The sequence below is a fragment of the Nipponia nippon genome, unplaced genomic scaffold (genome assembly GCF_047370975.1).
Source record: "Nipponia nippon isolate SJK-2023a ecotype South Korea unplaced genomic scaffold, ASM4737097v1 scaffold_33, whole genome shotgun sequence".
Taxonomy (NCBI): Eukaryota; Metazoa; Chordata; class Aves; order Pelecaniformes; family Threskiornithidae; genus Nipponia; species Nipponia nippon.
The window spans coordinates 2560144-2686132 of NW_028262351.1; the positions used below are offsets into that span (position 1 = coordinate 2560144).

General features: G+C 41.2%; 1 protein-coding gene and 1 pseudogene across 3 annotated transcripts; one reads left to right on the top strand and one right to left on the bottom strand.

Moving 5' to 3' along the window:
- Nucleotides 1-6451: 6451 nt before the first annotated feature.
- LOC104021984 (ATP-dependent chromatin remodeler CHD1-like) lies at nt 6452-66888 on the bottom strand. Of its 3 annotated transcripts, XM_087770750.1 has the most exons (37): nt 66579-66888; nt 64818-65015; nt 49336-49543; nt 47110-47211; nt 45692-45756; nt 43928-44077; nt 43372-43625; nt 37811-38036; nt 36769-36869; nt 36330-36508; nt 35719-35846; nt 35403-35619; nt 34656-34745; nt 33620-33810; nt 32336-32524; nt 32002-32164; nt 30104-30256; nt 29738-29809; nt 24433-24582; nt 23617-23765; nt 23244-23340; nt 23058-23153; nt 21812-21988; nt 21448-21608; nt 18865-18906; nt 17988-18118; nt 17431-17569; nt 16563-16713; nt 15431-15553; nt 14926-15060; nt 13471-13722; nt 12909-13049; nt 11071-11249; nt 9084-9180; nt 8819-8876; nt 7632-7842; nt 6452-7433 (listed from the first exon to the last, which is right to left on the bottom strand). In XM_087770750.1, the coding sequence occupies exons 2-37, from the start codon at nt 64868-64870 to the stop codon at nt 7073-7075; spliced, it is 5391 nt and encodes a 1796-aa protein (XP_087626876.1). In that variant the 5' UTR covers nt 64871-65015; nt 66579-66888; the 3' UTR covers nt 6452-7072. The 3 variants fall into 3 exon arrangements, with proteins under 3 accessions (XP_087626876.1, XP_087626877.1, XP_087626879.1); XM_087770751.1 differs by lacking the exon at nt 13471-13722; XM_087770753.1 differs by lacking the exons at nt 49336-49543; nt 64818-65015; nt 66579-66888 and adding an exon at nt 46128-46203 and having other exon boundaries at nt 47110-47198.
- An 18176-nt stretch (nt 66889-85064) lies between these two features.
- LOC148054184 (endogenous retrovirus group K member 5 Gag polyprotein-like) lies at nt 85065-86813 on the top strand (annotated as a pseudogene).
- Nucleotides 86814-125989: the final 39176 nt, after the last annotated feature.

Genomic DNA, 125989 nt, shown 5'->3' on the forward strand with positions numbered 1-125989 from the left:
AACAAATTCTGAGTTGACTTAAGCCAAAATAATTTATTTTCTTGTCCTAAAATTAAAGCTTACTGTTTAAGTAACATTTTCCAACAGTTACCTTGTTCATTTTGTTTTATATACCCTTATTTCCCTTACCTGCACATCTTTCACTCATCTACTAAAGCTATTTCTAAAAATGTAACCCAAGCAACATGCAGCAAAGAACAGACATTCAAGACTGTGGCTCTGAGAGTCTAATTCTTGGTGGTATTGTGGTGGGTTGAACTTGGCTGGCTGCCAGGTGTCCACCAAGCTGCTCTATCACTCCCCCTCCATCCATAGGATGGGGGAGAAAATATGACGAAAAGCTCATGGGTCAAGATAAGGACAGGGAGATCACTCAGCGATTACTGTCATAGGCAAAACAGACTCTACTCGGGGAAGTTAATTTAATTTATTGCCTATTAATAAGAGAGTAGAATAGTCAGAAGCAAAAAAAACCCTAAAAACACCTTCCCTCTGCCCCTCCCTTCTTCCCAGGCTCAACTTCACTCCCAACTTCTCTACCTCCTCCCCCTGAGCCGCACAGGGGGATGGGGAATGGGGGTTGCGGTCAGTTCATAATGTTTTGTCTCTGCTGCTCCTTCCTCCTCACGCTCTTCCCCTGCTCCAGTGTGGGGTACCTCCCATGGGAGACAGTCCTTCACAAACTTCTCCAACGTGAGTCATTCCCACAGGCTGCAGTTCTTCACAAACTGCTCCAGCGTGGGTCCTTTTTATGGCGTGCAGTCCTTCAGGAACAGACTGCTCCAGCGTGGGGTCCTCCACAGGCTGCAGGTGGATATCTGCTCTACCGTGGTCCTCCATGGGCTGCAGGGGGACAGCCTGCTTCACCATGGTCTTCACCATGGGCTGCAGGGGAATCTCTGCTCTGGCGCTTGGAGCACCTCCACCCCCTCCTTCTTCACTGACCTTGGTGTCTGCAGAGTTGTTTCTCTCAGATATTCTCACTCCTTCTCTCCCAGCTGCTGTTGCGCAGCAGTTTTTACCCTTTCTTAAATATGTTATCTCAGAGGCGCTTCCACTGTTGCTGATTGGCTCAGCTTTGGCCTGCAGTGGGTCTGTTTTGGACCCGGTTGGAACTGGCTCTGTCTGACACGGGGACAGCTTCTGGTGTCTTCTCACAGAAGCCACCCATGCAGTCCTGCCACTACCAAAACCTTGCCATATAAATCCAACACAGGCATACTTAATAGCTCTTGTATTAAAGCATGCATTCTGAAAAACTTGGAGTATATGAAACAGAGTGAATTAAAGACAGGTTGGCAGCCTTCCACCTGAATTTCCTTGCTTTTGACAGTCTATTAGATCTGTACAATGTGTGCTTGGCACTTTTAAATCAAAAACAATATATCTATAGCTTTCTTAAGCTGGTTTTTCAAACATGAGGCAAAATGCTGTACATGGAAATTGAGAGAAGCAAAATCATTCTTCCCATGAAACAGTTAATTCACTATAATTGTCAACACACCACTCCTAAATCATTATCAAAGCATGTTCCATTTCATTGCTCTTTACAGTATGTTTATTCATCTGCTTAACAATTTTCAGGACTGGGGCCCAATAATGTAATTAGCAGGCATTTTCAAAAACAAAAAAAAAAAAGGAAAAATACCTTCTAAAGAACAGTTGTGCTCTTTAGCCTCATCACGCTCCCTGCTCTGTCTTTCAGCAGTACATTGTAGTCACGCAATTTTCTTAGTATCACTGTCATTGCGAGACTCGGAAAGCTGGCCTTCTTGGCACATCTTCCTCTAGAGAAAGCAGTGTGGCATGATATTCAGGTGGCAGATGGATTTGAAAAACCTTAGTCAAAATGTACCTTTGTGCGAAACCAAATTTTCTCTCAGCTGGGGCTGACCCTGGTTATGCCACTGCATCTATAAAGTGAAGCTTTCTAACAACCTAATTTAAGATGCTTTTGTTAGGAGAAGCTGTTTTGCACCAGGAGGTGCTGGTTTGTTATGATCCCAGTAAGAAAGGCACTCAGACTCTGTTAAGCATTATTTAAAATGCTATTCATTAGAGCTAATACTATAAAGGAGAAGACAGTATAGATAATCTTACATCTCTTCAGATGCTGGGAACTCCAAGTTGTGCAGCATCAAATGGGCCTCTGATCAGGGCGCAGTGCATTGTGCAGACCTCATCCATGCAAAAGTTCTCTGTTTTGCTCCTCTGAGCTCTTACTGGATTTTCTTACAAGAAAACATCTCTGTTCATCATTTCTACTGTCCAACAAAAGAATGTTCACATGAAAACTTGTTGCTGCAGCTTTAGATAAAGGCAAGGCCTGGTATCAAATGGGAGCTGCTTGCAGGCTCCTCTGTTGCAATGAGCTGGCTGAGGTTATCCTGCGTCCAAGGGATACATGCAGCACAACACAGGCCAGAAGTTCAAGCTGTACATGCAGCACAAAACACCACAGACCTGGGCCTACTCAGGTTAAGTTATGTGGATCACTAACTCCTTGAGGTCTTCCCACCAGGATCACTACAGAAACTAAAAAGCAAAAAAATCATCCTTGATGTTTATTAATACATTTAACATTGAATTACACTGGTATTAATAAAAACGACAGTATGAAAGGAGACAAGCTGTTTTGTAGAAAGTACTAGAAAACAATGTATCAAAATAGAGATTTTTTTTAATTTTGTATCTTAAACAGGCATGGGTTATCTTTGTATCTGCTCTGAAGTGCTTAACTCCATAGTGGGTAGTGCTAATAAAATTAACTAAAAATAGCTAGAAGATAATGACAATCTCCTAAGATCAGTAAGTCATTATCAGTGCACTCCAGAAGCATGGATTGCTTGTGACCTGCTGTGTTGCCCTTCCAGCAGGTATCAAAGGCTTGCTGTCCTGGTTTCAGCTGGGACAGAGTTAGTTTTCTTCTTAGTAGCTGGTATAGTGCTGTGTTTTGGATTTAGTGTGAGAATAATGCTGATAACACACTGATGTTTTAGTTGTTGCTAAGCAGTGCTTACACCAGTCAAGGACTTGTCAGCTTCCCATGTTCTGCCAGGTGCACAAGAAGCTGGGAGGGAACACAGCCAGGACAGCTGACCCAGACTGGCCAAAGGGCTATTCCATACCGTATGATGTCATGCCCAGTATATGAACTGGGGGGAGTTGGCTGGGGGGGAATGATCGCTGCTTGGGGATGTGCCGGGCATTGGTCAGCGGGTGGTGAGCAATTGCATTGTGCATCACTTGCTTTGTATATTCTTTTATCATTATTATTATTTTCTCTTCTTCTGCTGTCCTATTAAACTGTCTTTATCTCAACCCATGGGTTTTACTTTTTTTTTTTTTTGATTCTCTCCCCTATCCCACCAGGGGGGTGGGGAGGGTGAGTGAGCAGCTGTGTGGTGCTTAGTTGCCAACTGGGGTTAAACCACAACACTTGCAAACATGAGGCTTCTTCCCTTTGTCTGAAGGCCTCATCTACTACTACTTCCTGATGAGGCAGTCTGTAGCAGATACCCACCCCAATGTCACACACATTGGTCTGCCCACTAATCCTGATCCAAAAGCTCTTATCATCTATCCCTAGGCAGAGGTCCAGGCAACCCTGCTCCTCCCTCACAACTCTCCTTGCCTTCCCAGCCTGTCCTTCCTGAAGAGCCAGTATCCAGCCACTGCAGCACTCTAGTCTTGTGAGCTATCCCACCATCTCTCTGTGATCCCAATGAAATTATACATCTGCAAGTGCATACAGGCCTCTAATTCTTCCTGCTTGTTTCCTATGCTGTGTGCATTAGCATACAGAGGTTTCAGAGGCCCACACTCACATTGATTTTCCCAGAAAGGACGTGAGCTTCCCCCATCATGCTTTCCTCTCAGCATATCCTTATTTGTGCACATACACCTAAGGTCAGCCCCCTTCTGCCCTGTTTTGTTGGTGTCAAGATCTCCTTTGTCCACATCACCCTGCACCTTTTGCTTGCCAAGCCAGGCCACCGCCTCCTCACTTAACTGCAGGTTATTGGTGCTCTTTAAGTGTAGCTTGGATACCAGGGCATCCCCACTGAAGATCAAAATGGGGAAAACAGAGTGACTGAACAGGTAAATGGTGATGCCAACACAAGAGCAGATGAGCTAATGGTAGCCAGTCAGAGAATATTTATCTGTCCTTAAAACACTCATAGCAGCAATGCATTTTTTAATGCACTTTTGCAGACAGACCACTAACCTACTCTTCTTAGGTAGCACTGGAGATAATCCTGTTAAATATTTCTAATCTGTTAAGATGTAAGTCTTAGACTTTCATGTCCAAAGAAGGGCAACGAAGCTGGTGAAGGGTTTAGAGAACAAGTCTTATGAGCAGCTGAGGGGAACTGGGGTTGTTTAGTTTGGAGAAGAGGAGGCTGAGGGGAGACGTTATTGCTTTCTACAACTACCTGAAAGGAGGTTGTAGCGAGGTGGGGGTCAGTCTCTTTTTCCCAAGTAACAAGTGATAGGATGAGAGGAAACGGCTTCAGTTGTGCCAGGGGAGGTTTAGATTGGATATTAGGAAAAATTTCTTCACCAAAAGGGTTGTCGAGCATTGGAACAGGCCACAGAGGGAAGTGGTTGAGTCCCCATCCCTGGAGGTATTTAAAAGACGTGTAGACATAGTGCTTAGGGACGTGGTTTAGTGGTGGACTTGGCAGCGAGAGGTTAACGGTTGGACTCAATGACCTTAAGGGTCATTTCCAACCTAAATGATTCTACGATTCTATGCATGGTAGATGAAACAACTGAATCTTTATCAGCAGCATGAGTTCTTTTGGAGCCACCAGAATTCTTACTTCCTAAAACCTCTTGTAGAGAACAATACTAAGAATTGAAACAAGAGGCTTGTTGTCAAATGGATACTTCAGAACTGGACACACTCCTCAATGACTTACCATTATAAATGAACAAAATAAAGATCAAATCTGCATGCATGGAAAATGAATTATAAATGGCTTATTTTGCAGAGGATATGGTGCATATCTTACTATTTAGGAGAATCCCATAACAGTCAATCTCATAAGCCATGGAGAACACCTCTACCATCAAACTTCATTCCCCTCTGCATTTGGTTAAGTCTTAAACAGCTATAACATGATTAAAGTTAACACAACCTAAATATACTAATTAGCAAAGATTCTAACCAAAGCCACCAAGTATGTTCTGTCTTGCTTATCTCTGAAAGACCCAAAATGCCTTTGACAAAATCAGATTAACCATGTCAGCCACAATGCCATGCTAATATAGCTACACCGATGGTGAAGCAGACTTAGTGGGACTGCTCTATTGATATGTTATCATAGTGGATCCAAGATTCCAGCTCACTACCCAAACTTTAAGAACTAGGCAGTGGTTGTGGATGCTCCAACTTCTACATTTTCACCATTGGAAGATGAAGATGCATAGCACCATAGCACACATGCACAACCTTACTAGGCACCACTAGCTAAACACTGCTTCAGCAATTAAGCTCAAAAGCAGAGTTCAAAACCCTCCCAACCCTGGGAAGATGAAAATTAATGCTTCTTCCTTTCTTAGCTTATCTGAGTTGCAGCCTACATTAAATTAGCTTAAATGTACTTGGCTAAATGATACTAGAATGTGCAGCAGCTGTGCCTACAGTAAGATCATAACAGACAGGTACTCTGAAGAGGTTTTGGTTCAATTTTAATGCTTTCATGTAAACGGGGTTAATTGGAAAAAATGCTCAACACATTGCAAGATGAGAAAAATTGGAGCAACATATTAGCTCCAACCACATGATGCCAAGGTAGACATTTATCTTCCCTAATTATGTTGTGTAGTTTAATATTTTTATGGTTAAATAAGAAAGGTATGCTGTAGAAAAACACCAGCAGAAAACAAGAGCCCACATATCTTTTTGAATTTGTCAGACAGAAGTTACCTGTGTACAATCAGTGTGCATTGTAATAATTCTATTAATAGAAAGTCATTCAAATCTAAAATATTAACTGGCTGCATAGCACATTTGACATTATTGCCGATTTTAAGAGGGAAAACAAATATATTTCCAATAAATTTTGGCTGATTTGGATTCAGAAGTGTTCAGATATTGAACACTTCTTCTTTAAAACCAATGGACTGGAAAAAAACGTCCAGATCACAGTTTAGCTGAATATTTCCCACCATTTCAGTACAACAAATCATAATATTGACAGTTTAATAGAAAAACAAAACCAAAACATGTATCTGAAGCATCCAATAAAAAGGGGGCACTAAATGGAATAGAAATGTTCCCTTTCCCCATTTTTGCATTCTGAACAGTGATTTCATAAAGATATTTTATTAAAAAGTGTTAGTATACTGACTTTGTTTCATACTTGTGACAAGAAGGCCTGAGTTGGTGGGGAAAGGAACAAGCAAAAAAAAAAAAAAAAGCAAGCTCATTTAATTAGTTTGCAATAATTTTCAGCCATTTATTTTATTTTGTAAAAAGGCATTATTACAACTGATCACAAACAGGAGAAATCCTGGCTATTTTACAGTTATAGGTACAGAACTTAAATATTCAAGCTTGTGATGAAAAGCGGCAAGGTGGTTGCAGTGTACAATGTAAACAAGTAGCTTTGGAAAGTGAACAAAGTCCTTGAGAATTCTTTACTAAGAAAACAAAACAAAGTCCTCATTCCTTCCTGAAACATGATCACAGGTCAGTGTTTAAAAATTCATTTGCAAACATAATTTAAACTGTGTTCAGCCTAAAAACAGTTTTATGAGATCCAGTCTGAATGGGGGCAGTGTTGAGGTCCCTGTAAAAGTAAACATTTTCCATTTCTTAAAGAGGGGAAGAAAAAAAGAAAAAAAAAAAAAGTGCCACAACATTTGCAGCACAGTGCAGCATAAACTTTAAATACAAAAATATTTTCCTATTGTTGGGATAATAGACCTTGCATCCTGGAAAGAAGTAACAATACTGCTACTGACAGAATATCCAGTCCATATCTTTCAAGTCACATAAGGCAATTACTGTGTTAGCTTACTGTATATGGCTAAAAGAAGGTCCAGAAAATGTCAGTCTTTGTTATGTTTTCCGGCTACTCCATGTATGTTCAGGTGTACTTTTGTGATCTGATGAGTGTTCAAATGGAGATCTGTGTCCTAAAGGAGATCTTGAACCATAAGGAGACCTCTGATCTAATGGTGACCTTGGGCCACTACCAGAAGCTCTGTGGTCCATTTGCCAGTCTGAGTTGTACCTATAATCTCTGGAAGATTTATGACGGCTGTACTCTGAAGTGGAACGGTGGTCTGTGATCCTGTGGTCTGAATGGGAACGGTGATCTGAATGAGGCCGACTGTCTTTTAAACTTCCTTCCAGGTTTGACCTGTGATCTCTGCTCCTGTGGTCATCCAGTTTTCTATGTTTACTATCACTATAGTATCTGAAAAGATTTACTTATATTAGTACTACCAAACACATAGTAAGAACTACAATTACATCAATTCAACAGAACTGCATTAGAGAAATTTCTTTGCAATTCTGCATTACTCAGAAAAGATACTTTGGTGCTTACTACAAGCATACTGCAAAACCAGGAAGGGAATTCTTAACAGATTTTACAGTTGCTGAAGCAATTTACCTGCTGTCTTGTTTATAGTGATCCCAGTCTCTGTGGTCTTTTCCATTGCTGAAGGCTGAATAGGACCTTTTCCTAGAGTCACTTTTCTTATATGCATCCCCCTGATGCCTGTCCTTATGATGATCATGGTATTGTGACAAATGTCTATCAGAAGAATAACTGTCCCTGCTACTGTCATCATGGTTTGTATTCTCTTTCAGTCTTTCAACATCTGTTTAATAAAGCAGAGGTTATAAGGAAGTCTCATACACTATAAATTTTTTTCTTCACCAATTCAAACAGCACTTCTACCTGTCAGATTTAAAGCAATTTAAAAGAGCATTATAATTTGTCAGAAACAAGATCTAAATAATTGAAAGACAAATGCACTAATGTAAGTGAACTGAGAGAAACCTTAGAAGTAAATAGAAGGCAAGCAAGCTAGAAACGTAGATACGTAGGGCCGAGAAACTAAACTTTTCCACCTTACAGACTGAACAGAGAGGATCAGTGTGGTCCAAATGAGCAGTGAGTAGAGACCAGGTGCCTTTAGTAGAGCAATTTTAGATAGAACGGTAGGAAGTTCCTCTCTAAGGAGAGATAGCCCTAGCATGAACATCAGTTTTAGAGGTATACCTTGTTAATGAAAGGTTTTTAGTGGTATTCCTAAAATACATTATACTCATTTTAAACCCATGACAACATACTCCAGGTTTTACATAACATGATATAAAAACAAGTATTACAAGAAGGCAAGTGTGGGAGCATAGAAAAACAGTATTATCGTCAACAATAAAAGACATCCCATATAACTGATTGCTAACCACGACTTCAGGGAATATCTTTCTTACGATATGGTGACATTACAACTGCTACAAACAGGTATAGAGCCTCCAAGAAGTTTACAAGTGTTGAGTTGGCCTCTCTCCCTCCTCAAAATTAAATAAAAAAAAAAAAGTTGTTAGTTTTTTTTTTAATTTATTTATTTTAAAAGAATGGCCAAATAACTTGCTACTAAAATCAATAAGTACCAAATTCAGTCTGTGCTCAGTTGAATTTCATTAGCAAACTAGTGAAGTTACATTAAGTCAGCCTATACCTATGCTATCCAGCAGTATGGGAGTTCTAGGAGACAGTTTTAAGCTTATTTCATTTTACATACTGTCATTTAAGATATCCAGCACAATAATATGCTCAAGATTTCTTACCTGGATTTCTAATTACATGTGCATTCACATTGCTGCTAATATTCTGGTCGCTGTGTTGCTAAAAGAGACAAGTACAAAAATTGTCATTGATAAATCCCAAAGTTGCATCTGAATCCTTCAGAAAATATCCTAAGAAAACAGACTAGTTTACTATGAACAGTAAAATACTCTTCAAATGTATTGAGTGTACTCAATTGATACTTAATAAAACAGATTTAAAACTTAGAATATATATTTGTATATTTAGAGAGTCTGAAAGTATTACCTGAGATTCTTGGCGTTTTTTGATTGCATGTTTATATAGCTTGTGCAGCTTTCTGGCATCAAATTCTGTAAACTTAGAGACAAAAATCCACAAGTTTCTGAGGAAAAAGAAAGAGAGGTTATAATTCTTCCATATATTAGTTTTTATTGTATCATACAACAGAACATGGACTGAAATTGAAATAATTTCAACATACTTCAGTAAACTGAAATCATTGTAAAGTCTGTTACACAGAACATTACCTAGCTGCACAGCAAACATTACTTAGCTGTATTTCAAACATTTGAGAAATGAATTCCTTTAATAATTTGTCATTTTGTAATATTTATCACAATGACTGCAGAATGCAAAGCGCATGAAAAGTAGTATTAATGCCAATTCTGTTAATAGAATGATTTGTGCAATTGCATAAAAATGTAGTTTTTCAATTTGTTGTGCAAGTCTTCTGAAAGATTGTTTGAAATATGTCAGAAAACTTGAGTATTTACTACTCAGTAAAGATTCTTCCAAACTTGAAATCTCTTGCAGCTCAAGAAATTTGACCTACATGCCTCATTTCCTATAGATATCAGGGACCGGATTTTTCCACAGAATTCCAAAGCCTGGTCAAAGCTTTTGAAACCAAATGAGAAATCTGAAAGAGGATGGAAGTAGCATGGCAAAAACTTTGATCCTAATCTATGCTATGAAAGAAGAAAGGAAAACAAATCAACTCTTTTGGTGTCAAGAAGCCAAAACCCTAAAGACGACATTTGCTTCTATGATTGCAAAACACGAGATCTAAAGTCTAGAATTCTTTTAGCAAAAGTTTACAGGTGGAGTGCTTAAAAGACTACGGAATACTACTGTTCTAATTAGCGTTTAGTTCAGAAACAATCCAAGTGTGTAGGCTCAAGAAGCATCTATCTGCTCTTTCACTGTGATGATTTAAACATTATAGCATTGGCCTAGAGGTTTGCAAAAGTAGACGCAACCAACCCAGTGATATCTGTATAAGAAATATAGAATTAATACCTTTACTAAATTCTATGTCTTATTAAAGACAGATGAAATACATATTTTAATAACCTATGTATGGTACTGTAGCATTATTATGAATTAATATTATAGTAGCTCTACTATGAATTCCTGCTTAAAGAAATATAACATTTACCAAGGTGTCTTTAAGACATGGATATTGTTTGTATTTCAGTTCACTCTAATATTTTTAAGTAAAGCAAGTACAAACAGCAGAAATATTCTATGTTAACAACAGCCTGCAAGGAAATTAAACACTTGACTGAGTGTCATATATGGAAGTGCAGGATAGATTTTGCAACCATAAAGGATTAAAGTGCACATTATCATAAAGCTAACTCAAATTGTATTAAGAACTTAACAACAAAATATAACAAGTTTATAAACCAACATTTTTATTTTTTCCAAAATTATCGCTTCACAAATGCATAAGAACACTTAAAACTTCTTTCATTTTGAAATACATCTCTGAGTATGTTGTGATAAATGTTTTTTATAAAGTCATAGTTAATATCTGATTTCATTTTAGAGTATATTTTTAGAAGAAGAAATGATTCTGCAACTCAGAATCATTCAAACTTCAACACACAAATTTATAATGGCCTATTTTTAGCATGAAAAAAAAAACCCCAAACAAACTTCAAAGTTGAAAAAGCCAGATTCTTTAATTATAAGAACTCTTTTCCACTAAACATTAAATATAAAATAACTGTATTTAGAGTCTGTTTGCTTTTGGTTTTAAGAAGGAAGATGACTCCACCTACTGGACAAAATGCATTGCTATGCAAGTATGAAAAAGTGAATCCATTAAAAGCTGGAGCCATTTATAATCATAAGTCCTTATTTAATACAGCAGAAAAACACAAGAAAGGGAGAATAAGAAACAAGAGAAATAATTAAAAACTATCCTGCTTAATAGAAGCTATTATGGATTTTCCTTTTTCAAGAAAAATCATGCAGAATAACTTACTTTCTCCACTGTTTAATTTGTTCAGGATTTGCGTACTCCTTTAGACATTCAGTAATGTGGTCCCCAATTTTGATTAAGCACTGTCTAGTATGCTCCAGCTGTTCCCTTTCAGAAAGGCCTTTCTCTGGTCTATCCAGTTGTTTCAATGCTGCTTTGACAGGCCTCATTCTTTCTTTGCACTATAAAATGTAAGAAAGGAATACATTAATTCAAAGGAAAATAAAAAGATAAAAAAAATTGTAAAGCACGACCCACCCTTACTGTGCTATTTATACAGACAAAGACAGTACTGTTGTAAGCAAAATGAAAAACAAGTCTTCACTCACAGCTCTTTTAGTTTTACTACAAGGTTTCATTTAGAAAAAGTAGTATTTTAAATCCGGTTGAAAATTTACTCCTATATGAAAGCATTAGATTGCATGTAACAAATATTAAAGATTTAAGAAAGCACTAATTTAATTAATATAAAAGATTTTCTGAGGGAAAGGAATTATTATAACAGAGTTTTACAATCATGGGTTTAACTTTCAGCACAAGTATACAGGACAAGACTTATTTTACTTTTTAGGACCTTGAAAGCTATACAAACTCAGTGTCAAGATTAAGTATGAGAATGTTTAATATTAAAATATATATAAAACTTAAAATAGTAGATACTTTCTGCAACAATGAAACTTGGCATTCAACAGAGGATCAGCATTCCTTCTCTGAGCAGTTCTTAAGCCTGAGTTCTATGCAGATACTGACAGAAACTGAGCTATCTATGATAAAGCTAGTTTAGGTGTGCCTAAATTAGTAACAGTGATGACAACACAGATGTACCCACAGATATATTTCATACATGCATACTTGAATTTTCACATTAATTCAAACGCGTTAATAGTAAATGCAGATAAAGCAGTTAGCATGTTTTAAATTATAGACACTTGCTTGGAAATACCATTCAATCACAATGGCAAGGTAGACAGACGAAATGCATGTTTTTTCTTGTCTACCTTGTGACAGGTAGTCAAATGAATTAGCCTCAACAACCCACAGCAGTAATTTCCATTTGAAAAGGTAAACATGCTAATTAGATTGCATCTGACCATGGCATAATGGTGAATATCCCTTCAAGAACAGAGGGCCTGGCCAAAAAAAAAGTTCTATACGCAAAGCCAACCTAGAATAGCTCCCACTAAGGAAGAGAGGCAAGTCTGTATATCCAGAATCAAAAATATGAGTGATGGTGATGTTCTCCAAAACCCCTGTGTCAACATCTAGGGACAACTCAAAAAAAAAAAAAAAAATCAGTGAAGCTGTTCCATTACCAGTTCATGCCATTAAGTTATTAAGCAGCTACATTACATATTGCATTAACCACAGCTTAAAGCAACCTTTAAAAATACAGTTTACACTGCTTAAGTTAAGTGTAGAGGTGAACAGAGAAGCATAATTGTACATAGGAATCAAGTGATTTTCAGTCACCTACCCACACACAAGATATCCTGGAAATTATGGATGAGTCACTTATAACATTTAGATAAAAAACAAAACAAAAAACCCCACATACATAAATTGGTCAGTACCATACTGATGAGAAAACAAGATAATTTGCCTCTCACAGCCAGCACCACAGTAAACCCAGTAAACTTTACTATACTGCATAAATGCAATAAAACTGCTGGCCTGAAAACAAAACTGACTTTAGTATAGTGTCGATAACCCTTCACTGATCTAAGATTTTACTGGCAATAGATATCTGTGTTATAATGCCTAATAGCAGAATCAAGAACATCAGAAATTGTGTTAATTTAGAATATCAAGTGTAAACACGAAGTTATCAACAATGGACATACCACACTGAATGTCTTCTGATCCAGTTCTTCAGATTCTTCAGATATAGGAACTGGTTCACTAGTTGCAGTAATATGAACTGGAATATCCAACAATGAAACTTTTTTATTTTTTTCTTTATTTTCAGATTTGATTTCATTTACCTAAGAACAAAACATGAAAATATATCTGATAAGAAAACCTTATTTTTGGGCTGGTGTTAAACAGTAATTAGGCAATCACTGTAATTACTGCATCCTCTTCAATAATAACAAGAAAAAAAAAAATTCTGACATTCAATGACAGTACCTTTTATTTTCTCTCTCTGAGGGATGGAGAAGGAGAATGGACAGGTTTCTTGCACCACTTGTACTCTCAGTCCCACTAAGCTATGCATCTTTAAAGAGGTAATTTCCCATTTCATTTACCTGTACTTGTAGTTACAAGTGGTAAAAATAAAACTTCAAATGATGCAAAAAAATGAAAACTGAAGTGATCGATCCAAAATACCTTTTTAACTCAAAATCATTCACAAAAACCTGGTGGCCTTTTCTAGTGCTGTATAAGAAAAATAAACCTAGTTACCTTTTCTTCCTTTATTTCTTTTTCTTTCTGTGTGGATTCTTTTACTTTGTTTTCTCTCTTTTCTTTAATATTTTTTAATTCTTTCTTATCCTCTTTTTCTTTTTTCTCCCTTTTCAAATCCCTCTTATTTTCTTTTGTCTCTCTCTTTTCTTCAGCTTCCTTCTTTATACCAATATCTGGCTCAGGCTTTTCTTCATTTTCTTTTTCTGCTTTTATTTTTTTATGTGGATGTTTCACTGAAATAATCTCATCCTGCAATACACAAGCATATGTCACATCCAATTGAGTTCCTAATTATACAAGTTTTGTAACCATCAGATTAAAATGTACTTTTTAGCTGTGTGTGATTTCTTTAGACTCAGGTTTAACACCTATCAAATGGAGCTGGATGCAGTTGCGAAACAAAATGAGGACTATTCACTCATTTACTTGATGTGACACAAAACAAGTACTGATTGGGCAGGGGTAATGGGAGGGGGTGTGAGAGATTAAGTCCATTTAACTTTCATATCCCCAAAGAAATCTGCCCCTGTAAAAGGCAGTTAAGCTGCAGAGAGCTAAAAACAATAAGTAAATAGGCATCACAAGACTGAGCTGATTTTTCAGGGCATGGTGATGATAAAAGACCTCTGTTCTGGTTAGCTTTGTTCCAGTAACTTTTTACTGACCACAAATTAAACATTCACAGTCACAGGAGAAGGGAACAGAGTTCCAACTTTCTCTTTTCCAGAGGTGTTCTGAAGAATTTGGTGTTCTTTCAGCTACCTTCAAAGTCACAAAATTAGGTGCAACATGGCCCCTAAACTTCATCTGTTGTGGTGTGGTTTTTTTTTTTTTTTTCTTTCCTCTCTCCAGTGGTTTCTGCTGTGTGATAAATTTAAATAAACGACCCAACAAAAACAGAGGCCTAAAGGAATACATCAAAAGTAATAAAAACATAACAAAGTTGAGTAGTCTATTAGAATAATGAAAGCCCTGACATACACATTCACTTGCATGTCTCAAAATATCATTTACTCATTCTTTCTAATCAAGCTTGATTTTTTTTCCTGAGCCTGAACAAAAGTTGCTACCTGAAGAATCATTATCAGTAATAACAGATTAGTCAGAAACATTAGTTTTATATTCAGATGTTACATTAAAATTGCATTTCTAGCAGATACAATGCTCAAGTCTTTAAAGAACATTGAAATTGCACAATGTCACTTGTAATTGGGCGACAACATTATTTTATGATATTATAATTTGGAAAACTAATCATAATGTCTGAGCTACAGGCTTATCGTTAAATTAAAATAGATATAGCCTTCCATGTGATTATATTGATGCAATATTAACTGCCACAGAAGGAGGATGCCATTCAAGTGCTTCAATTTTATTAAGTCAAACAGAAGATCAAATAAAAAGTGTTACTAATAAAAACAATTGAATCTTTACCACATGAATGATGTTTACCTCATTATTCTCATCATCTTCATCAGATTTTTCTGAGGGTGGTGATGAGGAGTCACTTTTTATTTCTTCTTTAATTTTTGCAGCCTTTGTTGCTCTATTCTTCTTAGTTCTTGTTTTCTTCCTCTTTGAATTGCCCTGAATGCAAATTAGTACCTTTATTATGTCAACTAACAAGTGTCTTTGCACCACAGTTGCAGAAAAAGATTTGTTTTTTATGTTAAAGAAAGCATTCATTTTATTTATTGCCACTAATGACCACCAATTTTCTCAGGACTGGAGACCGAGCCTAATGCAACAGTAGAGAATATATACAAATAAGAGAGAATAAAACAATATTAAACTTGCAATTCATTCCTTGAGTTAGTCTCATATAATATGAATAGCAATACAGAGAAAAAAATTGCACAAAGCAAAGAAGAACGGAACTAGAAATAAAACAAGTATCTGCTGACATGCCCATAAGCATATTATGTTATCTCACTACTGAATATCAAGCTTTACTTACTGCACCAGTAAGTCTTTGTGCTTCTTTTCTTGCAAGGTCTTTATTCAGTAATTTAATGAGGTAATCTGCACGGGTCTGTAACTGCTTGGCCTGGGGTTTCTTATCTGGATCATCAGGTAAAATCTGAGGAGAGCAATGATAGTATCAACTATGAGTACACATTATCAAATTAGGAAGCTGCTAGTCTGGAGAACAGAACACTGGGAACAGAAAAAGCTGAATTAAAAAAAAAAAAAAAAAAGGTGAAAAAACCCAATATGCCAGCACACTTCAAGGAATGAAGAATTTCTTAAGCATTTTATTTTTCCCCAAACACACAACTAATGTAGTCTTGGAAATAGTCTCACAAAGTTTACAGTAAACTCAAGAAACTAGCCTCAGATTTCTGTTTCCACTCTCATAGTTTATCTAAAACATTCAGAGCTCCTGTACCACTGTCATCCACAGATCTCATAGTTCTGCCTTGTGCTTCTAAATGCATTAACTTATTATCACAGGATATTTCAGAAGCCAAAAATATGAGTGGTTTCATAAAACAAGCAAATTAATGGAAGGCAGGGGCAGGATATCATTAAACAGATTTGTATACAACCCTAGCTCCTCAAATCCCAAAGCTACAGGTTGTTGGTAATGGCATTGAGTTTGCTTCACTCCAGTCCTAAACTCCTAAACGTTTCTCACTACTTCTAATCAGCCATTGCACTACTACTAATCTGATGAGTATAGCTATTCTCATGTTGCGAACGAAAGACAGTTTCAAGCAAAGAAACCAAGGATAGGAAAACCAAACCAAAACCCCAAAACAACCTTCCCTCCAAAAGATCAAGAATAAAATTAACACAACTAGAACATTTAAACTAGGGAAGCAAAAGATGGAAGAGAAAGAATTCAAGTGACAGAGATCCAAATACATAGAAATACAGAAACATAACAGACTCTAAGAAGGTATACTTCAAATGAATACACAACATCTTGAAATCTAATAATTTACCAGAAGGATACAAAGGAGTACAACTGACCTAACTTCTGTGCAATTTCAGTTATCATAAAATAAGCTCTTTCAGTAACTGTTCTTATTAGCATTATTACCTAAACAAAAAAAGTCCTTGATGAAATTTTGTAGATGACATACCTTCTGTGTCAAATTGAGATCAGGATCCATTTTTATCATTTCCCAGCTGCCATAGCCATATTCATAGATACCTATTAACAGATTGGAATCATCTTCCTTACCCCAATCTATATCAAAATGAGCTGCCTTGGTGTGGCATGGGATGACATATCTAGTAGAAATAAATTAGGAACATAAATAAGAGATCTTCTCAAACTTAGCAAGGGAGAGGGGAACATGACACACATCACTAAGATCCTGGTATATTTAGGTAAGTAATCCAGATATCTATCAGGTTTTCTTACCATTTCTATAAAATATTTATTGAAATCAGTACTGAAACATGTTTTAAAGCAGATCAAGATTAAGATATAAAGAACAACAGACATCTATCTGTGGCCATAGATTGAGTCAGAACTGGCTAACCATGAAGATAAGCTTAAAATATTACTCAAGTGTAACTACTAACTGAATATGCAGATAGTCTAGGGACTATGATACACAAGGTAGCAAGCTAAAAAGTTCAGAGGGCTAAACAACTACCAACAATTACCATCTGCTCCACTTCGACAAATATTGCTTTGTCTCAGGCAGAGGTGACACAAAGCAGCTCCTCAACAAGCCTAATTTCTAGTCTGGAATAATTAAGAGTAACTGAACCCAGTCCCCAATGAATACAGTTCAGAAGCCAAAGCAAATACTGGCTTCTAAGGAGCGGGAAGAAAGAATAAAGAAAGGATGCGGAGCAGATTGCTGCTGCCAGTTTTTGGGGGGAATGGAGCGACACTGGTGTCCCAATGTGCTTAGAGTCTGGATTGCTTAAATATATGCATAAAAGCCTTGAATAACTTTCTGCATTATGGCTTCCTTTAGGAAAAGAAAAAAATACCTTTTCCTTTCTTCTGGATCTGAAGGAATGGATTTGTGCAATGGTGCCAACTCTTCTTCATGAGAGATTACTAGCTTTGCATTCACCTGCACTCCTGATATTCGGAATGTCGGGCCTTTAACTTTCCCAAGTTTACCTCCTTAAAATAAAGGACCAAATTGTTAAAATATTTAGCCTTTATGTGTATCTTATAGACGAACAAAGAAAAAAAGTTTGATGCTATAGCAGCAGACATTCAATTACAGCAAATGATTTTTTCTTAACCAAACACTTTAATTAAACTCCAGAGTCTCAAGGTCTTCCAGATAATAATAGCAGATTAATTTTAAATTTCATGGTAAAGCAAAAACATGCTGCATTCTACTGTGACAACTCACTCAGGGAAAGGGGGGGGGAAGTCTTCTTACTATAATCCTTTTTTCTAAATCACCTAGCATGCTAACATTTTGTTAATGTTTTCCTCTAATACAATTGTTTTGTTATAATCAGAGTGCAAGAATTATTCAGACCTCTTGACACTTTTTATTCCTCTCCCCCACCCCCAAAACACACTTTACCTGCTCTTTCTTGTCCAAAGGAATTGTCCTTTAAAGCCTTAATGCATCCATTATGTACAAGTTCTCCCAGACGTCTAAGGTCTGTCTCAGATTTATCAACTAGCTCAGCATCTCTAGCTACAGCATCTAACCTGTAAGAAAACAAATATGTTTTTACAGCTCTAAAACTTTAGTATTATGAATGACTCCTTCAGATTTTGAAACTAGAGAAGCGATCATGTAAGTTATCGTTCACCCACATTTGCTATGCTGTGTACAATTTTGATCCACGCAGTTAGAAGCAGCTATAGAAAAGAATACAGAAACTATAAAAAAGGGTGTTTCACATAGAGGACAATACAACAGGAACTATAAAGGACCCTAACTATACAGTTTTGAGTTACATTACTACACATTCTTTTAAATAGAAAAGGAACTATTATATATAATAAGATCATATAAACTATAAATACTATTAAAGAAAATGAAGGTGGGAAATTATTCTCAAAATACAGAGTAATACAGAAAGCTTAAAATAAGAACTGACAACGAGAAAAATGCAAAACTGGCAGTTAGTCTGTTGAAAGCCTATGGCTTTATCCACTCTATCAAACAAGAAAACTGAACGATTGTCATTAATGCAGATTAAACAAGACAGTAGGTAAAGTATAAAGAAAAACAAGTAGTCTTGCAAAATTGAAAGATTTGTCATACTGGCTGTCTACATACATATCATATATGAAGAAAGGAAAAAAATTAATTTAAATTCATGTTATAGTCAAGGCAAAAGATTAGGCACACTATTTTCTCTTCAACCTAAGGTTTCTTGGTATATTGTTCTAATTTTAACGAAAACAAGGTTCCAAGTTGTTATACAAATATAATCAGATAAGTTTACCTTTCAAGTGGGCCACCAAATTTCTTGTAACTCTTGATAAACCTAGTAACAGAAAATAATTATGCAGTTAAAAACATACGCTTAACTACACTGGTTTTAAAAATATATTTGTAAAGTCTTAGTACAAGGCTATGTGGACAATGCAAAGAAAATAAGAACTAGAGAGACTAGGACAGCTTAATACATCAAGATAACCTCCATTTAAAGCCAGAGTTCTATTTGGTTTAATAACTGATGTAAATAAAACAATAGAAGGTACAATTTATTTCAAAAATTACTTTACTAATTAGTTTCACAAGACAAAGGATTCAGCAATGTGATGTGTCTAATCATAAAAATCAAATGTGGATTTATAGTAAATAGAGAATTCAAACATTATGTTAGGCCTCTCATAATAAAGAGGAGCTAGCTGCAATTGTAAGGTGATTTTCAGACTTAGGAAAACATAGCATGAAAGATAAAGGAATGCAAGCACAAGAACACTCCTGACAAAGGCAGCAAACCATTATATGTTAGATGAAATGAAAAGGAAACAAGGCTCTTTAGGGTTATTTATATAATCAAAAATATTTTATAAGCTTTACAGTATTTTAGAGAAACACGAATACTTAAATTACAGAAGCAAAGTAGCATTTCACAAACCAATCAAAGTAAAGTAAAACAATTTCTCCTCCTTCTACCAAAGAAGTATTTTTAGCACCAAATATTGATGATTGATGGGACCAGCTGTACAGATTCACTTATGTACTGGTTTGCACTTAGATAAAGTTAATTTTCTTCAAAGAAAGTGTAGTGTAGAAAAAAGTGGAGAAAGTGTAATTTTCTTCAAAGTGTTGAAGAAGTCATTTTTTAGCTCAAATAAGAATCCAAAGACCTGTTGAAGCCTTAGACTGCAAGCTGTGAACTTTCACCTAGATACACTGACCGTATGCTGAACTCCTACCTAGCTACATGAAGGAAGGCCCTGAAAGTGGTGCAAACCAGAAAGATAAGGTAGCCGAAACCATCGGCAGAAGCTGCAACTATTTAAGATAAGAAAAGGAATGTCCTGCCTGGAGACAGGGAAAGGATCCAATAAGGAACAAGAAGACCCCAGACCCAAATATTACTATTGGACCGAACTCTTGCATGAGGGGAGGGGAACATAGACTGTAAGGGTATAATTGCTCAGGGATCTCTTTGTTCGGGGTCCCTCTCCAGAGGCACCCAGTTCGAGCTGCTCTTCACCGCTGTACCACTCAATAAATTCACCTGGCGTACATCATGTCGGAGACTCTGCTTTGGGAAAACCTAGGGTCAAGCCTGAAGGGAGAGGAAGCGCCCGAGGGTGAGTGTGTGTGTGAGCAAGGAGTGGAAAAGGGGCACCCATCAGATCAATGGAGCTGCCCGCTGCAAAGGGACTCCGGTCCTAGCAGTTAAAGCCTCAGGTGGCGTGTGTGCGACTCCCTGGATGGTGTGTGAATGCTCGGGCAGCTGCTGCTCCCTTAACAAGAGCACCATACCTGCTACTGTGTTTTGGATCTGTGACCAAAACAGTGTTGATAACACAGGGATGTTTTAGCTATTGCTGAGCAATGCTTACACCGTGTCAAGTCCTTTTCTGCTTCTCACACTGCCCCACCAGTGAGTAGGCTGGGGGTGCACAAGAAGTTGGGAGGGGACACATCCAAGACAGCTGACCCCAAATAACCAACGGGATATTCAATACCATATGACATCACGCTCAGCAATAAAAACTGCAGGGAAGAAGGAGGGAGAGGGGACATTCGGTGTTATGGCATCTATCTTCCCAAGTAACTGTTACACATGATGAAGCCCTGCTTTCTGGGAAATGGGTAAATACCTGCCTGCTAATGGGAAGTAGCAAATGAATTCCTTGTTTTGCTTTGCTTGCGTGCATGGCTTTTGCTTTGTCTATTAAAACTGTCTTCATCTCAACCCATGAATTTTCTCACTTTTACCCTTCTGATTCTCTCCCCAGTCCCTCTGGGGGAGATTGAGCGAGCAGCTGTGTGGTGCTTAGCTGCCTACCAAGGTTAAACCACAACAACTTATAAAAACAGATTTTGTATTTTTTTTTTTTTTTAGTTTTAAAAAGCACCATATAACATTAATTGAATTACAATGGCAAGAAATTTAAAACAACACAAGACTCACTGAACATTTGTAGGTATTTCTACAAAAATGCGCATATCGTTTCTTCAACTACAGTTTTTAGGTTAAATGATGGGAAGTAGAATATTTTGTTTGTGGGGTTAAAAAAAAAGCTCACCCATTTTAGAAACTGTTTTTTTAAAATCAGTGTCTTCAGGGGATGCAGGAAGAATAATACATATTAAAAGATTGTAAAACAATTGAGAACATTTTTTGAACCCAATGTTATCCCTCATCAAAATAGGTTCAAATTCTGGACATAACAGTTCCTTATGTCAGCACCCCAAACTACACAGAGTAAAGCTTAAATGCCTAGAGTAAAAATTTTCAATTAAATTCAGGAAAAATAGACCGTTTTCCATATTTTCAAACTCTAAAATGATAAAAACGTTTTGTTTCTTTAAACATGCATGTCCCCCCACATCTTACCGCCTAATCTCTGCATCGCTAAATCCTTTAATATTTTCTCGAGGAATAGTTCGTGGTCGTCCACGTTTTTTTGGTCGTTTTCTTTCTGAGATGGAGTCACTATCAGATCCAGAATATCTTCTGCTCCTACTGCGTTTCCCTTCACTTCCATTAAAGCTGATCTGGAATTTCAGATTAAATAATTCAAAGCTACGTGACTAAAACATTTTATTAATGTGTTTTCTAGCCTGTCAAAAATAGGGGGGGCACGCCACATGTGAAAACCACCCAACCCAAAAGTACAAGCCAAAACAACAGCAACGAAAACACAAACAAACAAACAACAATAAAATATCAAAGTTAGTGGGTCAAAACCCAGAGATACCTGTTTCGCACAGTTTCTCATCCTTGGGAGCATATATATTTCTTCAAGCTCTTTTTGTCTTTCCTCCTCTTCTATTCGTCGCCGCTGGACTTCTGGAATGATTTCTTCCCAGTTTCTTAAATTTTGTTCTGGTTCCAACTCAATGTCATCTTCATCCATATTGGAAAAGTTAGCCACCTTATGTATTGGAACATAAGTGTTTTCACCAAATCAATACATGATTTTATTTAAACAAAGAGTCAGTAATTAATATTTTCAGAAAACTTAGTTGAGAATGGCATATTTTATTTTTATATATATATACACACACACACACAAAATGTACACATATAAAACACTTCATGAAGCACTGTCTCTAATGAAAGTAGTTTCATATATGAAATGCAACACACTCCATGCAACATGGCTGAATGTAAAAGAAGAAAAAGATTCTCATCTTTATAAGTTGAGTAATATCGAAACGCTATGAAATGCCTCCCCAATACCTATGACTGTTGTTTAATTTCCTTCAAAGCAGAAAGCAAGTCTAACTGAATGCCCGAGTTAATATGAAACTATAATAGTGTAGAACTAACCAAACATTAATAAACTGTAGAAATCACAATATGTTGCAAATGAATGATTAGCAGGAAAGTGATTTAGTATTCTACTGATCTAAAAAAGTCCTGCCCTGTTTTAAACAAAAAAAACAAGCAAAAACACACCACACACCCCCCAAACCTAAACAACAGCAACAGAGAGATCCACAAAAAAAAAAAAAAAAAAAGCCCAAACCACCACACACAATTTGGACCCACTTAATATTTTAAGTGTTATCCAGTTAAGCATATCTGGCATTCACATTTACATGGGGGCTGAAAGGAATTTCTAAAAGTCATCAACTAAGAAATCCAAACTTCATTCTATGTTTTCAGAAGTACCACAGGTGCTTAACAGCATAAAGCATTAAATGAATAACAGCCCTCCCCAGTATTCTAATAATTAAATCAAAGACTAATGTATTTGTAAATCTCTTTCTTATTTTGTTAGCAAAATACATTATGTATTTTTAAATGTTTGCACTGGCAGTAATTACCCTGTATAGGTGAAAAGACATTCTATACCAAAAAGTTGACTTATTGTTGCACCTGTTTCATAAGAATGAAGAAAAGATGGATAGGTGCACAGAAGAAGAAGAAGAAGAAGAAAAAGTAGCATTTATAAAGGAAAGTATAATTAAGGGAAGAGGGAGGGAACAGAGCAATACCTTGAACTGTGAAAGCAACTCATCTCCTACAGTTAGTGGGCCTGGCTCATTTTCTCGAGTTTCAGCCCTCTTCAAGATTTCATCTATATCCATTTCCTGAAACAAAAGTTTCTCTTTACAACAAAATAATTCTTATGTATTTTCAGTTTCTCTGTCCATCAAGTGTAGATGCACTGTTCCATTTACCTGAGGCTCCTCTTCTTCCCCTTCAGGTTCTTTAAAAAGTTCCTCAGCACCAAACTTCAAAATTGCTGACAACTCTTCCTTATTAAAAGGTGTTGAACTGAAATACAGAAAGTTTCAGATAAACACTTCATCTTCGTGAATTTTTTCAAATTGCTATAACCATGAGTCGATCAAACTTCCTTTTGACTTAAAAGCTATATGTAAAAAAAAAAAAAAAAAAGTACAAAGACAATATACTGTGCAGTCTTTACTTACATAACTCCTTACCACATACTTTTTGCCATTTATTAGCCAAGTGAAATGACTTGCATTTTTACTCAAATACTCAGGTATACTTAAGTATAAGTTAATATGAAAGAATAAACAAATATACCTGGAAGGAGTAGAGCCTGTATGCAGTACAGTTTTCCCTGTAGTGTCCATTCTTTGAATTACTAAGTGATCTAACACCATCTTTTTCTTGGCTCTTTCAAGAATATCTTCTTCCACTGATCCTTTTGTGACTAGCCGGTAAATATTAACCTATGCATATTATAAAAAAGGCTTTATTTACATGCTCACAAATTACCCATGACAACAGTATTCGGATGAAGTTAACAAAAAACCCTTGAGCAACAACAGGGAGAAATATTAGTTGTGATTACAAATCTTCTAAATCTTATTGAACTAGTATTTCATATATGAAACCAGTCAATCATGTTACCATAGACTCTACATAAACTATTTAAAAAAATAAAAGAAAGAAATTCTTAGACCTCTCCTCTTTAAACTTCCATGATTAGGCACGAGCATGGCCACAAGGAAAAGTGTTATATCTGATTACTACTTGAAGTCTTCTGCAAGAAAGAAATCCAAGGAGAACTACAAAGTATTTAACTTTAAATACTTGCACCTGAAGTATAGCAGTTACTTTCTAGAATGACATGATGCCAATGAACGTGGGACAAGTCCACAACTCTTCTCCCTACCCATCCATACACTATGGCTGCTGTGCAATCTCTTCATATAAAGAGATTTTTAAAGTTTTTTTTAAAAAGGAAAATTAGCATTATTAACATTTTCAGACATTCTTGGCAAGTATTAGTTATTCTCAAAATACAGGAGGACTGCAATGGCCCAGACAGACAGCTTATGGCTACCATATGAAACCCTCCTTCAGGTTTGGAGCTTAAGAGACAAGTGTGCGTACCTGTTTCTTCTGTCCAATCCTATGAGCTCTAGCCTGTGCTTGCAGATCATTCTGTGGATTCCAGTCAGAATCAAATATAACTACAGTGTCAGCAGATGCCAAGTTTATACCTAAACCTCCAGCTCTGGTAGACAGCAAAAAGCAGAAGTCCTGAAATAATATATATATAAAAAAAAAAAAAAAAAAAAAAAAAAAAAAAAAAGAGCTTTATATATACTAGCTATAATATTCTTCAAGGAGCCAATATGACACTTGTTTATATGCTCTGTGGAGCAGACTATGAACTCATACACTTCTTTAAGGATATCATAAACATATATTAGACTTGCAATGCAATAAGGTGCTTGTCATGCCTAGAGGCAGTAGATCTCTATTAGAATAGAGCAGAACAGACTAGACTATTTCAGTTGGAAGGGACCTACAATGATCATCTAGTCCAACTACCTGACCCCTTCAGGGCTGACCAAAAGTTAAAGCATGTTATTAAGGGCATTGTCCAAATGCCTCAAACACTGACAGGCTTGGGGCATCAACCACCTCTCGAGGAAGCCTGTTCCAGTGTTTGACCACCCTCTCGGTAAAGAAATGTTTCCTAATGTCAAATCTGAACCTCCCCTGACACAGCTTTGAACCATTCCCATGCATCCGGTCACTCCTTTTCTCCGGACTAGACAAACCCAGAGTCCTCAGCTGCTCCTCATAGGACATGCCTTCCAGCTCTTCCACCAGCTTTGTTGCCCTTCTCTGGATGCATTCGAGGACCTTCACATCCTTCTTAAATCATGGGGCCCAGAACTGCACACAAGACTCAAGGTGAGGCCACACCAATGCTAAATACAGTGGGATCATCACCTCTCTTGACTGGCTGGTTATACTGTGTTTGATGCACCCCAGGATGCGGTTTGCCTTCTTGGCTGCCAGGGCACATTGCTGACTCATATTGAGCCTACCGTCAACCAGCACCCTCAGATCCCTTTCTGCAGGGCTGCTCTCCAGCCACTCCTCTCCCACTCTGTGATTGTGCCCAGCATTACTCCATCCCAGGTGCAGAATCCAGCATTTGTTCTTGTTAAATTTCATGCCACTGATGATTGCCCAATGCTCCAATCTATCCAGATCCCTCTGCAAGGCCTCTTGTCCCTCAAGAGAGTCAACAGCACCTCCCAGTTTGGTACCATCAGCAAACTTGCTAAGGGTGCATTCAACTCCTGCATCCAGATAGTTGATAAATATATTGGACAGAACTGGCCCTAGATTTGTGCCTGGAGGAACACCGCTGGTGACCGGTCACCAGTCAGATGTAGCCCCATTCACTACAACCCTTTGAGCTCTGCCCTTCAGCCAGTTCTTCACCCAGCGCACTGTGAACCCGCTCATCCCACAGCTGGACAACTTGTCCAGAAGGATGCTGTGAGGGACAGTATCAAAAGCCTTACTAAAATCCAGAAAAACTGCATCCACCGCCTTCCCTTCATCCACCAGGTGGGTGACCTTATCATACAAGGAGATCAGATTAATTAAACAGGACTTTCCCTTTGTGAGCCCATGTTGACTGTGCCTGAGGATTGCATTATTCTTTAAATGTCTTTCAGTAGTACCCAGTATGATCTTCTCCATAATTTTTCCAGGAACTGAGGTCAGACTAACAGGTCTATAGTTCCCTGGGTCTTCCCTCTTGCCCTTCTTGTAGACTGGAATAACATTGGCTAGCTTCCAGTCAACAGGGACCTCCCCAGACTCCCAAGACATTTGGTAGATGATTGAGAGGGGTCCTGCCATAACATCCGCTAGCTCCTTCAGTACTCTGGGATAAATCCCTTCAGGCCCCATGGACTTGTGAACATTCAGCTGATACAGCTGGACCCTTACAATATCAGTGTCCACAAATGGAAAGTCACTGTTCCCACACTCGTGGTCCTCTGACTCAGGGGACTGGGCAGCCCAAGGTCTATCAGTATTAGTAAAGACTGAGGCAAAGAAAGCATTGAATGCCTCCGCTTTTACTTCATCCCTACTAGTCAGGTGACCATCTTCAACAAGTATCGGTCCAATGTTTTCTTTAGACCTCCTCTTGCTATTAACATACTTAAAAAAAGCCCTTCTTGTTGTCTGACACAGCACTGGCCAGTTTCAGCTCTAGTTGAGCTTTGGCCTTTCATGTCTTCTCCCTGCATATACGAACCACGGCTCTGTATATCTTCCTGTGAAGCCTGACCTTGCTTCCAGAGATCATACAATTTCTTTTTCCTCTTGAGCTCCACGAGGAGTTCCCTCTTTAGCCAAGCTGGTCTTCTGCCCCTCTTGCTTGACTTTCGACGCAGTGGAATTGCCTGCTCCTGTGCTTCTAAAAGGTGGTTCTTAAAGACTGACCAGCACTCGTGGACTCCCAAGCCCTCAAAAGCAAATTCCCAGGGTACTCTGCTAAATAGCTCTCTGAATAGCTTAAAGTTTGCTCTCTTTAAATCCAGGGTAGCAACTCTGCTCTCCTTTTTTTTTCATTACACTGAAAATTTTAAAAACTCAACCATTTCATGATCACTGTGGCCAAGACAGCCACCTACCATCACATCCCCCATGAGTCCTTCTCTATTCACAAATAGCAGGTCTAGGAGGGCATCTTTCCTAGTTGGCTCACCGAGTACCTGTGACAAGAAGTTATCTCCTCCAAACTTCAAGAATTTCCAAGACCTGCTCATCACAGCAGTATGACATTCCCAGCTGATGTGTGGGAAGTTGAAATCTCCCATAAGGACAAGGGCTACCGATCCAGAGATTTCTCCTAATTGCCTATAGAATAACTCATCAGTGCTATCATCCTGGCTGGGCGACCGCTAGTAGACACCCACTACAACATCTCCTTTGTTTTCCATCCCCCTGATCCTCACCCAGAGGCTCTCAACCATATCATCCCTAACTGTAAGGGCTGTACAATCAAATCTTTCCCTTACGTATAGTGCAACACCTCCACCTTGTCTGCCTTGCCTATCCCTCCTGAACAGCCTGTAGCCCTCCATCCCAGCACTCCAATCATGGGACTCATTCCACCAAGTCTCGCTAATACCAATGATATCATAGCTCTGGGAGCTGACCAACACTTCCAGTTCATCCTGTTTGTTTCTCATACTGCGTGCGTTGGTGTGCAAGCATTTCAGATACGCTCCCAAGCCCTCCATGCTCCCAGGAGGGCCATAAATGTTCCCACTAGCAATGCCACCCTCAGACGATGCCATGCCAACCCTTGGCTTACCTACTGCAATCCTGTTGGTATCCCCTTCCGCCATCGATTCTAGTTTAAAGCTCTCGATCAGTATGTTATAGGTTAACCCCTGTAGGCAGCTAAGCACCACGAAGCCACTCGATCACTTCTCCCCCACACCCCCAGTAGGACAGGGGAAGAGGAAAGGAAGACTAAAAGCAAGGAAACTTGGGGGTCGAGATACAAATTGTTTAATAAGCAAAGGAGAAGTGGAAGAAGAGAGAAAGAAAACAAAACAAAACAAGCGATGTAAAGGTAATCACTCACCACCTCCCATGGGTAGGTCTGATGCCCAGCCAGTTCCCAAACAAAAAGATGGCTAACCTGCCTAACCCTCCTCCTCTCCCTTTTTATTGCTGAGCATGATGTTATATGGCATGGAATATCTCTTTGGTTAGTTTGGGTCATCTGCCTGATTATGTCCCCTCCCAACCTCTTGCGCATCCCCAAATCTATTCACTGGGGGGAGGCAGAGTAAGAAACCGAGAAGGCCTTGACACTGTGCAAACACTGTTCAGCAACAGCTAACACACTGGTGCGTTATTAGCATCGTTTTTGTCACAAATCTAAAACACAGCACCATACAAGCTGCTATGAAGACAATTAACTCCAGCCCAGCCAGACACAGTATACGTATAAAGCAAACTGATATCAATTTCTCTTGTGAACAGTTATTGACTTCTCTGTGGTTTAAAGGAAGCAGCATCCTAAAAGATGAGCAAAAGCCTCTTAGGGAGGAAAAAAAAAACAAGCAAAACACTGGCCAAAAGTACAAAACCCCTTTTTGTTAAAGCCTCATGTGTGCCCAAGTCCCTCTGTTGTTTGTTTTGGTTTTTTTTTTTTTTTTTTTTTTTTTTTGTTAAGAAAACTGAAGTGTTCTGCTGGGGTCAATGCTCTTCAATGTATTCATAAACAATATGAAAATGAGATGAGCAATGAGGTGACAAAGTTTGGAGATGATATGGAATTATTCAGGGACAACTACAAAGGACTACAGAAGGATCTTATGAGACAGGCAATAAAAAGCATGTGAAATTAAAGATAAAGTGAAATAGGAAATAAATTTGAGTTTTAAATACAGCAAAAGGTAATAGCAAGCCATTACTGCTCAGGAATGAGTCCTTGGAGTTGTCGTAGATATTTCCATGAATACCTTAGCTCAGTAATAGCAAAAAAAAAAAAAAAAAAAAAAAAAAAAAAAAAAAGTATGAAGTTTTATTGATTATTAGGAAAGAAATAGAGAATAAAGCAGGAAACAATTTTATTGCTGCACAACTCCATAGTTTGCCTCCATTTTTTTTAATACTGTGTGAAGTTTGGACCCCCCTTCATCTTAAAAACTGTACAGTACAACTAAAAGGATTCCAGAAAAAGGCAAATGATGTCTGTACTAGAAATTTAAAACAGAACTAACTTCTGTATTTAACAAATATCTGAAATTTATGTTATGAAATTAAGTCCTTCCTCCTAAACCATAGCAGAAACATAAGCTCAGCAGCAACTGACAAATGCTATGCTTCTATTACTGAAAAACCCTGTCAGTGTAGGACAAAAGACCTAAGATTATCAAAAGTATGGAATGGCTTCCATAGTAGGAAACCTAAATTAACTAGCAATCTTAAGTGGTACACAAACAATGGCTAGAAATCAGTTCTTCAGTTTCTTCCAGGGCAAGGAAATAAGAGACAAAAAATGAAGATAACAGAAGCTAGATTTAAAGCTATTAAAGATAGTTTTTCTTCATGAAAGGATATACACAACTCAATTCTGCCCATTGCCTAAGTAGGTTTTCAGTGTCAAAAGCTTGTGTAAAAGTTCAGTGCTCCTGTAAAAATTGAAGGATTAAGTCCTACACAACAAAATAAATTCTTCAGTTTTTATACAGTATTTAAAATTACTTTGATAAAGAGCACTGACAAAAATCTAAAAATATAACTATATAGTTATATTAGTTAAACACCATTTTCATAAATTCTGTGTTTCCTATTTCGTAGAAGCTGAGCAGATTAAAAAAAAAAAACAAACAACAACCACCCACTAATACTGTACCTCTGATCCTTCTGCATTAAAATGATCCAGGGCTTGTTTCCTCAATTCCCCTTTTATTGATCCATCAAGTCTCTAAAGAAATTGAATAATACAGTTAAAAAGGAACTCCTACTAAATTCTAATTGGAGCAACTTGAATTCTCAATTGCCAAAACAATTGGGGGGGGGGGGGGATAAGAGTAATGTAACACTTCATCTTTCTAATTCATCAGTTTCATTTCAAAATACTATTCAGCATATAGTAATTGCCAGTCTTTTCCTGTACATAAAATTAAATTTTCATAAATCTTTCTACAAAAAGGACACTTTTCTTGAGATAAAGCGGTAAAGATCAAGGCTTCTTGGCTACTACCAGCAAAATTCTTACCTGAAAGGGAAACTGACGATACTTCAAATACTCTGCTAGGATGTCTAGCATCCTCACCATCTGAGAGAAAATCAGTACTCTGTTGCCACGTTCTCGTAGACGAATCAGTAGCTTGTCAAGAAGGATTAGTTTCCCACTGCTACGTATTAAATGCTACAAGACAAGAAAACGTTTATTGCAAAATGAGTTCACCTCAACACTAATATACACTGCAGATGGTTAGACATTCATTAACTGAACATGGAAGTTTAATAAGTGTTTAGTCAGTCCTGATCTTGTAAAAAACTCATTATAAAAGCATTAAGTACTCTAACTGAAAATCAACAGGAATACCGACTAGCATGTTTTTCAAATAAATGCATTTCTCAGCTCTGGCTCATAAAACAGCATCTTAACATTTCATTAAAATATTAAGTAAATATACTGTGCTATGAGTTAGAGCAGTTACAGTGTAGACTCAAGTTCTTTTCTACCAAATAAACAACAACGAGACTACCTTAGTACTACTTGCTCCTCACTTTCTGTCTTTTGAACAGAAATAAGCAACGCTACTTGATCCTCTAAGTGCTTTTAAACAATGCCTAATCAGTCAAGTTTCTCAGGCAAGATAAAAGTGAGAGGAATCTTGTTTGTAGAGGTCAACAGGCTTTAGCTAGGTTACAATGTTAAGCCTTCTCAGCTCCAGTGGGAACAACTAGAACAGAAACTAAGGTGCATGCTGAATTTAATGTTGAAAACATTAGGCCTCTTTAGCTGAAGAGGCTCAGGATAAAATTTTGAGGAATAAAAAGGTTTGGAGTTAGGTGCTTTTATTCTTTATGCCAGAAATGAGAAGGATATATCATTCATAATTAGAGCTAAGAAAGCTTATTCAGATGAGCCAAGGAAATAATTGTTAAAAATATGCAATTATTAGCAATAACGGCTGAACAGTTCTGATGAGTTTAATTATAAATTTAAGTAGTTAGTGTGCCAAGTTGCAGATGAAACATCCTTTAGCTTTGATAAGCACTTTATAATATAAAATAGCTTGTGCAGTGACAGCTTGTGATTTCAATTTAGTAGTTTTGGGGAAAGTATTTAAATTGTGAACTTCAAAGCTTACAGAAAAAAAACCAAACAAAACAACCCCGATCTTTAAAAATATTTATGTTGTTATAAACTGCATCAATTACAACAGTTCTTTTATTTGTTGCTGTGGTTCTCAACAGTTTTAGTACAAAGATTAGTTAACCTTTACAAAAATCCAAACTATAAACCCACAACACAATCACAGACCATCTTTAGCAGTGATGCTATAATTGCTTTCATTTATAACAACAACAAAACCAGACTAAGCTTTGGATGTTTATTACTTTTATTTCCTTTCACTTTGGTTGTTTGAAGGCATGCAGAGAACAGTGTTTGATTACAAAAAAGCTTAAAGAGATTCTGCATATTACTTTCTGCTATCACATGGATTGTTGGTGTACCACTGCCACTCATATGCATTTGCATTTATATTCAATTTACCTGTTTATTTAACTGCTTTATTTTAATTTGGGTTTAAAATAGGTCTTAAGTTTATTTAGTCTGAAAATACATAGACTATTTCAAACTATTTCCTTTTTATTTTGATCATAATTTAAGCCAGGGATATTTTATTTAGCATTGATCTCTCTATTATTCAGTTCTAGTTAAGAAACAAACAAACAAAAAATAATCAAGTCACTTACCTGTAAAACCCAAGATGCACATTTAATAGAGAACTTGTTCTTTATTAATATACTTTAATAAGAACTAATAAATTGCCAGAACACTATAAAATTACTGCGTGCATATTAGAGATGTAAAAACACTTTAAAAAGAAAAAAGAATAGAAAAAAAACAAAACAAAACACAAAGAAAAAAGGTATTACCTGTAAGGCCTCCTGTTTATTATAGAATTCATTATCATCCGGTGGTTTAATGAGGTAGCAATGGTTACAACACTTCTTGAGTTCCATCATGATGTTCAAAAAGCCTGAGGTACTGCCTTTTGAACCTTTACTCAGGGCTTTATAATTCCTGGTTAAAATCCACCTATGATATAGAATGTGCAATGGAAATAATTTCTAACCATTTGTGGAAATATGAAGGATGTAAGCTCTCAAAATATCAGTTCAAATTGCATTATGAGAACTATTACACTTCAGTAATTTTCATATAGACATATCATTAAAATAGCAGGAATTAAAAAGTGTCATTACTTACTTGTAATATTGCTTCTGCAATGCACTCATTTCCATCCTCAAAATTTGTTCAACCTTAGCAGGTAAAGACTTTTCTACATCTTTTTTAACTCTTCTGAGTAGAAACGGTTCAAGTTCTTTGTGAAGACTTGCATAACCAAACTCTCTCCCTTTGCCATGCTCCTCTTCAAAATCTTCCCAGGAAGAAAACCTTCAACATAAGAAAGAATAAAGGTAAAATAGTGACGTACCATGAACACAAGCACACAAAGACCATAAATATACCACATGTGCACAAAGACATACGGACTTCTTCCCTACTTCCCTCTGGTTTATTTAATAAGTTTCTGAATTTGCATCTCTCAAGAAATTCCAAATATTTTGTCTGCAAATAGGAGAATGGAAATTTCCAAACACTTTTGCAGAATGAAAATTCAAAACAAACTACTGAATTTTAATTTCTCCAGTGAAAACCCAACATTTTACTTTTCTGCATGGAAACCCAGGTAAAAGGCTGCAGAAATTCCATTATATTTCTCAAGAGCAGCATAAAAAAATAGTTGTATAGCTGGAAGAAGTGCAAGAGAACAGACCACTTCACGTACTTTTTGCAGCTTGTATGGACTAGCTGAAATGTAATTATCCTCTGGTATGTGCTAACAGACTAAGAGAATGGACTTTGTGATCAAATGAAGAACAGGTGCCACACAACAACCTTAGTGGCTTTGCTTGTAAGGTTCTGAAGAAATCAATGCAATGCATAGCTCTGAAACTAATTGGAGCTACAGTGCTTTGTATTTACAAAATATCCAAAAGGAACACGTGCACTTATTTATTCCAGACATAAAGAGAGGTCAGTATAGAATAATGTCAATACAGTAAACCTATTCTATGCAAACTGCAAGCACAAATTGGCTGCCTGACTGAACTACTGGATATTGGGAATTGCGATACAATCTTGTTTTCATTCATGGTACTAACACAGAAAAGAAGACATCCTCAGCCCCATTCTATTTCCCTAGAGTAAATCCATGTGATTTTCCTTTTAGATTAAGATGAAGCATCTTTTCAGGGTTCTGAGCCATACATCAATCCATCTTTTTTGTGGACTGCTAAAACAGAAAAAGTGACAACTGCTACCAAAATAATTTATAAAGAGCAGCATTAAAAATACATGCATCTATTTTATATAAAATATTTAAACTATTTCACAATGCAATTCTTTATTGATTCTCCAATCACTACAATATTCTGCCATAAGAAACTTGACCACAAAAAAAAAAAAAAAAAAAATCACGTTCCTTACTTTTCTGGCATGATGAAGTGCAGCAAAGACCAAAGTTCTTTGAGGGAGTTTTGCAGAGGGGTTCCAGTAATAAGAAGACGATGATTAGACTTAAAGTCTATTAAAGTCTTGTACAAAAGGGAATCATCATTTTTTAAACGATGAGCTTCGTCAACTCCTATAAATACCCAATTCAGACCACCAAGGAATGTCTTAAAGAAATTGGGGGGGGGGGGGGGAGAGATATTATACAAGTTAATATCTTATGCAATTTCTGACATTTTACATGAGGTTATATATACACCATCACTCATTTTATTTTAATAACAAATGGACACTTATATGTTTTTAGTATTAATTATGGTTTTTATGTTTGCATAGCCTTTTGTTGAATCCAGCAGGCATCCCAAGCTTAAAAGGAAAGTATAAGCCAAGTTTATACTTGGGGGGGGGGGGAGGAGGAAGGCAAAAAGCTGATCTATAAATTTTCAACTAACAAAAAAAAAAAAAAATCCACTATTGACTCTCTTCTTTCCAGCATGTACAAACAAATGAAATAAAGCCAACATGCAGAACTTTAATTAAAATTTTCATACACTGTTAGGATTAACAATCACTCTATGTGCTACCATCATGAAGAGAGTAGTAATATACATATACATAATACTGCACACACAAATACAAAGATAAAACATGGGATTTCAGAGTTGTGAATCACAGGCATTTGGGGCTAGGTTTGTTTTTTCAGTTCCTGGATGATGGTCTACATGAAAGTTGAGATGCAAAGAAATTACTACAGTAACATGAAGCTCAAGCAAACTGAAGAAAAAGAAGTTTTACCCACTCAATATTGGGGGGGAAGAGGGGACAGAAAGCCTCACCACACATTCATAAAATCTAAAAGTGCTTAAAGAAAACTTCACTGTCATACTTCCAAGAGTAAAGCTGTCATACTCCCCATGCATTTAATGGCCCAGAACCCAAATATGTGCCAACTCTAAAGGAGTTTTACATTCTACAAATGATTTTATCTCCCTGAAGAAGTAAGCGTGATTACCTTATCCTTCAGCAAAATTTCATAAGTTGTTAGAAGTATATTAAATTTTAATCGCTTGGTCTGTGGATGCATCCATTCATGAGTTCTTATCTATAAGAAGAATCAAGTGAACTATAAGCTAGAGAAAAATGGTCTTATTCATTGGGATGACTTCAGGTACTACAGCAATAGAGATGTTAAGTGACATACAAGAATCTGATAACGAAAAAAGAACATAACATGTGAAAGAACATAACATGTGAAACTTTTTTTTTTTTTTTTTAAGTTGTGAGTGGTGAGTGGGGGTGTTGGTTTTTGTTTGGTTGGTTTTTTTTGTGGAGTTTTTTTGTGCGTGTGTATGGTTTTTGTGTGGGTTTTTTTGGTTTTGGGTTGTTTTTTTTTTTTTTTTAAACTTTAATGGATAAGGTTACTTACATTCCTCCTTTCAGAAAACAAATTAAGATTATGTCTGGCTGGCTTAAATATTTATTTTATGCACCTAAATAATCACATGACAAAAGACAATTTATTTTCAAATGCAAGGTTGCATTTTTAATCCTTTTTATTATTAAGCAGGAATGAAATCTTTCACACACATTTATATCAGATCAAAATTTATGCTTTTAACTTGCATTTTAAACACATAAAATGTTTCAAATAAGTATTTGCTCATTCCTAATCAAAATATTGGAGATTAGCATAAGACAGGAACATGAAGTGAGTCTTGTTTACCAGTAATCTTTTTCAATGATATAAAGAAATACTCACCATATTTCTGCTAGTTATATCTCCTAAGTAAACCACAGCATTCATCTGAGGAGCCCAAGTTTGAATCTCTCTTTGCCAAGATGTCAAGGTAGAAAGTGGAACGACTAGCAAGAAAGGCCCATACAGTTGATGTTCGTGAAACAGGTAGTTCAGGAAAGAAATTGTTTGTATTGTTTTACCCAGACCCATTTCATCTGCAAGAATACAACTATTCCCTCTAAAAAAATAAATAAATAAATAAATAAATACATACATACATAAATTTATAAATGCTTTCAAATTAAAAACAGCAAGACTAATTTAAGACTATACTTACTTGCACCACGAGTGAGCAAGCCAGTTCAGTCCATTTAACTGATAATCTCTTAATTCTAAACTCTCATGTCCTCCAATATAAGATGGTTGCTTCTTTAGTGCAACAAACCTCGGCCTCTGTTTCAGAATCTGTCAAAAGGAAATTGAGTGTCAGTTCTACTACTAAGTGAAATTGCCAAAACATCTTCTTATAGAAACAAAGTAGCAGTAGGAATCTGTTTGGTCACCAAGTCTAGTATTTATTCATCACAGACAACTAAGCCATATAACAATATCAACCCATTTGCAAGCTAAAATTAGTTTGACTGCTGATCTAAATTCCACAACAGAAGTGACATGAACTCATTCACAAAGGTTACTTTTAAAACAAATTAAAATACTAAACAATTCCATCTTTGAATGGCAATAAACTAAGTAGGGAACAAAATATCTACAAAAGGCTATTCTTAATAGTGATACTTGCTACATATATAAATATAGCTATTATTATTACCATTCTGGACAACATTCAAAAATATTTTATAATATTCATCTTATTTCTGGATGCATAAAATACATCAACTTTTTTTTTATTATTGCAACTGTATAAATCCATTGAAATTACATACTCACCTTGCAGTCCTTAAATGGAGTGGTCTTGGATTGATTTCTGCTAAAATACTCATCAATACATGCCTGAAATTTTTTGGCAATGAGAGCACCATCTTCCCAGCTACATTCCGAGTAAGGCAGACCCTGCCATTTGCAATAGTAATCTGGATAACCAGCTGCTGATTTCTGATTTGAATGAGCTGCAGAAATGCATCAGAGATACCAGATCAATATTTTCCTTCTGTATTTTAAAAAAGCACTCATTTTAGATGATAAGACAACATGAACTAGTTTCACAACAAAGACAGTATGACAACTTTTCTCTTCATCAGAGATTTTGTTTTGCCTTAAGTTGTTCGGGATATTAATAACCTGAATTTCTTAACTATAAATTCAACATGCAAGCAATAAACTTGGAAAACAGCGTTGAGAATATTACATCTGGAAGTTTGTCACGTACCAATTATCCTTTCCACTATTTGATACTGTTTATGTAGATCATCTGTAAGTTCCTGCTGGCAGTTATAATATTCCACGTCTTCCGGAGAAGCATTTTTCAGCCTGAAACGGGAATTTATTTGCAGCACTTATTACATTGTGTAGTTCTAAAGCTAAGAAAATATGGCAATTTTAAAGCTCTGGACGTAAGCACCACAGGAATGCTGCTTAGAGAGCTGCTTTGAAGAAGCTATAACTCAAATTCCTGCTATAAAAGTGTTGCATCTGGCCTAGGTACCTCATCACTGATAACCGAGAAAGCTTATCAAGAGACATTACTATCAGCTACACCTTGTACTAGTCACACAGATCATTTACAATATCTGTTCTCAACACTGAATAGTGTACTTCACATGGTATTTTCATGGAACAGAAACAGATGGCTCACTATAAGAATCTATCTTATGAGTAGGAGTCACTAAAAATCCCACCACTATTCACAGATTATATTAAACATACTAATAAAATGGAATACCAAAACATAGCACTAAAATGTAAGGATTTTTTTCACTTCTTGATTCTGAGGCTTTAACAGAAGTTTGAGCCAAGAAAACTAATTGTTATAATGTTTTGAGTGCTTTAGCCATTTCTGATTTTTTTTAATCTCTGCAGCAATACCTGAAGAACTGATCAAAATACAATCAATGACAAAATTAGTAAAAGGTAAGATTTAAAACAAAAACAGAAACCCCACCACCCATCTTGTTAAAACTTCATTTATAACAGACACATTAAAATCTAGGTGTAGAAGCTGCTTCCTTAAAGGCCTGATTTTACAAGATGTGTGAGTATTCTCACTTGCTCAAGTAAAGTTGGTATGCTCAGAATCTTACAGGATCATAAGGTGTTAGGGAAGCTTCAACTTTAAAGCTTTTGTCTTCCTGTTGTATAGGCACTTGAAACTATGCCTTCACAAAGAGGCAACAGAACTCACAGAAACACAATAAAACATCTATATTGTTACAAAAAATATGCAACGTGGAAGTAGTTATAAAAATACTCACCAGCGTTTTGTTTCCTGATCCTTTTTCTTATAGTTGTCCAGTTTCTTCATTCCTTTAACATTTTGTTGCTTCAGTGTTTCCTCAGTTTCCCAAGTATTATGGATGTGTGACCAGCCTTTCCATTTAATAAGATACTGTACTTCTCCTAGCTCCTTTGACTTTTCAAACCCAGTATTCGGGTCACCATCTGCCTCAACTGCATAGATGGTGGTTGCAGCACCAGTGGCTGATAAAGAAACCACACCATAAGGCTTGATTAAGCATGCACTGTCATAAATTAACCAGTAAAAAATATACAGCAGAAAGCAATTTGTGATGCTCTTGTATGAGCATGTAACTTGACTAATTATATCTACAACTCTTATGTCACTCCTCTTATTTGAAGAATTATGATATAGCTATATTAAACACACGCACAAGTATACCAACGAGATTCAAAAAAGTAACCAAAAAACTCTGCATCTAACCTATAGTATCTCATCTCATGAAAATTTTCTTAGCATTCCTAGTTTTTCTAGTGATCCCCAGAGAATGCTCCACTAACACTGCTTGCTGTCATCTTTGCTATATCCTTCTCATCTCTGAGAATATAACAGATATTTAACATTGTGCTTAATCAGCCTTGAGACTTGAATAGCCTACTATTCAGTTATTACTACGAATGCTATAAATCCAATTCACAGAATCAAAGAATGGTTGAGGTTGGATGGGACCTCTGCAAGTCATCTGGTCCAACCCCCATGCTCAAACAAGGTCACCTAGAGCTAGTTGCCCAGGACCATGTCCAGATGGCTTTTGAATATCTCCAAGGAGGGAGACTCCACAAGCTCTCTGGGCAACCTATTCCAGTCCTCGGTCACCCTCACGGTCAAAAAAAAGTCTTTCCTGATGTTCAGATGGAACCTCCCATGTTTCAGTTTGTGCCCACTGCCTCTCATCCTGTCACTGGACACCAATGGAAAGAGCCTGGCTCTGTCAGATTTGCACCCTCCCTTCAGGTATTTATATACATTAATGAGATCCCCCCCTGAGCCTTCTCTTCTCTGTCCCAGCTTTCTCAGCTTTTCTTCATAGGAGAGATGCTCCAGTCCCTTCATCATCTTCGTGGCCCTTTGTTGAACTCTCTCCTGTAGTGCCATCAGTCTCTTGTACTGGGGAGCCCAGAACTGGACACAGCACTCCAGGTGTGGCCCACCAGCACTGAATAAAGGGATAGGAACACCTCCTTCAACCTGCTGGCAATACTTTGCCTAATGCAGCTAAGGATACCATTAGCCGCCTTTGCTTCATGGGCACATTGCTGGCTCATATTCGACTGGTGTCCACCAGGACCCTCGGGACCTTTTTTGCAAAGCTGCTTTCCAACTGGTCATCTCCCCAGCATATATTGGTGCCTGGGCTTGTTTCTCCCCAGGTTCAGGACTTGGCACTTCCCCTTGTTGAACTCCATGAGGTTCCTGTCAGCCCATTTCTCCAGCCTGTCGAGGTCCCTCTGGATGGCAGCACCACCCTCTGGCCTATCAGCCACTCCTAATTTGGTGTTGTCTGCAAACTTGCTGAGGGTACACTCTGCCCCATCATCCAGATCATTAATGAAGATGTTGAACAGGATCACACCCAGTATTGACCCCTGAGATACGCTGGCTAGTTACTGGCCTCCAGCTAGACTTCGTGCCACCGATCACCACCCTCTGGGCCCAGCCATTTCGCCAGTTTTCAATCTACCTCACTATCTGCTGATCCAGCCCATACATCAACAGCTTGTCCATAAGGATCTTATGGGAGAGTGTCAAAGGCCTTCCTGAAGTCCAGTTAGACTATATCCACTACTCTCCCCTCATCTACCAAGCCAGTCACTTTATCGCAGGAGGTTATCAAGTTGGTCAAGCATGACTTCCCCATAGTGAAGCCATGCTGACTACTCCCGATGACCTCCTTGTCTTTCATGGGCCTGGAAATGGTTTCCAGGATTAGCTGCTCCATCACCTTCCCAGGGATCAAGGTGAACCTGACCAACCTGTAGTTCTCTGGGTCCTCCTTCTTGCAAATAGGAGTGACGTGCAAACTAGTAACAACAAACGAGGAGAAGGCTGAGGGTACTCAACAACTTCTTTGCCTCAGTCTTCACTGCCAACCTCTCTTCCCACACCTCTCAAGTGGATGGACCTCAAGGCAGGGACTGGGGGAGCAAAGTCCCTCCCACTGCAAGAGAAGATCAGGTTCGTGACCACCTGAGGACCCGGAACATACATAAGTCTATGGGTCCTGATGAGATGCATCCCAGAGTCCTGAGGGAATTGGCTGATGTAGTTGCCAAGCCACTCTCCATGATATTTGAAAAGTCATGGCAGTCAGGTGAAGTCCCTGGGGACTGGAAAAAGGGAAATATTGCACCCATTTTTAAAAAGGGTAGAAAGGAGGACCCTGGGAACTATTGACCTGTCAGCCTCACCTCTGTGCCTGGGAAGATCATGGAACAGATCCTCCTGGAATCTATGCTAAGGCACATGGAGGACAGGGAGGGGATTCGAGACAACCAGCATGGCTTCACCAAGGGCAAGTCCTGCCTGACCAACCTAGTGGCCTTCTATGATGGAGTGACTACATCAGTGGACAAGAGAAGAGCTATGGATGTCGTCTATCTACAGTAGACTTCTGTAAGGCCTTTGACACGGTCCCCCACAACATCCTTCTCTCCAATTTAGAGAGATATGGATTTGATGGATGGACTGTTCAGTGGATGAGGAACTGGCTGGATGGTCACATCCAGAGGGTAGTGGTCAATGGCTCAATGTCCAGATGGAGATCGGTGATGAGTGGTGTCCCTCAGGGGTCTGTATTGGGACCACTGCTGTTCAATAACTTCATCAATGACATAGACAGTAGGATCGAGTGCACCCCCAGCAAATTTGCAGATGACACCAAGCTGAGTGGTGCGGTTGATACGCCTGAGGGATGGGATGCCATTCAGAGGGACCTGGACAAGCTGGAGGAGTGGGCCTGTGTGAACCTCATGAGGGTTCAACAAGGCCAAGGGCAAGGTCCTGCACCTGGGTTGGGGCAACTCCCAGTATCAATACAGGCCAGGGGAAGAAGGGATTGAGTGCAGCCCTGAGGAGAAGGATTTGGGGATACTGATAGATGAAAAGCTGGACATGAGCCGGCAACGTGCTCTCGCAGCTCAGAAGGCCAACCGTATCCTGGGCCGCATCAAAAGAAGCATGGCCAGCAGGCCGAGGGAGGTGATTCTGCCCCTCTACTCTGCTCTGGTGAGACCTCACCTGGAGTACTGCGTCCAGCTCTGGAGTCCTCAGCACAGGAAGGACATAGGCCTGTTGGAGCGGGTCCAGAGGAGGGCCACAAAAATCATCACAGGGGTGGAACACCTCTGCTATGATGAATGGCTGAGAGAGTTGGGGGTTGTTCAGCATGGAGAAGAGAAGGCTCTGGGGAGACCTTATTGTGGCCTTTCAATACTTGAAGGGGGCTTATAAGAAAGATGGGGACAAACTTTTTAGCAGGGCCTGTAGTGATCGGACAAGGGGTAATGCTTTTAAACTAAAAGAGGGTAGATTCAGACTAGATATAAGGAAGAAATTTTTTATAGTGAGGGTGGTGAGACACTGGAACAGTTTGCCCAGAGAGGTTATAGATGCCCCATCCCTGGAAACATTCAAGGTCAGGTTGGATGGGGCTCTGAGCAACCTGATCTAGTTGAATATGTCCCTGCTCACTGCAGGGACACTGAACTAGATGACCTTTAAAAGGTCCCTTCCAACCCAAACCACTCTATGATTCTATGACATTTGCTTGCCTCCAGTCCTTGGGCACCTCTCCCAGTTGCCATGATCAAAGATTATCAAGAGTGACCTTGCAATGACATCTGCCAGCTCTCTCATCACTTGTGGGTGCATCCCATCAGGGCCCATGGACTTACGTATGTCCAGTTTGCCTAAGTGTTCCCTGACCTGGATCACCTCTTCCACCAGGGTACATCTTCCTTGCTCCAGACTTTCCCCTGGTCTCTGGGTCCAGGGATTCCTGAAGGCCAGTCTTACTAGTGAAGACTAAGGTGAAGAAAGCATTCAGTACCTCAGCCTTTTCCATGTCCTGTGTTACCAGGACCCTGCCCCATTCAGCAGTATGCCCACATGTTCCCTAGTCTTCCTTCTGTCACCTGTATACTTATAGAGGCCCTTCTTGTTGCCTTTGACAACCCTCGCCAGATTCAATTCCAAGTGGGCTTTGGCTTTCCTAACTGCATCTCTGCATGCTTGGAGAGTGTCTCTGTATTCCTCCCAGGTTATCAGTCCCTGCTTCCATGTTCCGTATACCTCCTTTTTGTTTTTGAGTTTTGCCAGGAGCTCCTTGTTTATCCATGCAGGCCTACTGGCATTTTTGCCTGACTTCCTGCTCATTGGTATGGGCTGCTCTTGAACTATTTCTTCCTAAAGTTGTTTTACTATTCCCCCCCCCCCCCCCCCCATCTTTGGAATCTTATGTGGGGTAATTTTTAATTAAATACAGTTGGTATTACAGCTGAAGCACACTAGCAACAGGAAACAGGCTCATTTCTGTGAGGAAAGCCAAATAAGGAAGTGGACACAACCAGATGCAGGGGACAGATATAGCAACAGAGCATGGCAATAGCAAAGGACAGCACGAGCAGTAACAACATCTGGGCATGCAGAATGTAAGAAGCCTAGTCCAAAAGGCTTTTAACACAGCGGTGACACTGTGCATTGGAGTAAGGGGCTAGAGTAAGAATACACTGGAATTTAGGACAGTATGGGAAAAGAAAGTTCAGAGAAAAGAAAGTGCAAGCTCTGAGATAGGCCAGAAACTCTAGAGATCAGGTATAACTAATGGAGAAAGACAGTTCTGAAGTGTGAGTAGGCCCAAGTTTTCTATAATCAGAACCCTAATTTGCAGGCTAAAAAAAAAAAAAACCCAAACAAAAAAACCCCCACACCACATAAACAGGACACTGCATCCCATCAGCTGCTGGAAATATGACACCCCTACCATCATTCATAAAATTACTTTTGGAAGTGCACATGTAAGCACACCACTGAAATTTTAGATTCCACCATCCATTGCATTGTATTGGGACTATTTGTACAGTAATAACTGAAATCACAATCTCAATGGTTTAGCCTTCCCAACATCATCCTTCAGCATTCAGGCTACTGGTTAGCTGTCCTATCCAGTCCACTTTTTCTCCACTCCCCTGTATACAGTTTATACCTATCAGGTATCAACAAACTGTACAAGTAGTGGTGTAACAGTATGGTATGCATTTATGCAATATGGAGCTATATTCCACTTCATTTTTTCCTTTTGCATTAATTAGTTACTTAAGTTCTTCTATGTTTTACTTTATAAGGCTTACAAAAGAAACATCCTTATGAGTATGAAAAACAAAATAAGATTACTTTCTGGTATTTTTAAAGCTTATTCTTTACAAACATCACAGCTTACCTACAGCTGAGAACAATTGCTGTTTACATTGCACCACAATGCACTGCAGCATCTTAAGAACACTGATAAAAAAAAAATACCTCCTTTTCGGCCAATTCGACTATCCATAAATTTCTCTATAGTTTCAAATTCATCTTCTTCAGGCTGCGGGACATCTTCTCCACAAACTTCCAACAAGTCATCAGAATCCGTCTTGGTTTCTTCAGCTTCTTTGTAACTAACATTGACTGTTGCCTGGCGACGAGATCCTCTCTTATCATAGTCATCATCATCTGATGAATCAAGCTGCCTCTTTTTCTGTCCTGCAATCTTTTTGCCACTTTTTGGCTCAATTCTTGAAGACAATAAGATACAACATAACAGTGGGGTTTCAACATGGACAACTATAAGCCTTCTGTATTTGTTTCTGAATACATATATTTCATGACTGCTCAGTTATGCCACTTTCAGTTGGAGCAGACAGGAAAGAGGTATTCAACACAAACAACTGGTATGATAACATCTTTTGTAGCTTAAAAAAAAAGTCTTAAAGTTCTGTAATAAATATTAATGTTTTCATTTGCCTATATAGTAGTACAATACTTGATTACGAATTAGAAATAGTACCAGAGTATCTAAAAATGCAAGACTTCTTACCTGCTTGGAGGTTTCTGGCTTTTGACCTTGTTTTTTGGCTCATAGTCAGATTCACTATCTTCACAACTGCTTTTCTCTCTATCTTCCTCTGATTCAGAATCAGAACCAGTTCCTGATACTGACCCTGACCCAGACATTTGCCAGTCTTCACTGTACATATTGAGAGACAAAACAGTAACTCACATTAGGTTTTGGGGGGGTTTTGTTTGGTGGTTTTTTTTTTTTGTTTTTTTTTTTTTTTTTTTTTTTTTAAATCAGGTATTCACCGCAGGTTTGCTGCTTTAATTTCAACATTCTTCACAGAAATAAAAATGTTATAATAGTCATTTCAGCTGGAAGGACAGAAACTCATCATGAATGGATAACAGGTAAAAATTCAACTCCCTTTGAAGCCATTGGGCATTAAGTTTTCTGTTATCAAGAGGTAGATGTAAAAAACAAATCAAACCAAAAATCTGGATTTCTGTATAAATTACAGCTTTAATAATTGAGTTAATTTGACATCAATAAACCCAAAGTCCTTAACAAGAGTTTAGCTGGAAAGATACATATTTACTGGAACTTACCTATGCTCAAGTCATAAAACCCCATAACATTATATTTTGCAGAATCCAAAATTCTCTAATAGCTACGTTCCCTGTGCCTCATGTGAATAATTAGCAACTTCAGTACAGGAACCAAAAATGATGCAGAAACAGATTTGAAAAACACACAGAAAGGCTTGAACCATGGCAATCTGAGAGACATTGGCTCCCAAAAGCCCCCACTGAGTTTCCAAATCAGTGCTTCACACCCATGCAAGATACTATGAGTAAATGAGTAAGCCACTTGTGACTCCCAGTGGCAGTATCTCTGTGCTCCTGCTTAGCCGAGATCTACTTTGCAACAGGAAAGATGATCAACAGTATCTTACCTCAGACTCTATACAGAGAAATTTAATCTTAATAGCTTGGGGGGGGGGGGGGGGGGGGGAAGAAAAGTCTGGCATGCATTCTTGAAAGGTTGCTAAATCTTTATACTACCATCTATGATCAGGTTTAGGGGTCTTCGACCAAGATGCTCAAACAGTACTAATGGCCTTCAAAGGTAGAATATTACTCGAAGGCCTTTTCATTAAATTTCAGATCAGGAAGCCTAAGAATCAGTGCTTTGATGCTTCTTTCACTTAAATATGCATTGGTCCTAGAAGTTACATTTTCATTGTGGTCAATGCATCTGTGTGCCTTGGAAATAACTACAGAATCATCTGTCTCCTTAAAAGATTTTTTTTTTCTGCAAGCAGTAAATTAAAAAGCACCCAAACAACAACCCCCCAAAATAAAAACAATAAAAACCCACCCCAAACCAACCAACTCCAATTTTTTTGTTTTTTGCCTCTAAAGCATTTAAAAATTTGACATGAACTACGGGATTCCAACTTAAATTTTATCTGAGACAACCTACTTAAGTAGTTTCCTATTTCAATAATTTTCAGAGAGGACCTTCAGCTCAAAAATATGCCACAAATAAGACTACTTTAAAAATAAAAAGTGCTGATGAATGTTTTTCAGTAACACTGTAGGCAATACAGTCGCTTTTGCTCAGAAATGAATAGTGATATATATGTTCCTTTGAGAGTATTTATTTTAAAATATTCCAAAAATGTTAATCAAAATTGAGAAGCACAAGATTATGTATTTCAAGTGCAGAGAAGTGAAGCCTAGGTAATTATAAGCATTATGTCACCATAACAAAAAATTATATTATTTATGAAAAACATCTTACTCTCTATGTTTTTTCTTTGTTTCACTGGAAGAGTCATCTGCAGAATCTTCACTGCTTGATGAATCCTGCAGATGAAGAAAAGAATATATACGATTTATTACCACAAAAATAATAAAGTATTTTTAGTATTAAAAAGATAATTCAGCTCCCACTTTCAAACTGAAATCATATTCTTAATGTCTTATCCTCTTCATCCCCCTCAGCGTACCCACTGACATTGAATAAGATCAGGATTGCTACTGATTTCATATTTCTCCATCTATGAATATACCATGTCAGCAGAACTCTAGAAAACACTACAAAAAAACCCCTGTCTTAAAATATAATCATTGTGCCTACATATAGTCATAGTTTAGACTGCTGCAAGTTAATAAATCAAGATGAAGGTTCTATCAAAAGCCTAATAAAATCTCCTGCCCTTTGAGAGCTCTCTCACCTTTCATATCCTCTCACATTTAAACACCACTAAGACAATTTTGAGAATAGCATGTATGTTTCTTCTCTCTCCGCTCCTAAACAAAAAATAATAAATAAATCGATGAACCCTCTTAAAATTATTTTCCTAAAACCAATCTCAGAGATTAAATTTCGATAATTTTTATCCTGAAGAAGAGTCTTCAGGAAAAGAGTACTTAGCAACAACTATAAATTAATATTTTAACTATATATAATTAACTCCTTTGTTTAGTTTTAACAATGAGCAGCTAAATCTGACTAAAAAAAGATGAAAAAGACACACAGAGTAATGATTAAAGACTTGTGATCACAATGCTTACTTTTTTTTTAATAATGAAGGAAATATTAAAGTCTGCTTTTAAATAAATTCTAATTCACAGTCACTAGTGTCCTTAAAAGGATACTCCTACTGCACAAAGTCAACTTTTTTAAAACCTAAACCATAGGCTAAACAAATCTCTAAAATTGAAGTATGGTTCTCAAAATACAAGAATTCTTTTATAACTGTTACAAAAGTTGCAAAAATCTAGCTTTCTACTCCATATAGTGTTTTTAAAAACTGCAGCAGCTACCTTTATATAGAAACAATAGTGGAAAAGTCTTTTAGTATTTTTAACTGTCTTTATGGAACTCAGAAGGCAGAAATATAATGAAAGTTAATACTACATGACTTGAAAATTTTGTCCATACATCACAAAATATCTAGCTAAAAATATCAATCTAAACTGCTATCATTTTGGCACAACTCACCTGAAAACATGCAACTAAATATTCCCCCCCCCATGTTTCCTTATAAACATGTCAGTTATTTGAACATTACTTTTATAGACTAAAACCAGACTTTTTAAGCACACACACACTCTTAAGAGAACAGAACTTGGCTCTACATAATTTTATTCTAACATATGGGGTAATGAGACATGCATGTTTACATTTTATTTACTAACTTATATGTTATTCACCTCTTCTGAACCACTGTCTGATGAGGCCACCTTCTGCTGTTGTTGTTTCTTGAGCACTGCTGATTTCTGCACAGCAAGTATACTTGGACTGGACTTCCAAAACTGAATTGGAATTCAGATACAAGAGTCATTTAAACCTATTGAAACTTTAATGTTTACCACATGCTTACTTCTCTTAAGATGAGCAGCATCACTATTAAGATGGATCTCAATTTTATTAATAATAAAAAATTCACTATAAAATACCGCATGCATTAATAATAATGGATAGCATTTTAAAGTAGTGAGACTTCTGCAAAAAGGAATGTTATATGAGAATTGCTGGCACAATTTTTATGGTAACTATAACAATAGTTGTGCAGGCCTCTGTATTATCAAGATAACTTCTTTTTTTAAAAGTAAATTTTTAAACTGATCTAGATAGATAAGTCCCTTCAGGCCACTTAGCTGATATATTTTTGCTTCATATGGGAATACTTAAGTACACAGAATATCTCAAGTTGGAAGGGACCTATAAGGATCATCGAGTCCAACTCCCTGCTCCTCACAGGACTACCTAAAACTAAACCATATGGCTAAGAGAATCGTCCAGATGCTCCTTGAACTCTGACAGGCTTCGTGCCATGATCACTTCCCTGGGGAGCCTGTTCCAGTGACTGACCACCCTCTCAGTGAAGAACCTTTTCCTAACGTCCAATCTGAACTTCCCCTGACGCAGCTTCATTCCATTTCCCCGTGTCCTGTCACTGGTCACCAGAGAGAGGAGATCAGCACCTCCCCCTCCACAGCCCCCCTTGAGGAAGTTGTAGACTGCGATGAGGTCACCCCTCAGCCTTCTCTTCTCCAAGCTGAACAAACCAAGCGACCTCAGCTGCTCCTCCTAAGCCTTACCCTCAAGATCTTTCACTGTCTTGGTCACCCTCCTCCAGACACACTCCAATAGTTTGATGTCCTTCTTATATTGAGGCACCCAAAACTGCACACAGTACTCGAGGTGGGGCCGCACCAGTGCGGTGTAGAGTGGGACAATCGCCTCCCTCGACCAGCTAGCTCTGCTGTGCTTGATGAACCCCAGGACACGGTTGGCCCTTTTGGCTGCCAGGGCACACGGTTGACTCATATTCAACTTGCCATCAACCCAAACCCCCAGATCTCTTTCCACGGGGCTGCTCTCCAGCCTCTCCTCCCCCAATTTGTACGTATAACCAGGATTACCCCATCCCAGGTGCAGAATCTGGCACTTGTTCTTGTTAAGTTTCATACAGTTGGTGATTGCCCAGCTCTCTAGTCTATCCAGATCTCTCTGTAAGGCCTCTCTACCCTCGAGGGAGTCCACAGCTCCTCCTAGTTTAGTGTCATCGGCAAACTTACTTAATGTACATTTGACTCCTGCATCCAGATCATTTACAAAAACATTAAAGAGCACTGGCTCTAAAGTCGAGCCCTGGGGAACCCCACTGGTGACTGGCTGCCAGCCTGATGTAACCCCATTTACTACAACTCTTTGAGCCCAACCCATCAGCCAGTTGTTCACCCATCATATTATGGGCTTGTCTAGCTGTGTGCTGGACATTTTGTCCAGAAGGATACTGTGAGAGACACTATCAAAAGCATAAACACAGACAACAACAACAAAAACCACCACAAAAACAGAATCCTTAACAGGCTTTGAATCTTACGGTAGGAAATATTTTATTACCTTTCTATATATCATATGTCATCCAAATCAAGGCCATATTACAGAGAGAAAGAGGAGAGTTCAGGTAACTTTCATCCATTGCATTTAAGAGATTTCTGAACACCACTTTTTTTTTTCCTAAATTTGGCAGACTTTTTTCCCCATACAGAAGACAAGCCTAAAATTGTCATACAATCGTTTATTGATATGAAGAAACTAAGCATTAGAGAGACAACTTAAAAAAATTTTAGAAATAACATTATGTTTGGCTTTGTCTTCAAAAATATGCAGTAAGTTAATAGTTGCTTCTGCGTGATAAAATTTAGGTAAGTATCTAACTGTAGGTATTTACAGAGATGAGAATTTAAGAGCCCAATGTTTGTTATTGGAGCTAAGCATGTGCATTCACTAACCCAATCAAGTTAAAATTCTAAAGTAAAAATTATGGGGGGTTTGTTTGTTTAAATTAAAACTGCTCTTGTAACTACTCTGTAAAGAGTGTTCCCCCCCCCCCCCCCCCCCGGGTTAATTTATATGTTTTGTTTTACCTCAGATCCATCAACTTTTGGTGGTGGTTTAGCTTGAACTTGTTTCTTCTCTCTAGATGTGTCAGGCTCTGATTCTGATTGACTGCCTGACTCTGAACCAGACTCAGAGTCACTGCTACCTGATTGACTGCTACTTCCATCACTACTGCTTCCAGAGCTTGAACTAGATCCAGAAGCTGATGCTGACCCAGAATCATCATCTGATTGGCTGCAATTAGAAGTTAACAGGATATTACACAATGGCTAATTAAACAGGATTAAAAAAAAGTCACATTAAAAAGACTTTAGCTTCACCTATAAATCAATTGTTAGGTTGGCCCAGACACATGAATAGCATACAAATGAATGCACTGGATTAAACAAATCAGGAATGAAAATTCAGAGTTTAATCAGATACTTTTCACTAAACCTTAAAAGAAAAACAAGAAAGAAGGAAAAAAAAAAAAAGGCAAGAAAGAAGGGAGAACATTAATTATTAACGTAGAAGAGTCAAACAAGGGTATTTCTCACCCACCCAAACCCTTTCTTAGCTCTATCAAATCCCACATATTTTTGTGTATACACACACACACAATTGTGTTAAGTCTTTTTAGATCAGCAGTGTCCCCCCCATTTTTTGAGCATGCATTTCTTCAAAGCAAATATAAACTCCGTTTTGTTTCCCTAGTTTTACTTTTTTCATAAAAACAATAAGGAAAAAAGTATCTTTAAGGAAGTACTTGCAAGCTACATTTCTTATTGTGATTTGGACAAACTATATACAAAATACTACCAAATACTCGGTTAAATAAAGTGTTTATAAAAGCAACTGGAAAATCAGAAGTGTGTTGTCACACATAATATAAATCCGTGCAGACCATCTTATACTGTTAAAATAACAGAAGTAAAATTCCTCACACAGACAAACTCTGAATTTGTCACTGATTATATGACTTGCGCCAAGTCATATAATCGGTGACCTTAGCATATTCTTGAGCCACTGGATTATTCCACCTGTACATTCATGTCACATTAGATTTAACATATTTAAATAGAATAATATTTAAACATTTATTTCATGACTATTCAAAAACATAGAAACATTTGGTTTTCTAAAACAATTTTACAAAGAAACAGAGTTAAAACTTTAAATCAAATTCCTCATTAGGTTAAATACTACCATACTTTAGAGATATCATGAGGGAAAACATTTTAATTACAACACCACACAAGCAAAATAATTTTAAAATATGTACATTTGGGTTGCAAGCATTTAAAAAGAAACAAACCCCCAGTAAAGATAATACCAAAATCCAAAACAATAAAACCCCAAAAGCTAATATCAAAGTCTAAGCCTATCACTGCCAGCACAATTCATCTGGCTGTCAGCCAGCAAGGGTGTGTGTGTGGGGGTGGGGGGGGTGGCGGCAGCAGCAGGTTGATCATCTTCTGCACTACAACACACTTAATTGACAACATTTAAAGCCACAAAACAGAACCACTACTCTCCCTGTTGCTAACACCAATTAAATTGTACTAGTGAGGGGAAAAACGATGAATGAAGTTATTCACAAATCGATTCCTGTAGACAGCACCTCAACCAACCATCTGTGTCTGTTGACTTTGAAAGAAAGAAACAAAGCCTATAACACTAACATATTAACCTGACTTCAAAAATAAAAGCAAGGCACCCACTGTAGAATATGACTGGAGTTTAAACTATTTACCAGAAATTAAGGGCAACATCCATCGTGATTCACCAAAGGTATTTTAAATACAATAGTATTATTGTACACAACTGTTACCTTTAGCGTTGGGTAAATTAGAGTGTTATAAAACAATAGCATTTCTCAGCATAGCATAGTGCCATAGATAAATGTCACAGAGACTGTGGAAGATGGTACATGAAGAGAAGAAAATTCAGCAAGGAGAAACCTCGAGACAAGTAAATACCTGCCAGACAAGTCCCTGTGACAAAACGCCACCAAAAATGCCTAAATCCTACATTTAGATAAATAAGAAAAAAATCATGTCAGTAAGATTCACAGTTGATGGGAAATGTTAACAGTTTAATGTTTTTCAACATAGGAAGTAAGTGGCAGGTTCAAAAACAAAAGGATTGTGAGACAGAAAGAAAAAGTCTAGTAGATATTGCAAGCATTTGCTCAGGAGCTAGATGTAAAGAACTCTACTAATTCCAAATAATTTTCTTTATGAAGAGATCAACTAGCTATCATCTATGCTCTTCATTAAGTAATACCAATCCATCAACAGATGCGGATCATACAATATTCAGTGTTCAGACAAAACACAGACTCCTTATCTTGGCAACATTGCCTCTTAACAATGGCTGCCTGGGAATGGATTCCCCACTGGGCTTAGCAGGATCAGCAAAATAAGACCTATCTCATCATCCCTGCTTCTCACAGTAAATTGACCCAGTTTGGACATGAGGAGGGTAATATGACCAGACTGCATATCAACTAATAGTAACACCTGAAAAAGAGTAAAAGTTTCAAAGTCAGTATTCAACTGACTTATTAATAAATGTAAGATTCTACTACAAATCTGTAGCTAGAAAGAAGAGGGATGGGGAGATGAAGAAAGGAAAATACAAGAAACAAGGAAAAAAAAAATCAAATAATAAGGTTCACCACAATTGTTTCAGGGCTACTCCACAGAAACCCTCTACGAGAAAGAATGCAGGATCACTACTGTAGACTAACAGCTAATTTGTACTTAGAATAAAGAAAAAACAGAAAGATAAAGTTTAAAGGCCCTACCATCCACAAGGTTTTACTAAGCTGTCTTATCCCACAGTGTTAAATCAGCACAAGAAAACGGGAAAAGGCAAACTGAGCATCAGCAAATTTTTTTGAAAACAAGGCCTTGCTAAAACATTATTCAAATCTTGAGATGGCAGTGCTCATACATGCTTTAAAAAGTTTCAAATTCACTGGTAAGAAGTACCTATGGGAGTTCAAGCACAGAGGACTAGTGTGTACTGAGCAGAGTTTACTTCGACTCTAGTCATCCAAATTAATGCAGATGTGTGAAACTACACTAGTTTCCATCTGTACACCCTCTTACATGTACCACATATTCACAGAGATCTTGATGTAAATACAGCACACACAAAAAACAGACAAGATGAATAGCTGTGACTTCATTTTTACTGAAGTGTAGAGAACTTGCCTATTCATTGGCCACAGGATGACCAGCTGTGGAAGGCTCTGAGGACTATCAGCACACATTTAATTTATCACATGTTCTCACTGGGGGGAGGTCCATTTCTACCCTAAGCTTCAGTAGAACTTTGACTTGGAGACACAACCCCTACAAGGGCAGTATTATAACCCAAAAACCAGAAGTTTGTATTTGCAAAGGAGGTAGGAAGCAGGGCAATATATGAGTACATTCTACATATTCTGCAAGATACACTATAGATTGCTGAGATCGTACAAGCAGCACTGCATGACACAATACTTTTAAAACTCCAATAAACTGCAATAGTCTGTATATCAAAGGACTTTCCTCTGAGAAATATAATGGATTTAAACCAACAGAAATAGTGATGAGGAACCCTAGGCAAAACACACATTATACATTAAATACTACAGGATAAATGCTCAATTTTCAACATTAAAAAAAAAACACAAACCAAAAACAAAGAAAAAACAACACACCACCAACCCCCCCCCCCCAAACACCCCCAAAACGCAACTTTTCCAAACATCAGAGAGAAAATTGATATTCTTATTTCTACCACTGAGATCACTATAGTCTAAGAGCCAGAAGAGAACAAATTTATGCCAAGGCAAATCACTAGCTGTCACATATTTCCAGGTGCAGACTGTGTCCTTGTTTTTCCTGTACTTTGGCCAAACCTTAAAAAAGAATTTTTTTTTAAACATTCCTTCTTTCACAAAGTGTAAAACTGATATGCCAGTATTTCAAACTATGACATTCAACCGACTTTTTTTTTTTTAAATAAGAACTTAATAATAGCATCTTTCAAAGTCAATTTTACACTAACATAGGTGTCATGAAAAGGCTTAAGAACAAGGAACTCAGTTTAGCCACTCCCTCTATCAAACTCATTGCCTCTGCTCTCTCACAGAAATCATTTTTTATTAAACCTAGGGGAAAAAAAAAAAAAAAAATATATATTTACATACACACATATACATACACACACACAAAAATAAAATGGAAAACTCATTCCCTAACCAAGCTATTTGGAGATTGCAGCAGTTGAAAGAAAACATCTTTGTACCAATACCACAAAAAAAAAAAAAGTCTCTTGCCTAACAGGACTACTTACCTATTCAAACAGAAGTTGAACGGAAATTTTCAGCCTAAGATTTATTTCTCAATTATCTTTAAAAGGTAACTACCTACATATTAGAATACGTACATATTAGAATATGTAGGTAGCATAAGAAACAGATCAGCATCAGCCAGACTACCAACTTGCATGATCAGCTTCTGAGATAAAGCAATGCCTTACTTGTTTTTGAAGTAATACTTGTAAGAAAGCAGCAACAAGACAGACAACAGACCTATTTAACTTTCAAAAAAAAAAAAAATTTTCAAGAAACTCTCCAAAATATGCCAAGGCTTGCTTGGAACAAAGGAAGAAGTGTTATTTAAAGAGGAGACTAAAAATCTACTTCTCTCACACCAAAATGTCTGCAGCATTCTAGCCACATCTCTTAAGCAGTGCCCATTATATCTTACTGAAAAACTACTGTAGCAAGCTACCATAGGAATAGTTTTCAATTTCAACTTCTTTTCAACACAGCTAACTAGCAGTTTGCTACACGATATCAATTTACCACCAGAGAGCATCCCTTTCTAGCATTTTGCTTTTGATATATGTACTTGGCTTTTTATTTTTGTTTCACTTGTCTAGTGCTGACCTAGTCAAAATTTAACAGAGTCATTACTTCTCAGTATCACCTAAGCAGGGCCCGGATTCACCCTGCCTCAGGACTTCATTGTAGCCAATTTTTTTGCTACAGTATTTTAGCTAATGTATTCAGGATAGAAAAACAGAACTCTCCTCCCCCAGCCTCCCCACATTTTACTGCAAACACAAAACTACTGGCACACTAAGGGGTAAAAAACAGTAATGGAGAGCAGCCTTCCTTTCTCCCCAACACAGAAACATTAAGCAACCCTTAGTTATTAAAAATTAACATAAATCTCTAATCCCTGTCATGGGATTACCTATGACCCTCTACCACATGAGCAGTAATTCAGATTAAACCCTAGTAATTCAGATGCTAACCCTAGAAGGAAGGATGGAATTATTTAAGGTACACAGTTACACACATGCATGTGTTTAAAAAAAAACAAAACAAAACCAAAACTAAATCATCTATCATCTTCTTGCTAATAGACGGGGAACTAAGGAAGAAGCAACTTCGAAATTTCACTTTAAATGCTCCTACATTTACTCTGAATTTCAGCAATTTTCACACAATTTGAAAAATGTACAAAGCAGCAGTATGAGCTATCAACAGCTGAAGCCAAGCACCTTGAAAACACAGTCTTGGTCCTCAAACAATATTTGCCTGCTGGTGAGTGATGCTCCATGAGAATAACTTATTTTGACATTGCTATTAATACCCTCTCCAACCTTCCCCCAACACAGCACCCCCTTAGTGGTGTCAGTGCAGTCTGTATAAGGAACAGATTCAGCTTTTAAAAAACATCCTACCAACTTACAGACCCCACAAAGTAGTGTAACAAGCAAGCACAATTGAACAAGGCAATATTTCTTAAGACTGCTGTCCTGAAGCCAAAGTATAAAACAGTGCAAATCAATACAGAATTTAGGAAAACTAACTAAATAAATTTCAAATGAAAAGGTTTTTTTTTTGTTGTTGTTGTTTTCAATTTTAGTACATGCACACACATTCCATATTGCATCATGAAAGACTGCAGATGCTTTTCCAAGTACTTAAAATGTTATGCAGTCTAATGCCTTTTCCCCTTTCTTCAAGGAGCATTACTGACATGACAAAAAAAAAAAAAACAACCAAAAAACCACAACACAAAGAAAAAACCAAACAAAAAACCAAAACCACTGCAGAACTCATTACACTGCAATATCTGCCAGCATCACTGTAAATTCAGAGAATTTGTTTGCCATAGTTTTAAAAATCTAATTGTTTGAGTTTTTGAAGCTTGTAGGAAAAGACATACAAGATATAGAAGTTTCATACACATTTCTAGCAGCTCAGATGACTTTTTTTTTATCTGCTAAAATGAATACTGTAACAACTATTATAGAGCAAAACCAATCATAACCAGCTTGAGAAAAGTTCACATTCTTTTGAGAACTTGAAAGACAAGCAATCTCTCACTCCAACAACTTCTATCAGCAGCATGCCACAAGTGGTTTAATCTTTCTTGAGGTTGAAAAGGAACGGAGATACAGTTTAAGAGAACATGTACATTTTATAGAAATAATCATTGCAAGCTATCATTGCTAACCAAGCTACAAGTGAGAGTGTTTCAGACTATACCAAAATTTGATTTTAAAATAGTTGTTCCATTAGGGGAAAGAGAAAACACTCCCCCCGCCAAAACAACCACCCCCCCAAAACACAATACACTTTCATGATAGCAAGACTATTTCCTTTCATCCTTTTATTAAAAGAAGCAGAACCCAAGTTCTATATTAAAGGTGTTTAAAATGTAAATTTATGGAAATAATAGCTGTGAGGTAGTCATATTTTAACATCCTTGTCATGTTTTCTTTTCTTCCTTTGCCTATGGGCTTCTTTGATTTTCCCTGCATTATCTGTGGCATAGTATACAAGCAATTCCTCCTCTAGCTAAAGAGCTTTAAATATTACCTGATGCTGTCCAGCTAGGGTCCATATTTTGTCTAACTTTTCTCACAATGAGTAATGCCTATTAACACAAAATAGCACCACTGACCTCTACAAGATTAATCACTTGAACTGGCACTACTAATTACTGAGATTCTGATATTGTATCCCTAGTGTTAGGATGCAAGGAACATTAAAACTCAAATATTTCTTCAACCAAAGACTCAGAATACTGTCATAATTACCTGCTACCTAATGCTGTTACATAAATATCATCTCAGGAACAGCAATTCTGATCCTCTGCTCTCCAGAGTTCCTCTTACATAAGAGGACAGGCAGTGTGTCTCTTCCTGTACAGTCCAGGGTCAGTACCTTTGCTTTAGATGCTTTTATTTGGAACAGTTCAGCAAAAGATGAAAGAGGACACCATACTCATCCTGCTGTGGACACCTGAAGTAGCCTAAAAGAGAGGGTTTGGGTACAACACAACCAGCCTTTTTTCCCCTTCTTTCAAAAAAGCCTGCTTTGAAATTGGAAGGTAGGAGGCAATCTTCAGGCACCTAAGCCTAAATTAGAACCTTCCTGTCTTTCTCTCACCCTTTCTGAACATACTCAAGAGACTGGTAGAAAAACCATACGTACCTTACATATAATGAGAGAAAGAGACAGTGTACAAAACTTAATTTTCAGTTAACTATTCACCTGCGTTCGTCAATTTACCCTATCCTACCTTGTCACATTATGTCCTCCCTTTACTCTGCTCTTGCATTGCTGTCCTCTTCCAACCAACTCTATCCTGTGGTGTAATTTGCCCTTTTTTTTTTTTTTTTTTTTACCCTCCCTACTTCACTGATGAATGTGCTTCCAAGAAGAGACCAAACATCAACAGAAAATATAAATACTATCAAGACTAGAATTGGAAGAACTCTAGATCTAAAACAATAGGGCAAGGCAAATTAAGCTACAGAATAAAGATGCTGTTAATATGATGTATACAGAAAGGGAATATTCAGTATTTGCTGTTGAAGAGCATTTGTGCTCTTTTAGATACTCAATTCTGTTGCTCAAAACAGAATTCCTGCTTTTGTAAGTCCCTCTTTCGAAAATGTGTCATATAAGCCTTCCTCCCCCTGCTTCAAGCAATTTTTTTATATTGTTTATATATTATATATAAACAACCCAGTAAAATTAAAACAGCATTATTTATTTGATAAAAGGTATTCTTGAATAAGAAACCATACATTAATGGTACATTAAATAATACATTAAAGCTGGTTAATATTCAAGGATCACCTCCTCCAAGCTCAGGAGCAATGCATCCCAACAAAGAGGAAGTCAGGCAAAAACGCCAGGAGGCCTGCATGGATGAACACAGAGCTCCTGGACAAACTCAAACTCAAAAAGGAAGCCTACAGAGGGTGGAAGCAAGGACAGATAGCCTGGGAGGAATACAGAGCAACCAGGGATCAGGTTAGGAAAGCTAAAGCCCTGATAGAATTAAATCTGGCCAGGGATGTCTCTCCTATGAGGACAGGCTGAGAGAGTTGGGGTTGTTCAGCCTGGAGAAGAGAAGGCTTCGGGAAGACCTTATAGCAGCCTTCCAGTACCTGAAGGGAGCCTACAAGAAAGCTGGAGAGGGACTTTTTACAGGGGAGCATAGTGATAGGACAAGGGGTAATGGCTACAAACTGAAAGAGGGTAGAATTAGATTAGATAGAAGGAAGAAGTTCTTCACTATTAGGGTGGTGAGGCACTGGAACAGGTTGCCCAGAGAAGTTGTGGGTGCCCCCTCCCTGGAAGTGTTCAAGGCCAGGTTGGCTGGGGCTTTGAGCAACCTGGTCTAGTGGAAGGTGTCCCTGCCCATGGCAGGGGGGTTGGAACCAGATGATCTTTAAGGTCCCTTCCAATCCAAACCATTCTATGATTACATACACTATACTTTGTTCAATTGAAAACAAAACAAACAAAAAACAACCAAAACCAACAACACTAAATAAAGACAGGAATGCATGAGACTGCACAAAACAGTTATAGGAGCATCACAGGACCATGGAAAAAAAGAAGCAAAAGTGATGGATAAAGCAGTAATGATGACCTCTTCAGTCCTGTTGAAGTGAGACTACTTCTCTACCATGCAAACAAATCACTGCAATGATGACAAAGTTAACTGACAATGCTAATCTACAGTAGTAGGCATGCAGGAATATATACTAAGAATGAATAGCATGCTCTCAGGATGGGATTTCTACATGAAAAAGTATAGTTTCATGTATGTTGGCAAACCAATGTAAAGTCTACAGAGAGCATCTTCCAGGATATGTAGTAAATAAGCTTCTCACACCCCTAGCCCTTGAGGCAAATAGTTGCATTTGTACAGCAGCATATGTCAAATCTGATTTGGTATGAAAAGTTTGACACAACTAAGAAGTTAGTCTGTATTACATTTTATAGACACTGTCTCTGGATATTCTCAATATATTCAAGAGCAATTTAAGAGAGATCCACAAAAGCAATATTTATTTTCAACCTATTTTGCAAGAAAAGCAAGATAGCTTACTGAGAGTACCAAGAGATAATTGTTGCATGTTTGCACCTGTTAATTTTTCAAACCCCAATAAATACCTACGGAATAAAATAAGAGTATGCTTTGGGGAGATGACAGGAGAAGACAGACTTAAAGAAAAACATCACTGACAAACATTAAAAGCAAGCATTCTGTTACAGAGTCGCTAGTTCTTTTCAGTAGTCTTACGTTTAGCTTCACTAGCTTACCTCTTAAAACAAGGTCCCCCGATCAGAACACACAACTAGGAACAGTCATCTAATTTATACAAGGCACTAGAAAGAGAAACTTCAAGACAGAAAGCTACACAAGCCATGCTGCAAAAGCACCGTTAGAGCATTTAGACTCCTGTATAAGGTCTAGGTTGATAAAGGACCCAAGAGAGGACAATTTATCACTGCTGATTTAGAGGGCATTCATTACATTAAACTGCCTTAACAATCCTCCAATTTAAAAACAACAGGAAACAGAATATCAATTTGAGAAAAATAAAAGTTTAACCCATTAAAAACAGAAAAGATTAATTTCTACAAGGTCTTTGAAAAGCATCTGAGATGACAGTTCACCATTATTTTAACAAACCATAAGTCCAAGGAAGGTCATGCATTTGAATATGAAGAGCCCCTTCCAGAATGAATAGAAGTAACAGACACTAAATGCCAAACTCTTAAAACTCAAAGTTCATAGGTAAGTTTATTTAGGCAAATACAAGTGGGCTTTTTTCTTTTTTTATTAAAGAAAACTGAACTACTCAATCTGATTTAGATGTGTAAAAGAGATTCATCTTATTCATCACCACTAATATAAAGCAAAGGGAACAAAGAGTATTAAGTTCAGGCTACCAAGAAGTGTTATTTCCCATCCTCATCTATTCTGAAGCACGAACTTGATTCCCTTTTCCTGACTTAGGCTGACAACTCAAATTCATTTCCTGCCAATTAAAGTAGGATGGTGAGACACAAAGACAAAACTAAAACACCTTCCTCCCCTCAACCCCCTTCTTCCCAGGCTCACTTTCACTCCTTCATTCCCAACTTTCTACCTCTTCCCCCCACCCCCAGAGAGGGGGGCAGAATGTGGAATGGGGGGTTGCAGTCAGTTCATAACAGCTCATCTGCCACTCCTTCCTCCTCACACTTTTCCCCTGCTCCAACGTGGGGTCCCTCCCACAGGATAGTTCTTCAAGAACTGCTCCAGCATGGGTCCTCTCCACGGGGTATAGTCCTTCAGGAATGGACTGCTCCAGCGTGGGTCCCCCAGGGGCTGCAGTTCCTGACAGAAAACCTACTCCTGCATGGGCTCCTCTCCAGAGGCTGCAGTTCCTGTCAGGAGCCTGCTCCAGCACACGCTCTCTACAGGCTGCAGCTTCCTTCAGGGCACATCCACCTTGCTCTGGTGTGGGGGCCTCCACAGGCTGCAGGGTGGATATCTGCTCTGGAGTGGTCTTCTCCACAGGCTGTAGGGGAATCTCTGCTCTGGCGCCTGGAGCACCTCCTCCTTCCCTGACCTTGGTGTCTGCAGAGCTGTTTCTCTCACATTTTTCCCCCTTGTTCCTCCCTCTCTCTCTCACACACACTCTGCTGCACAGCATTTTACCTTTTCTTAAATGTTATCACAAAGGTGCCACCAGCTTCACTGATTGGCTCATGTTTGGCCAGTGGCAGGTCCATTTTGGAGCCAGCTGGAACTAGCTTTGTCCAGCACAGGGGCAGCCCCTGGTCTCTTCTGACGGAAGCTACCCCTGCAGTCTCCTCACTACCAAAACCTTGCCATATGAACCCAATACAACTCTCTCTATTCATACACACTTTTTCCTCCCCCCCCCCCCCCCCATTTGTATTACCTACTTCTACCAAAAAGAAACCAATAGATGAGAATACTTCTGTAATTATACTTGGGGAATCTTTGTTTTAACTCCCACTTAGGTTTCTTGAAAGCAGGAACTTAGAACATTGGCTTTTAATTTATCTTTTTAATCTTCTGTGGAAGGTATGAGTTTATACAGCAAATTCAAGCCTGCTGACATGCTGACAAAGAGCTGGCTTTACTTAACTATCTTTTGTGGTCCACAGACTATTAAATCAACAAAGCACATTAAATCCACAGAAATTAGTCTTGTATTAACATCAGCTTTCAAGAACATAAACAATGGTAAGGGACCTTGGTGCAAGAAGCCACTTTCTGCTTACTGGAAAAAGGAAGTACAATGCACCCCAGCCAGCTACTTTCCAGATAAGCTTTACTGAGCACACCCTTTTTTACCTACAGAGAAGTAAGGTCTGCTCAAGTGCTCCATGTCTTGTTCTACAGGAAACATAGGAAGAGCAAAGAGATGGGAAACCAGATTGCTATTCAATTGGCACCAATGTTTCACTTCTGCATTCCCTGTTCTACCTGGAGCTTGTGTTGCAGTTCAACTATAACTGCCCTTCCTTGCTCATTAAGCTTTCTTAATGCTAGCTAACTAATATGTATTTACTCCTATTCAAGTTTGCAACAGAATGCTTTCAAGAACACTACACAAAAATGCTTCTCAAATTTAAGAGTCAGTTTCTCAGAGCACTGCTATAAAGTTTTTGTGCTTATACTTAACTTGCTATCCAGATAATGTTTATATGTGATATTTCACCTAGAACTACTGAAAACATTCCAGAGCAGTGATTTCAAGTAAATAAAAAACTGGAGAATAGACTCCACTGTAATTATTACACAGAAATTCTAACATCAAGCAGCAAGATTAGATTATAGTGTTTATGTCAGTCTACAACCTTCACCATGCTTGGCACTAGCACAGATGATTGCTAACATGGCCAAGGAAGTCCAAACAGTGCAACAACAAGTTATTAAACCATGAAAATACAAGAGATTCACTTCTACTTGTGGCCAAACAGAACTTCAGGCTCAGCACCTGCAGAAATGGAAAGATTTCTGGTCATCTACCAGCCAGATGAAGAGACTCAACAGTGGAAAGGAACACAGGAACATGGCAAATTGGCCATTTCTTTCCCACATGCTTCAGAAATGCTTCTTCACAGCTAGTCACAGGGAATAGAAGACAGCTACAATTCCTTACCACAGTGCTAGCCAGCATATACAATCTAAGGTTTCCAGTTAGCCCCTTTTCCAGCCCTCCTATTGCTGAGAATACTACAGGCTTTCCACAACTTCTACAATTCACGGTAAGAGTTTATTTAAAACAATATAAAGCAGTATCCATGAGTCTGTGTATTTCTGTAAAGCCAGCCCTGATCCACTGCTTCTCTTTACTTTCCAAAGCAGTGATGGTGGCTCCCCTAGATCTAGCTATATTTCATTGTGATCAGGACTGTCACCCCAGAGCAACCACCATGGAAGCTTATACAGACATCAAAGAGGGAAAAACAGCCTTGCTACATTTGTAAAGTGTCATATTTTTAAAGTGACATACTTTTCAAAGATTCATTGTCGTTATTACCAACTGTATCACCAATGCTGCGGCCTAGATTCGTCAGCGTATCTGCCTTCATCTCTCCTTTTCTATCTACTTTTGAAAGTCTAACTTTCTCTGCAGTTTCTTCCCAGCAGCAATTCTCAATTACTTTCTCAACTTGTTTTGCTTCTCTTCCTAGCATTCTGAATGGAACAGGATCACTAAAAGCCTAGTAATGATAATTTGCCATCAATAGCAGCTATTTTGTTACTGATTTTATTTCCATTCTGTAGAATTTATATTTCCAGACCATTTGAAGACTACATGCAGCTTTACTTCCCTGGTTACAGTTAGATATCTGTCTGCAGTCACAGCTAGCTTAAGGAATTTTCCTCCTAGTGAAAATCATTTAGAGTTCTGGAAAACTTGAAGAAGCAGCGGGGGGGAGGGGGGAACAACAACAACAACAACAACACTACATCAACAAACAAACCACAACAACAACAGGGGCAAGTCATACTGAGGTACCCCATAAGCATCAAACACCTTTCACAATAATTATTTTAATAATGAAAATAGGCTGGACAGAAAAAGGGCTCAATTCTTTAATACTGGAAGCCTTCACCCTTCATTTACAAAAACAGAGTTTCCTGATAGCAAATGGCAAGCATGCAAATAGGTTTTCTGAGATCTGTCTGAATTAGGCTACAGGGTTAATGACTGATACAAGCCTAGGGGAAAAAAAAAGTTTAACATTTTAAAACTTTTCTAAAGCTTTAAAATGTGCTCAGCAGCACATTTAAGATGCAGAACAAAGTCTCACTTCACAGGCAACTATCATGTTTTAAGTAAATATCAGGAAGATGCAAATTACTTATAATAAAGTTGTCTGGAAGCTTTTTGTGATATTTAGTTCGTTTAGTCTTATGGGAATTGCTACAGCTTTTGAATAACTTTGCTATACTGGTATTTACAAGTGGTCATAGTTTGATACGCAGTATTACTCCTACACTATCTTTAGCTAGGTGGCTCGTTTCAAGTAGTAAAAAACTTAATAAATACAAAGTCATCAGAGTCATCCCTGATAAGTTAATGTTTATTGGAGGTCTTATTTATAACTCTCTGAAAGTTCAGAAGACTAGCTTTGTTCACACTGTTTTGTTTTGTTCATGTTCCTCTACTCAACTAACAAGACTTGTTTTGGGTTTGGTTGTTTTTTTGGTTTTTTTTTTTTTTTGGTTGGTTGGTTTGGGGTTTTTTTGTTTGTTTGGTGGGGGTTTTTTGTTTTTTAATATAAGTAATCAGGAATATTTTGCTACTTACTAGAAGAAACCCAAAATTTGTTTGCCAACTAGACAACTAGACTAACTGACTTCTGGAAGCAGAAATCTAACAACAACAACAAAAAAAAAAAAAGCTTACAAATTATTCACAAGATTCAAAGTTTAGACTTTCTAGAATATTTCTAGGTATAATATGGAAGTTTGACATAAAAAAAAAAATACACAAAAGTTGTTAAAGTTTCTTTAGTTTTACTGCTCTTAGGTTTCCTAGAGATTTGCACCTAATATCACCTAAACACTTCTCTCTTCCCCTTTCTTCCCACCCCATTATTCACTATGCTACATGCAAGCTTAATGGCCAGCACATGCTGAATGATCAGCTGTCCATTACGTTGTTCTTGGATTTCTTCACTTGGGGCAATAATTTAGATCTATCCCCTCTACCCAACTGGCTGTTTCCATAAAGCCCACAGAACTCAGTTTCCTTTATGACCTCTGACTGATGGAATCAATTAACAGGTTCAACAGGCTGCGATCAGAAAGAGGAGAAGACAGACAGATGGGTAGACTGACAGCATGATCACAACTGCTTCTATTTGTAAGTTTGCCTTGTCTTCTTAAATCTGCAGCATTCATCATATTCCCAGTTTTAGAAATATTAGCTTCCTAGTGCAGTAGATACTTGTTGAACTTAGCAGTGTTCTAGAATAAGAATTTAATTCCACCCCTACAAGTTCACTGTTATCCTCATCTTGCAGCAGGGAAGTTCTAACCAGGCTTTTCCAACCAAGCGAACCCTCTACACATCCTAGAACACCAGCAATCGACATTAGAGGGGTGGATTATTATTGTTTTTAATTAAAAAAACAGCTGGGAAAACTGTACTTTCACTTTAGAAAGCAAACATGAAGTTAACACTTTCCATTATACTGCTTTGACAACTCAACAAAAAAAGGAAGCCTCGCTAGAATTAACAGTCCACTGTTCCAACTTTAGAGATAGCCTAGTTCAGGGTTTATACAGCACATATTATGCATGCATGCATGCATGCATGCATGCCCTGCACTTCATAGACACGAGTTTTACTTTAACATTTCAATCTAATCTGTTTCAGCTTTTGACACTTCAGATAACTTTTGAGGAAAAAGAGTAATGGATGCTGACAGAGCTTAAATAGTATTAAAACTGTATTACGTAAGGTATATACACATGATTGTTACAGTTATTAAGTGAAGCTAACTGATTCTAACAAGCAGATTAAGCACCTGTAAAAAAGCATGGCCAGTCCTCCTAAATAACGGTCTACTTGCTCACCAGGAAGCTTTGACACAAAGTTAAAACGTACACGAGTTCTAATAAACAAAATACAGGAGAATATGTAGCCAAGGACTGAAAGTGCTTACCTTGACTCTCCACTACTGTTTCTTACAATGTCTTCATCACTGTGCCCATTCATTGTAAATATTACAAAGTTTAAAAGATAAATAGAAGCCCACTCAGGTTAGAAGGTGGATGTCAAGAATCTACTTCTTGGTACTCTGTTTTCCAGGTGACTTTACTCAACTGTTCTCTGCAGGTATTGAAGATTTTTCCCAAATTACCTAAAGTAAGAAAGGAAAACGTTGACATAATTTGAAATATTTGATGGTTGCCAACTGAAAGATACTGAAAATAACCTGTCCTGTCACAACAACACTGAAAGGGAGTATCTATCACATTTGATATCTTCTTTTTAACTGAAAAATAGCTTTTGGTATGCCATAGTACTGTCTTAAGAACAACCAGATCTAACTTTTAAAGGAAAACAGCCTCCCCAAACACATAAATATAAGTTATGGATATTAATGCTCTAAGATCTGATTAGCAAAATTATTTCATGAATAAAACAAATACATCAGAAGCATTTCCAGACACAGACATAATGTTTACATCCAGTTGGGGGTAGAGGCAGGAAAATAAAGACTGTCCCATTCAAAAAAATTGGCTCAACTACATCAAGCTAACAAGATCCCACAGATGGAGTGATCGTTATTTCATATACATTAACATCTTCAATCAGATCTCTGCCATATCAGATGATGCACCTAGAAAAAGTTTAGGCTCACTTTAAAAGGAGTGCAAGTATGAACTCACTGATAATCAGCTAAAGAGCAGCGCCTCTCACAGATTTAGTGGTGTGAAAGCGATTAGGGGCTTGCCTGCAGGTTGCCTGCCTCGAGGTGTTCTCCTCTAATACAGTCCGACCTACAGCTCATGATGGAGGCGGGGGCCGCCTCGTTCCGGGATGGAAAAAGCCCTGCGCTCAGGCACCATCTCAGACACCAGGGATACTCCAGCCAGCAAACAAAGGCGATGACGGAAGAAAAAGTGATAGGAAAGAGCCCTGTAACCCCAGAGAAGCCGCGAAGCGAAGCTGGGCCCCCCGCGGCGGCGAGCCAGGCAGCTTAGTGGTTCCTCGCGGATCGGCCGCTGCTGCCCAACGAGGCCAAGCTCCGCGCTGTCTGCCCTCCCGCGCCTAGGGCGCGAACACCCTGCAACCTCCGGGACCGGCACTCCCCGGGCCCCAGGAAACGTCTTTAGTGGCCACGAAACTCGCTCCTTGTCGCCCACTCCCTGCTCCGCGACGATCTTCCCCGACCCACCCACACCGCGCTCTCACGGCCTCCCGTTACCGACTAAGGCGCTCCCGGGGAGAGCCCAGGCTAGGGCCGCCTCCCTACCTCCCGCGAGTTCACCTCCCGCCCCCGGAGACGGCCCTCTGCTGGTGGCGCGACCCGCACAAGCGCCGCTCCTGGCCAAGGCTCCCTGGCAGTATTGCCAAGGCGGCCGCTGTCCTCCGTGCTCGCTTCTCCCAGCGCCCCCCCATGGCCAGAGAAGAGCGAAGGCCGCACTCCTGCCTCCCAGCCGGTTCGTCACAGGCTCCCCCCGCAGGAGCCAGCGAAAGAGGCTCAACCCCGGCTACCCGCCTCAGCTCTCACAGTTCCCTCCCTCCCTCTCTTCCTCTTCGGAAAACAGCGAGCGGGTCCAGGAGCCCAGCCCCGCGCTGGGCATCCAACCCCTTCTTCTCAACGCCAGTCGCCTCCCCATCTATCTTCAAAAGCGACAGCCACCGCACAACTCCGGACCAGGGAAAAGGAAAGGAGCCATGGCGGGCCTCTGCCTACCTGCGTGCGTGCGCCCGGCCCGGCCTCCCTAGGGCTGCCCTGGTCCGAGACGGTGCTACACCCCACGAAGAGGTCTGTGCTGCAACCTAGGGTCGGAGGCTGCTCCTGCGGCCGCCACAGGGCCTGGGCCGCCGGCTCCTTACAGCCCCACGCGGCGGGCTCGCCTGCAGCCCCCACCGGCTTGAACAATAGGGCCCCAAACCAGGCAGAGAGAAGCCTAGGGAGTAGGTACTGTGTTGCTCCGCCGCCGTTTCTTAAGTCCTCCCGACCACCGCCATCACGCTGCCACTCCGCTCAACCTCCTCCTCCTCCCTTAGTCGGATGGAAACCCTGGGCGTGATGTCAGTCCTGCGCCCTGGGACAGAGCGAGGAGGAGGAGCAACAGCCGGGAGGGGACAGCGCCGCCGGGCCATGGCGGCAGGAAGGGCCGCTTGGAGGGGGTGGCAGAGCCAAAGCGGCCTCCTTGCCGCGCCGGATGCGGCCGGGAGCAGCAGGCGCGCGCACTCCCGCCGCAGCAGCGAACGGGCTCTGGGGCCGGTGCCGCTCCTGGTGCCCGCTGCAGCTCTTGTGTGAGGGGGCAGGGCGCGGCCTGGCATGAGGGGCACCCATGACCCGCGCAGCGTGGCAGGGAACCTGGCCTAGGCCACATGTTACTGTTTAGTGTGGTGCGGGGTTTTTTTGTTTCAGGTTTTTCCTGTCTAAAATCAGAGCCCCCTAACAAACGCATGCATTTCTTAGTCTTCCTATGCGGTTACAAGTGGCATTAGGGCATATTTAGGAAGGCTTGGCATGCAGCTGAACAGAGGACACTTGCGTCCATGAGGAAGGCATCCCCCAGCTGGAGGCAGAGCACTCCTTTCTTCCTCTTGATATCTAACTCGAGTTGTTTCAAAGTGATTAATGTTTGTTTAAGGTGGCTCGTGTTTAGAAAAAAAAAATCATGGAAATTGTGCTACTGCTGGAGTCTACATGTTCCCAGAGTGGCAAAAGAAAGTAGTGGCTGCTGAGTGAAAGACTGTGCACCAAGCAACACAATTACACAGCCAGATGTGTTGGAAGCAGGAAGTGATTTACCTGCTTTCTCCTCTTTGGATTCCCGCATATGCAATTACACTCCATCGTACTAGGGAGGATTGTGGGGTCATTACTGACCAGGATGTGGTACCAGACTTGGAATTTTCTTCAGCACCTTGCAAGAGTAAAAGAGGTTGAGATTAACATGAACACACAGTTTGCTCATGAAGGAAGGAAAGGCTTGAAAGAAGATAGTCATTGCATGGGTATACCAGAGCAAGGTGGCTACAGTAGCTGTCAAATCAGTTCATGCTTGAAGAGTTGTGTTGGCCAGGAGCCAGCATCTGAGTCACAGTCAGTCAGCTAGAGATGTTGGCCTAGGGTTTATCTCATGGCTGCCCCCCCCCCCAGGGTGAGCAAAGCTGGGTAGCCAAGGCACCTGTCACCCTCTCAGCAGGGCTTTCCTGCGGCTGCTCCTTCAGCCCACCAAGTGTTGGGATCAGCTGTTACACACAGCAACTCTATCTCCATTTTGGAACCAGGCTGAAGCAGCAGAGGCTAGGTGAGGCACTTCCACTAGTCCATCTCTCAAGCACCATAGGAAAATACCTCAAAATCTCAGGAATTAAAGACAGAGAAAATAAATGGGTTTTTCCCCCTTAGAGTTAAAAAAAAAATGCATGAGAAGGTGTTCAGACAAGAAGACAGCTTCAAAGCCTACAAAAAAATCTGTATTAGACTATGCTCCTTCCTGAAGCACTTACTTAAGTTTGCCTAAGTTAGCTTAAAGGAGAATACTTCATTGTGATAGAAAAGACGCCACAAGATCAATAGACTTTAAACTCAAGAATGTCAGAATGAAATAACTGCTTTAAATTAAATTAAAATTGAAAATGGTAATTTAAATTAAGGTAATTAACACTGAAACACTTTACCAAGGTGTACTGGGTGTGGCTGGGCTGGAGTTAATTTTCTTTGTAGCAGCCCACATGGCACTGTGTTTTGGATTTGTGGCTAAAACAGTGTTGATAACACACCAGTATTTTGGGTATTGCTGAACAATGTTTGCACAGCATCAAGGCTTTCTCTTTTTCCCACTCTGCCCCTGCAGCAAGTAGGCTGGGGGTGGGCATGAAGGCTGGGAGGGGACACAACCCAGACAGCTGACCTGAATTGGCCAAAGGAATATTCCATGCCATACGATGTCATGCTCATCAATAAAAACTGAGGGGAGGGGGTTTTGTAGGAGGTAGTTATTGCTCAGAGACTGGCTGGGCATCAATCTGTTTGTAGGAGGTGGTAAGTGATTGTCTTTGCATCACTTGTTTTCTGGTTTTGTTTTCTTTCATTTTCTTCTTTCCTTTACTTATTAAGCTATCTTTATCTTGATCCAGAGTTTTCTTGCTTTTGCTCTTCCTATTTTCTTACCTGTTCTGCTTGGGTGGGTTGAGTGAGTGGCTGCGTGGTGCTTAGCTGTTGGATAAGGCCCCAAATCTGCAAACATTTTGAATATTTCAGAGTTTCCTGTCATTCCTCTGGTGAGTATTTAGGGCAATTGCTTCATTAATAAGGATATATTCTGCAAGATTGTCTATAGAGTAAGAAGGTGTGACTATACATAAATTAAGTATATTTGTAATAGCTTATTTTAGCTATCAAAAGTAACAATAGTTGTGAAAATATGACAGCATTAGCATAAATTAATAATTAGAGCATGTGCTAAGGAAACTTACCAGCAGTACTATCAAGATTATAACATCACCTGTTGTGGCATATGCTTCATCTTGCAGATGCACAGTACCTCTACAGTTACATCTAACCCAGCATATCGGATGTCTATGGAGAACTGCTTTATGGTTTCTAGAAGGCTCTGGAATGCGTGATGCTACTTTAGATTAATTAAGTAATAATGCATGTACTTGCACCCACTACAAACACCCCTTTGCCAGGAAGGCATTACATGTCATCTTCACTATAATCTGTTACTACTGTGTAGTTTGCTAAAAATCCCCCGCCCCCCCCCCCCGGCTTCAACACCAGTAGTTTTCACATCCAAATTAATATGGTTAAACCTACCTCTTTTCCAATAAGGATTAATCCTTAGCTTGTTTGTGGAGTTTCATGGTTTACCTAAAGCTGTGAGGTGTGTCTGTTTTCTGTCTGTAGCAGAGATGCTAGCCTGTGTCCACTAAAAAGAAATTGTTTCCTGAACACAGCACTTAAAAATACTAGCCACCCTTTGTAACCCAGGAGATACTCTCCAGTCCCTAAGACTTCTAAACATGTCTCAAAGCATAGTTCCCCAGGAAGTACGTGCAAGTGCCCTTTTGTTTGTGTTCAAAGAAAGGAAGGTGCTTTATTTATATTTGCCAGCCTTACTTGCAATCACTGTCAATACTAGACAAGCTTAAGATTCAAGCAGAATAAAGTTCTGTTTCAGCAGGACATGAAGTTAAACTCCTAATTACAAAATTTAGGAGAAATTTACATTTTTATGTTATATTCTACTTAATCTTAGCTTCTTCAGTTTCCCTCACCTGAGCCACTTCAGTTCTGGTAGCCTGGTCTACCTGCTTGTTGTTTCAGTGTTCTTCAGTGGCATGGCTTTTGGGCATGTGAGTATCTATATGATGGACCTTTAAAGCAATGTTTTCTATCTGGGCAATGATATCTTGCCCAGATGGGTTTACCTCTGTGCTGCCAGTTGGTCCATTTCCATTGCTGTAGCCGCCCCCACAGGGCATTTGCTGCCATCCATGAGTCAGTATAGAGATAGAGCACTAGCAATCTCTAGGGCCAACTAGATGGCTTCTGCAAACCGACTCAATTCACGTTTCCAGTGTAGTGGTTATGGCTGGGACAGAGTTAAATTTCTTCATGGTAGCTTGTATGGGGCTCTGGTTTGGATTTGTGATCAAAATAGTGTTGATAACACACACATGTTTCTGTTATTGCTGAGCAGTGCTTACACAGCATTAAGGCCTTTTCTGCTTCCCACACTGCTCCCACAGCAAGTAAGCAGGGGGTGCCCAAAAAGTTGGGAGGGGACACGTCTGGGACAGCTGCCCCCAACTGACTAAAGGGATATTCCATACCATATGACATCATGTTCAGCAATAAAAAGCTGGGAGAAGAAGTGTGTGTGGGGGAATGTTCAGAGTGATGGCATTTGTCTTCCTAAGTAACTGTTACACATGATGGAGCCCTGCTTTCCTGGAAACAGCTGAACACCTGCCTGCCAATGGGGTGTAGTGAATGAATTCCTTATTTTGCTTTTCTTGCACATGCAGCTTTTGCTTTACCTATTAAACTGCCTTTATCTTAACCCACAAGTTTTTCTTACTTTTACCCTTCCAATTCTCTCTACCATCCCACTACGGGTGGGGTGGGGTTGAGCAAGCAGTTGTGTGGTGCTTAGTTGCCTACTGGGATTAACCCACACCACCCTTACATTAAACTGAGATATATACATATTTTGTAAGTGATTATTTACAAGTTAAAATGAAGTAGAACAACTTCAACTGGTGCAAGTGTGTGCATACATTTACTTTAATTAATTACATTGGTTTAATTGAATGATAAACTGATAATTGGGCAATTATGACTCAAGGCTGTCCTTAAACCTGATATGTAATACAATAAACTAAATCCTTTTTACAAATTATTGCCTTGTCTGGACAGAGTATCTGTACATGATTGGAACACCTGAACAGTGACACTGAATTAGTGCAGTGGCTGAAGGTTTTGCTGAACAGTTTCAAGAAATAATTAAAACATTGGCATTTAAATGATTATAATGAGGCTTCAAAGTTAAAATCTGTCAAGACAGCTGAGAAAAGTTCACACTTTTGTTTCTACTGCTGTTTCGTTTGGTCTGCCTTTAAATTGCTCTTGGCTTGCTGGAAGCATTAATTCTTTTGAAAAGTCTCTTGCCTGCTTTATAAATATGGTGTTCCTGTTAGTATAACCTTCTCAATGTTTAGCTAGGGAAAGTGTAAAGTGAGAGTGGAGTTGTTTGTTTGGTGGTGGTGTTTTTTCCTAGGCAGTAATGCTTGATATTTTTAAGATAAAGGCAGACCTATAACTACAGTAGACTGCTTCAGACTATATTCTGGAGTAGGGGAAAAACTAATTCCTGAAGGCTTACTCAATCACAATAAGCACTTACATGGCTGAAGGTAAAAGCAATAAATTTAGCATCCAGGGTTAAAAAAAGAAATTTATAGCCATGATCCTACAAGTAGTAAAAGAAGTGTCAGATGATAGTTATAAATGTTACTTTTTTTCCTCCTTAAGTATACTTCTTGATTTAATTAAATCTTACTATTTTTATTGTGGTTTTTTTTTTTTTAAAATCACACTAATCCTATACATAGCTATTTTAAATAGCCTATGAAAGAATTATTCAAGAACTTTATTAAGGGGAAGATGAGTTTGTCATGCAGTCAGTTTTAGAATTCTTGTTGTTTAGTTCTGTTTTGGAATTGGATAATGAGAGAAATAGACTGTTTTCCCTTAATTGCTTGTGATGTCCTCATTCTGTGATGATATTGCCAATCTTTAGTTTCCATTTAGTTTTGATGTGTCTGGAAAAGGAAAGATGTTTTCTGATAGGAATAGAATGTATATGGTTTCTGGTTTATGTTGAATTTATTTATTTTTGGCCTATGGTTTCAACTCTTCCCACCCTTTTCTAGGATCATGGATAACTGTGCTCATAAAGGAGCAATTACAGCTGTTACTGTAATTAGTAAAAATTGTATTCTTAGTCCATGTCTGTATTAGGAACCTGATAATTTAAGGTCTATGACTTTTATATCTAAAAAAGCCAAGAGGCTAGACATAACAGCAGAGAGAGTTCTTGCTGTTTTAATTGGGAAATTGAGTAAAACCTTTTCTCCTTCAGGACAGGTTATGCTTTCTTGTGATGTTTGAGTGCTTAAGTTATCCAGAAAAAAGTATATGGGTTCAGTAACAGCATCCAAGACAAGATACAGCTTATTTTGTTTCTTACCTACACATTTGCAAATCAGTATCTTATTTCAAAACGGCGCTTTGGTTTTAAAATCAATCAGGCTGAGTTGAATTGCCTGAGTTGGTGGGCCCTTTAGAAGGGTGGACTTAGGATTGTTTAGGAGTCTGGTTAACAGAGTCCCTTGGGAGGCAGTCCTGAAGGGCAAAGGAGTCCAGGAAGTTATTCAAGGAGGAAGTCTCAAAGGCGCAGGAGCAGGCCATCCCCATGTGCCGCAAGTCGAGCAGGCGGGGGAGAAGTCCGGCCTGGCTGAACAGAGAGCTTTGGCTAGAACTCAAGAAAAAAAGGAGAGCTTACCGCCTTTGGAAGAAGGGGCAGGTAACTCAGGAGGACTACAAGGATGTTGTGAGGTTATGCAGGGAGAAGATTAGAAAGGCGAAGGCGCAGCTGGAACTTAAACTGGCCACCGCTGTTAAAGATAACAAAAAAACTTTTTATAAATATGTCAGTGACAAAAGGAGGGCCAGGGAGAATCTCCCTCCTTTGTTGGATACAGAAGGTAACATTGCCATGAAGGATGAGGAGAAAGCAGAGGTACTTAATGCCTTCTTTGCCTCAGTCTTTAATAGTCAAGCTAGTCATCCTCGGGTTTTTCGGGCCCCTGAGCTGGGAGATGGAGACAGGATGCAGAATGAAGCCCCATTTGTTGGAGAGGTGGCAGTCACTGACCTGCTCCTCCACCTGGATGCTCACAAGTCCATGGGGCCAGATGGGATCCACCCGAGGATACTGAGGGAGCTGGCACAGGAGCTTGCCAAGCCATTCTCCATCATTCATCAGCAGTCCTGGTCAACTGGGGAGGTCCCGGATGACTGGAAGCTAGCAAATGTGACGCCCCCCTACAAGAAGGGTCGGAAGGAGGATCCGGGGAACTACAGGCCTGTCAGCCTGACCTCAGTGCCGGGGAAGGTCATGGAACAAATCATCTTGAGTGCCATTATGCGGCACGTGTGGGACAACCGAGGGATCAGGCTCAGCCAGCATGGGTTTATGAAAGGGAGATCCTGTAGCACTAACCTGGTCTCCTTCTATGACAAGGTGACCTGCTTGGTAGATGAAGGGAAGGCTGTGGATGTTGTCTACTTGGACTTTAGTAAGGCCTTTGACACAGTCTCCCACAGCATTCTCCTGGAGAAGCTGGCTGCACACAGCTTGGATGGGTGCACTCTCTGTTGGGTTAAAAACTGGCTGGACGGACGAGCCCAGAGAGTGGTGGTGAATGGAGTCAAATCCAGTTGGTGCCCATCATGAGTGGTGTTCCCCAGGGCTCAGTGTTGGGGCCGGTCCTGTTCAATATCTTCATTGATGATCTGGATGAGGGGATTGAGTGCACCCTCAGTAAGTTTGCAGATGACACCAAGTTGGGTGGAAGTGTCGATCTGCTGGAGGGTAGGAAAGCCCTGCAGAGGGACCTGGACAGGTTGGATCGTTGGGCTGGGGTCAATTGCATGAGATTCAACAAGGCTAAGTGCCAGGTCCTGCACTTGGGTCACAACAACCCCATGCAACGCTACAGGCTGGGGGAGGAGTGGCTGGAGAGCTGTCTGGTGGAAAAGGACCTGGGGGTGTTGGTTGACAGCTGCCTGAACATGAGCCAGCAGTGTGCTCAGGTGGCCAGGAAGGCCAATGGCATCCTGGCCTGTATCAGGAATAGTGTGGCCAGCAGGACCAGGGAGGTGACAGTGCCTCTGTACTCAGCACTGGTGAGGCCGCACCTCGAGTACTGTGTTCATTTTTGGGCCCCTCGCTACAAGAAGGACATCGAGGTGCTAGAGCATGTCCAGAGAAGGGCGACGAAGCTGGTGAAGGGTCTAGAGCACAAGTCTTATGAGGAGCATCTGAGGGAACTGGGGTTGTTTAGTCTGGAGAAGAGGAGGCTGAGGGGAGACCTTATGGCTCTCTACAACTACCTGAAAGGAGGTTGTAGCGAGGTGGGGGTCGGTCTCTTCTCCCTAGTAACAAGTGATAGGACAAGAGGAAACGGCCTCAAGTTGCGCCAGGGGAGGTTTAGATTGGGCATTAGGAAAAATTTCTTCACCGAAAGGGTTGTCGAGCATTGGGACAGGCCGCAGAGGGAAGTGGTTGAGTCCCCATCCCTGGAGGTATTTAAAAGACGTGTAGACGTGGTGCTCTGGGACGTGGTTGAGTGGCGGACTTGGCAGTGTTAGGTTAATGGTTGGACTTGATGATCTTATGGGTCTTTTCCAACCTTAATGATTCTATGATTCTATGACAGTTTCTCCACAGCTGATGCCTCAATGTCTGGCCAGTCCATCATTGCTAGGGTGTTGACGTATGATGTGCGTGCATTCTGTGCAAACTTCTGTTACATGGACCATGTGTGCTAGATGTCACCTGGATCTTTGGACACCTGTTTTTTGTCCAGGTCACTGTAGATCACCTCCACCACCACTAATTCCCTCGCATACTAGATACCTTCCTCAATGGTGGTCCACTTGCCTTGGTAGTTTTTAAGATCTTTCTTGAGGGGATACCTTGCCTTCATGCTTGATAGGAGCTGCCTCCAGAGGCTTTGAATTGTTGCTCCTCTTCCAATCCCTTTATTGATTCCTTGGTCCCTAGTGAGGGATCCCAGCTGCCAGGCTTCCTTGCCCTCTAATTCCTGACTGTGGGCCCCAGCATCTCAGCATTGGAGCAACCAGACAGCAATCCAGTCTCCTGCCTGGTGGCTGTAATCTTTCCACATAGCTCACGGCTCACTTGGGTATAGGGACCTGGTGGTTTTCGACTTGTTTGATTTCTGTCTCTTCCTTCTCCTGTTCTGGCAGCTGATCTGCTGCAGAACAGGCTGCTGCTTTTGATTATTTCTTCTGTTCCCTCTCAGGGAGAGCTGCTGCTTCTTTTATTAACCAGGTTGACCTCTGCTTCCATTGTTTCTTCTTGACTACAGAAGTGACTGTTACAGTCAAGGGTTGGGTCTCAGGTTTAGCCACAATGTCATTTATACATCCTTAGATCCAGGGACCCTCTTGCTTCTTTGAAGGTGCTTGACACAGGCCCAGTAGACATAGAGCAGGCCCCACCACAACTCTAGAAGTCTCTGTCTCTTTTTGGTATAGTCACTTACTTCAAGTGGTCTGCCATTTCAACAGGATTCCATGTCTGTTCAAGCATAAACTCCCAGAGGGCTATCAGAGGTGAAAACCACTCTAGGCACCTGCCCAAGTTCTTTCCCACACCTTGCTACCCAGGAATCGGCTGCCTTGGCACATTTCTGTGTATCATCCCCAACCAGTTGATTACTGGAGGTTCTGCTGTGTTCTGAACTTGGATTGCTGGATTCAGAGTCTGATGTGGTGGCAGGGGCCATGTAGGCACTATTGTAACCCTTATGAACAATAGTCAAAATTAAAATCAGGCTCATGAAGGAAAAATGGAAAGGACCCTACACCATTTTACTGACCAGCTTTACAGCAGTAAAGGTAGAAGGAATTGACTCCTGGGTACATTACACCCGAGTGAAGAAAGCACCCTCAACGAAGCAGTGGACCACTGAACAGACTGGAGACTGTAAACTGAAATTCCTCTGATCAACAGACCCACAACATTCCACTCATTTGCCAGATGGTTTCTACCCTGGTTGGGGGTTAGTGAACTTGAGAAAGCTATAATAAATATATCGGACGTAATAGATAAGATCGGCAATGAAACCATGGATGCAATATCAGCCTTACAGGAAGAAGTGACACAGTTGGCTGAATTTACTATTCAGGATACAATGGCCCTGGATATGCTCTTAGCATCTAAGGGAGGAGTGTGTACTGTCCTAAATACCAGCTGTTGTGTCTATGTGGACCAAAGTGTCAGAATATCTCCTGAAATTTTTACATGAAACTCAAAAGGATGATACTTCCCTTGGCTTTGCCGAAACTTGGAAATGGCTGACCTCTTGGATACCAGATTTAAGCTTGTGGCTAAAGAAGCTAATATGTATATTGATTATAGGATTATTAATATTTGTATGTGTATATGTGTTAATCCAATGTGCATGGAAATGTTGCTCCACACTGGGGGGGACAGATCTATGAAAAGATGAGACTTGTATAAGGAAAATATGAATCTTTCCTTACACAGTCTCAAAGGGGGGAACTGGTGACTAATTGTTTGAATTTATGATGATATTGTCTACCTTGAGAAGGTATGTGCTAAAGATAATGAGTACGAGAATATCTATAATGAGGAACAGAAGGTCAAGAAATCTCTAAAACAGCAAATGTATATCTTTGAGTGTCAAAACTCCTCCTTAAACCCATTTTGCTAGTCAGCAAGATCCACTAATTGGTGTCCCCTAGGTGAACCAGCTAATTATAATATGAAAACTACACCTCTGTTGGAGGAGCTATCTGCCTCCAGAGGAAGACCCCTACCGGCTGAACATGCGTAGTGATTTTAAAGGGAGCTATATCTTTAAATCGAAGTGAGAATAGAAATAACCAATGACTAACAAGTAGGTGTTAACAGTAGGCATAGTTACTTTAATTGTATAAATATGTGATGCAAGGATAATGGGGTTTGCTAGCTTCGTGGAATTACCACCTAGCACCCATCTCTCCGCAGAAATGAAATAAAGCAAATATCTTGACTCAGTGTGTGGATTGGTTCTTGCACACTGGGTAAAGAACCCATCTTTGGGACAACATTTTGGCGACTCTGGTGGGACTGCCATAAGGCTTTGCCCGGATCATCTTGCCATCCCAGACAGTGAACTGGACCGGATAGAGCTCCAGCGCGTACCAACCTATTGATCGGTGACTCCTCCAGATTCTCTCCGAAGTCAGGGCAACAAGCAACTCAAAGGTGCAATGCTGAACAGAGATATTTGCGACAGGGCAAAAGGGGGGCGAATTCTTGGATTGGTAAGTGTAAAATTTTATTATAAGGTTAAAATTTTAATGTATTATCGACCAGTGGGGTCAACAGAATTGATCTCCATTGTAAGTCACGATAATGCTCAGCAGGGGGCCTTAATTGATCAGTAGGGTTGGAGTGGTGTGCATTGGTGATTATTAAAAGGTCTGGACTGATATGGTATGGTTAAAGTCGCATGTAGATGCTCAGCAAAGGTTGCCTTAATTGACCAGTGGGGTCGGAGACAAGTGCACATAAGGCAAATACTGACCAGGGGGTCAGAGCTGGCAAATAGGTAATAGGTAATTATTTAAGAATTTGGTTAAAATGTGATCAGACCAATCCACAATTCCTTCCTGTAGCCCTTTGGGCTGTATTTTGAAAAACTGGAACAAATTTGGAGGGGACCCTATGACAAAAGTCAAAATAAAATGATATTGTAATCAATGGTGGCTGAATTATAAATTGGATGATGATGAGACCTGGCCAGAAAATGGATCAGTAAACTATAATACTATATTGCAATTGATGTTGTTTTGCCATTGGATGGGAAAATGGGATGAAGTACCTTATGTTGATGCCTTTATGACTTCGTATAGAAAGCTTACATCTTTTCCGAATATCAGGCTGACAACTGACCCGGTAATGTATACAGCTTCTGAGAGAAAGGAGATCAGTTGTTGCATGGGCTGTCACGATAGAAAGGTTATGTGAAGTAGCTAGAAAATGGACAGATTTGAATCTTGACAATGAAGCAAATCAGAGGATTATATGTTGTTTATTGGGTAGTCGGCGCAGGATATAAGGAGAAAGATGCGGAAAGTTGATGGGGCAGGGGGTATGTCGATAATTGGGATGAGAGAGAAAGAAAAGAGAAACAGAATAGAATGAAGTTGCAAGCATCTTTGCTGGCAGCAGCAATAAATGGGAATAATATTAGAGGGAAAGGTAGGGGTGGAAGTAGAGTAAGAGGGGGATGAGGTGGAATGATGCATGGAAGAGGTTCACAAAACCAAACCCTGTTGGGGCCAAACCAATGTGCGGCCTGTAAAAAGGTGGGACTTATATCCCAGCTAAGACCAGCCTGTTGGATGGAGATGAACGATTGACCCAGTATGTTATAAGTATGCAGAAACAGTTTGCAGACAAAATAAAAATTATGCTCAAATGGTACCAGTCATCACCACCTAAAGTACAGGTACATGATATACAGCCGGGGGATAAAGTTCTAATAAAGATATTTTCTAGAAAGTCTAAGCTAGAACCGAAATGGGAAGGGACATATACTGTTTTACTATGCTCTTACTTTGCTGTTAAAGTTTAAGGAAAAGAAAATTGGACACACCACTCGCACATTGAACGAGTGAGGGATAGCCAACCAGCTGACAAAATGGAACACCCCTTAGGATCCTCTCTATTAGCATTAGGGACTAATCGATGACCTTTGTCTGACATATTAAGCAGGAATGCTTAATAAAAAAAACCAAAGGGAGTACTGTTGTAGAAATCACTTTCTAGCTCAAATAGAATCCAATACATAGTGTTAGGAGCAAGACCTGTTGAAGCCTTAGACTGCAAGCTGTGAACGTTCACCTAGATGATACACTGACTGTATGCTGAACTCCTACCTAGCTACATGAAGGAAGGCCCTGAAAGTGGTGCAAACCAGAAAGATAAGGTAGCCGAAACCATCGGCAGAAGCTGCAACTATTTAAGATAAGAAAAGGAATGTCCTGCCTGGAGACAGGGAAAGGATCCAATAAGGAACAAGAAGACCCCAGACCCAGATATTACTATTGGACCGAACCGTCGCATGAGGGGAACTTAAACTGTAAGGGTATAATTGCCCAGGGATCTCTTGGTTTGGGGTCCCTCCCCAGAGGCATCCAGCTCAAGCTGCTCTTCACTGCTGTACCACTCAATAAATTCACCTGTCGTACGTCATGTCGGAGACTCTGCTTTGGGGAAACCTAGGGTTGAGCCTGAAGGGAGAGGAAGTGCCCGAGGGTGAGGGTGTGTGTGAGCAAGGAGTGGAAAAGGGGTGCCCGTCAGCTCGATGGAGGGACTCCGGTCCTAACACTTAAAAAGTCTCAGGTGGTGTGTGTGTGTGCGACTCCCTGAATGGTGTGTGAATGCTCGGGCAGCTGCTGCTCCTTTAACAATGGCACACACCAGTATGAATGTTCCAATTGTGTAGAGATAGTCAAGAAACCGTTTTATCCACAAATCCAAAACACAGCACCATATGGGCTGCTCTGAAGAAAGTTAACTCCATCCTAGCCTGATCCGGTATGCCTGGTTATTAATATATCTTCTTATTTGTGGGTCTTCACAAACCATCTCTTGTTCACTCTTATTCAGAGCAGTCATAGTCTTTTTATCTGAAATGAACACCATCAGCAAGTCAAGTCTGAAAGGATCCCGGAATACCAATATAGGCTTCTTCAAGCTTGTTTCTAACTCTTCAGAGACTGGGTTGCATTCTTCTCTTCAAGTCTTGGACAGAAAACAATAACATCATGGACTTCTTCAGTTATTAAAGTTTCTTTTTCCTTGGTTGCAAGAGTAAAATGTGTTCATTAAATAAATTTTATGTAGCTTAAATTTCTCAAGTAACAGAAAGAGTAAGGATTTGTCTTCATGTACAGTTAGTGAAAGTTATTTCCCTTCCCTCACAAATAAATTTGATTCCTTCACCTTAATCTAGACTGTGTGATAATTTGCCTTTAATGTGTGTGTTTTCTTTTTCCAGGAGACTAAAATAGGTTAAGGCTGAGAATTTAAAGGGAGCTAGATGGCAACGCATGTTAAAATTCAGTGGGAAATGTTCATTTAACTCTTTGTGGTCCTTTACAATTCTGAATGCAACATGGCATGAACACAATTATTTCCATAAAAATGACACCTGACTTCAGTGGGCTGAGCTTCAGGACTATATAGCTAACGTTCCCCAATGTGTGTCAGCATACATTCATTTGAGGACAGCATTGACATGTTTTAGTGAAATTCCTGAACTGTGAATTAGGATGGTTGAGGTGCAGGCAGACATTTGTATCTTTTCTATTACAAAAGTGTAAGGCCTGGCAGAAAGGTAGTTTAAATATCTCAGGATTTAATAGCTCATGTTTTAAATCACTGCAGCAAGATTCACAAGAGCTTGCTATTAGCATCTTAAGAGCCTGTAAAAAGACAGAAACCCTTCAGATTAGTAGGAATTACCTAAAATGGATATGTAATTTGAGTGGATATGCCTGTGAGCCCATTTCCTCAGTGCTTTCATTTAGACACCTTCCATGGCTGTTTAATTTCATGGTACTTAAACATTAGAGTTCAGTATGATTAGTTTATTATATCTTCAAAACTGGTATTAAGACTGTGAAATAGGTTTGTTTCCTGTTCTCCTTCGCGCACCCCTCCCCCAACTTTGGAGTTTGGATAATGGTGAAATGACTGAAAGTGAAATCTAGTACTTTTCACCTTGGGGAATACTGCCTGAAGAATTTGTGAAGTTTTTCTGAGTTACATTTAAAAAATTAAAAATAACTCCTTGTCAGTTTGGTCAGTAGGTGGCATTTGGGTTCACATATAGAGCTCATAAAGCTTTGGGAAACTACTTTTAAATATATTTCCATTGCACTCTGTGAGCCTGTTAGCACAGTTATAAAAACTGTATTAATGTCGCATATGAATTTATTAAGTAAATCTAATAGGCTCACAGGGCATACCAACTTACACTTTTCAGGTGTAGCTCATATTTCTGAAGAACACTAATAATCTTTTTGGAGGCAGGTATTATAACTTACACACATCAGTTTTATAACTCTAGGTTTAACTTCCTTAGGACTATAAAATGCATGAAACAAAAGTATAAACTATAACTTTTAATATACATTTGATTAATAACCACTTTACACAGCTGGGTAAAACTGGTATTTAAAATTAAATTGTGTACTCACTCTAATAGCCTGTTGTGGTATGCTGAAATACATATATTTTTAAAACTTTAGTCTAACATTTGCTCCTAAGCTTTTAAACATTAATAAATATATGAATAAGATGTTGCAAGGTCCTTCCAGGTGGTTCAGTTTGGAAATTACATTCTAAAACATTAAAATGATAATTCAAAATTATTTCTAAACTGTACCTGGAAGAAATACATTAACTCAGGTGCATGGTCCCCATTGGATTATTCACTGAGTATCCAGATGCTTTCTAAAGGTTGGGCTGATATGCTAGATACTATTTTAATTTAAAAGAAAAGAAAAAACAGCCCCTCAAACCCCTCTACAGTCTTGTGCAGCCTTTCACTTGATTTATGTCAACCTCCCTATATATCTACTTATTTTGAAATTGAAATGACAGGTGAATACACCTGCGGTGATGAACAAACTAGGTGGTACACTTGCTAAATAGCTGGAATGAAACATAGGTTTGCCCCTTTCTGTACCCTCCCCTTTCTTTTTTGTCAGAAAGATCTTGAAGTGTTTTAATAACATTGTTTAGCCTTTCATCCTGCTTGTCAGGATCTATAGCTAAATATTACTGTCTGACTATCAAAGGGAAAACTGACAGATTGAAACATATAGATAAAATGATTCTAAAAAGTAATGGAGTCCACGGTGGAAACAAGTTTAGAACCCTGATCTTTCAAATATCACTCGTTTTTTGTGTTTTTAATAATAAGGGTATCTTTCCTTAAACATGATCTAAAGTTGGGGTTAACCACATCTTCTCAGTTACAACACCTCTCTTTCCCTCTACTTCTAGTTGTATTTCTATTTGTGGAGCTTTCTAAGTGCAAGGATGATTCCCTGGTGATGATGCTAGTATATTTAGCTATTAGGCTCCCTTATGGCATATCCAAATTCAAACACATTTGTTTTTATAACCTATATCCTGTCTGTATTGCTGAGATTTGTTTCCCATTTGACTGCCCTGGCTGTGCTCAAACTCACGTGCAGATATTCTCTGGTCAGCCTGGAGGTTTGTTTCATTGAATTTTGGGTTGCTGATTTACTTTGATCTTAATTGCATGTTGCTGGTGTACCAGTTTAGTTTGGGGCATCCCTGATTTTTGACAATAGGTACTGTTCTGGGCCATAGGTGGAGATTTATTTTGTCTCAAAGTGAAATAAATATGACAAAAATTATTGTTTTACCTGTCATGCTTTTAAAAAGTTGTGCTGCCCCACTGATAGCAGGAGGATGTTGCATCTGCTTCTACAGCTGTGCTACAGCTTGACAGATTCTGTCAGCTGCCTTCTCTGCTGATGATGGTTGAGACACTCCTGCTGGCAGCTGCGCCCCTACTCACTCAGGACCCTGTAAATCCTTAACTGTCATGAGCTTTATTATAAATGCTTTGGTTCTATTATCTACTCAAAATTGTCATCTTTGTCAATACTGCCATCTCAGATGAAGTATAGACAGCCATAATTAGATTTTCTTCTCTATCCATCATAGCATGCATTTTGTCCCTAGTTTTTCTTGGCATTTTGTAATGGGTGTATATGGCAAGGCTTTGGTGGTGGGGGGTTGCAGGGGTGGCCTCTGTGAGAAGAGGTCAGGGCTGCCCTGTGTCAGACAGAAACGGATGCACCTCAGGCCAAAGCTGAGCCAATCAGTGAAGCTGGTGGTACCTCTGTAAAGACATTTAAGAAAGGGCACAAATGCTGGACAGGAAACGAGGGAGGGGAAAAAGTGTGAGAAACAGCAGTGTAAACACCAAGGACAGAGAAGGAGGGGGAGGAGGTGCTCCAGGTGCCAGAGCAGCGATTCCCCTGCAGCCCTTGGAAGATGTAACGGTATGTGGAAAGAGAGTGTCTGCTCCTTTAAGGGTATCTTGTAAAGAATCACAGAATCATTTAGGTTGGAAAAGACCCTTAAGATCATCGAGTCCAACCATTAACCTAACACTGCCAAGTCCACCACTAAACCATGTCCCTAAGCACCACATCTACACGTCTTTTAAATACCTCCAGGGATGGAGACTCAACCACTTCCCTGGGCAGCCTGTTCCAATGCTTGACAACCCTTTCGGTGAAGAAATTTTTCCTAATATCTAACCTAAACCTCCCCTGGCGCAGCTTGAGGCCGTTTCCTCTTGTCCTATCGCTTGTTACTAGGGAGAAGAGACTGACCCCCACCTCACTACAGCCTCCTTTCAGGTAATTGTAGAGAGCAATAAGGTCTCCCCTCAGCCTCCTCTTCTCCAGGCTAAACAACCCCAGTTCCCTCAGCTGCCCCTCATAGGACTTGTGCTCTAGACCCTTCACCAGCTTCGTTGCCCTTCTTTGGACACACTTCAGCACCTCGATGTCCTTCTTGTAGTGAAGGGCCCAAAAATGAACACAGTATTCAAGGCGTGGCCTCACCAGTGCCAAGTACAGGGGGACGATCACTTCCCTAGTCCTGCAGGCCACACTTTTCCTGATACAAGCCAGGATGCCCTTGGCCTTCTTGGCCACCTGAGCACACTGCCAGCTCATATTCAGCTGGCTGTCAACCAACACCCCCAGGTCCTTTTCTGCCAGACAGCTCTCCAGCCACTCCTCCCCCAGCCTGTAGCGTTGCATGGGGTTGTTGTGACCCAAGTGCAGGACCTGGCACTTAGCCTTGTTGAACCTCATACAATTGGCCTCAGCCCATCGATCCAGCCTGTCCAGATCCCTCTGTAGAACCTTCCTACCCTCCAGCAGCTCAACACTCCCACCCAACTTGGTGTCATCTGCAAACTTCCGGAGGGTGCACTCGATCCCCTCGTCCAGATCATCAATAAAGATATTAAACAGGACTGGCCCCACTACTGAGCCCTGGGGAACACCACTTGTGACCGGCCGCCAACTGGATTTAACTCCATTCACCACCACTCTCTGGGCCCGGCCATCCAGCCAGTTTTTTACCCAGCAAACAGTACGAACATCCAAGCCATGAGCAGCTAATTGTGGGAATAAATGAGATAGTGTTTTACTTTGATGAGATGCAGCTGTGCCCTTGAGGCTTGTTACAAACAGGTTCGCAGGAATGCAGCTGTGGCCTTGAGGCTTGTTACAAACAAGTTTGTGAAACTTAGAGGCAGAAAAATAAGGATGAGATTGGATACATCCCTGAAAGAGGAATTCGCGTGCACCAACTTGAAGAACCAATAAGTAACGCTGAGGGGACGCGTGGACGCAAGACAGTACCCAATGAAATAAGTTTTGCTTGCTCGTGAACACTAGATCATATTATAAAAGGGATAGATTGTAAAAATAAAGTGTCGTCGTCGTCTTCTTCACTTGTCTTCGCTTGTCTTCGCTTGTCTTCGCTTGTCTTTGCCTAAATTCATATGCGGAGTCCGTGTTTAATTGCCACAAATGGTGACCCCGATGTGATTCGGTCCTATGACGTGATTCGGTCCTACGACGTGATTCGATCCTAAGAACCGCGGATGAGAGAGCGGATGGTCGCAAGCTCAGCTGAACTTTATTGCAGCGGACCATAGAGCTGAACTCTACTGCAGTGGACCAGAGAGCTGCTTGTCGACAATTAATCGCCTCGGGAAAAAGAGGTGAGCAGCTGGGAACGGGAAAATGGGGGCGCAAATGTCCTCGGAAGAAAAATCTATTTTGCGTATATTTTTGCGAATCCTTGCAAAAAGGGGCATAAATTATGATGAAGGAAAGGTTCGGTTGTTGTTAACTTGGCTGCGAAAAAACGGGCAACAAGCGACCGCAGCGACCGCGTTCCAGGTGGAGACTTGGGAGGAGGCAGGAAAAGTGTTATGGGAAGCGGCCACCAGGGGGGACAGTAATGCCACAAGTGTTTTGACGACGTGGCGTTTACTGAAAGACTCTTTAGAACAATTAAAGTCAGACCGAAAGGCTGCAGCCTCTGCTACCACTCCGGAGCTAACCCCGCAGGGCACGCCGGAGACACCGACATTGGGTTCGTCCTCCGACATATCTCTGTTAGTGGGGGCTCAGGCTGCACAACCCTCCACACCCCCCCCGCACCGCCGCTGCCCTCTGCGCCGTTTTCTCCTTCACCTGCTCCTATGGCTTCAACACCTCCGCTAGACCTTCCGATCCCTGCAACCAGTACCCCTCCACTTCCCCGCCCACCCCCGGCCCCCCGCTGCGTCGGCACTCTTACCGCCTTTCTCTACCGCTTCTAATGCTGATACTCCACAAACCCATAATCAATTGCCGCCCGAGGAACGGGGGGCATCAGCCGCTGCTACGAGGTGGCAAAGGATTAGACACCAAGCATTGCAAGTGGGAGATACAGCTTTTTGTTCAGCGATAGCGTGTCCTGTCATACGCAGCAATGGAAATGTCCCCGATGAGCATGAACCTTTTGGCTATAATGTTTTAAAAGATCTACGACAAACAGTTGCCGCGCATGGACTGGGTTCTCCTTTTACACAATCCCTGCTACGGGGAATATTTACAAATGAAATAGTACCATTTGATATATGCACGCTTACTAATCTTATATTGACCCCAAAGCAAAAGGTGATCTTTGAAAGCACCTGGCGTACCGCCTGTCAAAACGCCACAATTATCAATAAGCAGCGACAACAAGGCGACCCTTTACAAGGGGCAGGACTCCCTCAGCTTATGGGGGATCCGCCGCTAAATCACCCAATGTTATAGGCACGGTTACGACCAGAGATATTAGCACAAGGCAGAGACCTTGCTTTACAGGCATTACTAAGAGTGCCGGATGCCGGAAGAGCAACAAAATCATTTACATTAATAAAGCAAGGGGCAGGAGAGGGATATATCTCATTCTTAGATCGTCTTAAAGAGGCTTTGGAAAACCAAGTCAAAAATGCAGAAGCAAGAGAGCTCCTACTCTTACAATTAGCTTTTCAAAATGCGAATACGGACTGTAAAAAAGTGCTTTTGCCTCTAAAAAATCCCTCCTTAATGGACATGATAGAAGCTACCCAAAAGGTGGGGTCAATGTCCCATAATATGGAAACATTAGCTACAGCTTTTGCCACCACAATGAAAGTACAGAAATCATGTTTCTTCTGTGGAAAAACTGGACATTTTAAAAGAGATTGCCCACAACTGAGAAAGAGAGGAAAACTGAGCGCACCAAGCGCACCCGGACTATGTCCAAAATGTAAAAAAGGAAGGCATTTCACGAACCAATGTCGATCGAAATATGATGTAGATGGCAAACTATTGTTATCGGGAATCTCGCGAGGGAGCGCGGAAGCGGAGCGTGCTCAGACAGCAAATATGCCGTTACAAGCCTTTCCGATTGTCTCCGAGCCAGCACCGCCGGCAGTGCCGGACTGGATGTTTCCACAGACACCACAATTCTAATTACGGACCGAGCAGTGCATAAAGTACCGCTACAAGCCAAGGGACCAATCGGAAATGGACTAAGTGCTCTGCTATTATGTCGCTCCAGTGCCACCCTACAAGGACTATTTGTTTTACCAGGACTTATACATGCTGATTATGAGGGACAATTACAAGCGATGCTATGGACTCCCTCACCTCCAGTACAGATTCCCAGAGGAAGCAAAATTGCTCAGTTAATACCATTCAAAGCGCAAGTTTGACAGGCCGAGTCAAGAACAAGAGGCACTGCAGGTTTTGGCTCCACAGGCCAGCCAGAAATCTTTTGGACACAACAAATACAGAATGACTGACCACTATTAGTATGCACCTTGTCTCTGCATCATGGAAAACCCCCTCAAATCACAATAAGAAGCATGATCGACACCGGAGCCGACGTTACCATTATCTCTGCTCTTTGTTGGCCGCAAACATGGCCACTGGTCTCCGCCCACGGTGCCATAGCAGGTATTGGTGGCTCAACGGTAGCCAAGCAAAGTGCTAATATTGTCCAAATCATTACTTCTGAGGGTCAAGTAGCATCTACAAAACCTTACATAGTGCCGGCTCCACTAACTTTATGGGGAAGAGATGTACTAAGTGCCTGGGGGACCACTATTACCACCACTAAGTCTACTTCTGCTGCACATTTTTTATAGGGGCCACTGAAGAGTGGGCCGAATATTGACCCACACTGAAACTAACCTGGAAAACAGAGGAACCGGTGTGGGTGGACCAGTGGCCCCTGACTACTGAAAAGGCCCAAGCGTTGAAAGATCTAGTGCAGGAACAACTGGAACAAGGACATATAGTACCTACCACTAGCCCTTGGAATATGCCAGTATTTGTTATCAAGAAGAAGAGTGGAAAATGGTGATTACTGCATGACCTCCGGAAGATAAATGAAGTTATGGAGGATATGGGAGCTTTACAGCCTGGGATGCCATCACCAACAATGCAATTGGAGCATCCTGGTTATGGACCTAAAAGACTATTTCTTTACCATTCCCCTTGCGAAGGAGGATGTGAAACGCTTTGCCTTCTCTGTGCCAGCAGTCAATCAATCGGAACCCATGCAAAGGTATCATTGGACTGTTCTACCACAAGGAATGAAAAATAGCCCAACAATTTGTCAACAATACGTAGCCCGTGCTTTGTCGCCAATTCGGATGCAGTATCCACAATTATTGTGTTACCATTACATGGACAACATTTTAATAGCCGGAAGACCGGAAATCGAGTTACAAGCAGTAGAAAAAGAGATACGACGAGCTCTAAACAGATATGGACTTGAAGTAGCCCCTGAAAAGGTACAAAAAACTGAGCCTTGGAAATATCTGGGCTGGAAAATCTTGCAACAAACAATTGAACCCCAATCGATACAGATTAAGCTGAACATCAAAACCCTAAATGACCTACAAAAAGTGTTAGGAACCATCAACTGGGTCCGGCCATATCTTGGACTGACAAATGAACAGCTAGCTCCTCTTTTTGAATTGCTAAAAGGAGATAACAACCTTGCATCTGCACGTCAGTTGACATCTGACGTGCGACAGGCTCTGCAAGAATTCAGTCAAGCGATACAAAACCGAAAAGCACACCGTCGCGTAGAAGATCAACCCCTGCAACTTTATATATTCTCCCACAATTACCAAGCCTTAGGATTGTTAGGCCAATGGGTACCCACACTAACAGATCCATTGGTTGTTTTGGAATGGATTTTTCTGTCATACCAGCCCAAAAAGACAATTGTTACTCAGTTAGAAATGCTAGCAGGTATTATCTGTAAAGGGCAAAAGCGTGCGGTCCAATTAACAGGCACGGAAGTACAACATATTTATATACCATTGACAGGGGAATATCTGGAATGGTGCCAAGCAAATAGCCTCCCATTGCAAATAGCATTGGAAGGATTTCCAGGAAAGATAGATATACATTATCCTGCTCACAAATTCATCCGATTACATTCAGAAGTTCTGATCCAGAGAACACCATTATGTCAAAATTATCCCATAGACGGGCCCACTAACTTTACAGATGGCTCTGGAAAAACCGGAAAAGCTGCCCTTGTGTGGTTTGATAACGAACAATGGCAGGAAAAGGTGTATCATACACAAGGATCTCCACAAGTGGTAGAACTCTATGCAGTGGTACAAGTTTTTACTCTATGGACTAACCAGGCTATAAACCTTGTTTCTGACTCTTTATATGTTTGCAATGTAGTTTGCAGATTAGAAAAAGCATGGCTTAAACATGTCCCGAATGAACACCTGTTTAGCCTGTTTAAACAGTTGTGGCTGTTAATTAATAATAGGCAGCATCCATATTTTGTGATGCACGTACGAAGTCATACTCGGTTACCCGGGTTCATAACAGAAGGAAATGCTAGGGCTGATCATTTAACAGCACCGGTTTGGTCACAACCTATACCGGAAAAAACACAACAAGCAAGGCTCTCTCATGCCTTTTTTCACCAAAACGCAAGGGCATTAAAACGACAATTTGATCTCTCGTGGGGAGAGGCAAAGGAAATTTTGCGTGCCTGCCCAGACTGTCAACAGTTTGCATCTATTCAGGCAACAGGGGTTAACCCATGGGGCCTACAGGCACTTCAGCTTTGGCAATCTGACGTCACCCATATAATGGACTTTGGTCGCTTGAAGTATGTCCATGTTTCTATAGACACTTTTTCTGGAGCTGTATGGGCTACTGCGCACAGTGGGGAAAAAAGTAAAGATGTTATTAGACACTGGCTATCAGCCTTTGCTGCCCTTGGCGTCCCTCACTGCATAAAGACAGATAATGGTCCCGGATATGTTAGTAATAAATCTACACAATTTCTTAATCAATGGGGAATTCAACATAGCACTGGAATTCCTCATTCACCACAAGGCCAAGCCATAGTAGAACGTGCACATCGCACTCTAAAATCCATGTTGCAAAAACAAAACGGGGGAAAGCCAGGGGCCACTCCAGCAGACAGACAAAGTAAAGCTGTATATGCGTTAAATTACCTGAATATGTCTGAAAATAATATTCCTGTTATTATCTCTCATTTTCTGTCTCTTCAATCAAAAGATTTAACAGCCACACCACAGAAGGCCCGAGTTTTTACAAAATCGCTACAAACGGGTAATTGGGAAGGTCCTTTTGATCTATTAACCTGGGGCAGAGGGTATGCTTGTGTCTCAACAGATGTAGGACCTAAGTGGGTACCTGCAAGGTGCGTAAGACCGGCTCTTGCATCGGATAACAGGAACGAGCAGCAGAAGACACTGAACTCCAAGAAGACTGATGGGGAATGACTTATCAGATAACTCCAAATCAATCCATAAAGCAATCAAAGATTTGAAGTTAGCAAATTACAAGTCAGTGATGGATTTGGTTGGCTGAATCACTTACTAACAAGTTGGGGAATTGGCGGGTGGATAATGTCTCTAATCAAAATGGGTTTTTTCTTGTTACTAATATTTTGCACCATAATAGTGATAGTTTCTTGTCTAGTGTCTTGGATACAGAAAATGCTATAGAATATGATTAAACAAGCTTTTGTAGTAGAAAAACAAAAAGGGGGAATTGTGGGAATAAATGAGATTGTGTTTTACTTTGATGAGATGCAGCTGTGCCCTTGAGGCTTGTTACAAACAGGTTCACAGGAATGCAGCTGTGCCCTTGAGGCTTGTTACAAACAAGTTTGTGAAACTTAGAGGCAGAAAAATAAGGATGAGATTGGATACATCCCTGAAAGAGGAATTCGTGTGCACCAACTTGAAGAACCAATAAGTAACGCTGAGGGGACGCGTGGACGCAAGACAGTACCCAATGAAATAAGTTTTGCTTGCTCGTGAACACTAGATCATATTATAAAAGGGATAGATTGTAAAAATAAAGTGTCGTCGTTGTCTTCTTCGCTTGTCTTCACTTGTCTTTGCTTGTCTTCGCTTGTCTTCGCCTCAACTCATACACGGAGTCCGTGATTAATTGCCACAGCTAATTTCTCCAGGAGAATGCTGTGGGAAATGGTGTCGAAGGCTTTACTAAAGTCCAGGTAGACAACATCCACAGCCTTTCCCTCATCCACTAAGCGGGTCGCCTTGTCATAGAAGGAGATCAGGTTGGTCAAGCAGGACCTGCCTTTCATAAACACATGCTGACTGGGCCCGATCACCTGGGTGTCTTGTACATGCCGCGTGATGGCACTCAGGATGATCTGCTCCATAACCTTCCCTGGCACCGAGGTCAGGCTGACAGGCCTGTAGTTCCTCAGATCCTCCTTCCGGCCCTTCTTGTAGATGGGCATCACATTTGCTAACCTCCAGTCAACTGGGACCTCCCCAGTTAGCCAGGACTGCTGATACATGATGGAAAGTGGCTTGGTGAGCACTTCCGCCAGCTCCCTCAGTACCCTTGGGTGGATCCCATCCAGCCCCATAGACTTGTGTGTGTCTAAGTGGTGTAGCAGGTTGCTAACCATTTCCCCTTGGATTATGGGGGCTTCATTCTGCTCCCCATCCCTGTCTTCCAGCTCAGGGGGCTGGGTACCTGGAGAACAACTGGTCTGACTATTAAAGACTGAGGCAAAGAAGGCATTAAGTACCTCAGCCTTTTCCTCGTCCTTTGTCACTATGTCTCTCCCCACATCCAATAAAGGATGGAGATTCTCCTTAGCCCTCCTTTTGTTGCTAATGTATTTCTAGAAGCATTTTTTTGTTGTCTTTTACGGCAGTAGACAAATTAAGTTCCAGCTGGGCTTTGGCCCTTCTAATTTTCTCCCTGCATAGCCTCATGACATCCTTGTAGTCCTTCTGAGTTGCCTGTCCCTTCTTCCAAAGGTCGTAAGCTCTCCTTTTATTCCTGAGTTCCAGCCAAAGCTCTCTGTTCAGCCAGGCCGGTCTTCTTCCCTGCTGGCTCATCTTTCAGCACATAGGGATGGCCTGCTCTCGCACCTTTAAGAGTTCCTTCTTGAAGAATGGCCAGCCTTCCTGGACTCCTTTGCCCTTCAGGACTGCCTCCCAAGGGACTCTGTCAACCAGAGTCCTGAACAGGCCAAAGTCTGCCCTCCAAAAGTCCAAGGTAGCAGTTCTGCTGACCCCCTCTCCTTACTTCTCCAGGAACTGAAAACTATCATTTCATGATTGCTGTGCCCAAGACAGCCTCCAACCATCACATCACCCACCAGTCCTTCTCTGTTCACAAACAACAGGTCCAGCAGGGTGCCTTCCCTAGTTGGCTCACTCTCCCACTGTGTCAGTTGGTCTATAACAGACTCCCGCCATGATATCTGCTTTATTGGCCTTCCCCCTGAGTCTTACCTGTCTGACTAAGGACCTTGTGAAATTGGGATCATAAGGAAAGGGAATAAGACAAGCACACAAAGACATAAAATGTGACCAGTTGGCATTAACGAAGACAATAACCAAAAACAAACCCGGTCAGTCACACTAGTTGATGGACTATCAAGAAACTGCAGGCAAACCAGGACTTTGCAACTGATAAGGATGCAAACCTGAGCATCCAGGATGTTGGAGGGGAGTCTGTTGGTGGAACTATGCCAGCTGATGAGGGAATGTGCCAGGGAAGGGGGAGCAAGGAGGAACAAAGAGTGGGGGTGGACAGAAAAGGGTATAAAAGGGGTCGGTTGCATGTAAAATGGGGGCAGTCAGTCCATTTGTCTGACTGAACCCTGCACCTGATCACCGCAGTCTGTCCTATCTTCCTATTAAATCTTTTACTTAACTCTCTCTCTGTATAATCTCACTCTATCCTGTGTGCACGGGTGCTGCAAGGACTAAGTGACAGCTACTGGTGAGACCAGAGTGAGTGGATTTGGTGCCAGCTACTGAAGTCAAAGTGGGGGTGTAGACATTCCTTGCCTGTGGTGTCAGTAACTGGAGCGAGTGGGGTCTCAGTGCCAGCTACTGGAGCAGGCAGGTGAGGGTCTCAGTCACCAGCTGCTGGGGTGGGAACGGTGCGTGTCCCAGAAACCAGCTACTGGCAGGGATTGGTGTGAATGAGGGGTTCAGCACCACTGGCTAGAGCAGGACTGTGGGTCAGAACCTGTGTGCCTGGTGCTGCTGCGGGGGCAGGCCAAGTGTCTGTATCATCTCCAGACCTGGTGTGCATGGAGGTGTTCGTGTATAATTCGCTAGCAAACCTCAAGCAGGACTAGCTAGCAAGTAGGAGGCCCTTGGTCCAGGCAGGGGATATCAGGTGGGCAAGGGTCCGTGCTGGTATGCCCAGGGGGACTTGGAAGTGCAGAGTGCCTGTGGGATGAACATGTGAGTGAATGCGTGTCTGCTAGCAAGCATCAAGCTGGACTAGCCGGCAAGTAGGGGACCTGCGAAGCAGGTAAGAGGGCCCAGGATCCGGGCAGTGGTACCAGCAGTGGGCCATGCCAGTACTCAGGGGGATCTGCAAATGCGTGTGTGTGTTTGTGAAACCAGTGTTGTGCATGTGCTTTCACTAGTGAACTCTCTACCAGCCAAAGAGGAGGAAGGGGACTTGACTGCCTATAATTATATTTTATGTGAATTCTGTATGTAGGTGCTGTTGAAGGCAGCACCTAGTCTGTGGTAGTCTGCATGACTGGTCATGTCGGTGTCATCTGTGTGTCCATGTGTGTCTGAGTGTGTGTGTTTCTGGGCTATGTGCTCAGCTTCACTACCAGTTGAACCTGTGTATTGGGTTTATGTGGCAAGGTTTTTGTAGCAGGGGGTGGCTTCTGTGAGAAGAGACCAGGAGCTGCCCCCATGTCAGACAGAGCCAGTTCCAGCCAACTCTAAAACAGACCCACCACTGGCCAAAGCTGAGCCCATCAATGAAGCTGGTGGCGCCTCTGTGATAACCTATTTAAGAAAGATTAAACAAATGTTGCACAGCAACTATGAGAGAGGGGAGTGAGAAAAATGTGAGAGAAACAACCCTGCATGTATGCAAGGTCAGTGAAGAAGATGGGGGAGAAGGTGCTCCAGGCACCAGAGCAGAGATTCTCCTGGAGCCTGTGGAGAAGACCATGGTGAAGCAGGTTGCCACCCTGCAGCCCACGGAGGACCCCCATGCTATGTGAGCAGATGGATATTTCCTGAAGGAACTGTAGCCCATAGAGAACCTATGCTGAAACAGATTTTTTTCCTGATGGATTGCAGCCTATGGAGAGACCCACACTGGAGCAGGGGAAAAGTGTGAGGAAGGAGTGGAAGAGAGGAACTGTTATGTACTGACCACAACCCCCTATTCCTCCCACCCCCACCCCCGTGCTGCTCTGGGGGCAGGGGGGTAGAGGAGTCAGGAATGAAGGAGTAAAGTTTAGCCTGGGAAAAAGGGGAAGAGGGGGGAGGTGTTGTTCTAATTGTTGTTTTTGTTTCTCACTATCCAAATCTATTTTAATTGGCAATAAAATAAATGAATTTGTTTTGCCCTTGATAGTAATTGGTAAGTGATCTCCCTTTCTTTCTCCTGACCCACAAGCCTTTCCATCTTATTTTCTCCCCTTGTCCTGTTGAGGAGGGGGAATGACAGAACAGCTTGGTGGGTGGCTGGCAGCTGGCCAAGGTCAACCTACCACAGCATTTTATTAAAATCAATAATACTGTCTTATATCCAAATGAATAGGATCTGGATTTTTTTCCTGAATTATAACTGAGGTCTTCTTCAGAACACACTTCGTCTTTGATATTTAGTGTGACTAGCATGTTGCAAATTTGGAACTGTAAAGCAGATGGAACGATACTAATTGTTTTATACTACAACTATTCTTTGTGAAAAAAATTCCAAACTACACCTTTAGACAGTATATTCCCATCCACCCAGTTTAGATCTTATCTACTTTTTCAATGTCGGGGTGGGGAAGAAACAGCCCCCTCTCCAAAACCCAGTTAAATCACTGAGAAAAAGAGAATTTATTTTCATAACTTCATACTCAGAGGTGGATTTGGAGATCCTAAACCTAAGAACTACAGTACAGGAGTTAAAAGAGGCTTTTTAGGAAGCTGAAATATTAACAAGCAGAAGAGGAATTGACTCTCTGCTTTCCCATCATCAGCAGAATAATTCTGTCCAGTCATCAGTAGATGTCCTCAGTTCCATGCTTTATCCAGGTTACTGCATACCAACTGTTTGATGTAATCCAGTACAGACTCCTGTGTCTTATTTAGTTCCTTCAACCATCTGATTGTAATTTAAGAAGCCAGCTCTGGCTAGCAGAGGATACTTTCTTATTTCACAAAGAAACGTGATGGAATTAACACGTGCCAAAAAAATTATACTCAGGTATGTCAGGAAGGGTTGACAGAGTTAAACCAGGAAATGAGACATGCTGCTACAGAAAACAAGTCTCAAACATGTTAAGATACCATGGTCAGCTTGATTTTTTCTCTTTATTTTTTATTTTGAAAAGAGAGCAAGTGAAGTGAGTATAAGGGGAAAAAAGTGGAAATTCTTAAATAAACAAGCAAAAGACCATCCTTCTACCACAAACAGGATCTCCTGGTACCACTTAATACATGATTTGAATCTTCACTGGCTATTCTGTCAGGGCCTGCTGTAATGTGTAAGTTAGTTGCTTAACAAATCAAGAATACAACACATGGTTTTTATTGAAACAATTGAAATGTAGGTCCAAGGACTACAAGTTTTCCATATTGCTCTAGTGCACACGTGGATGCAAAACATTCACCTGAAGAACTTCATTATAAAAGCCCTCCTTCATAGCGGTACCTACCTACATCATGGTAGGTTTAAAACCAGCATACTGCAAGAGTTACTTTTCAGAAGTGCCTGCTTAACTATGAAAAAGAACACATTGCATGGGGCATGTTTTTATTTAATTCAAGTGTTTCAGTTCTTAAACAATCCTGAGCAAGTGTGTCTCCAAGATAAGCCTTCTATTTTTATTGGCTTTGCACACTGTAAGAATTCAAAGAAACTGTCTGTCTATACAAATACTTCATACATCAGTGTGATACATAACATAGATATAAGTTTTGCTGCTATTTTCAAGAAAAATCCCAATATATGTGAAAAGGGAATTTAGTATCATCTCCTATGTTTTATTCATCTAAGCCTGCAATTTTTATTCCCACTAAATTCTCCATCAAACTACAAACTGTGCTTAATCAGTCCTTTAAAAATGATAGTATGATAAGCTCTACCAATTCTAAAGCAGAATTTTTTAGAAAATCTTTTATTATATCTTGAAAAATTGATTTCTGTATAATTTCTGACTTATTCCTATATAGCTCTTGCAACACACCACAATTCCAAGCTCTCAAAGCATGTATCTTTCTCTATTCATCTGTGAGGTTCTTTACTAACTTTAACTTCTCTGAGATAAGAAATGGAAGGAGGATGGCATCAAGTGAATATTTCCACATGGATTTTTCATTATTTTATATGTTTTATTCTTGTTGCTCAGAAGTCAATGCTGTCTGTAATAGGCCAGGCACAAGGAAAAAAGAAGTAATGATTTGGATTGAGATTGACTGCTAGAAAAGATGTGCATGTTTAGTAAGTTGCATTCATTAAATAATGATTTGATATTATTAGCAATATAGGTGAAGCCATTGTGCAACTCAAAACAATGTGCATCTGCTTAGGAAGAGTGAGTGTCAACCAGAAAATACTTATGCTCTTTCTAAGAGCAAGTTGCTCTTCAGGAAATTATTACTTTGCTCTTTATTATCTTGGTTAAGGATATTTTTTCTTGTCAATAAAGATAAAGGCTATATACATTGTTTAAATACTGAAAAATAATTGAAAACTGCATTCTAATTCTCTTCTTATTGCATATGGGTTAGTGCTGAAGGCTTTGGAAAAATCCAGACCTAAAGATAATTATCATTAAGAGGCAGTGGAAGCAAATTGCAGGAATAAGGGATACAAGTTTTAAGATAGATTCATAATAAATCAGGTGTTATTCAAGCAGCCATTCAAAAATTATGTCTGGTATCTTGAATCTGAGTGTTATGGTATTAGCTGATTAACAGAACTAAAGGTAGGTACTGTAATGAATCTGTGGCCAGCTAAGACATGTTAACAAATCACCAGAACTTTGGTCACAAAATTCAGGTGGTGCTTTTACAGAAAGACTTGCCATTGCTTATCTGAGCTAGAGACTCCTGTTTGGAGAAGACCATTATTTGAACAGAACTTCAAATGCATAGACAAGTAGTTATCTCATTTAATAGATTGTAGAAATACTCATCAGCACTAAGTGATTCCTTATAGTGGTGTTTATAATCTAGAACCATTCTGTTTAAAGAATAACACTGATGCTACGGTCAAAGAAAGATTGGTGAGAAAAAAAGTTATTTCCTTGACAAGAAGAGGCAGAAAGAAGTAATGCAGGTATGTGTTATGTGCATCTCTTCTGCTTAAAGGTACTCTGTATATGCCCAGAGATATTTTTTCTCTGTGATACGTTGCACAATGGTGGCCTGTGGAAGTGCTCAAGGAAGGGTGTTCTCTGTGAAGTCCCTGGAGTTTACTAGCTCTTAGTCTGATATCAGTCAGATTTAATGAGCTTTCCAGAATACGGCAAAGGCTGATTGTTTCATAGAGTTTATGGGGAAGGATAAGAATACGTATTTGGTACAATTTGGGGCCAAAGACATTTTTTTGTTGAGTTGCCTTTTTGTTGAACTTAACTGTTATCTTCATTTAAATACTTAAGGCTTATTAAAGGATCTGATGAATCTTTTATATAAGATCAACTGAGTTTCCGGTAGTATTGGATCTAGAAAGCGCAAGAAAATTTTGTGGTCTTTCTTATATTTGTATAGGTGGGTTTATCTAGGCAGATGTATTTGGCTAGTAAAACAGAGTGCTATGTAGCAATGTCAAATTCACAAAGAGCAAACTTAGACAAAATCCTTTCTGCAACATCTTCAACAGAATTTTTTTTAAATCAGTGACTGTGGTGGGTTGACCTTGGCTGGACACCAGGTGCCCACCAAGCTGCTCTACCACTCCCCTCCTCAGCAGGATGGGGGGGGAGAAAATGAGATGGAAAAAAAACCTTGTGGGTCAAGATAAAGGCAATTTAATAAAGCAAAAGCAAAGGCTGTGCACAGAAGCAAAGGAAACCAAAAGATTTACTACTCTACTTCCCATCAGCAGGCGATGTCCAACCACTTCCCGGGAAGCAGAGCTTCAGTATGCATAGTGGTTGCTCTGGGAGACAAACGTGGTAATAACAAATGCTCCCACTTCCTCCTCCTTTCTCTTAGCTTTTATTGCTGAGCAGAGGTCATATGGTATGGAACATCCCTTTGGTCAGTTTGGCCCTGGCTATGTCCCCTCCCAAGATCTTGCCCACCCCCAGCCTACTGGTGAGGGGGGGATGTTGGAGAGTCAGCCTTGATGCTGTGGGAGCACTGCTCAGCAGTAGCCTAAGCACTGGTGTGTTATCAACACCTTTCTAGCTACCAATACAAAGCACAGCACTATGAGGGCTGCTATGGGCAAAGTTAACTCCATCCCACCCAGACCCAATACAGTGATACTGTTTGTTCTTTAAATTGGTGTTCCTTTTACCACATTCTTATTCTTTGGAAACATTTGAAGGGCTTTTTCTGTTTGGGTTTGTTTTTTTTTTTACTTCAGAAGTGCTTTCAGAATTTTTTATTATAAATAAGTGTCTTGTTTTAAAGTGGGCTTGTGTAGAGATCATGCTAATTTTTGTACTTTATGTGAGCTATTGAGCCCAAACATAATTTTTAACTTGCTTAGAAAAGCAGTTTATTTTTCATCTAAGAACTGGTTTCCCCTTGGAAATGGAATAAGGGCTTTGTTGTCATCGAAACAGGTTTCAGTAATTCTGAAATTCTGCTTTTGAGGGCTTAGGAATCCATGAGCGCTGGTCACTCTTTAAGAACCACCTTTTAGAAGCACAGGAGCAGGCAATTCCACTGCGTCGAAAGTCAAGCAAGAGGGGCAGAAGACCAGCTTGGCTAAAGAGGGAACTCCTCGTGGAGCTCAAGAGGAAAAAGAAATTGTATGATCTCTGGAAGCAAGGTCAGGCTTCACAGGAAGATATACAGAGCCGTGGTTCGTATATGCAGGGAGAAGACATGAAAGGCCAAAGCTCAACTAGAGCTGAAACTGGCCAGTGCTGTGTCAGACAACAAGAAGGGCTTTTTTTAAGTATGTTAATAGCAAGAGGAGGTCTAAAGAAAACATTGGACCGATACTTGTTGAAGATGGTCACCTGACTAGTAGGGATGAAGTAAAAGCGGAGGCATTCAATGCTTTCTTTGCCTCAGTCTTTACTAATACTGATAGACCTCGGGCTGCCCAGTCCCCTGAGTCAGAGGACCACGAGTGTGGGAACAGTGACTTTCCATTTGTGGACACTGATATTGTAAGGGTCCAGCTGTATCAGCTGAATGTTCACAAGTCCATGGGGCCTGAAGGGATTTATCCCAGAGTACTGAAGGAGCTAGCGGATGTTATGGCAGGACCCCTCTCAATCATCTACCAAATGTCTTGGGAGTCTGGGGAGGTCCCTGTTGACTGGAAGCTAGCCAATGTTATTCCAGTCTACAAGAAGGGCAAGAGGGAAGACCCAGGGAACTATAGACCTGTTAGTCTGACCTCAGTTCCTGGAAAAATTATGGAGAAGATCATACTGGGTACTACTGAAAGACATTTAAAGAATAATGCAATCCTCAGGCACAGTCAACATGGGTTCACAAAGGGAAAGTCCTGTTTAATTAATCTGATCTCCTTGTATGATAAGGTCACCCACCTGGTGGATGAAGGGAAGGCAGTGGATGCAGTTTTTCTGGATTTTAGTAAGGCTTTTGATACTGTCCTTCACAGCATCCTTCTGGACAAGTTGTCCAGCTGTGGGATGAGCGGGTTCACAGTGCGCTGGGTGAAGAACTGGCTGAAGGGCAGAGCTCAAAGGGTTGTAGTGAATGGGGCTACATCTGACTGGTGACCGGTCACCAGCGGTGTTCCTCCAGGCACAAATCTAGGGCCAGTTCTGTCCAATATATTTATCAACTATCTGGATGCAGGAGTTGAATGCACCCTTAGCAAGTTTGCTGATGGTACCAAACTGGGAGGTGCTGTTGACTCTCTTGAGGGACAAGAGGCCTTGCAGAGGGATCTGGATAGATTGGAGCATTGGGCAGTCATTAGTGGCATGAAATTTAACAAGAACAAATGCTGGATTCTGCACCTGGGATGGAGTAATGCTGGGCACAATCACAGAGTGGGAGAGGAGTGGCTGGAGAGCAGCCCTGCAGAAAGGGATAGAATCATAGAATCATATAATGCTTTGGGATGGAAGGGACCTTTAAAGGTCATATAGTCCAAACCCCCTGCAATTGGCAGGGACATCTACAACTAGATCAGGGTGCTCAGAGCCCCATCCAGCCTGTCCTCGAATGTTTCCAAGGATGGGGCATCTACCACCTCTCTGGGCAACCCGTTCCAGTGTTTCACTACCCTCATCGTGAAAAATTTCTTCCTTATATCCAGTCTGAATCTACCCTCTTTTAGTTTAAAACCATTGTCCCTTGTCCTATCGCTACTGGCCCTGCTAAAAAGTCTGTCCCCATCTTTCTTATAAGCCCCCTTTAAGTACTGAAAGGCTGCAATAAGGTCTCCCCGCAGCCTTCTCTTCTCCAGGCTGAACAACTACAGCGCTCTCAGCCTTTCCTCTCAGCAGAGGTGTTCCAGCCCTCTGATCATCTTTGTGACCCTCCTCTGGACCCAGTCCAACAGGTTTATGTCCTTCTTGTACTGAGGACCCCAGAGCTGGACGCAGTACTCCAGGTGGGGTCTCACCAGAGCAGAGTAGAGGGGCAGAATCACCTCCCTCGACCTGCTGGCCATGCTTCTTTTGATGCAGCCCGGGATACGGTTGGCTTTCTGGGCTGCGAGAGCACATTGCCGGCTCATGTCCAGCTTTTCATCTATCATTACCCTCAAGTCCTTCTCGGCAGGGCTGCACTCAATCCCTTCTTCCCCCAGCCTGTACTGATACCAGGGATTGCCCTGACCCAGGTGCAGAAACCTTGCCCTTGGCCTTGTTGAACCTCATGAAGTTCACACGGGCCCATTTCTCCAGCTTGTCCAGATCCCTCTGGATGGCATCCCGTCCCTCAGGCGTGTCAACCGCACCACTCAGCTTGGTGTCATCTGCAAACTTGCTGAGGGTGCACTCGATCCCGCTGTCTATGTCATTGATGAAGATATTGAACAGCACTGGCCCCAGAACGGACCCCTGAGGGACACCACTCATCACTGATCTCCATCTGGACATCGAGCCATTGACCGCTACCCTCTGGATGCGACCATCCAGCCAATTCCTTATCCACCGAACAGTCCACCCATCAAATCCATATCCTTCCAATTTAGAGAGAAGGATATTGTGAGGGACCGTGTCAAAGGCCTTACAGAAGTCCAGATAGATGACATGCGTAGCTCTTCCCTCGTCCACTGATGTAGTCACTCCATCACAGAAGGCCACTAGGTGGGTCAGGCAGGACTTGCCCTTGGTGAAGCCATGCTGGCTGTCTCGAATCACTTCCCTGTCCTCCATGTGCCTTAGCATAGATTCCAGGAGGATCTGTTCCATGATCTTCCCAGGCACAGGGCTGAGGCTGACATGGTGACAGTTCCCAGGGTCCTCCTTTTTACCCTTTTTAAAAATGGGTGCAATGTTTCCCTTTTTCCAGTCCCCAGGGACTTCACCTGACTGCAAGGACTTTTTGAATATCATGGAGAGTGGCTTAGCAACTACATCAGCCAATTCCCTCAGGACTCTGGGATGCATCTCATCGGGACCCATAGACTTATGTACGTTCAGGTTCCTCAGGTGGTCAGAAACCTGATCTTCTCTTACAGTGGGAGGACCTCTGCCCTCCCGATCCCATCAAATGGTCCATTGATTCCAGGGGTGTGGGAAGAGAGGTTGGCAGTGAGGACTGAGGCAAAAAAGTTGTTGAGTACCTCAGCCTTCTCCTCATCTGTTGTTGCCAGCTCGCCACTTCTGCTCATCAGAGCGGGTACGCTTTCCTTAACCTTCCTTTTCTGGTTGACGTACCCATAGAAGCCCTTCTTATTATTCTTTGCGTCCCTCGCCACTTTCAACTCCAGCTGAGCCTTGGCCTTCCTGATCCCGTCCTTACACAACTGGGCAGCATCCCTGTACTCTTCCCAAGATACCAGTCCCTTCTTCCAATGCCTGTGCATTCTCTTCTTGCCCTTTAGTTTGACCCACAGGTCATGGCTCAGCCATGCTGGCCTCTTCCCTTCCTTGCCCGATTTCCTGCACCTGGGGATCGAGAGCTCTTGTGCCCCATGGAAAGCGTCCTTGAAGACTTGCCAGCTCTGTTCTACTCCCTTGTCCCTGAGGGCCATTTCCCAGGGGGTCCTGTTGATTAACTCCTTGAAGAGCTGGAAGTTTGCTTTCCTAAAATTCAGGGTCCTGACTATACCCTTCACCTGACCCTTATCTCTCCGGACTGTGAACTCTACCAGTGTGTGATCGCTGCAGCCGAGGCTGCCTCCAATCCTGACATCACCAGTGAGCTCACTTGCATTGATGACCACCAGGTCCAGTACTGCATCCCCTCTGGTAGGGCTATCTATTACCTGGCTTAAGAAGTTGTCCTCCATGCACTCCAGGAGCCTCCTAGATTGCCTACCGCCTGCCGTGCTACTTTTCCAGCAGATGTCAGGGTGGTTGAAATCCCCCAGCAGGACGAGAGCCTGAGAACGCGAAGCTTCCTGTAGTTGGAGGAAAAAGGCTTCATCAATAGGCTCCCCTTGATCAGGCGGCCTGTAGTAGACCCCAACCACGAGGTTCCCTTTGTTGCCTTGGTCTCTAATTCTTACCCATAAGCTTTCAACCTGCTCATGGCTATTCTTCAGGGACAGTTCTTCACATTCTATCCATTTCTTGACGTAGAGGGCAACCCCTCCACCCCTCCTTCCTCCCCTGTCCCTTCTAAACAGCCTGTAGCCTTCGATAGCTGCACTCCAGTCATGGGATTTGTCCCACCAAGTTTCAGTAAAGGCAACTAGGTCATAGCTTTCTAGCAGCACGGTGGCTTCCAGCTCCTCCTGTTTGTTGCCCATGCCGCGTGCATTGGTGTTGAGGCACTTCAGCTGGGCTGTCGTCCGTGTCATCTTCTTGGAGGAACACCCCTTGGTTCCCTTGAGGAATTTCTGATATTTCCCTGTTGGCTCCTCTTACCTCAAGAGCGCCCTACTCATCCCCGTAAGACTTCTAGCTGTGCTGCAGTGTCTCCAGCACGCCTCAGATCAACAGGCTGAGGGCCCCTGCTAGCATCCCATCCCCCGCTAGTACTCTGTCCCTCTAACCACAGCGTGCCATCCCATCCCTTGTCACAGGAAAACCTGATATCGACCCCCTCCCCCTTCAAATCTAGTTTAAAGCCCTGTCAATGAGCCCCACAACTTCCTGAGCAAAGACCCTCTTCCCCCTTTGGGAAAGGTGAACCCCGTCGGATGCCAGCAAGCCTGGTGCCATGTAGGGATCTGCAGGTGCTGGCTGACGGTAGGCTCAATATGAGTCAGCAGTGTGCCCTGGCAGCCAAGAGGGCAAGTCACATCCTGGGGTGCATTAAACACAGTATAACCAGCCAGTCAAAAGAGGTGATGATCCTGCTGTATTCAGCGTTGGTGTGGCCTCACCTAGAGTACTGTGTGCAGTTCTGGCTCCCACAATTTAAGAAGGATGTTAAGGTACTTGAATGCATCCAGAGGAGGGCAACAAAGCTGGTGGAAGGGCTGGAAGGCATGTCCTATGAGGAGTGGCTAAGGACTCCAGGTTTATCTAGTTTGGAGAAAAGGAGGCTGAGGGGTGACCTCATTGTTCTCTACAGCTTCCTGAGGAGGGGAAGTGGAGAGGGAGGTGCTGATCTCTTCTCCCTGGGATCCAGTGACAGGATGCGTGGGAGTGGTTCAAAGCTGCATCAGGGGAGGTTCAGACTTGACATTAAGAAGCATTTCTTTACCGAGAAGGTAGTCAAATACTGGAACAGTCTTCTGTCCTGGTTTTGACTGGGATAGAGTGTATCAGGAATAGGTGAGGGGTCTAGAGCACAAGTCTTATGAGGAGCGGCTGAGGGAACTGGGGTTGTTTACCCTGGAGAAAAGGAGGCTCAGGGGAGACCTTCTCACTCTCTACAACTACCTGAAAGGAGGTTGTAGCTAGGTAGGGGTCGGTCTCTTCTCCCAAGTAACAAGTGGTAGGACGAGAGGAAACGGCCTCAAGCTGCACCAGGGGAAGTTTATGTTGGATATTAGGAAAAACTTCTTCACCGAAAGGGTAGTCAGGCACTGGAACAGGCTGCCCAGGGAAGTGGCTGAGTCCCCATCCCTGGAGGTATTTAAAAGACGGGTAGACGTGGTGCTTGAGGACATGGTTTAGTGGTGGACTTGGCAGTGCTAGGTTAATGGTTGGACTCGATGATCTTAAGGGTCTTTTCCAACCTTAACGATTCTATGATTCTATGAATTCAGCCATTGGCAACCTTTCTTAATTTTGAAAAGTTTCTTTTGGACTTCAGTGCTCAAAAGAAGTCACAACAAAAATCCACACTAATCCATTTTACATATCTGCAAGTGAGGTAGAAAGTCTAGAGTTCAGATCCACAGAAGTAAAGTTAGCATGTGTTCCCACTGAAGTCCAGAGCTAAGCCCTTATTACTTTTTCTACTTAAGAAGTTTTGACAGAGCATAAAACTAAACCAGAGCTCCTACCAATGCTCTAATCACTCCTTCTCTCCTCAAACAGGCTCAGAGTATATGGTGGTTAAAATCTCAACAGTTGGATGAGGCCTCATCTCCAATAGCAATCTTCATGTTGCAACTACTGATAGACTTGCATCAGAGGTAAAGCCATCTGGTTAATGTCAATAAAGCCATAGAGAGCAGAAATAATTTTCTGATCAGTTAAGTCTCCTCATTTTGGGGATCTAATTTTTAATATCTGTATCACAAATTTCTCATTGAAACAATGTTCAGCAAAGGCCTGCATTTCCAAGCAGCTGTGACATACACAGATGGTTTCCAAAGCAGCAGATAATCAGTAGACAAAGCTGGTGTGAATGTGAAATGAACAAAAATAGTTTTGCATTGCCCTCCCTGCTTGCTTCAGCTCTTAAAGGCACTAACAAGATGTTAAACTTATACTGAGAGTCAGCCTCTGTTCATTCTCCTTGAAGTCAGGGCAAAAATCCCATAAATTTCAATGGGTCCAGGCCTGTGTGTGGCCTTCTCACTTTCCATATGTTTTGATCATATATGCTTTGAAAGCACTGAATTATTGAAACATACAATAGATGCTGTTCTGTTCAACCACAGATTAACATCACCTGAATATTATGCAAGTCTTCAGGCCAATCATTGAAGAAAAGGCTAGTTAAAAACATGGAGACAAATGGGATAAAATGCAGGATCAGTTGTGCAAACCATATATGAAGTACAAACATGATATAATTTTTAATATAGTACCTGATTTTCCCATTTTTTGAAGAAAATCTGGTAAAACTCATCAGAGTAGACTTTGATAATGCATTTAATGCATGGCTCAACACTGACATGGCACAGAATTTTTACAAGTTATATAGAAGTTACTGTAGATTAATTAAAAATGAACTTGATGGTCAGATTGGATTTTGAGCTGCTCACACAGTTTCAGATCAGCACACTAAGCAGTGATATGACATGTCTATTCTTTGATAGAATCTTCTCCCCATTTCATTGTTCTTTGTACCAATTTTCCACTGCCTGCAGGACTGAGTGCTAGCTACTTGGAAAGGTGTCTGTGGAATGTGTTTGAATTGTTTTTAATGAAGACTATTTCTTAGGGCTTCACACTTTACTCTTTGGCTTTCAGTTTACCCATTGTTAGAGAGTACCTATCACTTAAGCCCCATCATTCTCTGACATTATCCTTTAAAATGGTGCTCTACTCTCTGGGCTGTTTCAGGGAATCATAGATCTGGCAGAGCTAGCAGCAAGGACAGCAGAAAGAGTATCAGTCTTACACTGTGGCTATGTCTGTACCAGCAAACTAAGCAGCCAAGGTGCAAGCTAAAGAATAAGCACATGATTAACTATGCTATGAAGTTGTTAGCATGGTTTCTTGGCACGGTTTTGACCTATGCCAACTAGAGATTTCCCAGACAATGCCTAGGCATGATTACAGGATAGCAGAGGCCAGGGACCATTCCCAATAGGCACTTTGGGTCATATTAAGAGATGGGTGCAAGCTATGTTGGGCCATTTGGCCTCAGAGCCAGGAGCAGCCCTGACTGCTTTTATTTACAGTCTATAGGTCCAAGAAGATATGGAGAGGGAAAACGGGTCTTTTCACTTTATACACACCAAGGAGTCTCCTTGAATTAAAGCACTGGCTATCCCATGATATGTGTACGTGTGCTTGTATAATTTTAGAAGGGGAAAAGTGGTTTTGTTTTGTTTTTTTTTTTTTTAAATCTTCTAAACTATTTGCTTATAATATTAAAACCTGTATATTGAAATCAACATGCTTATTTGTACTTTTCCTATACAATAAGGCAGTGCTCACCAGACAAGCCCACAGTGACAAGGCAGGTTCAAGGTCAATCTGGGAAGTTGAGTCAGCAAGGCACAGTCAAGGTCAGTGACGTACTGCATACATGCAACGTAGCTCAGGTGGGGACTGAGGGTGAGGGCCTGAGCTTAAATGCAGCTCCCGAGCTGTCGTGGTTTAGCCCCAGTTGGCAACCAAGCACCACACAGCCGCTGGCTCACCCTCCCCCCTGGTGGAATGGGGGAGAGAATCTGAAGAGCAAAAGTAAGAGAACTCGTGGGTTGAGATAAGAACAGTTTAATACTTTAAATAAAATAAAATAATAATAATAAATTGTAATGAAAAGGAAAACAAAGAGAGAGAGAGAGAGAGAGAGAGAGAAACAAAACCCAGGAAAAACAAGTGATGCAACCACTCACCACCCACTGACCAACGCCCAGCCAGACCCTGAGCAGTGATCACTGCCCCCTGGCCAACTCCCCCCAGCTTATATACTGAGCATGACATCATACGGTATGGAATAGCCCTTTGGCCAGTCTGGGTCAGCTGTCCAGGCTTTGCTCCCTCCCAGCTTCTTGTGCACCTGGCAGAGCATGGGAAGCTGAAAAGTCCTTGACTGGTGTAAGCACTACTCAGCAACAACTAAAACATCAGTGTGTTATCAGCATTATTCTCATCCTAAATCCAAAACACAGCACTATACTAGCTACGAAGAAGAAAATTAACTCTATCCCAGCTGAAACCAGGACACGAGCCAAGAGTGGAGGCCCCTGCCAAGGGGCCCTGCCCAGCTCTTTCTCCTACCATAGCTGCTTTCCCAGCAGTCTGATCACAGGTTACATGGCTGCATTGTCTCAGAGCTGGGCCTTGAACAGAGGCAGACAAACCCTGGGGATGGGGGGAGGGAGCAGCTGCAGAGCTGTTGGTGCAATTGGGCACTGACACACTGTCTCTGAAAAAGTGCGTATCTGCATCTTCACCTGACCATCTGGGATACTGCATGGCACTAAATCAATTACAAAGACAAAAAGGGAAAACAGGGAAAAGTAATTAGATTAGAAAATGGAGAACAACTCCAGGAGCTGATTTCCGTTGAACCTCATTAACCAGAGGAAGTGGTGTATACTTTTTTTGAGCACAATGTAAAAGGAGAATTACAGAGATCCTAAATACAAATAAGCATTATTTTAGTGGTGCATACACCTCTTATTTCCTTTTGAATTCCTGCACTTCCCAATGGCCATAATGTCAAGAAAAAATATGTCAGTATAAACACAGAAATATTGGAAATCCATTGAATTCAATAGCTATCCCTCAGTTCCTGGCAAGCCTTAGCACTGTTTAGCATGAAGATAGTAATTTAAATGCAACCTCAATATTTTCTTAGATTTCAAGTCAGGTGTTTAACATGGCTGTGAGTTTGATGGCAGACTTGCAGGATGGATTTAATGGGACACTCAGGTTTCAAAAAATATGGAATTCTCAAGAACTAAACCATTGAAGGTACTATATAACACATCTTGGGCCATGAGGGAGGTTTCGGGGGGGGAAGCTAATGTTGCATCAATATGTAAAAGGTTTTCAGGATCTTGGTCAAAATCATGGAAAGACTGATACAGGACTCAATCAATCAGTAATGAATTGCCATCTACCTGAGTAACCTTGTCTGATCTCATAGCTGACCCTACTCTGAGCAGGCAGTTAGACTGGATCACCTCCTGAGGTCCCTGCGAACCTGAATGATCCTATAACTAATGCCAATTAAAAAGGTCTTACAGAAAGTAGCTCTTTTCCAGCAAACCTGATAAGTTTTCTGAGATTACATCCTTGGTTGCAAAAGTAACTGTGCTGTAAGGTATAATCTTACACAAGATCACATTATCTGACATGAGATTCTTATTAAAAATAGAAGAATTATGCCAAATCAATGTAATATATCATGTAGATTAAAAAAAAAAATCTCTATTTGGTAGATTTCAAAAAGTAACTGCAGTGTTGGGTCATTACCTAGGTGGAATATTTCCAACAGAGTTCTATGGGGAGGAAAATGTAAAAATATTGCTTTTAAAGTTGGCAGACAATGCCAATATAGCACTAAGGAACAGGGGACTGGCTCGCTGAGTCTATTCTCTGCAACTGCTGTATCTAATTCTTATCTGTTTCATGAATTTATCAAATGTCAACTGAAGGCTAGTTAGGCTTTTTGCCCTTGCAGGTCTAACTGGAAGGCTGTTCCCAGAAGTTTGTGACACTGATTGTTAGGAATATTGTAATTGCCAGCTTACATTTATTTAGGAATGTTTTATAGCATTTTTTACTTTGGGCTAATGTTATCCTTCAGAAATAGCTCTTCTGCTCTCCCTCAGAGCATTTATAGACAACAGTTACATCCCTCTCAACCTTGTTCTACTATTCTTGCCTAGCTATTTTAGATCCCTCTTCTCTGAATCTTTTCCTGTCTGAGTTCACCTTCCTTGAATATAGCAAATGCAAACTGTACGCAGGATTCCAGGTGAGATTTTATAGATGCTTAGCACTATAAACTGATTTCATTTACCCAACAAACACTGTAATACATCCAAATGTATCAGGGAACAAGGCGTTTTCCTTATAGAAGTAAGGAGTAAGTGTTAGAGGATTCAGGGGTCTTGGTAGGTGACCAAGCAATGCAGCATGATGGATCAGCATGCAGACAGAATCCTTGAATAGAGAAGCAGGAGCACAGGGAGCAATTTCAGCAAGTTCAACTAGAGTAAGAGGTGCCAGCAACTGGTGTAGCTCTTTCAGGGAATATTTCAAAGGTAGACTTACTTTGATTAAAATGTGTGTAAGCTCAGGGTCTGCAAATCATCAATTTCCTTGTACATATTTGGTTTTCCTTAGGAGCACACCGGTCATCTTATATTTAAGTTTGTAAATCACACTCTGTAATAAAAGCCCTTTCTTTGTCTCCCCTCTCCATCATACTCTCTTCTGTGAGCTTCCATTTGTTGCCCATTTGTTTGATATCCATTAGTTCCGTCCTTCTAGCAAACAGATAAACTCTATTTTTAGCAAATATAAAAAAATCATTAATACAGCAGGCCTAGAACAACAACTACCAAAATCATCATGTTTTCCTGGCACATCCAGTTTCATTGTAGAGAACGTTAATATTGGTTCCTTAATGCTTTGTTACAGCTCACATGGAAAAACACCATTTTTAAGTGTTCGGTATTATTATATTCATGGATATCTTCACCTTTCTTTTACTCAAAAGGAAATGCTGTTTTTAACACCAAATTAAGCAATTAAAATTATGCATTACAGGCTTAAATTTTTGAAAAATTAAATACTTGCTTGAAAGGACATTACTGAGATTGAAACTACTATCATTATGTCATAGAATCATAGAATCATTTAGGTTGGAAAAGACCCTTAAGATCATTGAGTCCAACCGTTAACCTAGCACTACCAAGTCCACCACTAAACCATGTCCCTAAGCACCACATCTACACATCTTTTAAATACCTCCAGGGATGGGGACTCAACCACTTCCCTGGGCAGCCTGTTCCAATGCTTGACAACCCTTTCGGTGAAGAAATTTTTCCTAATATCCAATCTAAACCTCCCCTGGTGCAACTAGACAACATCCACAGCCTTCCCCTCATCCACCAAGTGGGTCATCTTGTCATAGAAGGAGATCAGGTTAGTCAAGCAGGACCTGCCTTTCATAAACCCATGCTGACTGGGCCTGATCACAGACTCCCACCATGATATCTGCTTTATTGGCCTTCCCCCTGATTCTTACCCATAAACACTCAACCCTATCATCACCATCATTAAGCTCTAGACAGTCAAAACACTGCCTAACATACAGGGCTACCCCACCGCCTCTCCTTCCTTGCCTATCCCTTCTGAAGAGTTTGTAGCCATCCATTGCAGCACTCCAGCTGTGTGAGCCATCCCACCATGTTTTCGTGATGGCAACTATGTGATAGTTTTCCTGCTGCACAATGGCTTCCAGCTCCTCCTGTTTGTTACCCATGCTGCGTGCATTGGTGTAGAAGCACTTCAGTTGGGCTGCTGATCCTGCCACCTTTTTTGGGGGAGAAGCCCTAATTACTACGTGACCATTCTCAGGCACTTCTGTGGTTTCTAACACATCCATAGCCCTTGCGTCTTTGCTGCCGCATGGATCTCCATCCCCTGCCTTCACTGAGATGGCAGACCGAAGGACCTTACTAGCACACCATCCCTCAAATATTGGCGTGCCACCCTCAGGCTTATCTCTAGCGAGCCTGGTTTTATCCCTTTCCCCCTTCCAATCTAGTTTAAAGCTCTTTCAATGAGCCCTGCTAACTCCTGTGCTAGGATCCTTTTCCCCCTTTGAGACAGGTGTACCCCATCTGTCGCCAGCAGGCCTGATGTCATGTAAACCGACCCATGATTAAAAAACCTGAAATCTTGCTGGAGACACCAGGCTCAGAGCCAGGTATTGATCTTCTGGCTCTTCCTGTTTCTTCCCTCATCATTCCCTGCAACTGGAAGGATAGAGGAGAATACTACTTGTGCTCCTGATCCCTTAACCAGTCATCCCAAGGCCCTGAAGTCTCTCTTGATTGCCCTTGGAGTTCTAGTTGCAACTTCATCGCTGCCTACCTGAAAAATCAATAATGGATAGTAATCTGAGGGCCTTACCAGGGTAGGAAGCTTTCTCTTCACATCTTTAACCTGGGCCCCAGGGAGGCAGCAGATTTCCCTAAGAAGTGGTTCCGGTCTGCATATCAGGCCTTCTGTTCCCCTCAGAAGGGAGTCTCCTATGACAATGACCCCTCTTTTTTTCTTTGTGGAAGCCATTTTGATGCAGGGCGTAGGCTGACTTAACCTTGGCAACACCTCTGAACTGGATGTACCATCATCCCTGTCATTGTTTGGTTCTACTTGCAGAGCTTCATACCTGTTTTGTAAAGGCACCTGGGAAGGTGGGGTAGTCACAGAGGAGACACACCTGCTGCACCAGGCAGGAACTTGTCACCATTGCCCCATATCCCTTAAGTCACTTTGTTCAGCCAGGGCGAGAGAGGATAGGGAATCTTCTGTGTCATAGGTCCTGTCTGCCTGCTGGGCCTGTCTGAGGGAAGGTAGGGTGTGATTCCAGTAGTCTGTCTCTCTTGGACTCCCTGATACTCCTCAGCCTACTCACCTCCTCCCGGAGCTCTGTCACTAAGCAGAGGAGCTCCTTGACCTGGGCACACCTCCCACAGGTGTGCTCACTGCTGTTCTCCGATACTGGCATAAGAGTAGGGCACACACTGCAGCCTGACACCTGCGTGGCAGCATGTTCCCACCAGAGCTCTGTCTGGGCAGCTGCGTCCATCATGGTGGGTGCAGAGCTTAGAGAGGCCATGGCTTTTTGCCGGGTGGAGACCATTGCTCCCTGGTTGATCTTCAGCGCCCTTCTTGCACGCCCTTCCGCTGGAATTGCCGTGCAAACTGACACACCTCACCCTGGTCGCTTGCGCTCCCTAAGGGCTTGCTTTATACGTGTGGAGGGGCTTGGCCGCCGTTGCTCCTGGCCCCACCCAGGTCTCATCAGCCGCTGTCGCCTGAGCTGCAAGCTTCTGGCGCCTCTCTCGGCTCCCCTGAGGCTCCCAGGGATTGGGAAACCCCCCTGTGCACCGTGCTAGAGTGCTCCGCTGCCGATCCTGCCGGCTCCAGAGCTGCTCACCTCGGCAACTGCTCCGTAGTGTTCCTCTCTGCCAGTCCAGCTGCCCCTGGATCTCATTCTCCTCAGTTGCTGGCACCTGGACGTATGTGCCCCCAAGGCTGCAGCCCCACTCCAGCTGCTCCCCCTCTCCCAATGGTCTGTTCTGACTATCCATGATAGTTTTGGAGAAAATCATGTTTTTCATGACAGTCTTTTTTAAAGAAGATGTAAATCAGAAATCTCCAGCTTTTATGACCATTTATCTTCTCTTGATCTTTTTCAAAAGAACTGGCTGTATTCCAGGTTAGGAATGACTTTGTTTTTTTAATATTACCTCTAGCTTCCTTTCCCTAAAGATTCCTTACTGAAGTCCTGAAATTTTCATATTAAGCATGGTGTTCTGATTGTTTGACACGCTCTTTTTTCTAGGGATATCTGTGCTTCACTATTGGATGAAGCATCAGTACAACATCGTACATGTTGTAGTAAATGGCTTGGTATTGCACTGAATGAAATGTACCATAGAAGCGCAAGGCATGTTACCGGGTTTTTGGGTTTTGCACCTTTTGTGCATTGTCATGTAGTCATTTGGAAGACTAAACTTCAGAATCTTTATCCTTAAAGGGATAGCACTAAAGAATAGGAGAACCCAAACTGATCATGCAGCACATCAAAGGGACTGGACTGTGTGGGCTGTGCCTTAGCATTGCTTCATATCTTCAAAATTAGGCCTCTAATCTTACCAGCATCCAAAGGAAGGACACAAGAAAAAGTGTCAAGGAAGTCTTAAAATGATGTAAATTTTATTCCTTTAAGAATCAGTAATATCAGTAGCACCTCACTGTAAGTTGTGTTTTCCCAAAAGATATGCGTAGATTGTATAGGTTAAAGAATGTGCAAGCTCAGTTGTGAGGCTTGAGTGTGTTTTTTTCGAGACGTTTGTTCCTTGTGTTTTTTAGTAACAGCAGAATTTTTCTAATACAATTGTTCGTATTTTCTTTCTTTTCCAGATTCTAAAAGTGAAAAGTCCAATAAAGCAAAGTAAATCTGATAAACAAATAATGGTGATTGTGATAAGGTAAATGTGAATGAGAGCAATAAGCTAATTTAGAAAGTGATATTGAATTAATGTATTTTTTACATGCCTAGCTGAAATAGCAGTATTTTTTGTTACAGAAGGACAACTCAATAGTTAATACATCTTTACTTTGAGTTCCTTTAAGTGCAGAGCACTTTTTAATTTTTCTTCACCCCACCTATTTTGAAAGCACTTTCCCCTCAACAGTTTATGCAAATGTCACCAGATGGGTATCTGCCACCTATTTTATTTATGCTCCACCATAAATTTTCATAGTGCTTTCCAGAACAAATAAGTGATGATTTTTGCATAGGAGACTGCACAGTTGAAGTGTCAGGCCATCAGTCAATAAAAAAATATTTTCTGGGTTCTTTTCCAAGGGCTACATACTAGGAAATGGCAATGTGATTTAACACACTAGCTAGACTGGTGTTAAAGTGAGTTAGCATTTACCACAGAAAATGGCAGTTTTGTTTAAAAGTGTCAGCTGGCTGTGAATAAGAACTCTAACACTGTATGCGTAAACACAGTATAATTTCCCAGTGTGGACAAGCTCTTCTGAAGATTTAAATTTTACAAGTTGCAGTAACTTCTTTGTGATATCCATAGCAATATCCATACCGCCATTGCTAGATTTTCAGTGACCTAATATATAGCACTTTTTGGTTTCTTAAGATGAACGAAAATGCTTCTTTTTTTTTTTTTTTTTTAAGTTTCTTATGTCTCAGGCTGAAAGAGGAAATTAATGATTGAATTGAGAGGGGCACATGTCTCTGGGATAGTGCAACATCCTAGGAAGGGGAAAAGTGGAAATTAGCGTTGGAACAATGGTATGATTTCAATTAAAAAGCTACCAATTATTCCACTTCCTCTGTAAGAATTGGTGTATCCTCATTGGTTAATTATGTGTTCTTATCACACTAAAAGTCAAGCACAGCTACCTGAAAGTCTTTTGAATCCCTGACAGAATAACTTGCATATGGTAGCTTAGTACTTCTAAAGCAGTACCTTAAGGGTTTCAGTATTAGGTGTTCTATTAACATTATTAAGGATGGAACACCTCTCCTGTGAGGAAAGGCTGAAAGAGCTGGGGTTGTTCAGCATGGAGAAGAGAAGGCTCCAGGGAGACCTTATTGCGGCCTTTCAGTACTTAAAGGGGGCTTATAAGAAAGATGGGGACAGACTTTTTAGCAGGGCCAGTAGCGATAGGACAAGGGGCAATGGTTTTAAACTAAAAGAGGGTAGATTCAGACTGGATATAAGGAAGAAATTTTTCACGATGAGGGTAGTGAAACACTGGCACAGGTTGCCCAGAGAGGTGGTAGATGCCCCATCCTTGGAAACATTCAAGGACAGGCTGGATGGGGCTCTGAGCAACCTGATCTAGTTGTAGATGTCCCTGCCAATTGCAGGGGGGTTGGACTAGATGACCTTTAAAGGTCCCTTCCATCCCAAACCATTCTATGATTCTGTTAAAAAAAAATCACAAAACCCCCAAAATAACCAAAAATCCCAGAGAACTTATAGGAAAATATAGTTGAATTTAACTAAAGAAAACCAATCTATTAAGGATATTTAGCGCAAATGAGGCTTAAAATAAGATTTTATTTGTGTTGTTTTTGAAGAAAGTCTGGAGATTTTAAAATATACAGATATGACTTGATGAACAAGATGTTTATGGGGGGGTGGTGTTTCTAGGCATAGTAGAGCTCCACAGAAGATTAATGGCATTGATGTTGTCCCAAAAGTGGGGTCGTTAACCCAGTGTGCAAACGCCAATTAACACACAGAGTAGAGGTATTTTATTCATGTTTGCGCACAAAGATGGGTGCTAGGTGGTAGTTCCACAAAGCTAGCACACTTCCGTGAAAACTACAGCATATTTATCTTGCTACATGATTAGTATAAACCCGCCCAAATTTACACTTATTGGTTAGTGATTAACATTTCATGCACTATTGGTTTGCTGTATTTAAATTAGCCTTGCTTGCTATGCAAATTAGCACGCATGATCCTTTCAGATGGGGGGGGCAAGTCTTTCCAGTCCTGAATTGAGTCGGTGGTCTCGATCTCCCCTCACCGCTTTTACCTTTCACCCAGTTACTGCAGTTTTATCTGATTTCATGCTTCTTTGGCAATCACCCAGCCTTTGGCGCCAGGATGTTCCCTTTTATCAGTCTATTAGCTCCTCCTCAAGGGTATAGTCGTTAGTTTTTCACGGTTCTCTGATAAAACAGATGATACTTCCTTATCTTTTAGCTCCTTCTCCTAATTGCCAGATCCTTTTCGCAGAGCACAGGTGGTTCATAGTTTTGCTCAGTGGAAAACTCCACTTTCTGCGGGATATCATTGAGAGAAATGTATGTACTGCAGCAGGTGAGGAGCGCTCTCATGCAATATCATAGCGTGCTCATTGAAGTAACGAAGCTTCATTTAATTTGCCTCCATTAACCTAAAACCTTATAATCAGACTTCATAGCCCTCAAGCTCATGGGATGCATAATATACTGCCTATTAAGACTTTCATCGCAGCTTAAGGAATTTTTGCACATACACAATTATGTTGTCAAACCAATTGACAAATATAATAGTCATTTGACCTGATTTTTTTCACCAGTTGATCAATATCTTTCTCAACATATTGAATCAGTAATAATGGAAAACATCCTACAGATAAACTCATTGATTTGATAAGAATTTTGAGTCTGTTTTATTAAACATGACAAGTGCTTTGTCAAAAGCAGTTTCATATGGTTTCTGAGAGGAGCATGGAATTTAAAACAAGAGTCACTGTAGTGAATATTCCAATATACTTATTGACTTTTTTGAAATCATGGTGGCAGTTGATTAATTTGTATTAAATATGGAAATGTTCAAACCAGGAAGGTTTCAAATTCATTGATAAGTTACATGATACAAGCATTTGTATTCCCTACGTTGATGTGTGATCTTAGCATTGTCAAGTACTATCGGATTATGAATGGTGAAGATGAAACAAGTGTTATTAATAAATCAGATTTAATTCTAGTACAAATGGCTTTATTGTGTTTACACCAATAATGTCATTTATAGACATTTGTAAAAAGATTTTTTTACTGCTTCCAAGTGATTGTAATCAGTCAATATATGCCTCAATAACTGGATAAGTGTGTGTGTGGGGAAATGCTTTGCAAACCTCTAGCATTAATCTGAGTGTTTATAAGCTCAGACTTAATATTGTGAGTAAAGAGCAGAAAACAGTTAAGAGATCACTGAAAAGGAAGATCTCAGTTAAGACTATTTTTAACTGAAGAGGAACCCTGAGGACTGTATCAGATTTCCTTCATTATGGTACACTCTTGTGCATATTGATTATCCTTCATACTTAATGCACTGTTGTTTCCAAAGTTCATTCTCTCTCTAAGAAAGAACTGTAGAATCATAGAATGGTTTGGGTTGGAAGGGACCTTTAAAGGTCATCTAGTCCAATCACCCCTGCAATTGGCAGGGACATCTTCAACTAGATCAGGTTGCTCAGAGCCCCATCCAGCCTGTCCTTGAATGTTTCCAAGGATGGGGCATCTATAACCTCTCTGGGCAAACTGTTCCAGTGTTTCACCATCCTCATCGTAAAAAAATTTCTTCCTTATATCTAGTCTAAATCTCCGTCTTTCAGTTTAAAACCATTACCCCTTGTCCTATCACTGCAGGCCCTATTAAAAAGTCTCTCTCCATCTTTCTTATAAGCCCCCTTTAAGTATTGAAAGGTTGCAATAAGGACTCCCCAGAGCCTTCTTTCTCCAGGCGGAACAACCACCAACTCTCTCAGCCTTTCCTCATAGGAGAGGTGCTCCAGCCCTCTGACCATTTTTGTGGCCCTCCTCTGGACCCACTCCAATAGGTCCATGTCTTCCTTGTACTGAGGAGCTGGATGCAGTACTCCAGGTGGGGTCTCACCAGAGCAGAGTAGAGGGGCAGAATCACCTCCCTCGACCTGCTGGCCACGCTTCTTTTGATGCAGCCCAAGATACGGTTGGCTTTCTGGGCTGCGAGAGCACATTGCCAGCTCATGTTCAGCTTTTCAACTATCAGTACCCCCAAGTCCTTCTCGGCAGGGCTGCTCTCAATCCCTTCATCCCCTGGCCTGTATTCATACTGGGGGTTGCCCTGACCCAGGTGCAGGACCTTGAACTTGGCCTTGTTGAACCTCATGAGGTTCACATGGGCCAACTTCTTTTAGTACAGGTCCCTCTGGATGGCATCCTGTCCCTTAGGAGTGTCAACCACACCACTCAGCTTGGTGTCATCTGCAAACTTGCTGAGGGTGCACTCGATCCCGCTGTCTATGTCATTGATGAAGATATTGAACAGCACTGGCCCCAGAACGGACCCCTGAGGGACACCACTCATCACTGATCTCCATCTGGACATCGAGCCATTGACCGCTACCCTCTGGATGCGACCATCCAGCCAATTCCTTATCCACCGAACAGTCCACCCATCAAATCCATATCCTTCCAATTTAGAGAGAAGGATATTGTGAGGGACCGTGTCAAAGGCCTTACAGAAGTCCAGATAGATGACATGCGTAGCTCTTCCCTCGTCCACTGATGTAGTCACTCCATCACAGAAGGCCACTAGGTGGGTCAGGCAGGACTTGCCCTTGGTGAAGCCATGCTGGCTGTCTCGAATCACTTCCCTGTCCTCCATGTGCCTTAGCATAGATTCCAGGAGGATCTGTTCCATGATCTTCCCAGGCACAGAGCTGAGGCTGACTGGTCGGTAGTTCCCAGGGTCCTCCTTTTTACCCTTTTTAAAAATGGCTGCAATGTTTCCCTTTTTCCAGTCCCCAGGGACTTCACCTGACTGCCATGACTTTTCAAATATCATGGAGAGTGGCTTGGCAACTACATCAGCCAGTTCCCTCAGGACTCTGGGATGCATCTCATCAGGACCCATAGACTTATGTACGTTCAAGTTCCTCAGGTGGTCACGAGCCTGATCTTCTCTTGCAGTGGGAGGGACTTTGCTCCCCCAGTCCCTGCCTTGAGGTCCATCCACTCGAGAGGTGTGGGAAGAGAGATTGGCAATGAAGACTGAGGCAAAGAAGTTGTTGAGTACCTCAGCCTTCTCCTCGTCTGTTGTAACCAGATTGCCAGTTGTGTTCATCGGGGGGGTATGCTTTCTTTGACCTTCCTTTTTTGGCTGACATACCTGTAGAAGCCCTTCTTATTATTCTTTGCGTCCCTTGCCGAGTTCAGCTCCAGCCGCGCCTTGGCCTTCCTGACCCCATCCCTACACAACTGGGCAGCATCCCTGTACTCTTCCCAGAATACCTGTCCCTTCTTCCACTGCCTGTGCACTCTCTTCTTGCCCTTTAGTTTGACCAGCAGGTCTCGACTCATCCATGCTGGTCTCTTGCCTTCCTTTCCTGATTTCTTACACCTGGGGATCGAGAGCTCTTGTGCCCCATGGAAAGCATCCTTAAAGATCTGCCAGCTCTGTTCTGCTCCCTTGTCCCTGAGGGCAGTTTCCCAGGGGGTCCTATTGACTAACTCCTTGAAGAGCTGGAAGTTTGCTTTCCTAAAATTCAAGGTCCTGACTTTACTCTTCGCCTTACCCATATCCCTCAGGACTGCAAACTCCACCAGTGCATGATCACTGCAGCCCAGGCTGCCTCCAATCTTGATGTCTCCAATTAGCTCATTTGCATTGGTGACCACCAGGTCCAGTATCGCATCCCCTCTGGTAGGGCTGTCTATACCTGGTTATTACCTTAGCTATCCTCAATGCACTCCAGGAGTCTCCTGGATTGCCTACAACTCGCCGTGCTACTTTTCCAGCAGATGTCGGGGTGGTTGAAGTTCCCCAGCAGGACAAGAGCCTGCGAGTGCGATGCCTCCTGGAACTGGAGTAAGAAGGCTTTGTCAATAGGCTCCCCTTGATCGGGCGGCCTACAGTAGACACCGACCACAAGGTTCCCTTTCTTGCCTCAGTCTCTAATTCTTACCCATAAGCTTTCAACCTGCTCATGGCTATTCTTCAGGGACAGTTCTTCACATTCTATCCATTTCTTGACGTAGAGGGCAACCCCTCCACCCCTCCTTCCTCCCCTGTCCCTTCTAAACAGCCTGTAGCCTTCGATAGCTGCACTCCAGTCATGGGATTTGTCCCACCAAGTTTCAGTAAAGGCAACTAGGTCATAGCTTTCTAGCAGCACGGTGGCTTCCAGCTCCTCCTGTTTGTTGCCCATGCCGCGTGCATTGGTGTTGAGGCACTTCAGCTGGGCTGCCGGCTGTGTCACCTTCTTAGAGGAACACCCCTTAATTCCTTTGAGGTATTTCCCTGGTGTTTCCCTGATGGCTCCTATTACCTCAGGAGCCCCTGGCTCATCTCTGTAAGACTTCAGGTGTGCTGCAGTGTAGCCAGCATGTCTCAGATCAACAGGCTGAGGGCCCTCACTAGCACCCTGTCCCTCAAACATTGGCATGTCATCCCATGGCTTGTCATGAGCAAGCCTGATATTATCCCCCTTCCCCTTCAAGTCTATTCTAAAGCTCTGTCAACCAGCCCCGCTAGCTCATGAGAAAAGTCCCTCTTCCCCCTTTGAGAAAGGTGAATCCCATCTGATGCCAGCAGGCCTGGTGCCATGTAGGCCATCCCATTATCGAAAAACCTGAAATTGTGGCGGTGACACCAGCCACTCAGCCATGTATTAATAGACTGGGTCTGTCTGTTTCTTCCAATGTCACTTCCCACAACTGGAAGGATAGAGGAAAAAATAACCTGTGCTCCAGAATCCCTTACCAACCATCCCAAGGCCCTGAAGTCTCTCTTGATTTCCCTTGGACTGTGCGTTGCGGCTTCATCGCCACCCACATGGAAGAGCAGCAATGGGTAATAGTCCGAGGGCCGTACCGGGCTAAGAACTTTCCTAGTTATGTCCTTAACCCGGGCCCCAGGGAGGCAGCAGACTTCCCTTTGAGGAGGGTTTGCCTGGCATATTGGACCCTCTGTTCCCCTCGGAAGGGAGTCGCCTACAACTATAACCCTTCTTTCCTTCCTCGTGGAGGTGGTCGTGATACAGGGGGTAGGCCTTTCTGACCTTGGTGACACCTCTGGTGTAGATGGACCGTCATCCACATCATCCTTTGACTGGCCTTCCACATCCAGAGTCTCATACCTTTTGTACAGAGGCACCTGGGAAGGCGAGGTGAGCAAGGAGGGGGTTCGCCTGCCACCCTGAGCATGGACTTGCCTCCATTCACTCCTTTCCTTTAAGCTACTGCCTTCAGCCTGGTGGGGGGAGGATACAGGATCCCCTTGGTCTTGTGTTTTCTTCTGGTGGCTGTTCCTGTTTCTGTCTCAGGGAGGGCAGAGCATGGTTCCACCAGTCTATCTCTTTCTCAGCCTCCCTGATGCTCCTTAACCTTTCTACTTCCTCTCCTAGCTCTGCCACCAGGCTAAGCAGATCATCCACTTGGTCACACCTCACACAGCTGTTGTCACTACTGCCATCTGTTACCAGTGAAAGGCTCTGGCATGCCCTGCAGCCTGAGACCTGGATGACTGCATGTTTTCGTGGGAGCTCTGTCTGGGTTGCCACATCCATTCTGGTGAGTGCAGAGGACATAGCTTTCTGCCTCTTGGATACCATAGCTAAGCTCCTTCTGAGAGGGAGATGACCACCAATTGAACTCACCTCTTGAGCTGGTAGGGTGACAACACCCTTCCTGGACGCCCTGCCATGTGAACTGCTGTGCAAACTGCCACACCACACTCTGTTTGCCCGCTCTGGTCACTAGCACTCCCCAGGCTGCTTTTTATAGGTGTGGTGGTGGCCACCGTTGCTCTGGCAACACCCAGGCCTCATCAGCATCTCTAGCAAGAGCTGCTGACTCCCAGCGGGTCTCTCCGCTGCACTGGTGTTTCCCTGCCTCAGGAAACCACCTTGTGCGCTGAGATCTGCCGCTCTGCTGTGGATCGGGCCAGCTTCGGAGCAGCCCACCTCTTCAGAATAAATTAATTCTTCTATCACCAAAACACACTTTCAGAATGGTGGAAGAGATAAACTTTTATCTCGACGGGGAGATAAAAGATAGACATGCTGGAACCAGTCCAACAGAAGACCACCACGATGGTCAGGGGGCTGGAGCACATGAGATATGAAGAGACACTGAGTGCACTGGGTTTGTTCAGCATTAAGAAGACAAGGCTCCAGGGGGGATCTTATGAATGTGTACAACTAACTAATGAGAAGGTGTAGAGAAGACAGAGCTAGATTCTTTTCAGAAGTACACAGGGATATGATAAGAAGCACAGACACATGTTGCAATATGGGAAATTCTGAGTTGATATAAGGATATTTTTTTTCCATCATGAGAGTGGACAATCACTCTAACAGCAGCCCAGAGAGGCTCCATCCTTGGAGATACTCAGAACTTGATTGGACATGGCCCTGAGCAACCTGATCTAACTGGCCGTGTTTTTAGAAGTGGGTTGGACTAGATGGCCTCTGTAGGTCCCTTCCAACCTATGTGTTTCTGTGATTCCATGATATTAAATACTATCAAAGAGCAGGAAAGTCATTAAAATGAGCTGCCACATAGCGATAAATCCTCTCTCAATACTGTTTCACACTCAGAAGCAGAATACCAATTAAAAACATTTATCAACCTTTGAAACCTTCACATTGGACACAATTCAAGTTAGTTTATGTCAATGGGAAACAGTTTCTTGCAAAAGCATTATAACATTAATCAGAATGTTTCTTTCTTCATAATAAATATACTGGAAAATTCACAATCAGTTTTGCTTCTGTCATTTACCTGATACCCTTCTTGATGCAGTTCAGAGCAGCTGTGTGCAAAATCATAAATGCTGGTCCATATTTCATAGTTCATTTAGCAACTGGAGAGTAAGATTAAAGAAACAGAAATGAAAAATAAGTTTGTTGGCATGTTATGTACTTTCCCATCTACTCATGAATGGTATTAGAATTCCAGTATGCTACTGTGGTGGGCTGACTTTGGCTGGCTGCCAGGTGCTCACCAAGCCGCTCTCTCACTCCTCAACAGGACAGGGGGAGAAAATAAGATGGAAAAGCTCATGGGTTGAGATAAAGACAGGGAGATCACTTACCAGTTATCATCACAGAAAAAACAGACTCAACTTGGGGAAAATTAATTTAATTTATTGCCAATTAAAAATAGCATTGGATGGTGAGAAACAAAGACAACCATTAAAACAACGCCTTTCCTCCCACTCAGGCTCAGCTTCACTCCTTCACTCCCGACTCCTCTACTCCTGCCCTGAGTGGCAGTCAGTACATATCAATTTCTCTCTGCCATTCTTCCCTTTCAGACTTTTCCTCTGCTCCAGTGTGGGTACTCCATGGGCTGCAGGAAATATCTGCTCCACCATGGAGCACCTCCTCCTCCTCCTTTCTCTGATCTTGGTGTTCCCTCTGCTGTTTCTCACACTTTTCTCTCTCCTCCTCCTCTCTCTAACTGGCAGGTTTTGCCCAGACTTCACTTGTTTTTCACAGACTTTGCAGATTGGCTCAGCTTTGGCCTTCGATGGGTCCATTGCTGAACTTGCTGGAACGGTCTGTGTCTGGCACAGGGCACAGTCAACATGGGTTCATACCCATGTTGAAGGTCATACTGGGTGCTATTGAAAGACATTTAAAGAACAATCATCAGGCATAGGCGACATGGGTTCACAAAGGGAAAGTCCTGTTTAATTAATCTGTTCTCCTTCTACGATAAGGTCACCTGCCTGGTGGATGAAGGGAAGGCGGTGGATGTAGTTTTTCTGGATTTTAGTAAGGCTTTTGATACTGTCACCTCACAGAGGTGGAAAGCTGCTGTATGGAATCCTGTACGACAAGTTGCAGGAACTGCTGAAGGAGAAGGTGAATCGAGTCAGTTTGCAGAGGTGAAAACCATCCAGATGGCTTTAGATATTGCTGAATGAGAAAAACGGCCAGTACTTTATCTCTGTACTGATTCATGGATGGTGGCAAATGCCCTGTGGGGGTGGTTACAGCAATGAAAGCAGAGCAACTGGCAGCGCAGAGGCAAACCCATCTGGGCTGCCGCATTGTGGCAAGATATTGCTGCCCGGGTAGAGAACCTGGTTGTAAAAGTACGTCACGTAGATGCTCAGGTACCCAAGAGTCGGGGCACTGAAGAACATCAAAACAACCAGCAGGTGGATCAGGCTGCTAAGATTGAAGTGGCTCAGGTGGATCTAGACTGGCAACATAAGGGTGAATTATTTCTAGCTCAGTGGGCCCATGACACCTCAGGCCATCAAGGAAGAGATGCAACACAGAGATGGGCTCGTGATCGAGGGGTGGACTTGACCATGGACACTATTGCACAGGTTATCCATGAATGCGAAACATGCGCTGCAATCAAGCAAGCCAAGCGGTTCAAGCCTCTCTGGTATGGAGGACGATGGCTGAAATATCAATATGGGGAGGCCTGGCAGATCGATTATATATCACGCTCCCACAAACCCGCCAAGGCAAGCGCCATGTGCTTAAAATGGTGGAAGCAACCACCGGATGGCTGGAAACATATCCTGTGCCCCATGCCACCACCCGGAACACTATCCTGGGCCTTGAAAAGCAAGTCCTATGGAGACATGGCATCCCAGAAAGAATTGAGTCAGATAACGGGGCTCATTTCCGAAACAACCTCATAGACACCTGGGCCAAAGAACATGGCATTGAGTGGGTATATCACATCCCCTATCACGCACCAGCCTCTGGGAAAATGGAACAATACAATGGACTGTTAAAGACTACACTAAAAGCAATGGGTGGTGGGACATTCAAACACTGGGATACACATTTTTCAAAGGCCACCTGGTTAGTCAACACTAGGGGATCTGCCAATCGAGCTGGCCCTGCCCAGTCAAAACTTTTATGTACTGTAGAGGGGGATAAAGTCCCTGTAGTGCACCTAAAAATATGACGGGGAAGACAGTCTGGGTTACTCCTGCCTCAGGCAGAGGTAAACCCATTTGTGGGATTGCTTTTGCTCAAGGACCTGGGTGCACTTGGTGGGTGATGTGGGAGGATGGGGAAGTCCAATGTGTACCTCAAGGGGATTTGATTTTGGGTGAAAATAGCCAATGAACTGAATGGTATGATGTTAATTGCTATATAATACTGGATGTCATCACTTCAATGATTACTATATGTGCCATATCAACAGTATACAGTAAGAATCACCCAAATTAATGAAGAATGAACTCTGAGGAAACCTAGCAAGTGCAGTGGTGATAGAACTAGAACTGGCTTCAGCATGCAACAGTCTGACACCACACACCATCTCTCCTGCCCTGAAAGACTGTTATGACAGATGGAGCCCAAACTAATGGACCGAATGAACCCAACGGACATTTTAGAAGGATGGCCCATGGACTAAGGGAATGATATCTGTCTGTATATATCAAAAGATAGGAAAAGTGGTGGTGATTAATTGGAATGTATTGGAAAGGGTAGGACCTGGACATGAAGTAGATGGTATGGAATAAGGGGTGGATACTGTCCTGGTTTCAGCTGGGACAGAGTTAATTTTCTTCCTAGTAGCTGGTATAGTGCTGTGTTTTGGATTTAGGATGAGAATAATGCTGATAACACACTGATGTTTTGGTTGTTGCTAAGCAGTGCTTACATCCGTCAAGGACTTTCCAGCTTCCCATGCTCTGCCTGGCGCACAAGAAGCTGGGAGGGGGCACAGCCAGGACAGCTGACCCAGACTGGCCAAAGGGCTATTCCATACCATATGATGTCATGCTCAGTATATAAACTGGGGGGAGTTGGCTGGGGGGAATGATCGCTGCTTGGGGACATGCTGGGCATTGATCAGCGGGTGGTGAGCAATTGCATTGTGCATCACTTGTTTTGTATATTTTTTTATCATTGTTATTATTTTTATTATTATTTCCTCTTCCTCTGCTGTCCTATTAAACTGCCTTTATCTCAGCTCATGGGTTTTACTTTACCGGGGGTGGAGAGGGTGAGTGAGCGGCTGTGTGGTGCTTAGTTGCCGACTGGGGTTAAACCACAACACTAACAAACCAAACCAAATATAAAACATATGTCTCTACATTTCCACTCAACCTACACTTTTCCCTCACATTACCTGTGTTTAATTTGTGTATTGGTTTAAGATAATAAGAGGATGATCATGCTAGAAAATCAGATTCTAAACACTTTTAGGTCAAGAAGCTTCCTCAGCCAGGAATCTGATGGAACATATAACATGGATTAAAAAATATGAATTCTAGATACAGGTCTGGATTTAAACTTTACACGTCAACTTTATAAAAGCTCCCCCATTGTTTCCATATGACCTTATGGCACAACTGTTGGGATATAGTTCAGAATCACCAGTTAGTAACCTGTTTTTTTTGTTTACAGAGAATTTTGAAAATTGGGTCACTTGAAATTATAGATTTTTATAAGAATTATTCTACCTATGATTGCAGTGATGGTATTCATAGCCCTAGAGATGAAAAAGCAGTTTTAAAAAAAACATAACTGTTTAAATTATTTTGAATTAGATCACAATTAAACTACTGGAAACTTGGCAGGGAATTAGACCAGACAGCCAAAATCATATCATCTGTTCTGTATGTGTTAATACCATGGTTACACTCAGGCCTGCCTCACAAAACTGGATGGAGTATTTGACGTTTAGCTGTTCTATACTGTAGGTCTCTTCACATTACTCTGTGCCCAGTTCTGTACTTGCTAAGAACATTGTCAGTCAGAAACCAGTGGAACATACTGACCAAAACATGGCAAGGATGTACCCAGGCAGATTTTATCTTCT

What these genes read in the sequence shown, in the direction of transcription:
- LOC104021984 (XM_087770750.1), bottom strand. Translation starts at nt 64,870, where the DNA reads ATGAATGGGCACAGTGATGAAGACATTGTAAGAAACAGTAGTGGAGAG. An exon ending in GGATTGGACAGAAGAAACAG is followed by an intron (nt 23,766 to 24,432) that starts GTACGCACACTT and finishes TAATATGCATAG; the next exon opens with GTTAATATTTACCGGCTAGT. An exon ending in ATCTCAATTTGACACAGAAG is followed by an intron (nt 15,554 to 16,562) that starts GTATGTCATCTA and finishes TGCTCTCCTCAG; the next exon opens with ATTTTACCTGATGATCCAGA.